General features: G+C 35.2%; 1 protein-coding gene across 1 annotated transcript; it reads left to right on the forward strand.

Moving 5' to 3' along the window:
* The first annotated feature begins 2091 nt into the window (after window positions 1-2091).
* Window positions 2092-96807, forward strand: LOC149743956 (uncharacterized). Its single transcript, XM_089905926.1, has 4 exons — window positions 2092-2169; window positions 3527-4037; window positions 10631-10721; window positions 94014-96807. Exons 1-4 carry the CDS (start codon window positions 2092-2094, stop codon window positions 94159-94161), a joined length of 828 nt encoding a protein of 275 aa, XP_089762052.1. The 3' UTR covers window positions 94162-96807.
* The last annotated feature ends 47372 nt before the right edge of the window (window positions 96808-144179 follow it).

Raw genomic sequence — 144179 nt, forward strand, 5'->3', positions numbered from 1 at the left:
AGCTCATGCTAACTGCGAAACACAGTCGCTTTTTCTGCACCCACCCTGTGCCCATCCTTTCCCACGACCTCCCTAACGCAGCCCCCAACCCCAGTCCTGGGTTTTGAGGGCGATTCTCAGAGCCAGACAAGAAGGCGCCTGGAGGGAGGCAGTAGGGTGCGCTGAGCAAGGCCGGGCGGTCCTCTAGCTCCGGGTGCAGGCGGGCAACGGCGGAAGATGCGAGGTCGGCGGATCGAGCCAGCTGAGCCGTGGGCGGTGCTGCAGTGCTCTCTCACCGCCTGCTCCCGCAGCCTCGGCCCCACGGCTCCTGTGCCGCCCTAGGTATAGATGGATGGCTTCTGTATGAAGAAATTGAGTTTCAGGGTATGCGTGACTATGGGTTCTCTTGTTTCTCTGTCTTTCTTCCTGTGTGTCTCTCTCCTTGTGTCTCTTTCTCCCTGCTTTTTTTTTTTTTTTTTTGTCTCTCTGTTTTTATGTTCTCCCTTTCAATTTCTGCCTCTCTTTTCCTTCTCTACCCCTATCTCCAAGTTTTTTGTTCATCTCTGTCTTGAAGTGATCCTTTCCTAATGCACAGCTCTCTCCCTGCCTGGTAGGACCCAAGCTCAGTTAGTCCCTTCTCCAGATGTTCTGGCTGACCCTTATGCTCCCCGTAGCTAAAAAGTTGGCTCCCTCTCAAGTGCCTTTCCTGAAGCATGTTGGGTTTCTGGAGGGGACTCCTTGTGAGATTCAAGCTGTCACTACATCAGCACCCAGGGGTATGAAGTTTGTGTTTGTGCCAGAAGGAGGGGTGTCTGTCTAAAGCTGCAGCCTGGTATGGCCCCTCTGAGCCTCTGAGCATCCCTAGCACCTGTTGAGTATGTCACCTCTAGATGTTTGCAAGGCCAAAAGTGCTTCTGGGCAGCCTTCACTTTGAGGTAATGCTTTCAGGAAGAGCCTGGGTTGTTGTAAGCAAAACCCAGAAGCACTTCCTTTACCTCTGAGCTTAACCTAGAGAACCTGAGGAGGCAGCGCTGCAGGGAGGATGAGGCCAGAAGTCACCTGAGAACCACAGGCGCAACTCACCGTGTTTTTACTGGAGCTCTGGGGGTTGAAGGCACATTTGCTGTTTGACATTTTAAAAATTATTTTGGTGCCTTCACTTGGAGCTTGGGAGCTTGCAGATGGGCCTGCCTGTCGAAAAAAGAGTGAAATCTTAAAGTCAAGAGAGAGCTTGCAGACTAGGCTGAAGGATTGTGTTTGCTGAAAAAGATTCCAGGGGGAGCTGATTCCTTCTCTGGTGTGTGGATCTGAGGCACTTGCAAGAAAAGAGAACGCTTGCCTTATGCTTAGTTTCCCCGTTCCCTGGGCTGGGAAGGAAAGGAACTGAATGCCAGCATTAGCAGTGTGGGTTGGGACCAAAACCATTCAGAGAAAACTCTGTCATTTTCCTCTAATTTGCAAATTGCAGCTATTCATGTTGGATTGAACAGCTGAGGGAAAAGAGCCCCCAGTTTTCACCTGCATTTATTGAGAAGAGGCTGGTAGTAGGAGGGATGCACCAACTTGTAGCTTGTGCTGCAAGCTGGATATAAGCTTGGTGTGAGCATCCTGGTTAACCACTGCCCATGTTCAAATATACAGAGATAGATTCCAACAATCTCTTCCCGCAGCCTTATTTTTGCGTGTGATCTTAGAAGCTCCTGGCATGTAAGTCCAGTCCCCAGTTTCCCAGCCTCTGTAAACCTGCAAAATGAATAGAGAGAATAGTGGAACACAGACCCATTGTTCAAAGACACAGTCACTTTAGGGAAAGAGGAAAAGAACGGGTAGGTGAATCTTCTCTGGGATTGCAGGGTTCAGCTCAATGAAGACGGTCCTGTATAAAAGAAACTTCTCTAAATGGTTGAATTCTTAGCTCTCCAGAGATCTGAGTTTTCTTTTCCCCAGTCCCTGTGGGTTGCTGTGGGGAATGTGCCAAACCTATCATTTGAGATAAAAAGTTATGGTGAGGTAAGCTTCTAGGCTGGGGGAAGGAAGACTTAGTGACTGAAATGGGGGATGCTAAGCACTGGGGGGCAGGAAGGAAGAAGGAGCTAGTAATGGATGTAACAAATGCTGCAGCTGCCGGCAAAGCCTGGATTGAAGTTCCTTCCTGAAAATGAGGACCCGGGCAAGAATGACCACTCAGATGTAAACAGTGTCTCTGACTGGGAATTCTCATCTGCCTGCCGGTGGGCCAGAGCTGAGCAAGTCCTTTCTCTCCTCTGTATGCACACTGAATTGGTTAGTAAGTGACGTGTCAGAGGACAGGAATCATATTCAGTGGATCTTTCAAATCCAGGAGTTTGAGGCTAATGAAATTAGTGTGTGGCCAGGGCTCTGCCAACTAGAATTAAGTCACTGCAGCCACACTGCAATGCATTTTCAGCCTGAAGGGAGCATCAGGGAGGAATTTCGGGAGATTTGTTTCTGAGCCTGTACAAAATAATACTCATAATGCTAAGAAAGATTAAATGTAAATTAATATTGACTACGAGTAACATATTTAAAAAATAATCGCCGAGTGGGGGATGGCTTAAAGTGGAGAGATTATATAATATGGTGTCCAAAGAATAAATCTCCCCTGACCACTGTTTCATGGGCTATAAGTAAGATATATTACAATGGAAAGTAATGGGAACGTTTTTAGTCAAGGCTTCTCTGCTATTGACTTGAGAGCAAATACTCTGAGAGTATAAATTACTCTTGCTATGTGCTGACTCTGAATGAACAATATTTCGTGTGCAGTGACATGGTCTAAGCTATAGACTTGGAATTGAATGGCATCTGTTTCAATTGTTTTGTTCTCTCAAGAGCAACTAGATAGAAAAAAGTGGTCAATTTGACCCTTGTGGGAGCGTGTTGCAAATCTAAACCTGTGTCCCTCATACCATAAATGAAATACATTTGTAAATTTGTAAGTGTTTTCTTTCTGTTCATTGATGCTTGAGTATAATCTCAAACTTTGGGAGCAACATTTTATACATAAGTAGTTGGTTTTCTTCCTTTCTTCTTTCTCTTTCTCCTCTCTCTCCCTCTCTCTGTTTCTATCTCTCTCTCTTTCTCCATCTTATGTAGTTGGATAGAACTGGGCACCTAGGATGATGTGGTGTTACTATAGTGGGATTTTTTTTTTTAAAAAAACAACTCTAACTTACCCTTTTAAAAATTTCATAAATACAGGTGTCAGTGCCATTTGGAATAGTCTCTATAACAATTTCTGTCTCCACATTTACTGTGTTTCAGCAAATTTACCTAATAGATGGTGAGTGAGCAATTTTTAAAGGGGCATTTTTTAGAAGAGCGGAGAGGGAAGGAATAGAGACAGGCACATACTGTATTTGAAGTTACCTCCACGTGTATTTTATGTATGTATACCCATACAATTAAGAAGTCTTTGGATGTTTTATCTTCAAGAATAATTCAGATAATGGATTACTTGAATATCATAAACATTTAGGGTTTAACAGATTTGTTACATATAGACGTTGTATCATGGATTTAAAAGACCATAGCCAGCGGGCAGCGGCGGGCGGAGCGACCGAGGGGCGGCGCGGGCTGGGCGGCGGGTGCGGGGGTCCGTGCTTCCTCGCGGTGGAGGGCTGGGGTTCGCCGAAGACGCCGGGTTGCGCCGCGTTGCCAGGTTACCGAGCGCGTGCCCCGCGCCCGCTCTTCCGCCCGGGCCGCCCTCGGCGCCGCCTTAGCCGCGGTGCGGGCTGCGCGGGGCGCCGGTTCCGCGGAAGCCTGGGTCGGGCGCTGCGTGCGGGACTCTCGTCGCTCGTGGACGGGGCGCGAGCGCGCGGGGGACGTAGGGCGCCGACCTGGGCCTCCCCGGCGCTCCGGCTCCGCTCAGGGCGCCCGCTCAGGGGCCTCCGGCGCGAGGCCCCCTTTGTGGTCAAGATGGCGGCGCCCAGGCGGGCGGCGCCGAGGTGAGCTGGAGTCGGGCCCGGAGAGGGGCGAGTCTGCCACGCCCAGGACTTGGACCCCGGGCAGGTCTCCCGTCTCCCGCGGAGCGGCAGGTGAGTGGGCGCGGCCGCGCGTAGGTCCCTCTCGTGGGGTGGTCAGCTCTCCGTGCGTCCGCAGACTTCTGTCGTCTGATAGTCAGATCTGGGGTGGCCCAGGTTGGAGGCGAGGGTGCTTGATTGGGGAAACCTGAGGGGTTTAAGGACTCTATTGGGATCGTTTCAGACCCCAGCAAGAAGCTGAGCAAGTTTCCTCCTGACTCTCTTCCCGGCTAAGTTTTCTCCCTTCTCTGAAGGCGCCAGCTTTTCTGAATCACCTTGTTACCCGGGGGGATACAGTTGGTGGTTCTGACCGTGGAACGGAGGACCTGGCGCGGGGAAGCCTGAGCTGGTTCTAGTTACTTTGTTTGCAAAGCACTTGTTTTGTCTTTGGAATCTTTGTGTATGTTAACCAACGTTGGGAAGAGCCAGCGTTTTCTCCTCCAAAACACTGTGAGGGGTAACCTTATACGTAAGAAACAAGATGGCGTTCACATCCGTCTCTTTTCCAACCACTGAGTTTTGGTTGTGTTTCCTTTCTTTAAGTTTGTCTCGTTCTGAAGTGATAACAAACAAACAAAAAGACCATAGCCAATTACACAAAGTATACTCTAGTCTCAGTCCTGCCATTAATTAGCTTAAGTCATTTAATTTTTCTAGGCCTCATTTTTCTCGTGTGATGTTTTTTCTTTGAAAAAGTATAGTTTCTAGAAGTCTCTAATCTCTGTGTCATAGTTCAGCTTGGAGAAAACCTGTTCTTATCCAAACTCCATGACATTGTATTTCCAGCTCCAACTTTGGACTTTGAGTGAGTTGGGGGCAACTTTTTCAGGATATTTTCACACAGCTTTTTTAGTTAATACCAGTCTAGCTGACTTGTCATACTCAGACTTTCTTCCATATTCTTTTACCAGTGTGTTCCTTAGTCATATATATAAAGACTGTTGTGGGCAAAATGACCTCCTGGGTCAGCTTACTGCATGGTCATCGACACAGGGCAGGGAGTAAGATTCTGTGGATTTTACAGAAGCAGATACAGGTTTCATTATCCATGTCCTCTCCCCTTTCATCTTACAAAAACAGCAGGCTTTTCTTGGAGAACTGCCAGATAATGCCATCCTGCCTCCTCACGGGCCCCGGGGATGAACTCCAGTAAAGCAGGTGATTGGCTCATGGGTAGGCATCTGACCTCGGCTGAGTCTATCAGACTCCTCCCCAGGACTTTTCTCTCAGAGAAAAATGGAAGAATTGTCTTTTCTCTCTGGAATTTCTAAGCTGGGGAGATATGACTCTGGGACTCCCAGTGACCATCCAGCACAAGAAGAGACTTTCTGTAAAATAAAGTCTTGCAGAGGTAAGCAGGGCTGAGCGATGGAGAGAGAGCTGGAACCCTGCTGATACTCTGGAACTTGCAGATCCAACTGTATCTGAATATGGCTGCATCCCTGAATTTCTAGTACTTGTTTGTTGAGGTGGTTGTTGTTGTTTGGTTTTTGTTTTTAAATTTCCTTTGACTATTTTGAATTTGTTTTCAGTAATGTGCATTTGAAAGCATCATAGCTAAAAGAGCTAATTTCCTACATTAATGTCAGGTTTGCTGAGTGGCATTCCTTAAGTGAAAAATAATATCCGCTATTTTCTTTAAATAAAATCCTTCTAGCTCAGGTTTGAGATACTCAAAACTCTGCCTCCTACCCCCCTCTTTTCCAACATTTACTATATCACCTTGAAGCATTTGTGACCACATCTTTCCCATCTAGACGCAGTTGAGAGAGAGAGCAAAGACTTGTGATATAAACTGCAACCTATACGCCTCCTACCTGGAAGCTTTAGAACATACTTGATTCTTGTCATTAAAGCAAATCTTTTGTTGTTGTCTCCAGGACACAGAAGCATTTTCATGGCATAATGGAGTACAAAGTACATTAAGCCTAACTCTACTTCTCACCCTCTTTTACTTTAAATAGGCAGAAAAGAACAATCTCAAACACATTTTCCCAACAAATAAAATACATATACGATTATGTTTAGAAGACGTTTATGCAACACATAGTTAGACTGATTAATTAATGGACCTTTCGCCAATTGGCACAGTAAATATATATGTTCAATGTGCTTAATTAAAAAGAAGACAATAACATATTTTTACAGGTTGATTATCTGAGAAGAGTATTGTGCCAGCACACTTGATGCTACAGTATTTCATGTTTGACAGGTAATCTTCTTTCAATTATATTTACTGCTAAATGTTTCTTGGATCAAGCTATTAAATTATAAGGTCAAAAGTAAAATGATACGAAATTACAATGATAAAGGGACACATATCCCACTTTATGAGAATAGAAGTTCTAATTTCTTTTCAATACTACTAGTAGTGACCACAGTACTAATTTGAGCCCTTACTATGAGCCACTGTGCCCATATGCATTTAGTTCTTACAGTAGTTCTGCAAAGGGCATATAATAATCCACACTGCAAAGCTGAAGAAAGTGATTCTCATAGCTGAAAGTCACATAGCTGGTGAGTGGCAAAGTCTAGATTCAAACTTAGAGTCGTCTGACAATGCCCAGGTTGTTGACCACTATGTACACTGCTCAATTGTTGCACCAATAAAGAAGTGCTTGAAATAATTATAGATTTGCCTACCCTGAAACTGCAGTGATTTAAAGACATCAAAGTTGCCAGTTGCTTAACCACATCTACTTACAGTAAGAAATTACATTTTATTTCATTTCTAAAACAAGATTAATTCTGCAGGCCCATAGAAACTTGAGCACACAAATCCTACCTCCAAATGAAAGATGCTTGTTTTCCACTATTCAACAGATGGCCCTGTACAGAGGCAATAAATATATAGTAGAATTTTCATTCAAATAAATGAGAAGAGAGGTTTCTTCTTGTCCTGATTCAGTGCCCATCATTATGGATTATGATGGCTCTTCCCAAACTTTACTTCATTCACTCCACTCTTTCTACAAAACTCCAGTAATGGAATCCATCATTCAGATATATGTGCAAAGCGAAAGGACTGTATTAATACAGTTGCTGAAAGTCAAGTTGATAGAGCACGGGAAATACATCCTAATAAATGCAACATTAATGTTTGTGTGGGCCTTGGAGTTAGCGGTAGAAAACTTTTCAGTTTAATGGAATATTTTGCCTCTTGCTGTGGAAGTGTGGCTTAATAGTCTTGTAATTGGTCATTTACAGAATCCTCCATCTCTGGGTTTCATGCTTTCTTTACTCTGCAGCTGTTGATTCCTTCTCTTGTTCTGGATGGAAGATAGCAACGAAGCCACTTCAAAGGGCTCAGCCTGCCTTTTTGTGTTATTGTTTAGATGAAGATATTTCCATTTATTAAAGCACACTATTTAAACATTTTTATCATGTTTCAAAGTTGACTGTGTTCTGAAGGTATGAGCACAGGCAGACATAATGGGGGATGTTTTCCAGGAGAGAACATACCCTTATCAAAGGAATTATCAGAATTTTCATGTATGGATTGAGAATCAAATTCTGGAGTTAGACCTGAATTTAAATTCATACTCACAACTTATTACCAGTCTCATCTTGATCAAACGGTTACCACACTTCTCATCAATTTCCTTATCTTTGAAAGCGGAATAAGAGAAGTATGCCTGGTGGAGTTACACATAAAGCTCATCTGATAGAATATTCATAAGGATTTTGCACAAAATATACATGGATATATTTTAGCACCGAGTTTAGCATGCGATTCGTCTTCAATACATTTAAGAGCTATTATTTTATTATTATTATGCTATCGTTAAATATCACTATTACTTAAATGTCATTATTGCTAAAATTGCTGTAAAACTACCGCAATAACCCATGATGAATTCCCCTCTTCTGTTTCCTTTGTTTAAATGGAAAATATATATATAAATCTAGACAGAGAACACTTTAGTGATCCTATTCAGTGGAGTGAGAATTTCCATGGCACTGATTAAAACAAATCCTGAATTGCATGGACTTAAGATAGCAGAGAGGGGCTTCCCTGGTGGCGCAGTGGTTGAGAGTTTGTGACCCGATCCGGGAAGATCCCACATGCTGCGGAGCGGCTGGGCCTGTGAGCCATGGCTGCTGAGCCTGCGCGTCCGGAGCCTGTGCTCCGCAACGGGAGAGGCTGCAACAGTGAGAGGCCCGCGTACCGCAAAGAAGAAAAAAAAAAGATAGCAGAGAGGCTAAGAGATTTGAAGTTAGACATCCCCAGGTGTGAATTCTACTGTGACCCTCTTCTAGCTCTAGAACCTTGAGGAAGTTACTTAAACTTTCTGAGCTTCACTACTAGTTTCCTCATCTGTATCTTTTTCAGGACTATTTATCAAGCATCTTCCTGTTCTCTATGCTTGGACGTATCAATGAATAAATCAGACAAGAGCCTTTGCCTGCGTGCTCCTTCTTGCATGCTTTCTCCCTCCTTACACTCTCGTGTGGAAACGGATGTTATAAATAAATTCTGTGCTTTGTCACAAGTTGACGGGCGCTGGGGGATAAGGAAAAGGATGTGAAGCTCACTGAAGAGGCTTGGGTTGGGAGTGCTGGAGGAGTGTACAGGTAGGTTCCGATTTTAAATAGGGTAGTCAGGGTGGATTTTATAAGTTGACATTTGAGCAAAGACTTGAAGTGAGGGAGTTGTCAGAATGTATGATGGGGAGACCACTCCCTGGGAGCAAGAATAACCAGTCCCCAAACTCTAAGGCAGAAATATGCCGGGCAGCTTGGAGGAATATCAAGGAGGCCACCCTGGCTGACTTAGTCAGTGGGGAGGAAGAGACAGCAGGAGGGCTGGAGGTCGGATATGTGATGGGTTGGATTGGGTAAGTCCTGGGAGGCCATCACATGCATTGTGTCTTTTACTCTAAATGTAGGCAGCCAGGGGCAGGATTTTAGCCGAGGTGTGGTATGAACTGTCTCTTGTTTGAAAAGCATAACTCTATCTGTGGCCTTGAGGATGTGGGGAGAGAGTGGAGTCAGGGAGAATCTCGGGAGGCAACTACAGGATCCTCGAGGTCTATGCTGGTGGCCTGCACCAAGCTGCTAGCGGCTGGTAATTCTCAGAAGTGGCACATTGGGAAGGTTGTGACAGCATTTCGTGGTAGATTGAATGCAAGAATGGAAAGGAAGAGGGAGTCAAGGGTGAATTCGAGATTTAGGGCCTGGGAAACTGGAAAGGTGTGGTTACTGTCACCCAAGATGGAAAAAGTTTGGGGTAGAGCATGTTTGGGGGATTAAAGACCAGTTTTGGAGGTATAAGATTTGAGATGTTTTCGTGACGTCCAAGTAGAGATGCTGAGTACACAGTTGGATACACAAGTCTGCAGTTCTGAAGAAAGGTCTGAACTAGAGATACACTTTAATACAATGGAGATATTAAGAATAATGACATGGAAGCGCTATTTTAAAGATAAAATGAAGTCATGCAATTAGCACTCTGTCTTCTCAAAACATTGAATAACTGTTAGCTAAAATAATTACCTGAAATGAAAAAATACCTATAGTTTGTTGTTTGCAGTAAAAGTGAATAAAATGTCACAATTATTTTAATAGTATTTGTGACACAGTAGTTTTAGTTAAGACACCATGACTACAAACATTTACAAGAAACCTTTCCGTCTCCTACTTTTCACTCTGATAGGGTACTTGGAACCATATTTTGTAAGGTTTAAGTTAGTTGCCATAGGGTACCTCTTTAATTAGAAGTAATTCTGAACTTTCTAGTTCCATGCAGTTTTGTATACATATATGTATAATTATTATTTTATGATTTATCAAACTCAGTTGAAAATTTGCATCACTGATATACATTAGAATTTAAGCATTTACCCAGGTATTCAAGGGAAAAAATGTACTTGTCTTGTAATTTCCATAGGGGAAATTACACATCTTCCCTTCACTTTGCAATTGAAAACATGGCAGGGGAAATACTTGTAATTTCCTTAGGGGAAATTACACATCTTCCCTTCACTTTGCAATTGAATTTGCAATTGAATGCAGGGGAAATACTATCTTACTGGTCTTTGAGTTCCCCTTAGCTATCTGCAAGTCCTTAAACAGCCTTTGTGGCTTAACCAAAATTCTCTTCCATCTTCATTCCGCTAACAGATATTGGTCTAAGCATGTGCTTATACTAAAAAATGCATGACCACGTTGTCTCTACACATCTATAATTTTATGTTAACACTATCATTATGTAAGCTATACTTGAATTGTAATTATAACAGATTTTATGTCAACACACATCCATTTCTAGTGTTCATCTGGTGTTCAGGGGGAGAGCAGCATGTCGTAAATTTTATCAAAATATAACATCTGAAGAATAGAACAGAGGGTAATTGTGTAATTCTGTATTCACTCTAATTAAGTTCAGTGGAGTTGGCATAATAGAATTAAGGTGAAAAAAAAAAAAGACATTGAGGTACCATGGCTCCCTCTCCTAACACACCCTTTTTATATCCGAGAGCAGAGACTCAGCACCTTTCTGTACAGAAATGGAGACAGGAAGAGGCCAGAGGATGAATGACAGGCACGAATGAGGTGGAACTTTGAAGAGCAACATGGAAATGAAATAATTCTTTTGTATTTGGTAGGTGGGGAAAATGTACCAGCGTGTATGCCTACTGGGACCACGTTTTCCAGAACAGTTAATCCCAGTGTCAACTATGCTGTCCCACCTTCCTCGTAAGTAGGAACATACTGTTACTTGAATCTTTGCTTCCTGTTTCTTGATACCTGGTTGAGAAGATTATCACAAGAACTGCATCTTGTTAGCAAATACACTGTTTTGAAATGATTGACACTCACTGAAGAGTGGCAACTCCAAGCTTGCTCTCTCTTGATCTTGGAGTATTTAAGTCTGGAGTGCAGGAGTGGGTTATGGGGAAAGACCATTGGAATTCTTATGTCTTCAGCATAATGGTTATAGCATAATGGTTAGGAGTGTAGGTGCTGGTTCCAATCTCTGCTTTCCACTTGCTAACCATATGAGCTTGGGCAATTTACCTGATTACCTGAACCTCAATACTCCTGCCTATAAAATGATGTTAATAATATTTCATCCCCATAGACTTGTTTTCAATGTTAAAATGAAGTCACTTACACCAAGCACTTAATACAATGCCTAGAGCATAGTAAAGTCTATTATTATTACTATTACTACTACTACTATTATTATTATTACTATCACGATGCCAGGTGCTATTTTTCCTATGCCTTATTCCATTATCTTCTGCCCTGTTCCCCCATTTCTGTCTTGTTTCTGTACAAGGGTAGGTTTGTCACAGAGCATTTTCTTTCCCTAGTGTCTGACTCTTAGTCATCAAGGTGACTGGTCCACGACCCCGGCATTCATTGCTGCTCGTTGAAGCAACCCATTTTGAGAAGGGGAGTTGGATATTGATGCCAAGTTGGGTCAAGGAGAGAGAATTTTCTCTCTTCTGCACTCAGAGAGCTAAGTGAAATATTCAGGCCTCAGAAGGAGAATCAGGCAAAGGGCAACATGCTTAATTTCATACCTTAGTGATTAAGAACAAGTCAGACAGGCTGGATTTGAACTCATTTCCGTCATGTACTGACAACGGGATCTTAGGTGCTTTTGTAACCCGTCTGAGGCTCAGTCAACATCTGAAAGAGACGAATAACATTATCAGAACCTAGTGTATAGCCTCGTTGTAATAAGTGAGTAAATCCTTTTAAAACGTTCAGCACGTTGTTTGGCATATAAACACTTAATAAAATTTAGCTTCTTTGACTACTACCGCTGCTAATATTATTAAGTAGCTGAGCAGATCCGAGGCCCATTTTTTTCTTAGATTGCACATAATCATTTGGACAACCAGCTCACATTGATCAACCGTTGCTTATATATAAACCCCCATGAACCCAAAGGTGCTTTAACTCTCTCCCAGTCAGAGCCTGTTCTGGGGGCAGAAGCAACACCGGCACTACCCCCGTCATCTTTGCCTTTATTGTCACTACACTCGCCTGCCGTACTGAGCACTTTCTGTTTGCCAGGCACCAAATTTAGCCCTGCGTATGCACTATATTATGTAGTTCTCACACTCCACTCAGGTGGGAGACATTATCATCATCCCCAGTTTTCAGGTAAAGACGCTGAGGTGTTGGAAAGGTAAGAAACTTGACCCACAGCAAGAGATGGAGCCGGAGTATTCAAACCCTTCTCTCTGACCTCAAGAACCCTTAAATATTAGCATACTACTACATCCTGGTAAGAAAATCTGCTTCCAGCCACTCTGGTGAGAGTAGAAATGATTCTCAGTCCCCACATTCCTCTATTGCCCATGCCACCCTAGCCTCAGGACTAGGGGGGAAAGGAAGTGATCTCTTCAAAGAGCAGCCAAAGGGAACCTACTCCCTTCTGCCTTTTCGTAATCAACTAACCAATATTTTATTTCCTTCTTAAGAGTCCCCACATGTTCCTTTTGGTACTTAGCTTGGCCTTTTAGAATTCTGACATTCTGTACGTGACTCATCCACTGTATTTCATGTTAATTTATTGAGGTCAAGTATAGGGTCTTACTCATCCTGAAGTCCAGTTATCCCCTGTCACATCTAACTCTGTTCTCTTCTTCTTGTAGGACATCTGCAGGTATTTATTTGAATTTTGTTGAATTGTTCTCATCAATAGTACATTAAAAGTTATACAGAAAGTGCTTTCTTATAAGGAAAACCATCTAAATAGATTTCTAGCTCTTTACTTTTTATAGCACTATTGTAGAGATTTTAGATCTCCAGGTAATACTTTTTAGATTGAGTTCTTCATATCATCTTATTTTTACATATAATGATAAATCTGAATTTTCTCTATCAAACCTCCGAGACTTCACTGGCTTGTAACTTAGCTTGTTGATTATGTGTTGTTGACTTTTCCATTTACAATGATATTTGATCCTGGTAAGGATGGGGCTGGGTGGGAAGGTACATCTTAGGGCCATAAATTGGTTTTGTAGAGAACTAACATAAAGATCTAAAGCCTCATCATATTTCTGCAGAACTCATGAATCATTTTATTATAATTCCATTCATTCAGGGAGTATAAAACCATTTTCCAATTGTTATTCCTAATTTGTTCATCTTCTCTTCCTTAGTCTTAGTGAGAAGAGAGCAGGCTGAATGGAAGAAAGTCATTATGACCACTGGGGCCCCTAGGGTAGGCATCAGTCCCAGAGTTTTGTTTTCATCTCTCCGCTATTAATATTGGCTAATGTCTTGAGTGCTTACTTGGTGCAAATTACTTAGCCGACCATGGCAAATGGATTGTGTCATTTCATCCCCTGCTAGTCATACAATTAATGTATGTATTATTATGATATCCCATAATGCATACATGGAACAGAGCCTCAGAAGTAGTTATTTGCTCACCAAAATATGGTAGATGTGGAATTTGGACTCAGGTCTGATAGACTCCTAAATCACTCCTAGTGATTTTTACCACTAAATTAAAGTTGTATACCTCTGGAGAGTAGATAGTTTCTAAAATTTCCTCAGCTCTAACGTTTTATAATTAAATTTTTGTCTGATGGCAAGCTTAACAGTTAAGATGGGTAGGAAGGAATGCCAGCCTGTTGAATGGAATTTCCCTGAAATAAGCCTGTTTTATGACACCAGTTCACTCATTCATTCACTCAGCATGTATTGAATGTTTGCTCTGTGCAAAGGCATTTTAGGCATCACAGTGGAGTGAGCGCCCCTTCCATAGACTCTCCTGCAGCACTCAGAGAAGTCTTGGACTGGTTTGCCTGTTATGGAATGGGGCTTGGTGATAGAAGCCTGGTTTGTCCTCCACTGATATAACTAAGACATACTCATATGAGTTTATAGGCATCTTGAAGCCGTGGGATAGTAACACACATGAATCTTACCATTTTTGCCTGGGATTAATGATATAAAGGCTTTGGATTTGGGTATGGAAAATGGGTGCAGTTATGGGCGTGTTGGTTCTACATATATATGGACATCACGTGTCATCAGCCTGCAGCTACCTGCCATTCCTCACTACTTCTTTTCACAAACCAAACAAGTACCTTCTTATCTCTCCTGTGGATAAGCTCTTGACAGTGGCACTAGGGCCTCCCTCAATAAGTACATCATTGGCTAAACCAGTGCTTTCTCAGATATGCTCATTGAACAGCCCTTAAGGTGGATTGACATTCCACTGCCTAGAATAGAATATGGTGTTCTTTAGAAATCGGGGGGAAAAAATAGGCCACCAGATGTACTTTCTTTACTTTAAATTGTTTATATATATATATATATATATATATATATATATGAACAATTGTTATATATGTGTATGTATACTTGTTCATATATATGAATGATTTAAAATTGAAGATATATATATATACACACACATATATATATGTATATTTAAATTTTGGCTTCTGTTAGCAAGTAGTAAATTAAATGATTAGCAGATCCATACTGCAGGGAAATAACCAATCAGATTTCATTCAATAGCTTGCTTTTTTGTAGATTTATGGTTGTGATTTTATATCTGCAGGTATGTTTGCTGAAGAAAATATTTCTACCACTTTACGCAAAATTAAATTCATTTAATACCAATGCGGCATGTCTCAAATGTCTTAATACAGTTTTAATCTTTAATCGCATCAGAAGTATGGAATTAGAAACATACCCCAAAATCATTTGAAGATATAATTACTTTCATTTCCCTTATACTTTTGAGACTTTTGAAAAATAAGTATTTAGTTGTACTTATCTGTTTCTGTCTCTCTAAGGATAGCAAACACTGAAACACAATTATTTTTAAAAGTCAATATTAAAAGTATATTGTCCAAGATGATCAAAACTAAGGAAGTGGCAAAGAAATTCAAAAATTTAAACTTTCAAAGGGTGCTTTTTTTGTGAATGTGTAGTACTTGTTCTTCTGAAGGAATTAATCTTTTTAAAAATTTAATTAACTTATTTTTTATTGAAGTATACTTGGTTTACAGCATTGTGTTAATTACTGCTGTCCAGCAAAGTGACTCTGTTATACATATGTATATACATTCTTTTTCATATTCTTTTCCATTATGGTTTATCACAGGATATTGAATATAGTTCCCTGTGCTATATAGTAGGACCTTGTTGTTTAGCCAATCTATATATACCAGTTTGCATCTGCTAATCCCAAACTCCCAGTTCATCCCTCTCCCACCTGCTTCCCCCTTGGCAGCCACCAGTCTATTCTCTATGTCTCTGATTCTGTTTCTGTTTCATAGATAGGTTCATTTGTGTCATATTTTAGATTCCACATATAAGTGGTATCATGGCATTTGTCTTTCTCTTTCTGACTTACTTTGCTTAGTATGATAATCTCTAGTTGCATCCATGTTGCTGCTGCAAACGGCGTTATTTCATTCTTTTTTTTATGGCTGAGTAGTATTTCATTGTATATATGTACCACATCGTCTTTATCCATTCATCTGTTGATGGACATTTAGGTTGTTTCCATGTCTTGGCTATTGTGAATATTGCTGCTGTGAAGATCAGGGTGAATGTGTCTTTTTGAATTATAGTTTGGTCTGGATATACGCCCAGGAGTGGGATTGCTGGATCATGTGGTAGGTCTATTTTTAGTTTTCTGAGGAACCTCCATACTGTTTTCCACAGTGGCTGCACCAACTTACATTCCCACCAACAGTGTTGTAGGAGGGTTCCCTTTTCTCCACACCCTCTCCAGCATATGTTATTTGTAGACTTTTTAATGATGGCCATTCTGACTGGTGTGAGGTGGTACCTCATGGTAGTTTTGATTTGCATTTCTTTAATAATTGGCAGTGTTGAGCATCTTTTCATGTGCCTATTGGCCATCTGTATTTCTTCTTTGGAGAAATGTCTCTTTAAGTCTTCTGCCTATTTTTTTGATTGGGTTGTTTGCTTCTGTTGTCATCAAGTTGTATGAGCTGTTTGTGTATTTTGGAAATTAAGCCCTTGCTGGTCGCATCATTTGCAAATATTTTCTCCCATTCTGTAGGTAGTCTTTTCATTTTGTTTATGGTTTCCTTTGCTGTGCAAAAGCTTGTAAGTTTGATTCTGTCCCCTTTGTTTATTTTCATTTTTATTTCTATTGTCTTGGGAGACTGACCTAAGAAAACATCGGTATGATTTATGTCAGAGAATATTTTGCCTGTGTTCTCTTCTAGAAGTTTTATGGTGTCATGTCTTATGTTTAAGTCTTTAAGACATTTTGAGTTTATTTTCGTGTGTAGATAGGTTCATTTGTGAAAGGATGTGTTCTAACTTCACTGGTTTATATAAGGCTGTCCAACTTTACCAACACCACTTGCGGAAGAGACTGTCTCTTTCCCATTATATATTCTTGCCTCCTTTGTCAAAGATTAATTGTCAAAGATTAAGTGAGGTGTGTGGGTTTATTTCTGGGCTCTGTATTCTGTTCCATTGATCCATATGTCTGTTTTTGTGCCAATACCACGCTGTTTTGATTACTGTGACTTTGGAGTACTGTCTGAGTCTGGGGTGGCTATGCCTCCAACGTTGTTCTTTTTCTTCAGGATTGCTTTGGCAATTCTGGGTCTTTTATGGTTCTGTATGAATTTTAGGATTATTTGTTCTAATTGTGTGAAAAATGTCATGGGTAATTTGATAGGGATCGCGTTAAATCTGTAGATTGCTTTGGGTAGTATGAGCATTTTAACAATATTAGTTCCTCCAACCCAAGAACATGAGATGTCTTTCCATTTCTTTGAATCATCTTCACTTTCCTTTATTAATGTCTTACAGTTCTCAGCGTATAAGTCTTTTGCCTTCTTGGTGAGGTTTATTCCTAAGTATTTATTTTGGGGGTTGTGATTTTAAAAGGCATTGTTTTTTTACGTTCCCTTTCCGATATTTCATTGTTGCCATAAAGAAATGCCACCAATTTCTGTATGTTAATCTTGTATTCTGCTACCTTGCTGAATTCGTTTATCAGTTGTAGTAGTTTTCATGTAGAGTCTTTAGGGTTCTCTATATATAGAATCATATCATCTGCATCTAATGACAATTTTACCTCTTCCTGAAGGAATTAATCTTGACGTTCTACTAAGACTTTTGGGATACCTGTTTTAATGAGCCATTACTTCCTGCCTGAGATTGCACTATGCACCAGAGATTCTAGAATTAGCATAATAAAACTAATAATGCAAACAACAGCAACAAATCTTCACAAACCTTCCTTGCAAGGAGGTAAAGTCCACTGGAAAAACAGACAAGTGAAACACACATTCAAAATGGCAGTGATTCTCAAACATTTATGTGCTGAAAAATCATGACAAGCATGATAACCAGGGCAATTACTAGACCCCCTTCTCCAGCTGGTCAGGTGTAAGGTCCTGTAACTCAATTTTTGGTGAATGCCTCCAGGAGAGTCTGAGACAGATGTTCTCAGTTGTCGTCAACCTTTAGTGTGCATCAGTGTGCATATCTAACTTTTCTTGGTTGACACTGGGGTCACCCTTCTCCCTGCCAGCCTGTAGCTCTCACTTCAAGGAGCTCAGCTGGTGGTCCACTCTATTGCAGGCTATTCTACAAGTTCCGGACGCCAAGGGAGATTGTCCTCTTGCTGACCCTTCTTCATGGCCCTCCAACCCAGACTTACTTATCCAAGAGCCATATTTAACTCCTTTCAGCAGCCACTCTTCCAAGAAAAGGAGCAGCAAAAGTCCACAGTTCCCAGGCAGAGACCTGTGAGGAGAAGACTTGAAGGTAGGGGAGGGGCAGAGGGGTGAAGATAGAGGATATTTCCCTTGAACTCCTGCAAGTCATGACTAAAGTAGCTCTTTGTGGCATTGGATTTGCTTTAAACAATTAAAAATCAGACTATTGACTAGCACACAAATATTTATAAAATATACAAATAAAACTATTGATATCTTTGAAGCCCATTTTTAAACAAAAGGAACATTTTTAAATGTGCCAGGATATAAATTATGGGTACCTCAGGATTATTATAACTTTTCTATAACATTTTATTAGATCTTTATGGTGTTTTTAAAAATGTTGGCCACTGATACTTGAAATTTGATAGGTATTTATAAAGTTTCCTCAAAGGATTCTTATGACAGCTAAATTTTTTGACTATTTAGACAGACACTTTTGGCTGGCTACTCGGTAAAGTACCACGTGCTGTGATTATTACTTTTTGTGCTTTCCAAGTCAACACCCAGATGCCTGTGAACCTGACCTGCACAGAGTAGTTATTTTGGTTCTTTAAACTGCCTGCCAGACGGTTGCAGTAGCTTTTTCATATGGGCAGATGGCCACTCCAGAACAAATCAAAATATAATATTTGGTCTCTGAACTTACTTCTGAATTCAAATCTTTGAATATGAATGCTAACTCAGATTGAATTTTGGGTTTGACTAATTGTTTTGATGTTCTTAGGCAGTTTTCATGAAACATATTTGATCAAATAACTTAATATGGACTTCACTTCTTATTAGTTGTATAATGTCCCTTCTGGTGTGTTAAATGCAATAAAAATTTGAGCATATATACTAATATGTAGCTCCTACCCAGCATATGATGAACAAAATATGTATTAACAAGAGACATCAATCCATTTCTGAGGTTATGCACGTAGTTTACTGTTGAAATGCGGTAAAACTTTAAAATTTGTAATTTCTGGTCAGAGTTTATGAGAAACATGAATATGAGCAAGATAGGTAAATTTAGTGTTTTTTTAACAAGGTAGGTATGGCACAGACTTCAAACTATAACACAGATTTCAAGCAAACAAGGGTAATTACATTGATTTAAGCAGTTCTTTCCCATTTATTCATATATTTTTTGTCTTAATTCAGACCTAGCTTAATTCACCCCTCCCTCCCTCCCTCCCTCCCTCCTTTCCTCCCTCTCTCCCTTCCTTCCTTCCTTCCTTCCTTCCTTCCTTCCTTCCTTCCTTCCTTCCTTCCTTCCTTCCTTCCATCTTTCCTTCCCTTTCTTCTGTTCTGCCTTTCTTTCTCCTATCTCTTTAAACTGCAGTCCTGAGTAAAATGGATGGTTTCAGATTAACCTAATTAATTACAACTAAATAGCCACTTATGTCATTAACCCAGGATACTTCCCTGGGCTACTCAGATCGAAATGTAGGTTTCATATTTTCAATGGAACAATGTTTGTTAGAAAATATATTTCCTATTATAATCTTTATAATGAGAAAAATGCTAATTAAAACCAAAACCATTAGTCACCTGTAAGATTTGAAATATATGAAAAGTTTGATAACACTCTGTTGGTGAGGCTAAGGAGGAAAAAGCAGTCTAATATCTTGTTTTTCAAAATGTAAAATGGGACAACATCCATGGAGAAGATTTTATCAATATCTAACAAAATCATAGCTGTATTTGGCCTTTGATCTATCAATCCCTCTTCCAGGAATCTGTTCCAAAGATCCAAAAAATGACATGTATCAAATGTTCTTCAATGTAACATTATTGGTACTAGTAACAAAATTGAAATCACCCTCAAAATCCAAAATTCTAACACCAAAATCCAACAGTTATATAAACTGCAATATATCTACACAGTGGATTACTATGTACTTGCGCAAAGCAGTTGGGAAGATCTCTACAAAATGGATTAAATGGATTATATATTGTATATTTTGGAGTATAAATTGTTAAGTGATAAAAGGAAGTTGCAGAAAACTGTGTATAGTATGTCACCTTTTGTGTAAGATACCCTCCCTTCCTTCCTTCCTTCTTTCCATCCTTCCTTCCACCCCTTTCTCTCTCTTTCATCTCTGTTTCTTTTCTTTATTATTTCACAGTTTGTGCTTTTTTTTTATATTTGCAAAAATAAATAAGGGAAGGAGAGAAGAAAAACTCATAAAAATTGTTCCCTATAAGGTAACTGTCTCTCCATTCTTAAAAGTGAGACGTTGAAATCGTCTACTATTATTGCACTTCTGTCTATTTTTCTAGTCAATTCTGCCAGTGTTTGTTTTATATATTTAGGTGCTCTGATGTTGCATGAATATATATTTGTAATTGTTATATCTTCCTGGTGATTTGACCTTTTATCATTATATAATGTCCTACTTTGTTTTTGTGATAGTTTTTTGTTCAAATTGACAGTAAATTTTAAGCATAATTAACTGTCATTAGCACAAATTCATGAACTGTATCTTCGCTTTTCTCATTTTTTGAAACCTTATATTTATAATCATAGTTATTTATATTTGATAAATAAAATTATTTATAAAGAATTCAAGTTATAAGTAAATGGAAATGTATCATTCAATTTTTGTTTTCTTGCTAGTGGAGGACATTAAGGAAAACTAAGATTTTTAATTCATAAATATGGTAATAAAATTGAACATGTATTTAAAGTATTGAAATAGTATAACTGAAGAATAAAAGAAACATTATAATAAATGCTTTATTATCATTAATGTTAAATTCTTTTGATTACTGATTTTAATTGAAGATTTTAAAAATACACTAAAAAAATAAAAATACATTATAAATATATTTGCATTATAAATCTATATTTAAAACTTGTAAATGTTGATAGAACTAATTGTCCTGTTGAATAATGGAACAGAGTTCCTCATCTAATTATTTAATTTTTATGATCCTTGTGAAATAACAGTTAACTATTTGAAACGTGCTATTCATTTTTGTATGTGTTTTACAGAAAGAAATTGTATTCTGTCATAGCTTACATTTCTAAATTCAAAAAGGCAAATATTTCAAGGCCTTTATTATCTTGATCATTTTGACACATTTAAAAATCATCCAATTTTAACAAAGATGTCCTTACCAGGAAATGGTAAGTTCTACTGACAAGTTAAAACAAATGATCAATTATTATTTTTAATTATATTTGTTGCTGGGAAAAAGAAATTGTAGAAAACTAGTCAGAGAAGAAGGATTATATCCTTTAATTTGTAATAAATTGATTTGTAAAGACGGGTGATGTGATGCCTAGCTGTGAAAATAAGTAACATGACAAGTAAATATTAAAGCCATGGAAGTGATCTAAAAATACCTGGATAATTATTGCAGATTATATAAATGTGGGTTTCTGGGGTAGGATTGGAGGTACCAGCCACTTTCCACTGGAAACAAAGCTTCAGTGACTTATATTCTATTGCCAGAAGAACTGGGGAATTTAAACATAGAAATAGAGTAATTGGATGATTTATTTCATAAGCATACATTTTTAAATGTTGCTGATGACTTTTCTTGAAAGTAAAGCCAGAAGGATTTTAAGATTCTTAACTGTAAATATTAGAAATGATTATTATAATACTTTCCATGATAAAATTATTTGAAACTTACTCTTGTATATTCCCAATGAAAGGTGATTCTTATTTTTTATTGTGGCTAATTTAATGAAATAATATTTTATACAAAACACAATTTTCCTAACTTGGAAATTATAATTAAGAACACATTTGAGTTTTGAGTGTTGTCATTTAGACTGTGGGCATTATCAGGGCACAATAATCCACTTGGTGAAAATTTAGTCTAGTTGAAGGCCAATTATTTTACTTCCTTGTAATTCACATGATATGTCCTTGCAAATAGAAGCAGCCGCTAGCCAAGTAACTAGGGAGAAACGAAGAGCCTTGGGTGGGTGATATTTCAAATTCAACAGTATAAAGCAAAGAAAAATAACACATTTTAACACATAAAAAATGCTAGAAAAAATGTTTACATGCATGATTCTAGTTTGGTAATTGCTTCTATTCTAAATTTTTTCATATCAATTCAACAATAAGCACCTTCGTATCATGTAAATCACTATCACTTATAAGTAAGTAGGTTGTAGTTTTAAAGTATTTGGTTTTATCAAGTAATATATGCTCATTAAAAAAAATCACATGTTAAAGAATGTTTTATATTAAATATCAACAGAGTCAGATCACTTCTTCACTTCTAAGTCTACTCTCCAGACAAGTTCTTTACAATTGTTTATATTTTGGTTATTTCCCTTCTCAAACAATATATATTTTCTGAATTTATTAATATCAGATAACATTTATTATTCCCCCAATATCAAATATAAATATTTAACTCACTCAGGTCCTCTTCTCCAACTGTTTTAGTCAATTATGTTATTGTTTTGGTTTTTCTGTCAATTATCTTTAGTATAAACAATGTAATTAAACTCAATCATTTTTCTATAGTCCTTTAATTCAGTTTTCATACTTTATATGACAATTTTAATGCCCTTGTTTCTCTACCCAATATTCTTCACAATCTGCTTTGTGTAAGTTACATTTTTATCATAGCTCTTGGATTTTCATTCCATCCTTAAACATAGCATCTTCTTTCCGTGGCCTGAAGATTGACTCAAAATTGAAAGTAAATAAACAATATTTTCATCATTATGGTTGCAATTGAGCAATAAAATACCAATTATCTTCCCATCTTTAGGAGTTCAAATCCAAATGCCCCTTGAGGGAGAATGTTAGGCTGAAAGGATTTCCTCAGTTGGTAAAAAATCATTTAAAATTATATTTGGAAAATAATTTCCATCCTCAGTTTCTGTCATTTTTGGAGGTTATATTGGCCATTTAAAAATTGCATGTACTGCTTTTATTCTCAACATTTTTCAGTTCTAAATCATGCTTATCATTATGTTCTACTACCTTTATTTCTAAAAAGTACCTGTAATGATCTCCACTGGAATTTTATTACCTTCTCTGTTGGGTTTTCTCTTTGTTTTTCTTTTATCATAACTTTCTTTTGCTTAATTTACATATTAGTTTCTTTTCTTCCCTTAAGCTCATAATGAAAGATCTTCATAAACTCTGAAGTTAGCAAATAACATTCTGAGTCCTAAGCACTATAGTTTTGATTTTATAGCTTAGGAATTTCTTTAATCTCCTAAAAATGAAATATTTACATATATATAGACAGTATGTGTTCCCCCAGCTGATTGGTAAATAGGACTCTCTTCTATTTAGGTCTGAACTCAAGTGGGGTATTATAGGATGAGAGGCTACACACAGTAATCTCTTTTTTTCACCTGATCATAGCAGTCTGCCTTGCTGTTGATAGCACAAGCACCAAACTGACAAAGGCTTTACTATGAATCAACATTCAGACTATTGATCTTATTTAGGATTTAAATGTTTTATTTAAATTTTTAAAAAAGTTTCATTTTGAAGTAATTGTAGATTCATTAGCAGTAATAAGAAATAATGCAGAGGGGTCTCATGTACTCATTTCCCAGTTTCTCTCAATGGCGACATCTTAGATTATAGTACAATATCACAACCAGAATACTAATTTTTATGTAAGATGTGTGACAAGTCAAGGCCCAGTTTTTTTTAACCTATCAGATTACTCTAGTACCATTGGTTTAAAAGGCTATCTTTTCTCCATTGAATTGTTCCTTTCACTTTTGTCAAAACTCATTTGGGCATATTTGTGAGTTTATTTCTGAATTTTCTGTTCTCTTCTATTGGCCTATGTGTCTATTCCTCCACTCACACCACACAGTCTTGATTACTAAATATAGTATAAGGATGAATTGGGAGATTGGGATTGACATATATACACTATTGATACTACATATAAAATGGATAACTAATGAGAACCTACTGTATAGCACAGGGAAGTCTACTCAGTGCTCTGTGGTGACCTAAATGGGAAGGAAATCCAAAAAAGAGAGGATATATGTATACGTATAGCTGATTCACTTTGCTGTACAGTAGAAACTAACAAAATATTGTAAAGTGACGATACTCCAAAATAAATAAATAAAGCAGTAATTTAAAAAAGATAAAGATAAAAAATAAGGCTTAAAATTGGGTAGACTGGCTTCTTCTACTATATTCTTCATTTTCCAAATTCTTTTTGTTCTTCTAGTTCCTTTGTTCTTTTCCATATATATTTTTAAATAATCTGGTCTATACAAAAATTCTTGCTGATGTTTTGATGAGAATAGTTTTAAAGTTATATATCAATTTTGGCATAATTGAAATCCTTACTGTTATGAGCTAAATTGACTCTCCCCAAAATTTATGTGTAGAAGTCTTAACCCCCCAGACTTAACAATATGATAATGTGACTATATTTGGGATATGGTCTTTAAAGAGGTATTTAAATTAAAATGAGGTAATTAAGATGGGCTCTAATCCAACCTGATTTGCAATTAGGACAGACACACATAGAGGAAGACTCTGAAGGTACAGAGAAGAGATGGCCATTTAGGAGAAAAGAAGAGAAGCCTTAGGCAAAATAAAACCCTGCTGACATCTTGATCATGGACTTTAATAAGCCTCCAGGATTGTGAGAAAATATATTTATTTTATTTATGCTACCCAGCCTTTGATATTTTGTTATGATGGCCCTTGCAAAACTAACAGTTACCAAGCTGAAGCTTCCAATCTATAAACACTGAATGTCTTCCATTTATTTAGAACCTCTTTGATTTTTTTCATGAGCATTTTATAGTTTTTGATGACAAGTCTTGTAAATATTTGATTATTTGGATATATTTCTATATTTCATTTTTGAGTGATTATAAAAATCTCACTGCCCATAGTTAATTCCTAGCAAATAGGTTTACAATTAATATTTTATGTTTGTTTTATATCCTGTATCCTTGCTTAACTTATTAATTCTAAAAGGGTATTTTTTGAGTATATGTGTATTCCTAGACTTCAGTTTGTATATAATCATATCATCTGCGAATAGAGACAATTTTATTTCTTTCTTACCTACATATCTGTCTTTTAATTGTTTTTCTTGCCTTACTGAACTTGCTAGAACACCTCATACTATGTGAAATGAGTGCGGTGAGAGTGAATATCCTTGCCTTGTTCCTGATCTTGAGGAGGGAAATAATTCAGTCTTTCATCATTAAGTATAAGTTAACTTTGGGATTTTTGGTTTTGGTTTTCTTTTTGTTTTTGATTTCCATAGGTGCTGTTTATCAAGTGGAAGAAGTTATTCTCTATTCCTATTTTTCTGAGAGCTTTTTGTTCGTTTGTTGTTTTTACAACATGAATGGTTGTGAAATTTGTCAAACCCTTTTTCTGCATTGAATTATATGACCATGCAATTTTTTTTTCTTTAGGATTGGGTAAATTACATTGATAATTCTTGAATATTGAACAGGCTTTACATGCTGAGAATGAATATCAATTGGTAATGGTGTATAATTATTTTTATATATTGCTAATTCTATTATTAATATTTTGCTAAGGATTTCTACATTTATTTTATGATGGAAATTGGTGTGTAGTTTTCTTTTTGTGTATTGTGTTTTTCTTGTTTTGGTATTACTATAATAATACCGTCATAGCAATAGAAATAAAAATCCAGTATTTTACTTCAAAAACTGTGATCCTCATGAACAAGATCTGTGATTTCTGTCATTAAAGATGGGGGGATAGGGAACTAACAAGCCATTATTTTTAAGTTTAACACTTGTAATTTATTGTCTGGAATCATATGATCATTTATCATATGTGATTGCCAATAGGTGAATTTTACAACTACAGTAAGGGGTGGTGGGGAAGTACAAAGAGATTCTTCTAATACCAGACACAAAACTGAATTTCTGTGTAATTTAGAACAAATTGATTTAACCTAATGGAATTGAAATCTCTATGCTGTAAAATGGGAATTATGATGCCAACTATTAACAGTATTGGGGAAATCAAATGAAATAATATAAGTAACATCTTGTAAGAACATAGATTTTTTAATAAGCTCGGTGAGAAATTAACTGTATCTCTATTCTCTATCTATCATCTATAGAAATAGAAAAAAATAGAAAGATCGGTGTGGGCTGGGGATAAACAGGATTTCCACTTCCAACATCCATCATGTCCTTAAAAGAGAATGTAGACTAGGCTTTGGTGGGTTTGACAGGAAAGTCAGAATCCAAGTTGCTCATAAATATTTCACAGGAAGGACATAGATGCTGCTTAAAGTTCTTTCTGAATGGTGTTAGGTGACTTGATTCTGAAAAAGCTTTGAGCTTAGAAAAAATGAGCTTTGCGTATTGACAAGAGTCCTCACATGGGAACAGAGTCAAAATTAACAGACTCTGCAACCCAAAGGAGGCTGGCTGAATATTCCCGCTACCTTTGCTCTGATCATGTGACCATCTCACGCTTCTGTCACTTTCATTAAATAAAAATTAATCTTAACATATTTGGGCAGGAGTGGGGGTGGGTTGGCATGGGTGTCTACTCTGTCAATTTAAAAAATATCCTTTAGTTCTCATCACCTAATCAGTTGATTTCAGCTCCATTTTCTCCCTTTTCTTTCTTTATCACTGCCTAACCTTGTCCCCTAGGAGTTTCAGACCTTGTTATTCATAAATGGCATAACTTCGTGCACCCTTTTCCTTTTTACTCAAAAGTTTTCTTTAAAATCAAAGGATTACCTGGCTGATTATAAAATTCTTGCATCACATATTCTTCCTCTTAGTATATTTTAGATACTGATCAAACTGTCTCCTTGCATGAATATTACTGTGAAGATGTCGAATCCATCTTGATATTTCACACTAGTAGGGGGCATGATTTTTTCCCCTCCTACTCCTAGGATTCTTTCTTTGTACCTGAATTTTAACATCCTTACCAGAATATGCTTTGATTTGGAATGGTAGGTATGAATGTTAGGTTTCATTATTTCTTGGAAATCTATGAGCCCCTTCAGTCTACACATTCAACTTGTTTTTATTTCAGAAAAATGTTGAAAAAATTATACTTTAGACTCTTTCTATATTTTCATTTGCTTAGTTCTTCTTAAAAATATCAATAATGCATGTTAGATATACCTTTTTAAAGTCTAGCTTTCCTTCTGTGATCATGTTTACATTCCCCTTTCTCTCTCCCTGCTCCACCTCCCTCCCTCCCGCTCTTTCTTTCTCTCGGAGTCACCCTCATAACTACTTATAAACATCTAACTTTTTCCACCTATAACGGGCATTATTCTCTACACTGGCTTTTCATTTTTTGTCATATTGTGACATTTTGCAACTCAATTCTATATTCTTTGGACATCCTATAAAGTCTCTTTGGAATACTTTTTTCTCATTGTTCAAATTTCACTTATTACTTATAAAGATGGTATTATCTATACATTCTGTGAGAATAATGAGAAGCATTTCTTTCATTCCTTTGTTTTACTGTAACCATCTTTTTATCAGAAATGACCGTTTACTGATTTAAAGAAAAATGTTTTGTGCATAGAGCACATATCATTTCCTTTCTAAGTATGATCCATCTTTGAATTATTTTTGCTGCTTGCCAGAGATGTTGACAACTATGGTAACTGGGACTATCTGGGGCGTGGATTCAGAGGTGTTGACTCCAAACTTTTCCTCAACAAATTGCTTGGGTGACAGAAAAATCTTCTTTGGTATTCAGCGTACATTTGGCAGATGTGAAAACCATTCAGTATTTAAGGATGGGGAAATTTATAGCTGATCACGGGTGACTAGAGTGATGGAATGGCTAAAGGCGTTAAGGGAAGAGGAGGGTTGTTCTTCATAGATCAAGAAACTGTCACTGCCTTAGGCTACAGCTCATGTGACCATTTTCGCCCCAGAGCTGCTGACAGTATGAGGGGTAAGCTCTCTGTCTGTGTCTGCTACTGTTAGAAATGTATTTTGCTATTAAGCAAAAACTCTACCATTGCTGCTAAATTACTCTCAAAGTTGCTGACATTCACTGCTGCCTAAAATCACCTTTAAAAAAACGGCTTTATAAAATATAGGTTAAATATTATAAAATTCACCCATTTCGCGAGCATTTAATTCAATAAATTTTTGTATATTGTAGAGCTGGTCTGCCTTTCTTTGCCTCCACCCCTGCATGCTCTTCTCCTAGAATGGAGGTTCCATGCCAAGAAGACCATGAGCAAGATGCCTTCTTTTGTCATTATGGTCCTGCTACTGTCACAGCCCCTAGGTGCTGAAAGAAACTGAAATAGCAAAGTAATATTCTGTTTCTTCTTTCTTCCTTCTAAATTCCATCTAGTGCCTCCAATTGGCAGAAACCAGAAAGCTAGGTTGTCTGAAATATGTGGCTTGCATGTTTATCCCTCAAAAGTACAGAAGAAAGTGCAGAAAGGAAAGTGTAATATTGAGAGCCCATCATGTTGAAAGCTAGAGTATCCAGAGCACCCCTCAACTTATAAAATCATGGATTGCCTCCTCTATTCCTGTCTTAGCCCATTCAGGCTGCTATAACAAATTACCGTAGACTGGGTGACTTATAAACAACAGAAACTTATTTCTCACACTTCTGGAGGCTGGGAAATTCAAGATCAGGTGCCAGCAGGTTTGGTGTCATTCATTCATGAGGGATCTGCCCTTATGACCTGATCACCAACCAAAGGCCCCACCTTCAAATGACATCCCACTGTAAATTAAGTTTTAACATATGAATGGGGGCACTAACATTTAGTCTATGGCAATGCTTTTCCTTCTCTCCTCTATTCAGCTCTCAGTGAAGTAACTTTCAGGCTAGGAAAGAAAGTGTACAGATGGTTTTATTTATTTTTATTATTTATTTGTTTTTTATTTGCCAGGTATCTGCTTTTCTGTCGCAAATATCTGGGTCCCAACAGGATATATTCCACAGTACCCAGAGCCTTCCTATAACTCTTGATGTCTTAACTGTCATTTTGTAGAGATTATGCAGAATAAGATACTTAATTTTTTTTTTGGAAATGTACAAATATCTTGGAGACTGAGGAAGTTTGTGAAAATAAATATCATGCACTCTTGTTTAGGTTAATATTTCACATTTTTTAGCTAGTATAATTCTATTTGTATATTGAAGGGTTTTTTTTCTATTATATTAAATCTTGAATTTTCTACTATTCTTTTGTTCTTTTAGGCATTTGACAGGGGTCAAAAAGATGAGATTGAAATAAAATGCTTTTATTCCACTGATTTTTAACAGAAAATTTGCATTCTCTACTTCCAGCCTGTCTGAAACCAGTTTCTAATTGTCTCTCAGGAGAAACAATACTGTTCTTTCACCCAGTACTTTTTGTTTGTTGTTGTTGTTCCAAAGTTAATATCATGGGTCTGTCACATAAACAAAATTATAAATTGCAAGTCATTAAGGTATGGTGAATGCCCATCTGTGTAAGAACATATCAAAGAAATGTTTACCCAGTTGGAATATCACTGGCCAATCTACTATCTACTACTGTATATAGTATGTGTATTAATATCCTAGCGCTGCTATAGCAAAATACTACAAGTATATGACTTAAAGCAACAGAAATTTATTTTCTCACAGTTCTGGTGGCTAGAAGTCTGGAATTGATGTGTCAGCAGTGCCAGGCTCCCTCTGGAGACTCTTGGGAAGAATCCTTCATTGCATCTCCCTAACTTCTGATGATCATTGGCAAATACTTGGCATGCCTTGACTCGAAGTTTCATCCCTCCAACCTCTGTCTCCACCATCATATGGCCCTTTACCCTGCGTGTCTACCTCTCTGTGTCTCTTTCTCCTTATAAGGACACTAGTCATTGGACTTAGGGCCCACCTCAGTCCAATATGACCTTACCTTAAGTTGGTTAAATCGCAGAGACCCCGTTTCCAAATAAGGTCACATTCACAGGTGCCTGGGTTCAGGACTTCAATATATCTTTTGGGGGGACACAATTCAGCTCACAACAGTACTAGATATTATTAGTAGCATGGAGCTGGAAGATCTGGTAGATTTTTAGACCAATGGCAGCCAACATATAGTATATTGATATTTATATCAAACTGACTAAAATTACCTTAAAATTTCCAAAAATGAATAAATCTTCAACTTTGAAACTACTCACCTGCTTATTCCATTTTCTATTCAAAATAAATATACAAAGTATGATGTGTGTGTGTGTGTGCACATGCTATATGTATCTACATGGATTTATGTGTAGGACTTTTCAGAATCCTCATTTCTAATTTACAATTGTAAAACTGAATTCTGAAGCTTAGACTAGACAGAAATCAGGGCTTCACGTTGAGGTGGTAAAGTTACACATACATCAATTCTGATAACTAAATTATTCAACCAATTACTTTTTTTTCTTTTTTAAATTGAGATACTATTGACATATAACACTGTGTAATTTTAAGGTGTACAATGTGTTGATTTGATGCATTTATATATTGCAATATGATTACCACCATAGTGTTACCTAATACTTTTAATGTGTCATATAATTATCACTTCTTTCTTTGTGATGAGAAGAATGAAGATCTAGTCTCTTGGTAAATTTGAAGTTCATAATACAGTATTGGTGACTATAATTACTATGCTCTACATTAGAACTTCAGGATTTATTTATCTACTAGTTTTAAGTTTGTATCCTTAAATAACATCTCTCCAATCCCCCAACCTTCAGCCCCTGGTAATCACTATTCTACTCTCTGTTTTTACAAGTTTATCTTTGTTAGAATCCACAAATAAGTAATATCATACAGCATTTAATCTTCCTCTGTCTGACTTAGCTCATTTAGCATAATAAATCAGGGTCCATCCATGTTGTTGTAAATGGCAGAATTTCATTTTTTTTATGGCTGAATTATATATATATATTATAATATTAATTATAATATAATATAAATATATATATACATACATATATATTTTACATCTTATTTATTCATCCATTGATGGACACTTCAGTTTTTTCATATCTTGGTTATTCTGAGTAAAGTTGCAATAATGACAGAAGTGCTGATACCTCTTTGATACCTTATTTTGCTGGGAAAAGAATACTCTCTTCGACAAATGGTGTCTGGAAAACTGGATAACCACATGGAGAAAAATGAAATTGTACCTCTATCTTATACTCCTCATAAAAATTAACTCAAAATGGATTAAACACTTCAACATATGACCTGACTATAAAACGTCTGGAAGAAAACATGTAGGGAAAGCTCCTTAACATTGATCTTGGCAATGATTTTTTGGATTTGACACCAAAAACACAAGCAACAAAAGCAGAAATCAACAAGTGGGACTATATCAAACTAAAAAGCTTCTTCACAGCTAAAGAAACAATCAACAAAATGAAAAGGCTACCTACAGAATGGGAGAAAATTTTTGCAAACCATATACAGAGTAAAGGGTTAATGTCCAAAATATATAAGGAACTCATACAACTCAATACAAAATAATCCAACTAAAAAATGGGTAGAAGAACTAAGTAGACATTTTCCTAAGAAGACACCCAAGTGGCCAACAGGTACATGAAAAGATGCTCAACATTCAATCTGGAACAATTCTTGAGTGTACAAATCCTTCACCTCCTTGAACAAACTTATTACCAAGTATTTTATTCTTTTTAATGCAATTGTAAATGAGATCGTTTTCTTAATTTCTCTTTCTGATAGGTATTATTAGTGTATAGAAACACAACTGACCTTTGTATATTGATTTTGTTATCTTGCAACTTTACTGAAACTGTTTATTAGTTATAACAGTCTTTTGGTGAAGTCTATTATAAATATTATATCATATCATCTGCAAGCAGAGACAATTTAAATTATTATTTTCTGATTTGAATGCTTTTTATTTCTTTTTCTTGACTAATTGCTCTGACTAGGACTGCCAGTACTGTGTTAAATAATAGTGAGAACAGGCATTCTTGTCATGTTCCTGATCTTAGAGCAATAGCTTTCGGCTTTTCATCACTGATTGTGATGTTAGCTGTGGGCTTGTTATATAGGGCCTTTATTATGTTGAGATAAATTTCTTCTATATCCACTTTGTTAAGAGTTTTTTATTAGGAAAAGATGTTGAATTTGTCAAATGCTTTTTCTGCATCTATTAAGATAATCACAGGATTTTATCCTTTATTTTGTAATGTGGTGAATCACATTGATTAATTTGCAAGTGTTGACCCATCCTTGCATCCCAGAAGCAAAGCCCACTTCATCATGGTGTATGATCCTTTTAATGTACTGTTGAATTTGATTTACTAATATTTTATTGGGTAATTTTGCATTTATGTTCATCACATATATTGACCTGTAATTTAATTTTTTTGTATATCCTTGTCTGGCTTTGGTATCAGGTAATGATGGCCTTGTAAGATGAATTTCAAAGTGTTCTTTCCTCATCTATGTTTTGGAGAAGTTTGAGAGGGAATGGTATGACTTCTTATAATATCTGGTAGAATTCACCAGTGAAACCATCTGGTCCTATAACCAAAGATAGGAAATCTGAGAGGAATGAAATATTATGATAAAACATCATAGCCTAATTGAAGTTGGGGGACAAAGTCTTGGTTGCTGTGACAGTAAATTACTCTTAGTTTGAGTAAGAGCTTCTCACATACCACTATGTTCTATTTAAACATGACTAGGATTTCGGGTGATCCTATGACCAGAGCTACTCATCATCAACTGGGCATAATCATATCATTAAGCCATAAAGTCACAGCAGAAGTTGACTATATAATGAAAATGATACCTTCAGGATTAGGCCAAACAGTTTGAATTTGACTTCCTATCTTCTAACTGTATTTTTTTTTTCTTTTCTGTCATTATCCAAGATAATTTTCTTTCTCATGAGTAGTCCTAAATGGTTTCTTTACAAATCTATCATGGTAGTTTTGATATTAATTTGGGGGATGGAAATAGCAATAATAATAAATGTATGTAGGGCATTCCAGTGACTTCTGGAGAGACATGTTCTCCTGATCTGAAAGGCAACAGGAAAAGGAGAGAGAGGGCACAGCCTCTGAATGTTTTTATGCTTTTGCAGAAATGCGGTTACCATAGAAATTCAATGCAGAGTCATGTTAAGGGGTTAAAATATACAAGCAACCCATCTTAAACATACTACATAAGGAAAAATCTGAATTTTGTTATATCTAGTGTAACACATTTAAATTAACATTACTATCAAACACTCAGTAATTTGGCATTGTAAATCTCTTAAAAACAAAATTATCATCAACTTCAAACAAATAAGTCTCTCACAGCTTAAAAACAAACAAACAAACAAAAAATGGGGCCTCACGTTAAGATTCAATGTGACTTTTTTCAATTTTGAAAAACTTATGAGTTTAATAGGAGTTAAGAAGAGGAAGGACAGGGGAGAGATTGCTAAAGGATTTCTTCCTGGGGTGATGCAAATATTCCAAAATGAGATAGTGGCGATGCTTGCAGAACTCTGTGAATATACCAAACAATGAACACTTAAGCACTAATGCTAAACATTGCACACTTTAAAGTGGTAAAATGTATGGTAAGTAAACTATATTTCCATAAAGCTGTTACTTTGAGAAAAAACAACTTATAATAGGCAGTCTCTTCCTGGGTGCTGGCATTGTATATAAAGATCGTATATTACCTAGTTCCTGAAATGTGACCACTTTTCTCTCTAATCAAACTCAGGAGTATATTTTTTCTCTTTGAGTAAAATTAAAACAAAATTTTAAAAAGTAAATGATTCAAAACACAATTTAATTTATACCAGAACATGAATTTTATTAATTTGTAATTAATTTAAAAAACTGATTAAGACTGTAACTCTTAAATTTTTACCTATATTTACTTATTCTGTTTCCTTATCCATAAAATGGGGGCATTTATCATATAATAAAAAAAATGGAAAGCAATTAGAACTTTTCCTAGTGCCTAGAAGGTGCTTTGTAAATATTTATTATTATTAATAAGTAATGCACAGGCCATATTCACTTCTCCAATAGAATATTTTTATACTTTACCAAATAAATTTCTTATTTTCCAGTAAGTATTATTTTTTCCTCAATTTTTTTCACAAGCTGTCCACTCGAGAACACAAGAATTTTAAACACCAATCTTCAGCTCAATTAGTTTATAAAGTAGGTGTGAAGTCACAAAACTTCAAGATATTGTTTATTTTTTTCAGAAGTCACAGGTCTTTTCAAGAATTAGGAGGTTCCCATCACATATGAAAACAAAGTAACATTGTTAAAAGAATACCATTCAACTGGCATAAACATTGAAACATTCTTCAGTTTTATAATTTAGTGAATTCTAAGCTCCTATTTACCATTTCCACACCTAAAATCTTGATATTAATCCAATTCCTCATGCTCAGTTCAGTAATGATTATGCATTCTCATTATGAAATTTGGAACTTACCCAGTTGTACCTGTGAGTGGATGGATGCAGCAACCCCAGCCAGACAGAGGGGTGATTACAAGGTCTCAGTCCCTTTAGAAATTTAAGTTTGGGCCACAACAGGGCCAGATTCATGGGCATTTGACCTGGGCAGTCCCACAGGTCAAATGAAGGGCCCCATACTTAAAAGAACCTCATGCTTGGTCTATTGCTCTGCTGTCACTGTTTTGAAATTCTTAGTAATTTTTGAACAAGGAGGCCTACATTTCATTTTGCACTGAACACAGAAAATTATATAGCTAATCCTGGGTCATAAAGCCAGGTAAGCTACCAAATCCTGTGGTAATAATTAAGGGTAGGAGGAAGTTAGTATAGGTGTTTGAGGAGGGAGAGGATGAGTATTAATGGTACCCTGAACCTACCTGCAGCAATGGTGTCTGTACCTCTTCTCACTAACCTCTCATAAGTTTCTCCTCAGAAACACGGACAAGAACTACGGAGGAGGGACTTCCCTGGTGGCACAGTGGTTAAGAATCTGCCAGCCAATGCAGGGTAAACGGGTTTGAGCCCTGGTCCGGAAAGATCCCACGTGCCGCGGAGCAACTAAGCCCGTGTGCCACAACTACTGAGCCTGCACTCTAGAGCCCGTGAGCGACAGCTACTGAGCCCTCATGCCTCAACTACTGAAGTCCGTGTGCCTAGAGTCTGTGCTCCACAACAAGAGAAGCCACTGCAATGAGAAGCCCGCTCATCACAATGAAGAGCAGCCCCCACTCGCCGCATCTAGAGAAAGCCTGCACACAGCAACAAAGACTGGACACGGCCAAAAATTAAAAAAAAATTAATTAAAAAAATGATTCTGGTTCAAAAGAAAAATGCGTATACAAAGCTTAAAAAGAAAATGATGAAGGAGCTGTTTTCCAAACCTCATGCACAGAGAAGAGAATCTGTATGAAGCAAGGGATGGATGGGAGGTGTCTTGCTTACATCTCTATTCAAGGAAGACTTCTGCAGGAAGGATAGCTGGTTGACAGCCTCCAGCTGCCCCAAGATTGGCCAATGTGTTCTTGCCAGACTGCTTCCCCAGTGACTAAGCACTATGACGTACTAGAATCACTATATTCCTGCCCACCCCTAGATTCCTAGAATCCCTGTAATGGTAGACTTTGCTTAGGGAGTCTGATTACCTAGTCAGTTAGCTAGCATCCTCTCTCTCTCTCTCTTTCAAATATATATATAATCGCTATTGGGATCATGGGTAAATTTTTATTTCTTTCACCCTGCTTTGCTTATGTGTATATTATTTTTTTCTGCAAATACATGTGCTACTTCAAGGACTTATAATATTGTTGGAAATCATCAAGAATAACACATTTTGTGATCTGTTTGAAAGGAATAAATGATTTCACCCACCTACATTTACTGACTACTCATGAAATGTAAAGCTTCACCTTACTTTACCGTATCATCAGAAAAATGATTCCAGTTTTGGTACAAAAGGATACTTCCAAGTATCCTTTCTGCAAGGTTGTAGAAAAGCAGCCTCATGTATATTACATGATAGCTTTTACATGAATTACTGCTGCTGCAAATCAATGGGCAATGTATGTGGACAAATACTCAATGTTTTAATGTTTTTTTAAGTATAGGTTGCACTTTTGCATTTCATGGTGCCTTTTAGAATTAACTATATCTTTTTTATTTTTTCTTTAATGTCACAAACTATGTTTTGAAATATTCAAACACATGAGAAAAAGGCTTATTGAAGTAAATATTCTGCAATTAGTATTTCTCATGCCACTTATACCATGATTACATGAAATGTAAAATCACTGCTTTTGAGTATTAGGAAAAAAATAGAAGGAATCATAATTATAGGCAAGTTTTATTAGGAAATGTTTAGGTTAACTCTGAAATTCAAGTATAAATAAGATTTTTTTAAATCTCAGTTTATAGTTATCACAAGTATGTGTGATAAGTTAAGTTTTGCTAACCAGTAAATTGGGGTGGTCCTTGAATCTTCCTTTGGCAGTTCCTCCCCTTCATTTCAGATCAATCAGAAAGTCTTACAGACTCTACGTCCTAAACCTATCTTGAAGCCCTCTCCTCCACCCTATTTCTGCTGGCATTGGGCTCATGCTCATTTTTTCTTCATTTGAGTGCTCACATTCTGGCCTCCCTTCTGACTCTCCACATTGTTGCCAGTGTGATTGTTCTGAAATGGAAATATGGTCATTCCTCTGCAATTCACATCTGTCATTGAGTTCCCAGAGCCTAGCTTGAAGTCAAATAATTGTTGGCAATATATTTGAGAACTTTTTTGATCTTACTCCTGCTTGCTTCTCAGACTCCCTGTCTGCCTACAAGACCTCTCTGCTCTGGCTCTGAATTCCCTGTCATCATTCAAAAGTTCCATGAGTTTTCACAGCCCTGCAAGTTGCATCTTCCGTTGCCACTGCCTGGAATATATTCCCCTCAGCCCAATCCTGAAAAATATAACTCATTTCTCTTTTTTCACCTATATTTTTTCTTAAGTTCATGATTAACATTGCCATTTTAAAAAACCTCAATGCAAAGAATTTAATTTGCACACCATAAAATAATTTAATATTTCTGTATAAAATATTCTTTTATTTCCCATTTCAGAATAACTAAACCATAATATCACATGACAGTTTTTCTCAGCTATTTCACTGATTTTCCCCCAGCAGATAAACAACTTACCTTGAGTTAAACACTTTCTCCTCTGCCCTTTGCTGCATGCCGAATAAAGCTCTAATAAACATCTTCAGGTATTGCATGTGGCAAACATTCTAACATGTCCAGGAAATTCTTAAAGCCAGAGACTCTCTTTGCTCGTTTCCATTCCCTAAATGTCTTGGATACTTGCTACATGGCAAGTACTCATGTAATATTTGTTTAGAGAATGAAAGATAGCAAATAATTGAGAATAAAACTTGATTTTTTAGTGTTATTTTGAAATTTTTTATCAAAATGACAGAACATAACTATTCAGTTATACATTTATCCTTGGTCATGTTCTTGCTTAAATAGTGTAACTATTAACATACAGTTCACTCCAACAGCATTTTTATTTTCCTACGTATTAGGTATTTTGTTGTTTGCTTGGGAAACTCAGATAAATACAACGCTGACTCTCTATTCAATGTTTTCTTATTATAAGTGAGTGATGAAATAATAGTTGGTACTATTCACCGTACTCTGTGCCACCTACTATTTAATCACCTAATAAGATACTTCGAGGTGAAATTTAATCATCAGCAGTCTTATTTTGTGTATGTGTGTAAAATAATTTAAATGCATTCAAAATATGCATTGTGTTGTGGCAATGTAGGTAAATTTATGTATAAAAATCATTGGATATAATGGTTATTCAATTAATATTTTGGATTGATTGAATATATCACTAACATGAATGAGTAATTCATACTACTATAATCCTTTCATTTCAGTTGAGCTCTCTATATTTTTTTCTTTTCTGAAGAGAATGGCACTTCAGTATAATCACAGAAAGAGTGAATAGATGGGATTGCATAGTCTCAATCAACCTACTTTTTACATGCAAAAAATTTAAAAACACATAATTATAAATTTCCTATATTTCACAGTAAACATTATTGTTCAAATCTTAGAGTTACAACAATATAAAATGTTAGTAAAATCAATGTTTTGTTGAAATTATAGTAATTCATGTAAGATTTTTTAGAAACTGACACTAGTGGAAACTCTGAAGTAGTGTAGTTTTTTGGCATTTATTTTTCAAACTTCCAATTGGAAGCTCAATCACAAAGGACCATCCACAGAGCCACACACTATCTACCCTGATTGCATCTCATGATCCTTACTTCCCTGCCTCCACTAAAACACTGAGTTCTTAGTAGTAATTTTTCAGGGTTTTGATCTCTGATCTGTGCCTTATAATTTGATGAAAGTAATTTTTGAAAGGTTAATATGTCAAGACATTTTTTGCAAATGTTCTAAACAGGTTCTCTTGTATTACTATGATTATTAGTTTCATAATGTTGCCATAACAAATTGCCACAAATTCAGAGACTTAACACAGGCATTATCTCACAGTGCCTTCACAGTCTGAAGTCTAGCTTCCTTGGGTCTCAGAAGGCTAAAATCAAGGTGTCTACATGGCTGTGTTCCTTTCTTGATGCTTTAAGGCAGAATCCACATCCTGGCTTGTGTGAGTGATTGGCAGGATTCACTTCCTTGTGGTTGTAGGGCTAAGGTCCCTGTTTTCTTGCTGGTATTGCCAGTTGGCTAGACATCAGGGATCTTTCTCAGCTTCTAGAGGCTGCTAGCCTTCCTTGGCTCCTGGCCCCATTCCTCCATCTTCAAACCAACAAGAGTGGGTCAAGTCCCTTTCATGCCTCAAGTCACTCAAGCTTCATCTCTTTGACTGATGATTCTGTCTTCCTCTTTAGCTTTTAAGGGCTCATATGATTACATTAGGTCCACTCAGGTAATCCAGGATAACCTTCCTAATAGAAAGCAACTGATTAGTAACCTTAATTCCATGTGAAAGACTCTTCTCAGCAGTATCTGTATCAGTGCTTTACTGAACAGCTAGGAAACAAAAAATCTTGGGGAGATATTTTTACAGTTCTGTCAACCACTTCATGTAATGATTTTTTTTTTCCTTCTGGAAAGCATATTGAATAAGTTAACTAAGTAAATATTGAGCATTTTTTTAGCACTTTATCCTATGATGGTTTTCTTTTTCAAAGAAAGAGTACAAACAAGGGAGAAAAACATAAAAGAACATTCTTCATTCTAAGTCTCTCTCTCTCTCTCTCTCTCTCTCTCATTCTCTCTCATCCTCCTCTTCTCTCTTAGTTGTTTTGTTGCTGTTATAAGTTTTTCTTAAACATGCAGCTTCTGACCAATGCCATTGAAGGCCCAGGTACATTCTATCTTCCTGCTTCGCCATTTTTAGCATGTGGATTCCATTCTCCCATTCATAGTATGGTTGATAATCTTCTAACAACCTGCCATTATTCCAAGCATAAAGAAGAAGAAAGGGTGGAAAAAACATAAAGTGCCTAAGGGCAAAAACATAACTGCCTGCCTATGGAGCCTCACCATTCTTCAAAACATTCCCAAAAGCTCAACTCAGTGACTTGTTTCCATCTAATTGTTGGAACCATGCTACATTGCTTTCCTTAGATGAAAGAAGACTAGGAAAACAGTGGGGCTGAATAGACTGGGTTGATGAACACCATTGTATCTGACACACTATCATCAGACAGAAGATAGCATGGTTTATATTTGAATATTTCTTGTCTAACATTGAACAGAGAAAATAAGGAAATTTGTGCTCATCTGACTGAACTGTGCCTTGGTGTCCTGAAATTAATTTTATGTGGATTGAAGAAATCAATAATCACTAAATTTCAGAATGGAATTTCAATTTTCATTTAGTAAATCCTAAACCATATGTAATATTTGTTTAAATTGTTAATCTTTCTCAAAAACTATTGAAGTTTTTAATGTTAACTTTATGGGATTAAGCCAAAGATATCAAGAGTGTTAGAAATTCCATACCCTATATATTGTGAAGTGTGGAATGGTATGAATATATGATCTTTTGTCTTATCACAAATTATAATAAATAAGCTTTTAACTTGACTATCTGTTAAGTTCTGTAGCTTTTCTAAAATTAGGATTAAGTTAAATTTGAGCTAATATATTCTAATCCATGTAAAATTTACATATCTGGTTTTGTGACTTTTTGTGACTATCCTTCAAATCAGCATTTCTATAGCAGAGCCTATCTACCAGAAACAACAAAATTTAAGGCATGTTATTTTGTACTTTCAGTGATCTTAGTCCTTGCACTTAAAAAAACTCCATATCAATATACGTTAATGGGAAGACTTTGTAATGTAACAAAATAATCAACAATGTTTTTTTACTTCACTATTCTCTTGTCTGGGTGGCATAGTGTAGATGATGGGTAATAAAAAAAAAAAATGAGATTCAAAGCAATTATTTTCCAAACTGCTGGCATTGAAAAAATTGTAGTCATTTGGAAACATTTAGGGCTCTGAGCCAAATGAACTTACTATTATATAAAATGCAAGAATCAAAATACATAACAGTAATCCCTGAATGTCAAGGGCAAATCACTTAGCTATAATAATTTTAAGTCCTTGAGCATTTATTATAAAGCATACTGACAATGTGAATATACACCTGGCTATATATCTCCCAATAACACATTGATTTTCAGCTATTTCAATAATGGAATAGATCTCAGCATAGGACTGTTCTATGATAGAAACAATCATTCTAAGTAAGGTATGTATTTAAGGTTATGTCAAGTTGTGAGAAACTTACTAAGTACTTCTGTTTAAAAAGTTCCCTGTTTAATATGTTAAAACTTTGTTTACAATATTCCAAGGGTATTTTATTCCAAAGGTCTGTCATCATAAAATATTTTCAGTGTAACATTTACTATTATGTGACAATTCAAGCAGGTAATACATACTTAAGAATTTACAGTTTGTCAGAGTCAGATGTGAAGTTGTCTTTCTTAGAAAGTGACATCTAAGAGAAGACTAATGTTCCAAATAATACAATAGTACTGCTATATACAGAAAAAAACACGTTCTTAAAACAACACAAAACAAAACAGAATTGGTAGGATGCTAGAAGAGCAGACACTTGAAGAAGGGTGATTGCAGGCTGGCAATGCCATGTGAAACAACACTGCACTGAAGAAACTGGAGGAGTCTGCATGCCCTGAAGGACTCTTTCATGAACCCCATTGGCCTCTCACAGCAAAGGGTCTGAAAAATCTACTAAGAAGTGCCTATGGTGATACAGACTGGAGAGGGGAACACAGTCATGTGGGTGGGACAAGTATATGCATCCTGATGCTTCCTCCTTATTTCCACCACAAGACAAAAGCTTTAATCAGAAAGAACAGTGACATTACTGGCCTTAGGGTATATTAAGGCCAGTTTTAACGAGCTTATATGATAGGTGAAACAATCATTTGAGGGTACAACCTGATTAATTAAAGGTATATTCATTAAAAATATAACAATGTATATTTTAAATTAGCAGGAAATTACTACAAACTTTATAAGAGATGTATAAGTAATAAGTCAATAGTGGAGGTAAAATGATATACTATATAATGTTTATTTAATGCAAAAGAAGGCAAAGCAAGAGTATATAATAAATTAAATAAATACAAAACAGCTAGCAATTTAGTAAAGTTTTTATCCAATGATATCCATAATCACGTTACTTATGAATGGCTTAAATATAACTTTCTTAAGAATGCAATTGTCAGATTGGATCAGACAGCAAGATCCAATTCTACTGTGTCTATTAGAAATGCAGTTAATATATACTGATAAAGATAAGGTAAAAGTAAAAAGATGGAGAAAGATATGCCATGAAAATATCCCCCAAAACCTTGAATAGCTATGTTAATATCAGAAAAAGCCATCTTCGGAACAAGGAATACTATCCAGAATAAAATGGGACAGTATATCATCATTAAGGGTCAATTCTCCAATAAGACATAATGACCATAAATATATATATATATTACTGATAACAGAGCATCAAAATAAATGAGACAAAAATGGAAGTTAGTAAAACAAGTTGGCAGTTCTAAAATTATAATTGAGACATCAAAAATCCTTTCCCAGTAACTGATAGAACAAATAGGCAGAAAGACAGTAAGAGTATAGAAGATTTGAACACTATCAACCAAATAGTCCTAATTGACATTTATAGAACAATTCACCCAACAGTAGAATACACATTATTTTCAAAGACATATGAATATTCAACAAGATAGACCATATAATAAGCCAATAAAAATATCTCAAACAATTTAAAAGAGTAGAAATCATAGCTACATTTTAATAGCATAATAGAATTTAGCTATAAATCAAACAGGAATAAATCTAAAAAATTCTCAAATCTTTAGATATTAAACATCCCATTTCTAAATAACCCAGGGTTAAAGGGGAAGTCTAAAACCAATGAAAAAATAGTCTGTATGAAATACAGATAAAAATACAACACATCAAAATATGAGGGATACAGCTATAGCAGTGCTTTCAGGGTCATTTATAGTATTGAATACTTATATTAGGAAAGAAGAAATGACTCAGATCAATAATTTAATTTTTCATCTTAAGAAATTTTTTTTTTGTGTGTGTGTGTTACACGGGCCTCTCACTGTTGTGGCCTCTCGCGTTGCGGAGCACAGGCTCTGGACGCGCAGGCTCAGTGGCCATGGCTCACGGGCCCAGCCGCTCCGCGGCATGTGGGATCTTCCCGGACCGGGGCACGAACCCATGTCCCCTGCACCGGCAGGCAGACTCTCAACCACTGCGCCACCAGGGAAGCCCCATCTTAAGAAATTTTTAAAGAAAAATAGAGAAAACTAAACCCAAAGCAAGTAGAAAGAAGTAATAAAGAATGGAGAAGAAATTAATGAAATTGAAAATAGAAAAATTAAAAAAAATCAATGCAAATAAAAGCATATTCTTTGAAAAGTTCAATAAAATCGACAAACTTCTAGTTACAGTGACCAAGAAAAAAGGGAGAAGAGCTTCCTATAAGAATGAAAAATTTCAATATCAAGAATGGAAAATAAAGGGACATTGTTACTGGCAACATCGGCTCTAAGAGGAGTCCGGTAGATAGCCTGTGACCTCAGTGTTATCACAGAGTTGGATTTCAGAGTGGTGGATTTGGAGCCCTTAGTCAAGTTCATTCCTGGTATTTGGAAGTAAGTGAAGAAAATTCTCAGTCACAACTGTGAAAACGTCGTTATAAAAATAAAAGGAATATGGGTTGTTCTAGATGACCAGAAAATTCAATATGTGATCTTTTATTAGATCTTGGATCAGAACTAAGAAATAAAAACAACTAGGAAAATATTCAGTGGCATATTTGGAGAAAATTGTTATATTGAACACGTGACATAAATATTAAAGAACATTTTGTATATCAGGCTTAAATTTTCTGGATGTGATAATTACATTACAATTAGATAAAATATCTTAAAAAAATGAAATACAAGCTAAAATATTTGTGTGAAGTATCAGAAACTTAGTTTTAAATAATTGATAAATATGTAATCAAAATGTGTATTGTTGTGAGTGTATGTTTAGGTAGACCGAGGGTGACAGATAAAGGATATATAGCAAATAATGAAACCTGGAAACTCTAGGTAAGGGATATAGGAATGCAAACTTCTAATTTTTGAAGGTCACATATTTTTATACTAAAATTTGGGTTAAAAATAACAACGGTTTACAGTACATTCTTATGGTTAGCAGTTTATAAAAAGCCAACCCACTTCACAGTTCTTATAATTATTTTTTGCTGTCATACTGCTCAAGTGCCTTAGCCATTATAAATCTGAACTCTTCACCTTCCACCTATATCTCATCCAAATGACACATAAAATCTTTAGTGATTGTGCTGTTACATGGTGTTCTTATTGCTTTCAGTTGAGGGTAAAATTCAGTTCCGAAATTCCACCTTGAAGATTAGCATTCTAAGTACACACTGGTAGCTTAGTCTTCCCAGAAAGCTGAGCCTGAGGCAGAGGAGTTATGTTCATTTCTAGGGAGCAGAAGTGAAAGACAAAGTGGCAAGGAGGAAGGGAGAGATGATACAAGTATAGATTATTGAACTGCCTACCACTAAGTAAGACAAATTGCAGAATACCATGATTACTCTCAAAAATCCATACTAGCTTCATTTTGGGTCCTTCTATTGGAAGGGATAAATAGGACTGAATTTACCCACAAATTACTGAATCCTACTGTTCAAAGTTTATCCCTTGGGACATTAACTCCCACATACTTTCAGGTTGTGCAAAGGAATGTGCCAAAAGAGGTCCTGTAACGGCTCAAACAAAGAAGTCGTCAGACAGGGAGTAAGAGGGGCACAGTATGGGCATTTTGCAAAGCACTGTCAGCTTGTGCGTACGTGAAGATTTTTATGGTTCAGCCACAGCTTATGGTCACCCTGGGAACATAGACAGTGAGATGGAGAAGATCGGAAGGATGGAGTGTGCATGTGTGTGTGTGGTGGTGTGGGTCGCGGAGGGAGGGGCTGTGGGTGGTGGAGGCTGGACTTATGGAGTCCTTTGTAACATAGAATAGCAGAAGGGGTGACTTGTCATTTCCAAGATTAGGCTGTAAAAAGACTGGCTTCCATCTTGGCTGCTTTCTCTCATGCTTTCTTGGATTTGATCACCATGTTAGGCCACCTTGTCGAGCAGCCCTGTAGGAGGCTCATGTGTCAAGGGACAGAGACTTGCCAACAACCACATGAATGGACTTGTAACTGGATTTATCCCTCCTCACTTTGAGTCTATAGGTGTGACCAGAGCCCCAGGTGGCCTATGGACTATAATTTCAGTATTGATCTTAGACAAAGGCACTTAACTAAGTCACACTCTGATCCCTGACTCCCAAAAACTGTTAGAAAATACATTTTTATTGTTAGAAACCATTAAAATTAGGTAATTTCTTACACAGCAGTAGGTAATACACTCTCCTGTCTCATTCCCCTTTGTGATCTCTGCCTCAGTCACCAGGCCTTAGGCTCTCCACTGTGCCCTGTTTTCCCTCATGCCTGGAGCTTTCAAATAGTGCCACCCATGTAAAATAATATTCCGTAACACTTCTCGTTAACTGCAGCATTTCTCTAAAATCTGAACTGCTAATCACATGCCCCGTGGCATACATTAAAAGCTTTCTGTATTTTCTTGGGCTTCCCTGGTGGCGCAGTGGTTAAGAGTCTGCCTGCCAATACAGGGGACACGGGTTTGAGCCCTGGTTCGGGAAGATCCCACATGCGGAGCAAATAAACCTGTGGACCACAACTACTGAGCCTGCGTTCTAGAGCCCGCAAGCCACAACTACTGAAGCCCGCGTTCCTAGAGCCTGTGCTCCACAACAAGAGAAGCCACTGCAATGAGAAGCCCTCGCACCGCAACAAAGAGTAGTCCCCGCTCGCCACAACTACAGAAGGCCTGCGTGCAACTAGAGAAAGCCTGTGTGCAGCAACGAATACCCAATGCAGCCAAAAATAAATAAATAAAATAATAAATTTATTGAAAAAAAATCTTTCTGTATTTTCTTAATGGAACCTATCCAATTTGGAATTATATTTCTGTATGATTATTTGGCAAATGCCTGAGATTACCAGTAAATTGTAAGTTTAATGAAGCAAGGTTTTGCTTTTTGTTTTTTTCACTCCAACACTCAATGCAGTGCTTGACACAGCTCTTGATTAATATACATTTTTTCAATTATATGATTATATGAGAGGCATAAGTGGTATAAAATTTTAACAATTTACAGATACATTACCTAGAAAATTTTAGTAATGTAACAAAAAATTAAAATAAGCAATGTGTTAAATTGGTGATCTAATCATATACCAAAATTACTTCTCCTAATAAAAATTGATAAGAAACATCATAGAAAGAAAAAAAAAAAACTCTGTTGCAATAGAACAAAAATTTACATATTTAGAAATAACTCATTCAATACATTTTAGAAATTCAATAGATAAAATAGTGAAGCATTATGGAGAGTCTTCAAAAAAGATATGACTAATGGAAGTAAATACCTTGTTCTTGTATGGGAAGAATCAACATCAGAAAGGTGTCTTTCTATTAGTCATGTGATACATTAACATGGTACATAGTAATTATATAAATATATGTTGTTTTCAACTTGCACTATTAAAATTATGATTTTAAATAGAAGTGTCTAGCAGGGAGGATTATGGGAGAAGTCTCTGCTGTCAGAGAGTGCTGATGCTTGCTACTTACAGGACATAGACAAATAGCTTCTCTTTTCTTAGACTAAATTCTTTATCAGAAGTATAAACTTAATTTGTAGGAACTCAGATTTTTATAAGGATTAGTGGAAACCATTAAAAGAAAGTTCATAGCAGACTGACACCTATAAAGCTATTAATTTGTTTGCTCTTGTAATTGTTATTATTACTATTACTCTCATAGTTAGCATTGCTGCAGCATTATCAAATCTGATTAACTATTTCTGTTGAGCTCTTTTATTGAGTGGTAAAATGAGTACATACTCTCTTGGAACAGTGTCTCTCATTAGAATTACCTGGGGATTCTTGTTAGGAATTTAGTTTCTTGTGAATCTCATTAGGATATTTGGAAATGAGGACCAGGAATGCACACTTTAAAAAGAAACCGAGGGCTTCCCTGGTGGCGCAGTGGTTGAGAGCCCGCCTGCCGATGCAGGGGACACAGGTTCGTGCCCCGGTCCGGGAAGATCCCACATGCCGCGGAGCTGCTGGGCCCGTGAGCCATGGCCGCTGAGCCTGCATGTCCAGAGCCTGTGCTCCGCAACGGGAGAGGCCACAACAGTGAGAGGCCCGTGTACTGCAAAAAAAGAACAAAAACAAAAAGAAACTGAGGTGATTTTCCACCCACACTCAAGTTATGATTTGTAAAACTCACTGTATTACCTTTTGAATTAAAGTTACATTCTCTGTGGAATTTCTATTCTACACCCAATTTAAATCTAGGATATGTCTATTTCTAATTATTTCAAACCAATTAACTTTCCTTATTTACTAATAAAATTCACATTTACTTTATTAGTGTATTTTTTTCTTGCTTAATTTTTAAAAACACTTTTAATGTGGATGTATTAATCATACCTTTCATTTTAATTAATGATAAACTGGATTCCAGAAAACTGTATGCAATTTTATTAAAATTAATCATAATGAAGTTAAAATAATCACATTTAAGAATGTGCATTTCCTTCTAATAGGGATTAGATTTCAACTGCTGTTTATATGTCCATGTATAACTCATAGAACCGTACTCTGTATTAAACTCTGATTGTTAACTGTTTTTTCTGTTCCCTCACTGTGATAATATTACCTAAAAAAAAAGAGAGACTTGGGGTTTCAAAATGGCTGACTAAGGCCATGTTTTAATCTCTTCTTCCTTCAAAAATCCCATTGAGATTATAGAAATCACAAAATATAGTAAATAAACAGTTAAAGACTTGGAGGTCCTGAAAAACCAAGAGAAGTCCCTAGTAAGAATCAATTATTCAGTTATTTCTGAAGGATACAGAGCCAATAAGATCAGATTGCCTTGAGAGGATAAACCTAATCTGAAACTTCCACAACCCAATATAAGCAAAATTAAGACACTTCAAAATAATGTGATTTCAAACGTCCTTAAATGCATCAGGTCAAGAAATATATGGGAAACTAGAGAAGACTGTCTTGTAGCCAAGTATGAAAGCTGTTAATTCTGTGCCAGTTACCTCTTAACATTTGCTGTATCTAGAGGATTTGTCCCAGAATACCTCTCCAAAGAGATCAAGTATGGCAGGTTCCCAGAGTGTTGAAGCTGGAAGGAGAAGCTGAGAGGTGTGCTGAGGAAAACTTTTGGTCATCACCATAGAAAAGGCTATTTCTTCCTGTTCAACAGAAAAACCAGACCAGACTCAAGTTCATAATTACAACCACAGCTAGAAATCACATAAAGTAAAAGTGCATCTGCTGTTTGGAAAAGAAAAATATTTAGTGTTGTGCTGAGTGAATAAAAAGAAGCCACTTAAACAACTACTATTGATCAATGCTAACTACTGTTATAAATTTACACAGAAAAATCCATAATGACCAAATATCTGAGGGGAACATAGAAGAGGAACACTGGCTGGAGCTAATGAAAGAACTATCTATTAAGGAAAGAAATTAATGGAAAAATAAACACAAATAACTTAATAAATATGCTTAGTAATGTTTGAGAAGGTAGCATTCCTGCAAAATACGAAACTTTTCTTTAAGGGAGCTTAGGAATTTAAAATAAATGCGTATGCAACCTCAGTAACATATATCCTACTAAGGGATAGAGAGAATATAAGAGCAAAAGGTATTTAGATAAATAAATAGTACAACGTATCACTGAATTAAAAACAACCCCAAAAACCCTGTTAAGATTGATGGTGCTTTCATCTGAAACATTCAGACAAAATTAATGAACAAACAAAATAATAATAAATTGCTACAAACTCCTAGGGAAAAGGAATATTTACACTTTAAAACAGTCACATTTTCTTTATTATCTGATGAGGTAATAAAACATGTATTGAGAGATGAGCCCATTCTCCAAAACAATATAGCGACTTGTGCAAGTGTGGTCAAAAAAAAGATATTGCAAAAACAACTCTGTAACAAATTATGCAAGTATAAAAAAACAAATATATTGAAGAAATATAAAAATTAAAAAATAAAGTACATACATTTTTTTTCAGAAAAAGAAAATTAATCACATAGATAAGGTCAGTAAAACTGATAATAAATTTATATATAAAAAAACTATATATGTATGTACATATATATGTAAATAGCAAAACACAGCTTATGCTAAATTGTGATAGATAATTTTATGTGTCAACTTGCTTGACTGGGCTGAGGGATGCCCAGATACCTTGTGAAACATTATTTCTGGGTATGTCTGTGAGGGTGTTTCTGGAAGAGATTAGCATCTGAATCAGTAGACTGAGTCAAGAAGATGGCCCTCACCAATGGAGGGGGGCATCACGCAATCCACTGAGGGCCTGAATAGAACAAGAAGGCAGAGGAAGGGTGAATTTACTCTCTGTTGGAGCCAGGAGGTCCCTCTTCTGCCCTTAGATATCAATGATTTCGGTTCTCAGGCCTTCAGACTCAGACTGGGACCTACGCCATTGGCTCCCCTCCACTTAGCCTTTGGGTTTGAAGAGGAACTACGTCACCAGTGTTCTGGGCCTCCAGCAAGCCAACTGCAGATCGCGGAACTTCTCAGCCTCCATAATCACGTCACCTTCATAAAAAAATTCTCTCTGCATATCTTTATATCTGCTGCAGGCTCTGTTTTTCTGGAGAAAACTGACTAAAACATAAATACTTTTTGACAACACTACTTTGGAATGTAATGCAATTTAAGTACTAAATATTTGTATTGCAAAATAATACAAGTTCAATGCAATCACAGAAATAAAACATTTTCTAGCTCCTTCAAGCAATGAGTTTTTTAATATATATATATATAACTTATTACATCTTTCCTCATGAATTTAAAAAGATACTGAAACCCAGCAGGACCCTATGGGGCTCCTGGGCACAAAAGCCTTTCTGTATCCCCTTCTCTGAGTTCCAAAGGCCAGGTTCAAACAGTTGCTAATCAGGAGAGGGGGTGGGGGATGCAGAGACAAGGGAGGAGCAGTCTAGAAACAATAGTACAGCCTTGAGGGCAGGGTCCTGGTCCCCCCCCCCACCCCCGCAAAGGATATTCATAACAATACCTTTGAGCTCTTCTGCAGAACTAAAACCCTCACCAAATGGAAGATGTTAACTACTTGACGAAGCACTCTTCATTCCAGAGAAGGTAACAGTTTGCCCATCACCACCTGACGCCAGATGATATTTGGATTGAAGGAATGCACAGCCCGATCCTTATCAGCAACCCTGCCCCCTTGACTAGAAGACTCTTCACAACCCCCCCTCCCTTTTTGGACACACAGTTTTGAGGACATTATACCGCTGTGTCCCCCTTTGCCTGGCAAAGTAATAAAGCTATTCTTTTCTACTTCACCCAAAGCTCTGTCTCTGAGATTCAATTCCGTGTCAGGGTACAGAGGCTGGATTCGGCTTCAATACCATGCACCCATACGAAAACATACATACACACAAACACATATGTAGATGTGTTTGCTGTTTACTTCTATAAAGAACGGAAGCAAACTATGCACAGTACTCTGAAACCCGCATTTCCCACTTAAACATCAATCAAGATATCATGTGAGGACGGACATACAAGTCACATATAAAAACGGTAATATTTCTGTATTTATATGTACTATCATTTATTCAGCATTTTTACCATTTAAGAACGTTCATGTTGTTTGCTGGTTTTGTTTGTATATATAAAAACTTATAAACAAGAAGAGATATTTTAGATGGTAGGACCAACCCTCGGGTTTAGAGGTAGGGAGGGGAGAAGGATCAAGAAATTCCATGCAAAATGTATTGCTATGTTATAGGAGAAGTTATGCATAGTGATATTTTTGTTATTTGTTTGTTTTACCAGGGATATATACATAGTTGTTTATGCTGCAGTTAAAGTTGTTTTACATTTAGATACGGTCATTTCAGTTACCTGTGATGTCGAAAGCTCAGCTTCTCTGTACACCAGTGCCGAATCGAACCTCGGAGACAGAGCTTTGGATGAGATAGAAGAGGATAGCTTTATAACTTTGCCAGGCAAAGGGGGACACAGGGGGCTTCTGCCTCAAAAAACTGTGTGTCCCCACCCAGGAGGATTTGATAAGGAGTTTTATAACAATGCTTCCCAAGGGTGGGGTTGCTGACAAGATTAGGGTGTGTGCAGGGTCTCAGTGGCGGGTCTCCTAATCTAGATGAGCTTCTCTGCTCCCTTTAATCTTGCCTCAAGTGGTTTTTTGGCTCCTCCTCCCTTGATTAGCAACTGTTTGAATCTGCCCTTTGGAACTCAGGGAAGGTCAAGGAGGCTGGAATCTCGCCGACTAGAAGCAGGGGACAAAAAAGAGACCTCCGTGCCCGGGAGCCTCAAAAGGGCCCTGCTCGGTTTCACATGTACCATTTATAAAGAGAGGATAGACATTTTTAAGTGTTAGAGAAAAATAAGAACCACAAATATAAAATACAAACTATTTCTAGAAAAGTTTTTAAATTGGAATACAAGAAAATGCAGAAACAAGGGAAAAAGCAAAAGAATTTCAATGAAAACCAGATATAAGAGGAAGTATATTATGGATCATAATAATTGTGAATTGATATAAAGCTTGCATTAAAAGACAAATTTTCCTAGACTGACTACTTAAAATTCTATCACTATATTATTTATAGTAGACAAATCAAAACCAAAATTTACGACATTTAAAAGTATCTCCATTTATAGACCTGGAAATTTTAAGCAAGATTAAAACAAGATTTTCAATGTAAATCTCAGTCAAAATAGAATTTACGGTAAAAATGCTTTAAAAATCAAGGGGTTTGCTTTATATCAGTAAAAATTATGATAAACAAGAACAGAGAAACATCACAAGTGTGTAAAACTTGCACAATATAACACACATGTGAATGAGGGAAATACTCTAAAAAGTGGAATAAGAAATAGAAAATTCTAGCAGTTAAGACATACTTAAGAATTTACAATTTGTTAGAGTCAGATGTGATGCTGTCTTTCTTAGAAAATGACATCTAAGAGGTAATTAATGTTCCAAATAATGCAATAGTGTTACCGAGTCCAAGCTCACTCTGCTCGCCGCACGACAGGCCAATAAATCGGGACAGCAAGTGGTGAGGCAAGGGTTCCCAAAAAAACATCTTATCGGGGTCTGGATGCCAGTTTCTTTTACAGAACAGAGAGGGAGAGAAGGTGAAGAAGTAAAGTAAACAAGGCCATTTATCTTGCAAAATAGGAGGAGATGTGTTAATTTCTTCTTAACTGCAGCCATTCACAAGTGGGCAGGGTCAGATCGGCTCCCTGTGAGCTGAACAAAGGCAGTTTAGTTTAACATTCAGGCAGAGGGGCAGTGTTCCTTGAGGCAGGCCATTATGTATGATATAATAATAAAAGCAATGAAAAGCAAAGGTTAAATTCAAAGAAACAGATCTAACCTGCAGTCCAATTTAGCTCTTCACTGTTACAATAGTACTGTTACATACAGATAAAACAAGTTCTTAAAACAACACAAAAGTAAACAAAATTGGTAGACACAGCAGGAAGCTGGTAAGAAGAATTTAGTTAGAAGGACAGACATTTGAGGAAGGTTAATTGCAGGCTGGGAATGCCATGTGAAACAACCCTGCACTGAAGAAACTGGGGGAGTCTGCATGTCCTGGAGGACTCTTTCTTCATTAAATCCATTGGTCTCTCACAGTAAAGGTCTGAAAGATCAACTAGAAATGCTTATTAGTGATGCAGATTGGAGAGGGGAACACAGCCATGTGGGTGGGACAAGTATATGCATCCTGATGCTTCCCCTTTATTTCCACCACAAGAGAAAAGTCTTTAGCTAAAAAAACAGTGACAATGTTGGCCTTAGGGCATTTTAAGGCCAGTTTTAAAGACTTTATATGACAGGTGAAACAACATATCACCTATAGGTAGAAACTGGTTAACTAAAGGTCTACTAATTAAAGATATAACAATGTATATTTTAAATTCACAGGAAGTCATTACAAACTGTATGACATGTGTAAGTAATAAGTCAATAGGAAACAGTTTTGTTCAAATATAGCAAAGCAAGCAAAAAACTAAGAGGAAAAAACAAAGAAGGGATTATATCATAATAAAACTTGTTTTACTTGATATTAAAAAGTATCTATCCATACCCCTCTATATATTAACCTATAATATATGTGTCTACGATATGAATAACATTCAATCTATTCAAACATCTATAATGTTTTACAGACATAGAATATGGGCACTAAGAAAAATCTCACTAAATTTGCTTAAATGGCAACCATATGGACTATGGGCTGATGAATATATAATATGATAAAAATAGTTCTCAGAAAGACATTGATGTTTCAAGAATTAACTAAAAACCAAGAAATAAATTAGCTAAGCCCTCAATCAAGAAGATAACATAAGAATAATTTTTCCAAGTCATAAAAAGTTTCTGTAACAATTCAGCAGATACTTGGCTTAAAACAAGCAAAATGTGTTCCATTTATTCTCTCACAGTTCTGTCAGTATTACTTAATCTGAGTCATAGTGGCGGCAGGGCCATGGCCCCCCCAGAGGCTCTTAGGAGAATTTTTTCCTTGACTTTTCCAGTTTCTGGTGGCTGCAGGCATCCCGTCAAATGTGGCCCCATCATTCCAGTGTCTTTAAGTATCTCTCTGCTCCATCTTCACGTTGCCTTCTCCCCCATCTGTGTAAAATCTGAGTCCCTTTTATAGGGATACATGTGATGGCATTTAGGATAATCCAACATAATTTTCTGTCTTAAGATCTCAATTTAATCACATCTGCAAATACCCCTGTTTTTTTGCAATATAAGGTAACATTCACAGGCTCCAGGGATTAGGTTGTGACTATTTTGGGGGGAGACATATTTCAGCTTACTATGATGCAATTACAATATTAATAGATACACAGAGATATAATACTTTAATTTTAACTGGTATTGAAAATATTTAATATTTACTTTCAAAATATTTTCAATGACCATAGGAAAGGATTAGAAAAATGTTTCCTTCAGCTGAGAATGTGTATTTATAGAAACCATCACCATCATTCTTCACTCAGGCACTGTGATAAGACAGATGATGCAAATGAATGAACTCTAAATCTCTGAACAAATAATAAATGTTGCTAAAAATCTACTGATTCTACTAGAGAGTCAAGGATGTCAAAATATCATCAGGATAGTATTGGTCATATTTTAAAGTCTACATGTTACCCTGAATCAGGCCTGAGGAACTAGAATTCACTGGTTATGGAGCAGAATTCCATGAGTAGTGGTCATAAATAAGTAAACAAATAAGTTTTTCAAATATCAAACTAAGCTTTCATACTGTTCATTAATCTCACTGAACTAGCATCTGATCCTCAGAGAAATGGTCTCAATCTCATTAAGTTGAGGCAGCTGCCATTCCAAAGAAAATAAACAGAGAGGAAGAATATATTCTATCTATAGGAGTATTTTAAAAGAATGCCCATCAGAAGCTCTGTGGTTTGAACAAGTACAAAAATACATCTATTACATTTAACTGGAATAGGGCAGAGTGAATCAGTTTCCCAGTTCTGAAATGTTAAAGGGCAGACATTTCATTTTATTTCTTCCTGGCTTCTCTACATTAAAAAAAAGATTCCATTCTTGACAGACGGCAGCAGTAGAAGGCCTTGTTACAATGCACGGTCATTCTGGTGAATGACTTTGATTACCCCGGGTCCTGGTGCTGTGAAAATCCGGTAAAACATATAAGAATAGTTTCTTTTTAGTAAAAAAAGGAAAATGCCAGGAAATTCTCTCTTGAAAGAAGAAATATCCCTTCCTATGGAAGTGAGAGAAAAAGCTGAAGCATCCTTATTTTACACAAGGTAAATGCTTTAATGAGAAATGGATAATTTTGTTTTTGAAATTTGAAAGATATACTTTCTCTCTCTTGTTTTTTTTTTTCTTAACTTAAATCAACCTGAAATTTTATATGAGTATATAATTTATCTTTAATTCTTTGAATTGAGTCTGTTTTAGAAACAACAACAAAAGTTCTTTACAAAAGACTTTTTAATATAATTAAGATTTATAAGACTGAGCTCCATGAGTTTAGGACTGATGTCTTTTGGAAACTTACAGAAATTCCATAGCTTGGAGAAGGACCTGCCCCTAAATCAGTGCTCCATAAATATTGTTGAATGAATTAATGATAATTTATATTTAGTTTGGACTAAATGACCCTTAAGTAAATGAAAATTAATAAAATAGGTTGTTTTATTGCTAGCTCAAGTCTGTTTCACAGTGAGCCCAGTGAATATTAGATAATATATATTCTGCAACTATTGTGATGCATTTCTAAGTGGTATCCTATTTCTCAATAAAGGATGTCCTTGTGGTTAAGTGGCTTTCGTTGCTTTAAACAACAAAATCCAGTATGTAAAAATGATCGGTGTTGAATTAGTTCATGGTACACCATTATTAGAAACATTTGGGCTTCCCTGGTGGCGCAGTGGTTAAGAATCTTCCTGCCAATGCAGGAGACACGGGTTCATGCCCTGGTCCGGGAAGATCCCACATGCCGTGGAGCAACTAAGCCCGTGGCCACAACTACTGAGCCTGTGCTGTAGAGACCACGAGCCACGACTACTGAAGCTCGTGTGCCTAGAGCCCGTGCTCCGCAACAAGAGAAGCCACCACAATGAGAAGCCCGCGCACCACAAGGAAGAGTAGTCCCCGCTCCTCAAAACTGGAGAAAGCCCGCGCACGGTAACGAAGACCCAATGCAGCCAAAAATAAATAAATTAAATAAATGAAATTTTAAAAAAAAAGAAAGAAACATTCAAAAATATGCTGAAGTTCATAGGCTAAAAACCTAACTTGGAAAATAAAAAGTTAGATTGTTTCAGGAAATATACCAGGACTAACATTTATTTGGTGAAGGGAAATTCTTCTTTCAAAACTGCAATACTGGCAGTACTTTGAGCTATCGGCTATTCACTTAAAAGTGAATGCATGTTGTATTTTGTTTATTAACAAAATGCACATAAAATATTGCCCCCCACACCTAATCACTTATTAATAAGATTTTATTATGATCGTATCTAAAATATTAATTTTATTGATTGTAGCTTTTGAATATGTCTGTTACCCAGTGGAATAATTTTCAAGTCACTGCTAATGTGAAAATGGGCCCAGTCTCACGGTTATCCAAAAATAAGCCCCCAAACCCTTAAAGTATAACACCAGTGACCTTAATTCTTGCATTCAAACTGAAGTATACAAAAGTCTGAAAAACGAGACCCATATTAGAGAGACACATCACGCCATTTTAATTATTTCCAAATAAAAATCTAAAACTTTTTCAAATACACACACATATACAGATGGAGGTGGGGATAAGGTGGTACCAGAGAACCTCTTTAAAGGGATAGATCATGAGATTGAAATCATTTCATTGAAATTTTTCTATAAATAAAGAAGACTCACATTGAACTCGCTGCTGCTTTTACATTTTTACTATATATAATATTGCCAACTTTTTCCATAAAATGAGGCATATGATTATATGTATGTTGAAAATGGTATATAGTAAATATATAAGATTTTTTGATAGTTGCTGATTTTAAGAATTTCTTTTTCTCTTTCATTTCATGTATACCTATTTCTTACATCTTATAGTTGCAGTTATTTTAACTTTCTCTTGAGATTAACTTAGAAATAAATAACTATATTTCAAATTTTTAAAAATCCTATAAGATTTTTTAAGATAAAATCATTAAAAAACATTTGTGTATGAGAGTCTCTTCCACTGAATATCAGAATGTATGAAAAACCCACTCTGGTACAATTATTTGGAAAAACAGAAAGTAACTTCTTAAAAATAAAATAAAGAGAAAAGGCATAAAAGGCAAAATTTTTCAGCCCCAAAGTAACATATTTGTTAACAAAATTATTGCACAAAACAGAAAAGTATAAGGAGAAATAATCACATGTAATAGCACTAGAAATAGTCAGTGTTAAGCTTTTGTTTGCCATCATATAGATGCATTAGTAAAGTTCTTAAATTGTGTGATAAATAGTAGGAACTATAGGAATGTTTGTCTTTGCTATTGTTTTTGTTATTATGTATTTTATCTAAATTATAAGGTTTTTTAGATTTATCTTGTGTTTAAGGCCCAAAGGTTTAGAATATATCATATAGTTATATAATTAGAGAGGTCTTACTAATTTGTATGACATTTTTATTATTCACTATTATCCATTTTCAGAAGGTTTGTAAATTATTCAAATAGAAAACTAATTGGACAGTATACTTCTTGAAATATATTCTTGTTAACAAACTAAGTTACAGCAACTTAGTCATATTAATGCAATACCCAATGTTTGTAATATTATGGATGAGCACTATGTGAGAAAAATACATTTTAAAATATTGTAAAACCACTAGTAAATACAGAGGAAAAGTACTACCTTTTCTTAAAGTTAAAATTAGAAAACAGAGCAAAGGCAAATGTTTATATAGATACCCACAAATAAAAGCATTTGGAAAATAATTGAATCTTAATTCTAACTATACATTACATAAGGTATTACATATACATATAAAGTATTAAGTTACATTGAATATTCTAAAGTCATTACTTTTATAACTTAAAAATTACCTATGAAATAACAACGAAAAAGCTCAAGTTATACATGTGATGGAGAATGATTCAACTCAAAGCTCATAGATAAGTTATTTAAGATCTGGATGAGGATGAAAAAACGTCAAAGCAGAATACAATCTTTGCTACAACCGAGGTGATAATTATTATGGGACTTAAGATGGAGAGATGATCATTTATATCAGGGGATTTAGTTGGGCTTTAGGATGAAGGAGGGAATGTCTGAAATGAAATTTGAGAGGACAATATCATCAGGGAGAAATTTCGGTAAAGTAGGTTAAACAACTATAGAATGTAGATCAATCAAGGGGGAAACACATACATACGGAAAGCATGTTGCGGAAGTGAAAATAATTGTGTTGAGAACTTTTTTGTTTTTATTGTGGTTTCCAGTTGTTATAAAATGCCCCTAGGAAATTAAATGTGAAATGAAAATTTTTATCACTGGATAGGAAAATAGACTAAATATAATCACTAACACACAGTACTTTAATGTAGATAAGGCTGCATTTGAAGTGTTTCTCGTGTATTTATTTATTCTTGACAACAGATATGAATATATTATCTCCATTTTACAGATGAAGAACAAAGACCCAGAGACATTAAATAGCTTGCTCAAGTAAACACAGCCAATAAAAGGCAGATGTATTTATTTTACCCAAATAGTCTGACCTCAAATCTGTGCTCTTAACAATTACACTAAATACTGTTTCTCAAATTTTTAAGAGTAATGTCCTTGAACAAATATAACAACACTTCAAATTCTCATTGTTCTTCCACTTATGAATTCAAGCTATGCCATCTGCATATAATGACAAGTTTACCTCTTCCCTGCCAATTTGAATACAGTTTATTTCTTTTTCTTGTCTGATTGCTGTGCTTAGGACTTCCAATACTATGTTGAAGAGAAGTGGTGAGAGTGGGCATCCTTGTCTTGTTCCAGATGTTAGCAAGAAGGTTTTCAGCTTTTCAGCATTGAGTATTATATTGGCTGTGGGTTTATCATAAATAGCTTTTATTATGTTGAGATATGTTCCCTCTATATCTACTTTCATAAGGGTTTTTATCATGAACTGATGTTGAATTTTATCAAATGATTTTTCTGCATCTATTGAGATGATCATATGGTTTTTATCTTTTCATGATGTGGTGTATCACATTGTTTGATTTGCGTATGTTGAACCATCCTTGTGACCCTGGGGTAAATCCAGCTTGGTTGCAGTATATGATCATTTTTATGTGTTGTTGGATTTGGTTTGCTAATATTTAGTTGAAAATATTTGCATCTATATTCATCAAAGTTATTGGCCTGTAATTTTGTTTTTTGGTAGTGTCTTTGGTTTTGGTATCAGGGTGATGATGGCTTCAAAGAATGTCTTTGGGAGTGTTCCTTCCTCTTTAATATTTTGGAAGAGTTTCAGAAGGATCAGCATAAGTTCTTCTTTGTATGTTTCGTAGAATTTACCTATGACTCCATCTGGCCCTGGACTTTTATTTGTAGGGATTTTTTTTTTAAATCACAGATTCTTTTTCACTTCTAGTGATCTGTCTGTTCAAATTATCTATTTCTTCTTGATTCTGTTTTGGTGGGCTCTATAGTTCTCAAAAGTTGTCCATTTCTTCTAGGTTGTCAAATATGTTGGCATACAATTGTTCATAGTGTTCTCTTATGGCTTTTGGTATTTCTGTGATATCAGTTGTGATTTCTCCTCTTTCATTTCTTATTTTGTTTATTTGGGACTTCTCTCTTCTTGGTGAGACTGACCAGAGGTTTGTCAATTTTGTTTACCCTTTCAAAGAACCAGCTCTTGCTTTCATTGATTTTTTTTCTATTTTTTAATCTTTATTTTATTTTTTCCTCTCTTATTATCTCCTTCCTTCTGTTGACTTTAGGTTTTGTTTGTTCTACTTTTTCTACTGCTTTTAAGTGGTAGGTTAGATTGTTTGAGATTTTTCTTGTTTCTTAAAGAAGGTCTGAATTGCTATGAACGTCCCTCTATGCAGTGCTTTTGCTGCATCCTATAGATTTTGCATGATTATGTTTTCATTGTCATTTGCCTCAAGGTGGTTTTTTTTACTTTTTTCTTTGATTTCATTGTTGACCCACTGTTTTTTTAGTAGCATGTTGTTTAGTGGTTTAATTTCCATATAATTGTTTTTTTTCTCATTTCTTTTTCTGTGGTTGACTTCTAGTTTCATTCCATTTTGGTCAGAAAAGATGGTTGAAATGATTTCTATACTCTTAAATTTGTTGAGGCTTGTTTCTCTGCCCTAGTATGTGGTCAATCCTAGACAATGTTCCATGTGCACTTGAAAAGAATGTATATTCTTTTTTTGGATGTAATGTCCTGAAATTTCAATTACATTACTGTTCTATTGTATCATTTATGTTCTCTGTTGCCTTACTGATTTTCTGTCTCAAAAATCTGTCCATTGATGTGAGTGGGGTGTTAAAGTATCCTACTATTATTGTATTCCTGTCAGTTTCTCCCTTTATGTCTGTTAGTATTTGTTTTATGTATTTTGGTGCTCCTATATTGGGTGTATATATGTTGATGAGTGTAATATCCTCTCCTTGTATTGATCCTTTGGGCATTATAGTGTCCTTTATCTTTCTTTATAGCCTTTGTTTTAATGCCTGTTTTGTTTGATATGAGTATTATGACTCCCACTTTCTTTTCATTTCTGTTTGCATGAAATATCTTTCTCCATTCCCTCACTTTCAGTCTATGTGTGTCCTTTGCCCTAAAGTGGGTCTCTTGTAGGGAGTATATTGTAGGCTCTTGTTTTTTTTATCCACTCTGCCACTCTGTGTCTTTTGATTGGAGCATTGATTCTATTGGCATTTAAGGTAATTGTTGATAGATATATATTTATTTCCCCTTTAATCTTGTTTTTCCATTGATTTTATATTTCTTCTTTGCCCCTTCTTGTTTTTCCTTTTGTGCTTCAATTTGTATTATAATTATGTTCTCTTCTTTTTGGTTTCTGTAAATCTATTGTATGTTTTTGATTTGTGCTTACCCTATTTTTCAAGTATAGTATTCCCTTCCTACATCTACTTGCCTTAGACTGGTAGTCATATAGACTCAAACATATTCTAGAAAAAAAATCTATATTTTGTTACTCTTCTCCCCCACACTTTATAATTTTGATGTCTTCTTTTACATCTTCTTGTATATCCTTTTGCTGTTCATTGTGGTTATCATTGCTTTCACAGAATTTTTTTGATATTTTTTAATCTGTGTACTGGCTTATTTAAGTTACTTACTTTTCAATTGTGATTTTCTCTTTCCTATAGATTCCTACTTCTTTTCTATTTAGAGAAGACCTTTCAATATTTCCTTTAGGATAGGTTTAATATTGCTGTATTCTTTTACTTTTTGCTTGTCTGAAAAATTCTTTATCTCTCCTTCTATTCTAAATGATAATCTTGCTGGGTAGAACATCCTAGGTTGCAGATTTTTCCCTTTCAGTACTTTGAATATATCTTGCCACTCCCTTCTGGCCTGCAACATTTCTGTAGAGAAATCAGCTGATAGCTTTATGGTTCTCTTGTAATTAACTCTTTTTCTCTTGCTGCCTTAGAATCCTCTTTAAATTTTGCCATTTTTATTATAATATGTCTTGGTGTAGGTCTGTTTGGGTTTACCTTGTATGGGACCCTCTGTGCTTCCTGTACTTGGATAGCTGTTTCCTTCTTTAGGTTTGGGAAGTTTTCAGCCATAATTTCTTCAAATACATTTTCAATCCCCTTTTCTCTTTCTTCTCCTTCTGGGATCCCTATTATCAGTAGATTGTCCTGCTTTATATTATCCCAAAAGTCTCTTATATTGCTTTCATTTTTTATCATTTGGCTTTCTGTCTGCTGTTCTGATTGGGTGATTTCCATTATTCTATCTTCCAGGTCACTTATTCCTTCTTCTGCATTATTCATTCTGCATTCATTGCCTTTAGTTCAGCTTTCATCTCTGGAAATAAATTTTCTAACTTTTCTTGACTCGTCCTTATAGTTTATAGTTCCTTTTTACAGTAATTTGCATTTCTGTTAATAGCCTTTCTAAATTCCTTCAGTATTTTTATTATCTCCTTTTTGAAATCAATGTCTATTAGACTGAAGAGGTCTGTTTCATTGTTTATTTTTTCAAGAGAATTCTCTTGATGTTTTAATTGAGAATCGTTCCTCTGATTCTTCATTTTACTTTTTTTCTCTTGCTCTATGAGTTTAGGAGAAACAGTTATCTACTGTGATCTTGGGGGACTATTTTTATGTGGGAACATCCCTGTGTCACCTGCATGGGTTTAATATATTTGGTGTGAAGGCCGTTTTTAATATAGATGCCTTGCCACCTCTTTCCTCAGTATATGCTGGCCATTATCCCCTTGATAGGAGGTGTGACTGGTGTTGTGGTGACCAGGTCCTGCACTGGAGGTTGAGCAGGTCCTCCCCTTAGCTCTGTGGTTGTCACTGCCTTGTCAGGGGCAGGATCTGTTCCCGAGGTGTTGGAGTAGAAACCCCAGATCTGTTTCTGAGCTGTGTTTGTGAGCTGCAGTGCGAGGTAGGCAGGATTGGATCACACAATGCCTCATGTCTCTCAGGCACTGTTTCCACAAGGCCACCAGTGCAGTGCGCTGAAGTCAGGTCCATGGACTGCAGTAGTTACGAACCTGGACCCACTCTGGGAGCTATGGAGGCAACTCAGACCCAGGCCCAGGCCAGCCCCCCGTGTGCATGCACCCACAAAGCCCACAGCTGCTAAGGCCAGATCTGTCCCAGCTGCAGGAGCACCCATTGTCTATTTGGTTGTCCCACAGGTGATGAATTTACAAAGCCAGAGGCGGAGGTGTAAATCCATAGTGCACGCAGCCATGTTGAGAGATTTCAGCCCTGCTTCCTGAGTCACACAGCCCCTGGGGCTCAGCTGTGGTTTCAACCCCACCTCTGTGAGTGGGCAACCCACTGATGCCTGCTCCCAGGGCCCGCTGAGGTGGTGGTTGGAACAGGAACCCTCCTAGGAGGCAGCTGGGGTGCACAGGGCAGTGACACGTGCATCCACGTAGGTCTCTCTCTTTTCTGCCTGCCATAGATAGTGGGCTGCATTCTGCAGAAGGAGCAAAAGGAGCCTCTGAAGCTCCTTTTCTGTCCTGGCTGATCTCCCTGCCAGTGAGGGGGCTTCCCAGAGTGTGGTAACCTTCCCTCTTTTTCAGCTCCCTCCCAAGTGTGCAGGTCCCGTCCTGCTTCCTCTTTTTTTTCCTGTCATCCTACCTGGTTACGTAGAGATCTTTCTTGTCCTTTCAGGTATTTGAGGTCTTCTGCTGGTGTTCAGTAGGTGTTCTGTGAGAATTGTTCCATTTGTAGGTGTATTTTTGATGTATCTGTGGGAGGAGGTGAGTTCCACGTCCTACGACTCCACTGTCTTGAGTGGAGCACTACCTTTCAATTTGATAAGTCATTTATGAAAAACCTAGAACTAGTATATATTTAATGTTGAAGGACTGAACAATTTCATTCTAAGTTTTGCAACAGGGCAAAGATGCCCCACTCTAAAACTGTCTTCAAACCATATGATAATCTTTGTAAAAAAAAAAAAAAAACACCAAAATCAAACTGAAAGAAATCTAAATATATACAATAAAGTAAAGTGATCATGGCAAGATTCAAAATAAAAGAGCAATAGATATTTTTTAATCGCAGTTTTAGACACCATGGACAAAATATTTCAATATAAAATTAACATAATGACATCATTTACAGTAGTATGAAAATCAAAATACTTAGGAATGAATTTGACAAAATAACTAAACTATAAATTACAGCTAGCTATGAACTACTTACTACTCAATAGACGAGTAACCTTGAAAAATTAAAATTTAAATAAACAGATTATTGAACTACATACATAGCTTGGAAGACTTTATAGCTTCGTTTCTATCCCAGTCATAATCTCAGCAAGAAATTTTGTAAACTTGACAAACTTTACAATTTATTGGAAATGCCATTTACCTAGAATAGCCAGAAGTATTTTGAAAAATAATTTAAAGGTGGTCGGACACTTACCTTTTCACTTTCAAGACTTACTATAAAACTGTAGTAATCATGGCATTGGCATGAGAGCATTTTATTGTATTTGACTTATATTAAAATATTTAATTAAAAATCTAAAGAATATGGGCTTCCCTGGTGGCGCAGTGGTTGAGAGTCCACCTGCCAATGCAGGGGACACGGGTTCGTGCCCCGGTCCGGGAAGATCCCACATGCCGCGGAGCAGCTGGGCCCGTGAGCCATGGCCGCTGAGCCTGTGCGTCCGGAGCCTGTGCTCCACAACGTGAGAGGCCACAACAGTGAGAGGCCCGCGTACCTCAAAAAAAAAAAAAAATCTAAAAAATAGTGATGTGTAATTACAGTGACAGCTTCTCTCTCCTATAATCTAGCAAAGTATCATTCCTTACATTTAAAACATGTCAGAAATATTATGTTTCATCTGAAAGGCATATTCTTGCTGGGATGGGTAAATTTTGATGTTTCCCTTTAATAACTATTTTCCCACCATTGTATTGTGCTTCTCGAATAACACTAAAAATGAGGCTGACAGAGACTCTTGCCTTCCTGTCCTCCAAACATTCATTTGCAGTTCATACTTCCTTGTGTCCTCATCCACCAATGATATACCTGTTGGACAAAGAATTAATGATCCTCAGCACTACAAGCTGTAAACAGCATATGGAGACTGAAGAGAGCAAAATATTTTGATAACAGGGCGACTTAAAGAACGCGCTGAAACTGTGGCCAGAGCAATAACCAACTCTTTTCTCTGTAGCCCGAGGGGGGGAAAAATTCACTTTTTAAAGTAAAATTTTAAATTTTACTGTAACTTGTATGTTATATCAAGATGAAGTAGAAACAGCCAACCTCTCAGGCCATAGAAGATGATTTAATCAGGAAAAGACTGAATTGTGAAATGAGTCTACTTTCAGTTCTTATCTAACTCATGTACTTTGTGAAGTTTTTCTCCCATACCCTTAGACCCGGTCTCTCAGGTTTCCAAATGTTGCTGCTACCAGATTGCTACAGAGACTGTTTTTTTGCCCCAGGTCCCTTCATACTGTCCTCATTCCACAGCTGCAGGTTCTGACCATCTGGCAGGCTCCTTCTAAATAGTATCAGTGTGTCATCTGTTACATCTCACATCCCCTGAGGATATCTTGAACAATTGCTCATCCTAAGCAATAATCACACCTCTTAAGGCCAAGAACAAGTTGTTTATATATCTGCACTGCCCCCAGCATTATCTAGGCATTTAAATTGAAAACTTAAATAAGCATTCTACAGCTAGCTATTAACTGCTACTCAATAGACCAGTAACCCCTAGGTGTGTCGGCCAGATAATATTAATGCAAACTACAAGAAACCATCCCAGGTTATTTTGTTCTGGTGGGCATTAATCAAGAAAAGTGATATATCGCTTCGGGTACAGAGATGAATTATGTGGAAATGTTAGGACATCTTTGTATAACAGGCTTCCCCTTCAAGTGACGTCTTCTTTTGAGCAATGAAAGTGTTGAGTAATGAGCACAGATTTCATGGAATTTTAAGAGAGAAAATTAAACTTAGAAGCCAATCGTGTCCAAATGTCCTCACCTAGTTCTCTCCTGTATAATCGAGCAAACCATTAAATCTGACCTCGTGTGACCTTCTAAGAACTTTATAAATATAATGTTGTATTGAGAATGAAAAGGTGTTCTAGCAAATCTATGAATAAAGAGAATAAGTTCTTAAACACCCCCAGATAATACCGATGACATTTTGCACAGGGTTGATATGGAAGCAGAGGTGTGAGGTTTGAGAAACCACTGGTGATAGCAGTAAAGCATCTAACCTAAAAGCTCTGACCCCCTTGGTAGAATGAATGTCGTATCAGAACAGAAAAAGTAAATATGTGTGTACATATATGATTACATATGTCTACATGTTGTGCTTTAACAGAAATGGTACTTTTCAACAATGGATTCTTTTCCACCAGAATTACTCATATTTGATTTTAAAACTAAATGCCAACAATTTGCTACTTGGTTTGCATCCCCTTGCCAAATTCATTGCCTATAAAATGAGTTGCAGGCTGCACAGAGGGGGCGCTTTCCAGTTGTGTCTTCCTTTGCCACAGCCACAGCCATCACACACATACACACAGGCCCACACCAATGTATCTTCCATCTCCCTAGCCGACAAAACCTTCTTCAGGGTAGATTCTCCAATTGCTGAGTCTGAATTGAGCACGGTAGAGACAGTGGTGCAGGCGGTGGAAATGTCTTCATCATGAGATGACAGGAGTAAAAATATTTTCTGTGTATAAAACGCTTTTTTTAACAGAAGGCAGAATATCTATAATTGTAATCCATTTACTCATTATAAAATATTTTGTAATTAGGAATTGAGTAACAAAATATTTTTAATTTTGCCAATGAATGTAGGTATCATTAGCCAGATTATGGGAAAGGAGAATTACATGTCGAAGCTATTTTGCAGCATTAAAATCCTCCCTTTGGAGGTCAATCCAAATTGAATATTATACTTGATTTTATAACTCCCCATCAGTGATATGATCCGAGGTCTTGGTGATAGCATTAGGCAATATGGCTTTGTGTGTAGCCACATTACCACAATTATGCAAAGACTACATTGTCTAATCTTCCAGTTTCCTAAGTCAGTTCATCTTGAGTGATCTTTTATGTAGCTATGAGTGTGGTCACTTTAGTCACTGAAAAATGTCTCCTATTTTCAGGAACTTTGTTGAAATATTATTTGCAATATTATTCAGACTTGATATAAAACACAAGTAAATTATTCATAAAAAATAACAAAAACAAAAAAGCAACACTATCCATATGCATATGTCTGCAATCAGTTTGACCTATGAAAGTAGAGGTCAGAAAACTGAAAGTAGAGTTGGCTGTCATTCACATAAAGTGTTGTACTATTTGGACTCTTGGAGCCACTCTTTTATTTATTAGATAGAATCCATAGATAGAAGAAAGAAATGGTGGAATACAGTTCTAGTAAAGAATATGTGTATTTACTGGAAGATAGAATAGAAATAAAAAAAATAAAGAAATGAGGGAAATAGTTTTCAGAAGAAATAGAAGAGGGGTCAATCATAAACCTAGGCAAGTAAGCATTTAAAAAAAAAAAAAACCAAAAATATATGGTTCATGGGGTGGAATACCAGGTTGAAAGTGAAGTGATAGGACTTGAAAAATGTCATTATCGTTGGTGTCTGTTTTCAGTTGTCCTTCATAAACCATAGAATAAATTCACCACTGAATGTTAATAACACCTTACCATCTACCTTCTGGTAACACCAAACACAAATCTAGGTAATTGCATTTCCTTAACGGTGCACTTATTGGTTTTTCAAAGTCATGTTCTTAAGTGCTATACTATGTTGGAATTTCCTGTTGAACAGAGCCATAGCCTTTTGAAACAAATTGTTTCATGAGAGCAGAGACGTAGACTGGAACCAAAATAACAGTTTACTGATGGTGATAAAAATTGAAAACAGGTTGCAAGAAATAAATTTGGACACCTAAAGATATATTTCTATACTCTTACCCAAATCCTCATAATGAAACTGGAAAACATGGGGCAAATACACATTATTTCCTATGGAGAATAAAGAATTATTTTACATACATACCTGTGTACATACACAAATATGAAAATATATATACATAGTATAAATTGAAAATGTCATAAATATATTAATTTTATAAACATAATGAGGGATCTTAAGGACAAGGCAAATGGAAAAAGCTATTCACTAATTCATAATAAAATATTATTAAATATTGTATCCTTCTGCAATATTAATTACATATTTCCTCAATTGTAAGATGCACATTTTCCCATATCTTTATGTATCTGTAGGTAGGACACATCTTAAGTTCAACGGCATATTAAAATTGTCATTGGCAGGTGATAGTCACAATGACACCAGTGTCACAGCCTGCATATGGGGGAACCTTACTATTTTTGTTAGTGTGACTAGACACCCTCAGCCATTTGAAATTTCAATCAACAATAATTTAAGGATTATTTGAAGAGAAACCATGAGTCTTGCCTACTGTCCTGCAAACATTTCATTGTCACATTTAGAGGAGGTAAAAAATCAGGATCTCAAAAATTGGGGGACAGATATAAATGTATTGGGGAGAAAAAATCTCAGCTATTATAAAACATTTTTTTTAATGCCATACCACTAACAGTACTGACAGCACAGAGGAGGATATGGAATGGAAAACAGACGTTAAAAACTTTAGGAGAAAAATTATTTGGAAGAGTTGGATTCTATAAGTGAAAAAATATATGAGTTGATTATATTATAGAAATCTATGTCTAAATATAAATGAGTTATTTTGTAAATAAGTCATAAGAAAGCACCATGTTATAGATAATTGTCATTTTTGTCTCTTTTTTCAATAATATTAGCCCTACATAAAATAATTGTGTATTTTAAAATGATGGTATCTAAGATTTGATAAAACGTGTCTAACAGCCTAGAATTTTTCACTCAGGACAAAAGGGTGTTTTAAACTCATAAGTACAAATGTAGTAGTCAAAAAGCAAGAAGAAGAGTATCAACTGAAGAGAAAACACAACCTAAAAGTTGCATATTAAGTTTTATTTGGATGTCTTACTGAATACTATAGCCTGGGAGACAGGCCTCTCAGGTATCTCTTTGGAGCAGTTCCTTAGAGTTAAGGGAGGAGCCAGGAGTTTTTTGCTGGGGGGAAAAAAACATGTAGTTGAAGATCAAAAGATTACTGCTAATCACAAAGAACAGACATCTCAAGTTAATAATTTTAGTGCTTTTCTATGTAGAGGAAGATGCAAGATTCTGGATTCATTGGAACTATTCCTTAGATATGAAGCTTAACTATCTAGGGCCAGTATCCAAAGTCCAGAATGCTTCCTGTTTGTCTCTATCCTGAATTCCTTTCAGGGCATACCATGGGTGGAAGGGAGCAGCTGTAGTGGCTGATGGCTTGATCCTTGTAGAAGAAAGATAGGCAACATTCTTTCTTTACTGGAATGGCAGGCAACAATCCCTGTCTGCAAGAGAAGTCAGAAAACTATTATCCTGCACTAAAATGTTTCCAGTTTTTAAGTAAAGTTAAAAGTTGTGAAGTTTGAAATGGATAACATTTTATGTTGTATTTTAAACAGTTATATTGTAATATGGGTATGAGAATTTCTTGTACTAATTATATTGAATTATGGTTATTTTCATCAATTACCCATTTTTCAGGGGCATTGGGAGACTACCTGTTAAAAAATTTAATTTTTGTTACACCACCTGAAGTTTAATTACAGCTAGCCAGCTCAATAACCTGTTGTTTTATTACAATGTTTGCAAATTTCATTTTAAGAAATTAATACATCCGAGTCTCAGAATCAGCAAATAGTATTGCAATACAATTCACATGTTAATGTAATATTTATATAGTAATATAAGAACAGATTTAACATAATTTATAGATATAACTCCAAGAAGCTAATGATATTTGAATCATCTAAAATAATTATATATGCACATGTATGTCTTCAGGTGGAACTTCATTTTATTTTGTCATTTTAACTAATATTTTTAAAGTTTTTTACTGGTTCATATTTAATCCCAATTAATTAATGTTTATTTTTAAATCACTGTAAGAAGAAACACTGCTTTTTGCATATAGTTTAAGTCTAACATCTGCCAATTATTTATATATATACACTTAATTTTAGCTCCAATTATGCCAACTTCTTGAGAAAATTGCTTGTAAAAGGTATCACTGGCACTTGAAAATCAAGGGAAGACTCAACCCTAAAATATTCATTAACCTACTGGTTAAATTTCAGAGAATAGTTATCTCTTTTGTTTGAAAACTTTTACTAGATCAATTTGTTATTTTCAGAATAACCTAGGTAATTACTATAGCGGAGAAAATTTGGCACCCCAAAATGTCTGTTTGGCATGTGAATTATTTTGAGCTGAAAACAAGGCCAAACAGACTCAGGAAGAGACTTTGACCTTTCCCCTAACTGCCTAAAGAATGTAGATAGAGGACTTGTTCCAGGAAGGGAGCTAACACCGTACATAAGTATAGGATGAGCTAGGTGTTTAGACAGGGAAGAGTCTATCAAAATTTATTTAAAATTCCTATGTCCCATTGTCTTTGTATGGCCCACTAAACGCTTATTTATGGAACACTTGCTTATGAAATATTTGCTTTTCCATCTCCTTGTGAATTCCCTTCCTTCCCAAACCACTACCCCCAACATCTTTTGTCTTTAGCTCAAGATGGTATTTAAGGTATTTCAGTCATTTTGGTGAGTTACTCTGGAATTTTTCTGGGTCTCTCCAAAGTATGTATGTTATTAAGCTTTTGTTTGACTTTCTCCTGTTAAACTCTGTCACATCAATTTAAGTCTTAGACCTGCCAGAAGAATCCAGAAGGGTAAAAGAAAATTTCTTTCTCCCCAACATTACCTTTCTAGAAATTTTTGAAGGATTTTGAAGGGCAAGACTAACGGCAGGTCAAGCTGAAAGTAATCGGAGTTCCCTGTCTGTGTTTCTGTTACTGAACTCAGGTTCAGCTGCTCACTGCTTGAAAGCCAATACTCGGAAAGACAAGTGTTGGTTGGAAACAAAAGTTTGCTTTGTTCAGGAGGCTGGCAACCTGGAGAGAAGGCAGACTCATGTCCAAAAATCAACTCCATGAGCTGTTTGTAAATTTTGGAGACTAATCCCTTGTCAGATCATTTGCAAATATTTTCTCCCAATCTGTGGGTTGTCTTTTCATTTTGTTTATGGTCTCCTTTTGGCCATGCAAAAGCTTTTGAGTTTAATTAGGTCCCATTTGTTTATTTTTGCTTTTATTTCTATTATTCTGGGAAATGGATCAAAAAAGATATTGTTGCGATTCATGTCAGAGAGTGTTCTGCCTATGTTTTCCTCTAGGAGTTTTATAGTGTCCAATCTCACATTTAGGTCTTTAAACCATTTTGAGCTTATTTTTGTGTATGGTGTTAAAGAATGATCTAATTTCATTTTTTTAGATGTAGCTGTCCAGTTTTCCCAAAACAATTTGTTGAAGAGACTTTCCTTCTACCACTGTGTAGTCTTGTCTCCTTTGTTGTAGATTAATTGACCATAGGTGCATGGGTTTATTTCTGGGCTTTCTATCCTGTTCCAGTGATCTATATTTCTATTTTTGTGCCAGCACCATACTGTTTTTATGACTATAGCTTTGTAGTATACTCTGAAGTCAGGGAGCCTGATTCCTCCAGCTCCATTTTTCTTAAGATTGCTTTAGCTCTTTGGAGTCTTTTGTGTCTCCATACAAATTTCAAGATATTTTTGTTCTAGTTCTATGAAAAATGCCATTGGTAAGAGGCTTAATATCATCAAAACAAACAACCCAATCAACAACTGGGCAGAAGACCTAAATAGACATTTCTCCAAAGAAGACATGCAGATGGCCAAGAGACACATGAAAAGATGTTCAACGTCACTAATTATTAGAGACGTGCAAATCAAAACTACAATGAGGTATCACCTTAACCAGTCAAAATGGCTATCATCAAAAAATTCACAAACAATAAATGCTGGAGAGTGTGTAGACAGAAGGGAACCCTCCTACACTGTTGGTGGGAATGTACATTGGTACAGCCACTATGGAGAACAGTATGGGGGTTCCTTAAGAAACTAAAAATAGAGCTACCATATGACACTGCAATCCCACTCCTGGGCATATACCTGGAGAAAAACATGGTCTGAAAGGATATATGCACCCCAGTGTTCATTGCAGCACTTTTTACAAATAGCCAAGACATGGAAGCAACCTAAATGTCCTTCAACAGAGGAATGGATAAAGAAGATGAAGATGTGGTACATACATATAATGGACTATTACTCAGCCATTAAAAAGAATGAAATGCCATTTGCAGCTACATGGATGGACCTAGAGACTGTTATACTGACTGAAGTAAGTCAGAGAAAGAGAAATATTGTATGATATCCCTTATATGTGGAATCTAAAAAGAAATGATACTAAGGAATTTACTTACAAACAGAAACAGACTCACAGACTTAGAGAACAAACTTATGGTTACTGGGGGGATGGAGTGGGGGAAAGCATAGTTAGGGAGTTTGGGATCGACTGCTGTATTTAAAGTGGATAGCCAACAAGGACCTACTGTATAGCACAGGGAATTCTGCTCGATGTTATGTGGCAGCCTGGATGGGAGCCGAGTTTGGAGGAGAATGGATACATGTATATGTATGGCTGAGTCGCTTTGCTGTGCACCTGAAACTATCACAACTTTATTAATAGGCTGTACTCCAACATAAAATAAAAGGTTAAAAACAAACTAAAAAACAAAAATCAACTCCAAAGATTCTGCTGAACCATGAATGTTTTTACAGGGAGAATCATTTGCGGAGGGGATCAGAGTCTTCCTTATCTTCCACTGTTTGCAGACTTTCTTTTGATTGGTTTGTGGTGAGGTAAGAGGGCAGTGCTCCAGGAATCTTGTGCTCAGTCTGAAGTTATCATCCTCCACCTGGGCTGGGACCTTTGTTCCCACAGAAGAACTTAAAGATATTGTTATATATATTCCTTGAAGAGGAACCAGGACCCTGCCCCATGACTGAACTATTGTTTCTTTACTGCTGCTACTTTGTTTCTGCATTCCTGCCCTTCCCTGATAAGCAACTATTTGAATATTCCCTTTGGAACTCAAGGAAGGTCAAGGAGGGTGAAGCCTTTTCTCTACAGACAAGAAAATGGGGGACCTGGAAAGGATTTGTACCCAGGAGGGCCCCATATGGTCCTGCTCCATTTCATTTCTTCAACAACTTCAGAGCTTTTCTTTCTCTCTTTTAGAGTATTCACGGATTGGATAGGACTAAATTTTAGGAGACCACACACCTAGTGATTTATCTTTTGTTTGCAACATGTGTATTCCCAGCCCTGGTGAGGAAGAAAGTAAAGCCAGGTATTTGTCAAATTGACTTGATTCACCTGATTGTTTTTTCCTACTTTTCCTAGGTGTTGACCATTCTTAAAGTTAGGTAGGTAATATAGTATAGGTAACCAGTAAGTAAAAGCTTTCCAGAAGCTAATTTTTCAATGTCAATTCAAATTCCTCTGTTGGAAGATTTAGGCAGTGATTGTATATCCCACATCTGCTATTATTTCTTCGCTTCCCTGTCTTTTATTTTCCACTTTGTACCTTTCTCCACTAATGAATCATGTAAACAAAATGAAAGCAACATGAATTTGTTTTGTTCCAGTTTCCCAGGTTGGCCTTTCATTTCAATTCAGTGAATGAGTAGGTCAAGTCAGTAAAAAATACCTAATTTTACTAAAAGACTGTCTTAGAAATCACCGTATAAAAACACACTTCAGGGCTTCCCTGGTGGCGCAGTGGTTGAGAATCCGCCTGCTGATGCAGGGGACACGGGTTCGTGCCCGGTCCGGGAAGATACCACATGCCGCGGAGCGGCTAGGCCCGTGAGCCATGGCCGTTGAGCCTGCGCTGCGGAGCCTGTGCTCCGCAACAGGAGAGTCCACAACAGTGAGAGGCCCACATACCGAAAAAAACAAGCAAGCAAAAACCACTTCAAAAAGAATAATGGATGCTTAATCCACTAGTTTGAGTGTCAGAGCTATTGGACCATAGTGTACAAGAAAGTTTATATTAGGGTATTTCTGTTACAGCATCACTGGAGAGAAAATATTTACATAAAGAAACACTTAAGTGAATATGGATTTATGCATTCTGTAATTCTGTTTAAAGGTGTTCAAATTCTTTGAATCCATATAAATTGGCATGTCTACTGTTTAAATTTTACTACCAGAACATGCAAAGCCCTTTACAAACTCCTGTTTTTTCCAAGCTGACCCCACCTTATACTTTATGAAATATTACTTATCTTTCAAGACATAGCTCAGGTATCACATCCTCCAGCACATCTTCTGCAAGCTAGAATGGATTGTCAATCTTTACATTTAATCTGTGACCCATTTGAATTCATCTCCCTTCTCTTATACTCTTTAAATGCTTTATAAATATGTCTTTTCCTACTATACAGCCTTTAAGGTATTGCATCCTAACCTTTATCTAGTCATGGGTTTATTTGAGATAGCCATCCTTGAAGTGGATGCCTCTTTGAAGTGGATGCCTTAGCAATCAAAGCATAAGTCAGGCACTTGCATTACCCCAAAAAACCCCCCAAAACAACCTGCCAAGGCGTACACTACAACCATGCACTACTCCTTTAAAAACACTGAATGAGGGCTTCCCTGGTGGTGCAGTGGTTGAGAGTCCGCCTGCCAATGCAGGGGATACGGGTTCGTGTCCCAGTACGGGAAGATCCCACATGCCGTGGAGCGGCTGGGCCCGTGAGCCATGGCCGCTGAGCCTGCGGATCCGGAGCCTGTGCTCCGCAACGGGAGAGGCCACAGCAGTGAGAGGCCCGCGTACCACAAAAAAAAAAAAAAAAAACACACTGAATGATAAAGAATCCCAGGGACAACACACATTATTTCTCTAAATATTGGAAAAAGAAGTTTTGCTTTCCAATAACTGACATTTCAAGAACACTATGGTCAGTACATAAGCAAGATGATCTGAAAAGTTAATATAGACTATTTGATTGCTTCAGTTTTACCTTTTATGTAAAAAGCTTTTTCAGGAAATGCAACAAACCGAGAAGAACTGGTAATCTACTCTTTATAGCCTGGCTAATACCTTCTTCATAATCTCAGTTTTAGAGTTCAGCAAGGCAGAGTAAATATCGCTATAAAATGGAAATCAGTATACATTTACTATTTTGCCACAAAATTATTTGAATTTGCCAACATTCAGCCATGATTTAGTGATGTATGCTTTGAACTTACTAGTTATTAAGCAGACTTATGAGAACAATGAGAATCTCATCCTTTTGAAGGTGAAAGAACCCAGAAGAAAAATTGTTCACATTCTAACAGTGAGAAACAGTCAGTTAATCTACAGAATCATGTTTCCTTGAACCTGTAGAGAGCTGATATTTCAAGGCAAACAAGTAAAATAAATTCCAGAGGGTGTTGAGTCTCCTCAAAGATAAGGCACATAAGCTTTTTCACTTTGGTAGATAATGAGCCTGCCTAAGGCTGGAGAAAGAAAACCAAGAAACTACTCCTGTCTCACCATGAGCCTTCAGTTAATAAGAAGAAACCATTATCTACTGTTGGCTCAGGTAGAAGAATGCAAGAGAATCACTTTCTGGTGCATGTGTGTTAGACCTGCTGAAAGCTGAGGGTAGGAAAGGAAAAGTGAGAAAAATGCTCTGGATCTCTAAAACTCCACAAAATGCAATATAAAGTGGAATTTTTAAATAGCAGTAATCTCAAAGCAATCGTAGCTCATGCCATCTCCCCCCAAATAAGAAGCTTAATTGACCATATTGACCTTGCACTTCACGAAAAAGTTCCATCAAAGGAGAGATGGGTGTGCACATTACCAAGTATAATATTTTTCTCAGCCTCTCTAATTTGATACACATTTTTGGCATTTATTCAAAAATTGAAACACTGAAAAAGAAAACAGCATCAAAACTGACTTATTAAGACATAAAGCCATTAATAGCTCTAGAGCCATAGAAGAAAAAGATTTTGGAAGTAACAGACAAGAAAATTAAAATAACTCTGAACTATGTTAAAGTGCCAAGTGGGAATGATAGGAGAAAAAAGAGATGAGGAATTTTAAGACAAATGGAAATTGTAGATAAAGAATAAAATGAAAACACAATTTTTTAAAAGCACTATTTCAGAGGTGAATTCCTACCATGGACTACTTTGGATACCTCAGAGAAAATCTGTATACTTGAAAACAGGACAACAGAAATTACAAAAACAAACACAAAGCAAAAGAGAGGGAAAAGACAAAAAAATCAATAAAGAGCATCCAAGAGCTGTGGAACAATATCAAATAATCTAACATATAGTTGAAGTCCAGGAAGATGATGGTTAGGAATCCAAGCTGACTAAGACAGTTTGCAAATATTTATTTTTGTAGAAACTACCCAACTATCTTCAAAATTGGCTGTGCCATTTTGCATTTCCACTAGCAGTGAATGAGAGAGAATTCCTGGTGCTCCAAATCCTTGCCAGCATTTGATGTCAGTGTTCTGGATTTGGGCCACCTAATAGGTGTGTAGTGGTATCTCATTGTTTTAATTTGCATTTCTGTAATGACTATGATGTGGAGTATCTTTCAATGTGCTTATTTTCCATCGGTATATCTTCTTTGGTGAGGTGCCTGTTAAAGTATTGGGCCCATTTTTAAATGCGGTAGTTTGTTTTCCTATCGTTGGTTTTAAGAGTTCTTTGTATATTTGGAATAAGAGTCCATAAGATGTGCTGCACATATTTTTGCCCAGTCTGTGGCTTGTCTTGACATTTTCTTTACATTGTATTTTATAGAACAGAAGCTTCTAATCATAATGAAGTTTAGTTTATCCTTTCTTTCATAGATTGTACTTCTGGTGTCATATCTAAAAAGTCATCTCCATACCCAAGGTTCTCTAGATTTTCTAAGTTACCTTCAGGAGTTTTATAGTTGTGCATTTTACTTTGAGGTCCATGACCCATTTTGAGTTAATTTTTGGGACAGTCTTAAGTTCTGTATCTAGATCCATTTTTTGGATGTCGATGTCATGTTATTTCAGCACCATTGTTGGAAAATTCTTTGAACCATTGTGTTGCCTTTTTTTCCTTTGTCAAAGGTAAGTTAACTATATTAATAGGGGTTTATTTCTGGGCTCTCTATTTTGTTCAGTTGATCTGTTTGTATATTCTCTTGCCAACACCACACTTGTCTTGGTGAGTCTTGAAGATGGGTACTATCAGCCTTCTAACTTTGTTGTTTTCCTTAGTCTATTCTGGGTCTCTTGCTTTTCCATATAAACTTTAGTATCAATTTATGAATATTAACAAAATAACTTGGTGGCATTTTGATTGAGATATATTGAAGCTATAGGTCAACTTCAGAAGAGCTGACATCTTGGCAGTATTGAGTCATCGTATTCATAAACATAGAGTATCTCTCCATTTATTTAGTTCTTTTCATTTATTTCAGTAGTTTTGCACTTTTCCTCAAATAGATCTTGTATCTATATTGTTAGATTTTTATATAAGTATTTCATTTGAGAGGGCTGCTAATACAACTGGTATCATGTTTTTAACTTCAAACTCCACTTGTTTATGTCTCATATATAGGTAGGTCATTGAGTTTTATAAATTAACCTTGTGTCCTGCAACCTTGCTATAATTGCTTATTAGTTCCAGAAGTTGTTTGTTGATTCTTTCAAATTTTCTACATAGCTAATCAAGTCACTTGTGAATAAAGACAACTTCATTTCGTCCCAATATGTATAACTTTTATTTCCTTTTCTTGTCTTTCTGCATTAGCTAGTTATTCCAGTATGATGTTGAAGGACAGTAATGAGAGGGGATATCCTTGTCTTGTTCCTGATATTAGTGGGAAAGCTTGAAATTTTTCATCACTAAGTAGGATTTTAGCTGTAAGTTTTGGCAGATGTTTTGTCAAGTTAAGGATGTTTACTAAGAGTTTTTATGAATGAGTGTTGGATTTTCTCAAATTCTGTTTCTCCATCTGTTGATATGATCATGTGATTTTTCTTCTTTAGTGTGTTGACATGATGGATTGCATTAATTCATTTTCAAACATTAAACCAGTCTTGCATACCTGGAATAAACCCCACTTGTTTGTAGTGTATAATTCTTTTTACATATTGTTGGATTTAATTTGCTAAAATTTTGTTGAGGATTTTTTGCATCTGTGTTAATTTCATTATCATATCTTTGTCTAGTTTAAGTATTAGTGTAATGCTGACCTCATCAAATGAGTCAGTATTTTTTCTGCTTCTATCTTTTTAAAGAGGTAAGAGAGCTGGTATCATTTCTTCCTTAAGTGTTTGGTGGAATTCATCAGTGAATCCATCTGGACCTGGTGCTTTCTGTTTTGGAAGTTTATTAATTATTGACTCAATTTCTTTAATGTTATAGGCCTATTCATATTGTCTAATTTTATGTGAGTTTCTCAGATTATCTTTCAAGAAATTAATCCACTTCATCAAGGTTATTAAATTTTTTCATTGAATTGTTCATAATATTACTTTATTATCCTTTAATGTCCATGGAATCTGTAGTGATGTCCCCTTTCATTTCTGATATTAATAAGTTGTGTCCTCTCCCTTTTTTTCTTAGTTACTTGGCTGGAGGCTTATTGATTTTCTTCATCTTTTCAGAGAACCAGCTTTTGGTTTCATTGATCTTTCTCAACTGGTTTCCTGTTTTTAATTTTATTCATTTCTGCTCTAATTTTACTAATTCTTCTGCTTACTTTGGAGTTAATTGCTCTTCATTTTTCAGTTGCCTTAGGTAGAAGCTTAGATTATTAATTTCATTTCTTTCTTCTTCTCCAATATGTGTATTCAATGCTTTAAATTCCCAATTAAGTACTGACTTTGCCACATCTCATGTTTCTTTGATTTTTAACAAATGATTTGTCATTCTTCATGACATAATTCTAAATTCTAAATTTTTTTTTCAGTTTATATACTTGAAAATAAATTTGTTTTTCAGAAATAGCCATTCCTTTTTCTCAGTTATGTTGTTTTTTTTTTTTTTTTTTTGCGGTACGTGGGCCTCTCACTGTTGTGGCCTCTCCCGTTGCGGAGCACAGGCTCCGGACGCTCAGGCTTAGCGACCATGGCTCACGGGCCTAGCCATTCCGTGGCATGTGGGATCTCCCTGGACTGGGGCACGAACCTGTGTCCCCTGCATCGGCAGTCAGACTCTCAACCACTGCGTCACCAGGGAAGCCCTCAGTTATGTTTTTATTTGAAATTTGGAAATACATTTTTTTTTTTTAGTTCTGGGTGTTTGCTTTTGTTTTTGCTCTAATTGTATTTTCTTGATAATTCTTTATTTCATTTTTCTGTCTCTTTAATTATTTCATTTTGGCCTTTCTCCATTAGGTTACAATAGATAAGATTTTTCTCTACTTACTCAGGATGACATGGTTTCCTAATACCTGTAGAACTCAATTTGTTGACATTATGGAGCAATAGCCAAGCAGCAGGAGTAAGAGGAATAGAAGCTTCTGCTCTTATAGGCTGGGAAAAAATTAACCAGTGTATTGTATTCCTCCAGCATGTTCTCTTTTCTCAGGTTCATCCAGATGCAAAAGACAGTTCATTCAAAACTTAAACGTTTGTGAAGAATTTACATTACCAATGCAAGTTTTGGTTTATCCATGTTAGGCAGATTGAGTGCTTTCCCTTTCCCCACCCCCAACAAATCCTGTACACTTGATTAGAAAAAGGTTTCTTAAACCACCATGCATTCTATTACCTATCATGTCACCAAAATTTTGGTCCTGTGTCAGCTTTCTTACCCTTGAGTTCCTGGATATGTTGATTCTTGATGCCTTAGAAAGCCCACTCAATTTTCTGCCACTGTCCCCTTATTTATGGTATTACATCCATAAAGGTAATTGGCAGAAAAAGGGTGTCTTGACTGCACATTTAATCTCTTTTTCCAGAATGTGTTTTAAAAAATAAGTCCATTTGGTGTATTAGCTTATCTGCTGTCTTAATAAATTTTCACAAACTTAGTGTCTTAAAAAACATGAATTTATTATCTTACTGTTCCATAGGTAATAAGTCTGATATGAGTCTCACTGGGCTATAAACAAGGTGTCTGCAGGGCTGCATTCCTTCCTAGAGTTTCTGGGGACAAATCTGTTTCCCTGTCTTTTCTAGCTCCTAGAACCCCCTTCTTCCATTTCTGAAACCAGAAATATTGCATCATTCTCTGCCTTTCTTCCATAGTCACTCTTCTGTTTCCCTCTTCCACTTTTAAACAACCTTGTAATTATATTATGTTTATCTGAATAATCTGCAAAAATCTCCCTATTTCAAGGTCAATTGATTATCGACCTTAATTTCATTTGAAGCCTGAATTATTTTGTAATGTAGCCTAAAGTATTCACAATTATAAGATTTAATATATAGGCCGTTTCAGGAGGCCATTATTTTCACTATCACATTTTAATTTTAAAATATATTTAATTTGTACACACACACATATATGTATATGACTTATATAATCATAACTTTGTGTTACGTAATTATAGTGAATTTAAATTGGTTAAAAAGATAGATTTAAAAATTGAGAATATAACAATCTATAAATTGATAACTAGTCAGTATTAATTTATGGGTTGGAAAATCATATTGTTATAAAAATATAACCAATAAAAAGAGTTCAAAAGCCTTTCTCTAATATCATAAAATTTCTCTATAGTTGAAATTAATCACTCATAATTTTAGTTTTGTATTTCTTTTCTGTTTTCAAATACAGTAAATTGATAAAATAATATTAAATAGAAATTATTGATAGTCAACTTAGCCTTAATGTAAATATAAGGTAATAGTTCATGGTATTTTAAATTTTCTAGGCATGTATTGCTAAAAGGCTTTCTTTACTCAAAGCTGATAATTTATAAAATAAAACACTGTGTACTCATTTTTATTGCTTGACACTTCCTAATTTATGGTAAGTGATAAGTCACAAGCCATGTTAAAACATAGCATCAACATTGCAGTCTATAACAAGATGACAAAGATATAAAGATAACATTATTTGGCATTGATGTTGTGCTTTCAGCATTTGTTTAGAAAATGTAATCTAAAAGCCCATTAATTACATTGTTAACAAAAGAGCAGGCTTTAAAAAAAAGTTTTTTTTAGGAGTGGCAAATGCAGATAATATATTGGAGAAAAGAATAGCATATATTGAAGAATAATTATGTTATCTTCATTAGCTCTTTGGAGTTACACTAATTATATCGACTAATTTTGTTGACTTTAAAAAAATAGACACATCAGTACTAATTAGATATTTTAAAGAGTTCTAAGCCTAAAGGAGGTAAAGGCTATTACCTCCTCTACATTGCTATTTTCCTAAACACTTGACTTTCCTATGTTAACACTATATGATCACATAGAGAATTATAAGTTTGGTGAATAAAAAGTAAAATTCAATGTAACACCTCTCATATTATTTCAAAATATAAATCACAGTTTCAGGTTATTTATAGCTCTCATTTGATCTATAGGATTTGACATCATTTTGGCAGTAAGGAACTAAACTTCTCTCCCATCATGAATGGCCCTTCCAGGGAATTTCTGTGAACATCATTTTATGTCAGATGTACTAAAGTTATAAATGGGCATCCTGAAAGAAAGTGGCAGAGAGTAAATGTAATTATGTACCATAAAATATGAGAGTATAGACAGGAAATTTTTTATTACTCATCCAAATATTTATATATAATGTGGAATTATTATTTGAAAGTTTAACTTAAGCAAATGTTAGTTTGTAAATAATAATAAGGAATCATTTAACTAATGGGGTATATTTTATATTGTGTTATTATTTATTGACCTAAAATTTGATTAGGGAAAATGGTTCTAAAAAATAAATCTGGATTGCATGCAGAGGCACATTTTTAGTTGACTGTTATTATTTGGTATGTTGGAAGTTGAAGTAGCCATGAATGTTGTAGAATGTAATAATATATATATATATTTATAATAATATAATAATGTATGTAATAATATTACATGTATATAATAATATATATATATAATTGACATATACATGTTCCTGGTGTACAACATAATGATTCAATATTTGATATATTGTGTGAAGGATTATCACAATAAGTCTAGTTTATATCCATCACCATACATAGTTACAAAAGTCTTTTTCTTGAGATGAGGACATTTAAGATTTACAGTTAAGTCCCCTACATATGAACCTTCAAGTTGCGAACCTTCAAAGATGCAGACGTGTGTTCACATGTCCAATCATGTGAGTTCTATTTGTGGAGGCACCGTTAGTTTTTGAGGCACAGGACCTAAATGTAGAATGGTACACGAAGGCTGAAGCCACTGTTTGGAATGTAATACAGTGCTACCGTGTCATCTATGATGGGAAAAAAAGAGCCTAGTATTCAGACATCACTGGATTGTTTTTTCAAGAGGGTAGATAGAATTGAATCCAGCAAGGAACCAGAACCTGTGCCATCAACGTCAGGCGTGAGTGAAATTGCAGCTTGCCCTCTGTCTCCTATTGCTGACGATCCTTCAGCTCTACCATCTCCCACCTCCTCTCCTTCCTCCAGTCAGTAACTCTTCTTGCCTGTTCACTCAATGCCAGCCCCTGTATGCCAGCTGTTGTACTGTACTACTGTACTTTCCAAGGTACTGTACTGTAAGATTAAAAGTGTTTATATTTTGTGTTTGTTTCTAATGTATTATTTGTGTGAAAAGTATTATAAACCTATTACGGTACAGTACTGTATAGCCGATTGTGTTGTGTACCTAGGCTAACTTGGTGGACTTATGAACAAAATGGACTTATGAATGTGCTCTCGGAATGGAACTTGTTCGTATGTAGGGGACTTACTGTATGCTCTTAGCAATTTTCCAATATGCAATACAGTATTATTAACTATAGTCACCATGTTGTACATCCCCATGACTTATTTATTTTATAACTGGAAGTTTGTACCTTTGATCCCCTTCACTCATTTCACATATCTCCCACCCACTGTCTCTGGCAACCGCCAATCTGTTCTCTGTATCTATGAGCTTGTTTTAGTTGTTGTTTATTCATTCATTCGTTTTAAATTCCAGATATAACTGAGGTCACTTGGCATTGGTCTTTCTCTGTCATTTAGCATAATACCCTCAAAGACCATGTGTGTTATTGCAGATGGCAAGATTTCATTCTTTTTAATGGCTGAGTAGTATCTCGTGTGTGTGTGTGTGTGTGTGTGTGTGTATATATGTATGTATGTATACCACTTCTTCTTTAACCATTCATCCATTGATGGACATCTAGGTTGTTTCCATACCTTGGCTATTGTAAATAATGCTGCAATGAATACTGGGCTTGTATATCTTTCTGAGTTAATGTTTTCATTTTCACTGGATAGATACCCAGAAGTAGAATTGCTGACTCTATTTTCAGTTTTTCAAGGAACTGTTTTCCATATTGGCTGTACCAATTTATATTCCCACCAACAGTGCATGAGGGTTCCCTTTTTCCACATCCTGGCCAACACTTATTTCTTGTCATTTTGATAATAGCCATTCTAACAGGTGAGAGGTGACATCTCATAGTTTTGATTTGCATTTCCATGAAGATTAATATTTTGAGCATCTTTTCTTGTATATATTGGCACATCTGTGTTTCATCTTTGAAAAGTCTGTTTAGATCTGCCCAGTTTTTAAACAAATTGTTTGGGATTATTTCTATTGAGTTGTATGAGTTGTTTATATATTGTAGATATTAGCCCCTTACCAGATATAGGATTAGCAAATATTTTCTTCCTTTTAGTAGGTTGGCTTTTCATTTTGTTCATGGTTCCCTTTGCCTTGCAAAAGATTTTTAGTATGATATAGTCCATTTGTTTGTTTTTCCTTTTGGTTGTCAGATTGAAAAATCTTTACCAAGGCTTATGTCAAGTAGCTTACCATCTATGTTTTCTTCTACAGGTTCTATGGTTTCAGGTCTTACATTCAAATCTTTAATCCATTTTGAGTTAATCTCCATGTATAGTGTAAAGTAGTGGTCAAGTTTCATTCTTTTTCATGTTGTTTATCAATTTTCTCAACACCATTTATTGAAGAGATTGTCCTTTGCACATTGTATAATCTTGGCTCCTTTGTCATAAATTAATTGATCACATATGCATGGGTTTATTTCTGGGCTGTCCATTCTGTTCCATCTATCTATGTGTCTGTTTTTATGCCAATACCATACTGTTTTAATTACTATAGCTTTGTAATATAGTTTGAAATCAGGGAGCAAGATGCCTTCATCTTTGTGCCTCTTTCTCAAGATTTCTTTATCTCTTTGAGGTCTTTTGTGGTTTCTTACAAGTTTTAGGAATATATGTTCTGTTTCTCTGAAAAATGCCATTTGAGTTTTGATAGAAATTGCATTGAATCTGTAGATTGCTTTGGAGTACACATATTTTATCAATATTGATTCTTTCAATCCAAGAGCACAGAATATCTTTCCATTTATTTGTATCTTTTTCAATTTATTTCATTAAGGACTTGTTTTCAATATGCAAGTCTATTATCTCCTTGGTTAAATTTATTCCTAGGTATTTCATTCTTTTTGATGCAGTTGTAAATGGGATCATTTTCTTCATTTCTCTTTGATAGTTTGTTTTTAGTGTATAAAAATACAACAGATTTTTGGATATTGATTTTGTTCCCTGTGGCGTTAGTGAATTTGTTTATTCGAATAGTTTTTTTTGGTGAAGTCTTTATTATTTTGCTGTATATAAAATTATATTGTCTGCAGATAGTGACAGTATTACTCCCTTCTTTCTGATTTGGATGACTTTTATTTCTTTTTCTTGTCTAATTGCTCTGTCTTAGGACTTCTGATACTAAGTTGAATAAAAATGGCAAGAGTGGACATTTTTGTTGGTTTCTGATCTTAGAGGAAAAGCATTCAGCGTTTCTTTGTTGAGTATGATGTTAGCTGTGTACTTGGCATATATTGCCTTTATTATTGTTGAGTTATGTTTCTTCTATACCCACTTTGTTTAGAGGTTTTTTATCATAAATGAATGTCAAAGGCTTTTTCTTCATCTATTGAGATGATCATATGATTTTTACCTTTCATTTTGTTAATGTGGACTATCATCTTGATTTGTGGCTGTTGAACCATCCTTGTATCCCTGGAATAAATCCCACTTGATTTTGGTGTATGATCTTTTTAATGTATTGTTTTGGTTTCTAATATTTTTATTGAGGATTTTTACATCTATATTCATCAGCAGTATTTTCCTATAATCTTTTTTGTGTGTGGTGTCCTTGTCAAGTTTTGGTATCGTGGTAATGCTGGACCCATAAAATGAGTTTGGGAGCATTCCCACTACAATTTTTTGGGATTGTTTGTGAGGGATAGGTATTAACTCTTCTTTGAATATTTGGTAGAATTCACCTGTGAAACTGTTTGATCCTGGACTTTGTTTGATGGGGGTCTTTTTCTTACTGATTCAATCTCCTTACTAGTAACTGGTCTATTTAGATTTTCTGTTTCTTCAAAATTCAGTCTTGGAAGATTGTATGTTTTGGGAATTTATCTATTTCTTCTGCATTGTCCAATCTGTTGGTGTGTAATTATTCATATTAGTCTCCTATGAGTCTTTGAATATTTTGGTTTTCAGTTATAATTTTTCCTTTTTCATTTCTAATTTTATCCTCTTTTTTTGTTTGTTTTAGTGAGTCTAGTTAAAGGTTTGTCAATTTTATCTTTCAGAGAATCAGCTCTTAATTTTAAAATTTTTTTCTACTCTTTAAGACTCTATTTCATTTATTTTCTCTTTTTATTATCTTCTTACCTTTATTATTTCCTTTCTTCTACTAACTCTGGCTTCATTTTTTCTTCCTTTTCTAGTTTCTTGGGTTGTAATGTTCAATTGTTTTTTTGAGACTTTTCTGGTCATTTGAGGTAGTCTGTATCACTATGAATGTCCCTCTTAGAATTGCTTTTGCTGCATCACATAGATTTTGGCATATGGTATTTTCATTTTTATTTCTCTCAAGTTATAGTTTGACTTCTCTTTGATTTCTTTGACTCATTGCTTTTTCAGTAGCATGTTGTTTAACCACATATTTATTATTTTTTTCAAGTTTTTTCTTGTTATTGATTTCTAGTTTATTACCTTTATGGATGGAAAAATGCTTGATATGATTTCAGTCATCTTAAATTTGCTGAGACTTTTTTTGTGGTCTAACATGTGATCTATCCTGAAGAATGTTCCATGTGTACGTGAAAACAATGTGTATTCTGCTTTGGGATGGAATATTCTGTATATATCTATTAAGTCTCTCTAGTCTAATTTGTCATTTAAGGCCTGTGTTTCCTTGTTGACTTTTCAGTCTGGGTGTCCTATTTGCAGTCTGGGTGTCCTAAGATTTGCTGTCAATTTCTCCCTTTGTCTGTTAATATTAGCTTTATATATATGTACATCAATACTGGGTGCATGAAAATTTACAAATGTTATATTTCTCGTTGGATTGACCCCTTTATTATTATGTAATGCAAATCTTTGTTTTTAATGACAGTCTTTGTTTTAAAGTGAATTTTGTCTCTGATATAAATACAGCTATCCCAGATTTCTTTTAGTTTCAATTTGCATGAAACATCTTTTTCCATCTTTTCACTTTAAGTCTGTGTGTCCTTATATCTGAAGTAAGTCCCTTGTAGGCAGCTACAGATGGCTCTTTTTAAAATTCATTTAGCCACTGTATCTTTTGATTCAAGAATTATTCCATTTTTATTTAAAGTAGTTATTGTTAGTTATGTACTTATTGCCATTTTGTTAATTATTTTCTGGCTGTTTCATAATTCTTGTTTCTTTCTTCTCTTGCTCTCTTCCTTTTTGTTTGATGCCTTTTTTTAGTGTTGTGCTTAGATTTCTTTCTCATTATCTTTTTTGTTTCTACTATAGGTTTTTGCTTTGTGGATACCCTAAGGCTCACATAACAGCTTTCATTTAACAATCTATTTTAAATTGATAGCAAGTTAAGTATGAACACATTCTAAAACTTTACATTTTTACTCCCTATCCCTGTGTTTTATGTTTTTGATGTCATTTTTATATCTTTGTATTTTGTGTATCCCTTAACTAATTATTTACAGTTTTTTTTTTACTTTTGTCTTTGAACCTTCCTACTAGCTTTATAGTTAATCCACTATCTTTACTATAAATTTACCTTTACCAGTGAGATTTTTACTTTTCTTGTTGTTGTTACTAATTAGTGCTCTTTTTTTCCAGCTTAAAGAAGTCACTTTAACATTTCTTATTAAAGTCTTGTTTAGTGGTGATGAACTCCTTTAGCCTTTCCTTTATGGAAAACTCTTTTCTCTCCAATTCTGAATAAGAAGTTTGCTGAGTAGAATATTCTTGGTTGGAAGGTTTTTCTTTCAGCATTTTGAATATATTGTGCCACTTCCTCTGATATACAAAGTTCTGCTGAAAAAATCTGCTCATAGGCTTATGGGAGTTTCCTTGTACATAACAAGAAGTTTTTCTCCTGTTGTTTTTAATATTCTCTCTTGTCTTTACCTTTTGACACTTTAATTATAATATGTCTTGGCTTGTGTCTCTTTGGGTTTATCTTATTTGGAACTTTCCAGTTCCTGGATATGAATGTTTGTCTTCTTTCCCCAGTTAGGGTAGTTTTCAGTCATTATTTCTCCAAATAATATTTCTACTCCTTTCCCTCTCTCTTCTCCTTCTGGGAGCCCTATGATGTGAATGGTAGTCTGTTTTAAGTGGTGCGATATGTCCTTTGAGCTATCTTTACTTTTTTAAAAAAATTCTTTTCTCTTTTTCTGCTCTGACAGGGTGAGTTCTACTGCCTTGTCTTGAGATGACTGGTGCTTTCTCCAGTTTCATCTAGTCTGCTCTTGAACCCTTTTAGTGTGTTTTTCAGTTTAGTTATTACATTTTTCAGCTCTGTGACTTCTGTTTGATACTTTCTTATATTTTCCATCTCTTCGTTCATGTTCTTACTATGTTCATCTATTCTGTCCATTCAGTGAGCATCTTTATGTCTATAACTTTGAATTCTTTATCAGATGAATTACTTATCTCTGTTTCATTAAGGTTTTTTTCTAGAGTTTTATCTGGTTCTTTCATCTGGAACATATTGCTTTGTTTCTTCATTTTGCTTTACTTTCTGTGTTTGTTTCTGTGTATTAGGTGGAAGAGCTACCTTTCCCAGACTTGAAGGAGTGGCTTTGTGTAGGAGATGAAACTTGTCATTCAACCTTGTTCTTACTCTTGGTTGTCTCTGAAATCTATGTGATTGTCCAAGCTTCCTGATTTATTCTTCATAGATTCCAGTAGTTAAGGATGTGCAACACCTGTCAGTGTTCAAAAAAAATTTTTTTTTAGTCTGTACTTAATTTCAGTCTGTTTGGGAGCCAGTTTCTCAGGCAGCAGCTTCTAAATTATGCAAATATATACAGTCCTCTGGGACCTCAATTTTAAACCCTGCTGACCTCCAGACCAGTTGATCCAGAAGTGTTTCCTTGACAGTGGTTGCAAAAATCAGGGTTTTAGACAAGTGTAAAAGCTCGTTTCTGGGAGGTACCAGTGAGCTGTAGCAAGGCCAAGGGAGAGTGCGAAGATCATGTTCCCTGGGCTATGTTTCCTGAGATCTCTTCTGTAGCCTCTAGATGTGTGGTAAACCTGAAGCCTGCCCCTCAGGTTGAAGCTCCAGGACAAGTAAATAAATTCCTTTTTCATAGGAAGACTGGGATTATGTCTCATTTTGCTTTCTGTGGTATGCCCTGTGGGGTGGTAGCCTGCCAAGAACTCTCTCTCCAATTGTTTCAGTCCTGTAGGACTCAGAAACACTAACTCTGCTGGCTACTAGTGCCAGATGCTCAAGGGACATTCCCTGTGTGGACTGTGTGTGCCTGCCAGCTTTAGCAGTGACACAGGAGAATGTGGAGGTACAGCCTGCCTGCTGGTTTCGGCAAGGCTGCAAAAGAGTATGGGGGGAGGGCATGCCCCCTGGCTTAACAGGGCTGCAGGAGAGTATGGAGGCAGGGTGTGCCTGCTGCTGTTAACAAGGTAGAAGGAGAGTGCAAAACTGGTACCCACCACCACCTCCATCCCTAGAGAGAACCCCAACAGGCCCTTGCCCCTTCAGCACACACTTTAAGATTAGCAAATGAATCTCCTTTGCATATAGTCTAGGTGCTTTTCAAATTGTTGTTTTTGTGCTGGGTCCTGGGGTGAGTAAGCCTGCACACAAGCCCTTTAAGAGAGCAGGATCTCAATTCCATATAGCTCTTTGGGTCTCCTGGACATAAGCCCCACTGGTTTTCAAAGCCAGACAATTTGGGGGCTTATCTTTCCAGTGCAGGTCCCAAGGTTTGGAGAGCCTGACATGGGGAAAAAATCCCTCACTCCTCAGGGAAAAGCTCTTTACTTGTGAGATTCCTCCTGATTGTAGGTCACTGTGCTGGGGGTGAGGTTTTGGCAATCTACCTCTCTTACCTGTCTCAATGTGGCTCTTTTTTCCTTTGTTCTGGAAAAACTATTCAGCTAGTTTTCAGGTCTTTTCAAAGGGAATTTTTCCATATGTAACTAGATTTGGTGTGTCCATGGGAGGAGTTCAGGATCTTCCTACACCCCTGTCTTGAACAGCTGCCTCTGAGTAAAAGTTTTAGAGGACAATGCATCGTTCACTCAGACATTATGGAGTATGTGTGCAGGTAGATCACAGTTCATTCTGGGTCTCTGGGCCCTCCAACCACTGCTGACCTTATATAGCATAAGTAAAGTGTAACTTTTTTGTGTTGCCACTGAGATTTGGGGGTGTTTATTATACTTCAGCCTACACTAGCCCATTCTGAGTGCTACAGTTGGTGATACAGGTTTGAAATAGTAAAGTTAAAATGTCTCCATATTTCAGAAGATAGAAGAATTTCATAGTGACAGACATCTGTTAGTAAGAGCTAACTCCTAGTGATAAAGTGAATGTAGATACCAAAGAGCCAGTAGAGTCACAGTAGTCTGAACCAGAAATATTTTGTTGGTCTTAATTGTGGAGTTTCCAGAATCAAAAGTTATGAATGGCCACTTAAGTTTCAACTTAGCTTATATAACCTCAAATTTCCATGTTTGTAAGGTATATCCTAAGCCACCACAACAGACCCTTGACCCCTAAGCCAATTTCTAGCTCTAGATAAGTTAATAGACCTAAAATCAATTGAGAAATGGAAGTTTAGACACACCTGAAGGAGACCACACAGTAACACTATAAATATATACTAAGGTTATTTCTCTTAATTATTACCAAGGGACTCTAGACAACTGTCAAAGTCATTGGATATGGAAAAAAAATTCAGCACTTTGAGGAAATATTAGACCTGAATCTGAGCTATTATAAATTCTTGTGAACTAAAGAAAATTTGTAGTTTATAACTAAGTTTGAGAGCATATGGGACTTAGGTGATAATTACAATTTTGAGAGAAATGCCTCAGTATGTTGTAAATCAACTATACTCTAATAAAAATTCAAAAAAAAAACCTGTAGCCATACCCATACACAACTATTCAGATTTTCCATTTTTATGATAATATTTCATCTGATTTAAGTGGAAACTATCAACTCTTTAGATTTTTCTATATACACTCAATTGTGTACTGAAAGTTAAGAGCTAATTTTTTTTTTTTTTTTTTGCGGTACACGGGCCTTTCACTGTTGTGGCCTCTCCCGTTGCAGAGCACAGGCTCCGGACGCACAGGCTCAGCGGGCATGGCTCATGGGCCTAGCTGCTCTGTGGCATGTGAGATCTTCCTGGACCGGGGCACAAACCCGTGTCCCCTGCATCGGCAGGTGGACTCTCAACCACTGCACCACCAGGGAAGCCCCAAGAGCTAATTTTTTTTTTTTTTAAGAGCTAATTTTTGATGCTTTAAAAACAAAAAAAAAAGAAGAAATGCCTCAGTATGTCCAAATATATCACCACATATATTCTCACTGTAATTTCTGGGACTTTGTAATTGTAAACATATATAAATATATAAATATAAATATATATAGCTTATTTTGGAATCTGTATTTTGGAAGAAGAGTCAGATGGAAATCCCTAGAGTTTACAGTCCATTTAAAAAAACAACAAACCAAAACAAACAACACACATACAACCCTCTACAAATGGATCATTCTTGGAGGAACTGCAGAGATCTGTCCACATTAAAACCTTGAAATACATGAAAATGATGATTGCTAACACAGTCTCATTAAATTATCCACTTCAATTGGCTCAATAGACAGATGGGAATTAGAGAATGACAGATAATCATCAGTTTAATTGGGTGATGAATCTGCTTACAGATGCTGTCCAGATGTAGTCTCCCTACTTGAGCAAATTAATAAAGCTACTTTTATCTTGTATTATATATCTATTGATGAGATTAGTTTTTTTCCCACCCTTGTGATAAGAATTAATAAGAGGAGGAAATGTTCTCAAAAGACAGTGACAAAAGTACATATTTCATTCTACTCTTAGGGAATGAATTACCCCTCTAGTTTTGTACCAAAATTGAGTCTCTAGGAAGGATAATTGCTCATCATCACAGATATTCTGTTCAACATGTTGATGACATCATCCCTCACGACCTGAAGGGCAAGTATCCAGACCTTCTAAGAGAGCTATGATTAAGTCAATTGTCACAAAAGAGAGAGATGCTTTAGGGATAATTCAGTGGTCTGACACTTCTTTAAAGTTTCTTGTCCAACCAGTGGTGTAGACAGGGTAAAATATTACCTTATAATTGAAGGAAAAAGTTATACTCTATCCCTTCCAGCACTAAGAGGACTAAGTTTTAGTTGGACTGCCTTTGAGGAAAAATATATTCTATTTAGATATGCTATTTTTACCTATTTAGTAAGTAACTAAAGAAGTTTCCAGCTCTGAATGCATTCAGAAGGGTTTCCAGCTTTTCACACAGTGGTAGAAGCATTTGACTACGTGGACTATATGGACTAGTTGTGGAGACATGATTAATTCAGTGTCTAAGGCAAATTCTGTTGCAGCATGGGACCCATAGCAATCATACAACTGTGCTTTACTGTTTTTGGTCAATAAATCTTCTCATTTATTTTTAAATCTTATTTTTAAATCTTCTCATTTATATTAGGGCCAGTGGAAAACCACTGGCCCTAATATAACATGAAGCCCAAGTGAACATGAAATCCAGGCTGCCTCTCCCAAACTTACTCTGACCCACCTAGCCGTTACATTAGGTAAATCTAATTAACAATGCCAATTAAAGTGTACAAAAGAGATTGGGCGCAAGCATGTCCTGAAGCCATATGTATACTGTGTAAGCAGATTCTTCACCTTCCCACAGTGACTTTTCCTGCTGAAATATCCTATACGTGTGCTGCAGTGGGGGTTATTTTTAACTAGTTGCCTGCTGAGGGTAAAAAACAATTGGAGTTTGGTAAACGGAGAGTTATTTAATTTATTCCCATCAGCCAGAGTGACCTGCTACAAATTTATATCCCGGCTCATTAGAATCTCTGAAGCACCACAAAGCTGTCAAATACAAAGATTTATCTTTAAACAGTACATCTCTACTCTGCTTCGAGTGTGAGCTCCTGTATATAAAGAACAAATGAATTCATAGGAAGGTGGAGTTTGGGGACATCTCAGAATAAGTTAAGGGTTTGCCCCTTAGGACTTCTATAGTGAAGATACCTTGAATAGAAAGGTTAGCAAAATGACTTACTGTCTGAATGTTAGTAAGCTTTTATCCCAGTTCTAGATAGTCTTGTCCAATGAGCTCATGATCAAATTGTCATGATGGTAAAAATGAAAACTGAATAATATGCATGGGTTAAGTACATTTAACTTGTACTTAATTTTACTGCTAAATGTTTCATTTGCTGGCAGAAGGACAATTCATTGGTTTCTATACTTAATCATACTTTGGAAATGCCAGCCATTTACCTACCAGCAAATTGACAGTACCAAACTCCTCCCATCGTGAAATGGAGTATTATTTACTCTTACTGAAAGAGACACTTACTCTAAACTAAGGTGTGATTTCCATCTGTGCATTAATCTACCATCTGTGAGCATACTAAATATCACTAATACAAAATATATTTTCCTATATAACGTTTCCCTGACCAAAGATATGTAAAGCGTCCAATTAAAAAATTCCATTAATTGGTATCTTGGAGACAGTATTTCGTGAAGTTGAGATATACAAATGTATGCTATGCTCTGACCCAACACACAAGATTTCTTTTCTTCCATTATCAGAATATTTAGGTACGGAACAAAGAAACATAAATAGGGGGGAAATCTCTTAAGATTACATCTAATGACCCACTTACAAAAAGTGCTTTCGTTTTCAGATACTCTGGGCTCTGATAGTTACAATATTTTATGTTTTAATAAATGCTTAATATTTTATTAAATAAATGCAAGCATTCAAGGAGAAAAATATTGCCAAGAGTCTAAGAACAGAGATGTGTGAAAATGTTTGCCTAGTTTAAAAATTTTAAAGTAGTTCAATATTGATAGATAATTTATAACCATTCAAAATATATATTGAATACATACTCAATGATAAACATTCTTAGATGTTTAGATGCTTAAAAATGACTACTGAACAAAAAAATTCGAAGATCCACATCTGTTAGAATAATAAAATTGTTTTATACCAGAGTTTTGGGGTGGTTTATTATGTAGCATTAGATAATGAAGGTTTTTTTTTAAAGTTAATGAAAAGCCATCATTTTTCAAGACACATATTTTGTGTATAGGATAATAGTCAAATTGAATATGGCTGTGGTAGAAATCACTACTCTTGCATCTTTCAAGTCCTTGAAGGCAGCATTACTCTTTGGAGTCCCTCTATATTTGCCTTTAGCTTACTACTTGTGTAGATAAAGGCATTTGGCCTTCCCTACAGTATAAATCATCATTCCATGGATCATAAAAACCAATGAGAAATTGCTGCCAGTTGTTCAGTATGTCTGTTGAAACAATACATTCTGGAACTGGGGAAATAACCACAGAGAGGTTTGAGGAAGACCTGGGCCAACTGTAAAATGAACCCCAGTTGAAACTCTATTGATTACCAGATATTCGTAAAGCTATTCTCTGACTGGTTGAATACAATGACAGTTTTGGTCTCCAGATAGTAGTTTCAGTTTAAAGCCAGCATTTCATAAACTCTGTTTATTTCCCCTTCGCTAATGTACAATTACCCTTGTAAATTGTCCTCAGGTGCCTCTTTTGTAACTGTGGTAAGAACATGGGGTATGAAATCTATCCTATTAAAAAAAAAATTTAAGTGTATGATACAGTATTGTTAACTATAGGCACAATGTTGCACAGCAGATCTCTAAAACATTCACCTTGCATAGGAATTTTATATGTGTTGAATAGCAACTCTGTATTTTTACTTCCCTTAGCCCCTAACAACAACCATTCTACACTGTTTCTATTATTTTGATTACTTTAGATACCTCGTATAAATGAATTATGCAGTACTTTTCCTTCTGTGACTGGCTAATTTCTCTTAGCATAATGTCCTCAGGGTTCATCTGTGTTGCTATCTATGGCTGGATTTTCTTTTAAGGTCTACTAAAGGGAAAATTACAGGGTAACACATGGTTAAGTAGCAGGATGCTTCTGTAAGAGGATATAACTTCACCTTTATTTAAAGTTCTTTGACTCTGTTAGCTGGCTCAAGTCTTGGAATTAAGTACTATAATTGTAACCAATATAGTGACTCTAGTCAATTCTGTTTAACAGATATGGATATTTCCTGCATATGCAAAACAAATATAACTTCTGTAGGCTGCCCATCTGTTTCCATTGTTGGGATCTTGGTCAACCAGCCACATCAAAAATCTCTGTGACCCAAACGATTCTAATTCTTTGACTCTGCTGCCCATTATGGTAACCATGCCATTTGGCCACAGCCACCACAGATTCTGTCATCTCCATTCATTTCAGTGAGCTCAGTTTCATGGCATCACTTCCACTGGCATTCTCTGCCTGCAGATAGTAGCCCCATGTTGTTTGAAAATGCTGAGAAATCTCAATCACAGTCTTTATAAAGAACTCTTTTTTCCTTCTAGAGAAAATGGGTAGAGAATGATTAAACAAGTTTTGTATGATAGATCCACTTTAAATTTCTGATTTCTCTCACTCCCTCTTTTTCTCTTGACATCTTTTTCTACAGAATAACAAGGAAGTTCAGGAGTTTCAACTATATTTTGTTAAATCACCTTTGGGTTTATGATTACATCAGCCAACCAAGAAAAACGCTAATCATTCCCAGGCACTTGAGTCAACACATGGAAACCAGAATTTCTCCTTGTTCTGCATAAATCAGCACATTTCAAGCTGATCCAACACTACATTCCTTAGATCCTGATACAACTCCTTTAAGACCTGTTCCTATATTTTTTCCACAGGCTTAGTATTAAAAACATATTCAGAAAAAGGTAAAATTTGAAATGTTAATTATAATTTTATGAATTTGGATGATATAAGCAAATGATAAGCAAATCCCAGGGAAGTAGAAAATCGAAAATAATTATATGACTAAAAATTAAAGAATTTGAAAAGAAGAATTAATAGAAAAAACAATCAAAAACATTAGAAATTCTTTAAAAATACCAATAAATTTGAAATAGGAATTAAAAATTAAACTAAAAAGGATTGTCAAAATACCAAACTCAGGAATGCAGGTTTTATTCCTCCAGATTCTACTGATACTAAAAAGATAAAAAATAATAATAAACGTGTGTAAGTAAATCAATTTAAAAATTAAATAAAATTACAAATCCAGAAAAAAAGAGAACTTAAAACCAACAAAATAATAAATTTAACACACACATGTGCATGTGTGCACACCCACACACATATATAATTCCAGACCAAAATTATTTAAATGATTTAAGGGTGAATTGTGTCAAACATTTAATAAGCAAATAACACAAAACAATGAAATATGGAAAATGAAGCATTTTCCAACAAATTTTATGAAAACCCAATAACTTTGCTAAAACTAAACAAATAAAATAAAAGACAAACCTGAAAAAGGTAGATCATTTTGGTTAATAGCTCAATTTCTGTCATGAACATGATATAAAAATCCTAAGCAAAATATTAACATATCAAACTTATTGATACATAGGACACTATGCCATGGCAACTCTAGTTTCCAAGAACTTAAGGAACCTAAAAGAACCTCAGGAACCTAAATAAGACATTAGGAATAGCTAAGTAAATGGAATATATGAAGTTCATAAAGCTGAAGCTTTTAAATGGAAACAACTTTAATCTTCTTCAAACATGAATAATTACTTTAGTCCCAGTAAAAGTCTTAGCAGATGTGTGTAAATTCACAATCCAAATTACATATCAAATTGCGAGCATCCCATGATAACCTAAACATGTTTGAAAGAACAAATTTGAGGACTTAGGGTAGCTTTTTGAAAATTGTTAATATCTATTTAAGATAGTGTGGTTATTGTCACAGGAATAGCTAATTAGATCAAAGACACCAAATACAGAGATCAGTACACATAAGGTTGCACTACAATACATTGTGAAAGGGATGGTGCTGATACATTCGATTTCCATATGGAAACAGTGAATGGTGTATCAAAGATTCTAGAAAGCAATAGTATAGCCTCTTCAAGTTCAGATGGACAAGTATTTCTTTAAAAGGACTCAAATTTCTTGCTGTAAAAAAAGATAAATGAATTCCATTAAAAAATTTTAAGAATTTTGGTGCATCGAAAGGCATACAGAAAAAAATAATAAAAAGGGCAAAGAATAAAAGTGGAAGAAATATATATGTAATGTTTTATATATATGTATAATGTATAAATGTATGTTATATATGTGTGCATATGTACACACACACATTGGGAAAAAATGATTATTATTACTTTAATTTTTCTTCTCATCCTCACACTGTCCTCTGTTGCTTGGTCTGCAATCACACATATGTTGGACAAATGGAAATTTCCTCATGGATTACAGAGGCTCTGGTACTTTTTAAAAAATACTTCTATTTTGTTATCTTGCTATGCCTTTACATTTACTGATACACTTTTGGGAAATTTTCTGCCTCTTGTCATATTTTGGTAGGATACTGGTCATGATATTTTCTTGTTGAGTGACTGGATTTTGTTTTCTTTCTTAAAGAGTGCTGTAGTTTGTTTTGTCTGGCTGTTAAATTATTTGCAAGTCAATGTGATACTAGCTGTTGTAGAGAATATAAACTGTAACATTTACTCCAGGGATAGTTCAGCCCTATTACTAAGACATGAGTCTTCTGGTGTCTCCACTAAAGGGCCCAGGTGGTCACCAAAAACTATTCATTTGGCCTGTAAATACCTCCAACAGCTACTTGCCCTGCGTGATTAGTGAAAATAGTTTTAAGTTTACAATTTTTCACTTTTTCTTTTCCTGGGCTTTTAGAATTATTCTCCACACTTGCATAATTTCATATTCAGCAAATATCAATTGGGACACTAAGCCTATTTCTGGATTTATTTTTCTTCGTAGTTCCCTTTTTCTAGAACCTAACTTTGTAAGTTTCAGCCATCTCAGCCTCTCCAGATTTCTAGTCTCTACCTCCTCATCTCAGTAAGGCTTTGGACTCTGCTTGGTTTCCCATACCTGATCTTAGAATAAAAAAAAAACACAATGTAATAGGCAGAAAACCTGAGTTAATATCAAAGATAACATTTGTTTTCTTTGTGTCTGTAATCAAAATCATACTTTAGTGTCTAGTGCCTGAAACATTCGTTTGTCTCTTGTCAAGCTTTTTTTGTTTGTTTTTACTATAGTTATTTTTAGGGCATAAGTATGTCTTGTTCTTGTTACTTAATCATGATGTAATTGGATAAATTACCTTAAATGTAGACAAATAAAATGAGAATTAAAAGTATGGTTTCACAGTATTTTATATTTTATAAATACAAGTGCAATGCAGTCATTATTCTCAACATAAATGTTATTAATTCCCCTAAAAGCTAGCATGACAGAATTTTGGCAATTGGCATGTCACCTAAGTAAATAAGTAATACCTGAGGCATATTAATTTTTTATGGTTTTTATTGTAACTAATGACAAACCTGTGAGTAACTTGGTGGAAAAAAATTTTTTTAATGAAATATCACTGTTTTATGTGATCTTCATGTGAAGAGAAATTATATCATTTCCCATCACGTATTATATTTTAATAAAGTCAAGAAAAAATAAGCATAACATTGGTTAAAAAGTAATCATTCTTTTCAAAAATCTTCATGTTAATTCATAGATTTTACACTGCAGTCAAACAGAAACATATATATATATATATACATAAATATATGTATGTATAGTTGAAATGTCAGAATAACCCAGAACAGTACACAGTAGGCAAACTACATCATTCTTTATTGTTAAAATACTGGTTTCCTACTTAATAACATATTTAAGGTTCTTACTTAATCCCTCAAATAATTTTAAGTGAGTGTATTTATTTGTTCTGATGGTTTTATAAATATGATAATTTAAACCAATACATTTCTTCTTTTTGCATTAAAATGTCATTTATTTGTTAAATTTGTCTAACACGCTGGTAAAAGTAAGAAATCATTTTGTGTAGCATGCTGGTAAAAGTAAGAAAAGCTCAGTTTGAAAGAACTATGTTATTTCACATTAATGTTTTTAAGAAGCTAAGCCTTGCAACTATACTACTTGTGGCAGATTGACTCATCTTTCTTTAAAGAGCATAATTAGATATTACAAGCACTCCTTTTTTGTTTTTCCTTTTTTTAAACATTTTTATTGGAGTATAATTGCTTTACAATGGTGTGTTAGTTTCTGCTTTATAACAAAGTGAATCAGTTATACATATACATATATCCCCATATCTCTTCCCTCTTCTGTCTCCCTCCCTCCCACCCTCCCTATCCCGCCCTTCTAGCTGGCCACAAAGCACCGAGCGGATCTCCCTGTGCTATGTGACTGCTTCCCACTAGCTATGTATTTTACATTTGGTAGTGTATATGTCCATATATACGCTACCACTCTCTCACTTTGTCCCAGCTTACCCTTCCCCCTCCCCCTGTCCTCAAGTCCATTCTCTAGTAGGTCTGCGTCTTTATTCCCGTCTTGCCTCTAGGTTCTTCATGACATTTTATATATATGTGTTAGCATACGGTATTTGTTTTTCTCTTTCTGACTTACTTCACTCTATATGACAGACTCTAGGTCCATCCACCTCGCTACAAATAACTCAATTTCGTTTTTTTATGGCTGAGTAATATTCCATTGTATATGTGTGCCACATCTTCTTTATCCATTCATCTGTTGATGGACACTTAGGTTGCTTCCATGACCTGGCTATTGTAAATAGAGCTGCGATGAACATTGTGGTACATGACTTTTTGAATTATGGTTTTCTCAGGGTATAGGCACAGTAGTGGGATTGCTGGGTCGTATGGTAGTTCTATTTGTAGTCTTGTTTTTGTTTTTGTTTTTTTGTGGTACGCAGGCCTCTCACTGTTGTGGCCTCTCCTGTTGCGGAGCACAGGCTCCGGACGTGCAGGCTCAGCGGCCATGGCTCATGGGCCTAGCCACTCCACAGTATGTGGGATCTTCCCAGACCGGGGCACGAACCCGTGTCCCCTGCATTGGCAGGCAGACTCTCAACCACTGTGCCACCAGGGAAGCCCTAATCATTTGTTTTTATATGTAGTCTGGAACTTTTCCACAAGTAAATCATGTATATTAGAATATTTCTGTCCCCATTGGCATAAAGTAAAGGGAATGCTTTATGATATTTGGCTACCCTTTTCAGTGTTTCACAAAGGTATTGGAATCTATGATATCTTCTCTGTGTCTTGCATCCTTACAAATTTTAGGTGGATTCTGTCTGTCTGGATAACTATATAACAGTGATGGTGATGACAGCAGTTATGAATGCCAATCCTCTTAACAAACATAATTTACTTTTTCTCAATTTATTCATACTTTGCTTTCAGATTTATCCAATATGCATATAGGAAAGATAATAGCACATGGACAAATTAATATGAGCACAGTGCATTCCAGGTGGCTTACTCTGGGAGGAAAGAATTGTGACCAGAAATGAGTTTTCTCAAATCTGTACAAAAAGAGCATTTCAGAACAATACAATTTAATGTAATGTAATGGACATATATAGTTATAGAATTTTAAAATTAGTATTCGTATTAAAAAAGATTGATTTTAAAATTAGTATTCGTATTAAAAAAGATTGATTAAATAATGCAAGAAGGGCTTCCCTAGTGGCGCAGTGGTTGAGAGTCCGCCTGCTGATGCAGGGAATGCGGGTTCGTGCCCCGGTCCAGGAGGGTCCCGCCTGCCGCAGAGCGGCTGGGCCCGTGGGCTGTGGCCGCTGGGCCTTTGCATCTGGAGCCTGTGCTCCGCAATGGGAGAGGCCGCAGCAGTGAGAGGCCCAAGTACCTAAAAAATAAAAAAATATAATACAAGAAAAGGACTCAATGAGTTAATTACTGACATTAAAAATAAATGTATATATGCAAGTCTTACTATACAAGGCATAAAAGAAAATACACTATAAAATTCTGATTATAAATATTCAGATATAAATCTAAATTCCATTTTCCCCAAAGGCTTGTGGTTTTGATGGCATTATTTTGGATAGTACATTAATTTTAATCAACATGTATGTCAGGTTTTAGCAAAGCTGGATGTAATTGTTATGAATTTGCTGAAATGAAGTGATAAATGAAAGAAATAGAGGAAGAGAGGATGAAGCAGAATGGAAGACAGGAGAGAGGGATGGAGAGAAATGTAGAAAGAAAGTTCCAGGCACTGTGGTAGGGAACTTAGCATGTATTAGTTTATAGAGACAGAGGGACAAATAACTTAAGTATTGATGGATATATATTAGATAGGTAGAGAGTAATGTGGAGGGTGTTAGTGGTGGGATGAGCATCGTGATCAATATTTGGGAGTTGAAATGAGTACTGTAGAAAGATCAGCTCTCTAATCAGTGCACCTTTACTCCCAGAGCATGGGATTTTTCTAAGAGCAGTTGTTAAGCTTTGAGAATATTGTTGATTTAGTTCTGTCTTCCTGTTGAATATCAGCTTTCCAAAGGAGTAACACATTTATCTGAATTTCTATCTTCAGTGTGTAACATTTCAGTGTCTTGTAAAATCAGTGTCTGATGTATAGAATATCAATAGATTGATAGTGAGCAAATTAATGGGAGAGTCAACATAGGGAAGCAATGTTGAATAATTTTGAAATGCAAACTGACTTCTAGTTTTGGAAGCCTTTAATGTAACATTAAATGTTTAGCTCCATTAATCTATAACGATTGACCAGCTGACATATATTGAGACTCTGATGTGCCAAGCAGCTAGCTACTAGACAAAGTTAAAAGAGAAAACAAGATTCCTCCTAGAGTAGTGGGAAAAAAACATACAAATAGAAAAGTTCAATAAATTCCCATATGGGCTATGAATCATTTATGTAGTTGCCATATTAGGACACTCTTATGGGTTGAATTATGTTTCCCTAAAATTCATATGTTGAAGTCCTAAACTCCAGTATCTCAGAATGTGACTTGATCTGGAGATAGGATCTTTATAGACTTAATAAAATTAAAATGAGGTCATTAGGATGGGCCCTAATCCAATATAGAAGGGAAAAGTTGGACATACACACACAGAGGGAAGATAATGTGAAGAGACATAGGAAGAAGACAGCCATCTACAGGTCAAGGAGAAAGCTCTAGAACAGAAACTTCCCTCACAGCTCTCAGAAAGAACTAACCCTGCCGACACTTTGGTTTTGAAATTTTGGTCTTCAGAATGGTGAGAAAATAAATTTCTGTTGTTTAAGGCCATACAGTCTGTAATACTTTGTAACAACAGCCCTAGACAATTAGTACAGGCACTCTGACAGATATTGTGTATTGGTTCCAAGTTCTGTTCCCATCCTCCTTAGCTCTCCACAGTTTCACAGGGGACCTAAAAACCACACTGCCTAGACTCCCTCAACAGCTGTTTTCTACTCAGTTGCTGTTATTGGGATTCCCTGATAGGAAATAAGGGAATATAAAAGAGAAAGTGTCATTTCTCACTCTGACTGCAGTAGAAGAATCAGCAGATTTGGGTACCTCCAGGAAACTGTGGGCTGCAACACCATTGGCAGCACAACAGGGGAGGCTCCAGATGAAAAGGTAGACTAGTGGGCTCCAGCTAGCATGGTAGCATCTTCCACATTTCTATGAAATCTTCGTTTTTCCTTTTTGCAATTTTAGGCCATCTAAAATAATTTGTGACTAAATGTTTATGTGCTTGAAACATCCAGAAGATGTTTTAGTTCTCCTGTCTGTACACTGACTGATACAGAATAGACTACAGAAATGAGTAGAAGAGAGAGAAATTCAGATGAAGAAACACCTTCAATGGGGAAATAGGACTACAGGCTAGAAGGTGTGAAAGTTTCCAACTGGTTGTGGTAACAGTACATAATATAATAAAATTACAATAGCCTACTTTGTTGAATAGAATGTGTTTGGAGGTGAGGATGGTAATATAGGGGTAGGCCAAATCAAAAAGGGCAGCACAGGTAGATTAAGGAGGTTTGATTTCTCCATAGTAGTTTATATTTTCATATTTGTCAACAGCTTTGATGTTGTAAAATTTTTATGAGGAAGGACAGGCAGGCATTATTATTTCCATGTTACAAAAAAGCAAATTACAGGTCAGTTGAAGTTAGCCAGTTGTATGGCTAATTTAATATTCGAGTTTTACTATTTCTTTTTTCACAATTTTTAAAAAAATTAACAAAAACATATTTTTGAGGCATTACAACTGTCTTATATTGATTTGGTTCTGAATATCATTCCCTGTAATGTTATCCAACATGTTTTAGCCTGTTTCTCAATATTATTTTTTAAGAAGATATTACAGCTTCTTTCTTATTCAACTACTTTAAAAAGTAGTTGAAACATGTTAATCTTAAATCTCAATTCTCTATGTTTTCTTCAAATTTTATTTAAAAAATCTTATTTATGCAGATGTTATAAAGTAAATTCAAATGCAAACTATCAGTAGAGAATATACAAGGGAAGGATGGAGAGTCTCTTTTATGCTAAAAATGAATGTCTAGATATTAGTCCGTTCAAGAAATATTTAACTCTATTACAAACTAATTTATGGTAGCATTCAAGAAATGATGTGGAAGCTGAAAGTCATTCTGCTTTACAAACTTCAATCCACATAAGTAAACTTACTTGAGACGATATAGTTTGACAAAGAACATCCTTGAATATCAGAGACCATAAACTATATACCTGGGGAAAAGCCAACCTCAAAAGAATTTCAGAGCATAAGAAGTGTATAAAAATGAGCAGGAATTAATTACATTTCTGTAATTGTGTGTGTGACTGCCAGCACAGACTGCCCTGCATTTGATCTCTTCTTTATAAATTATGTCAGTGTACATAAAAACACATTTGACTTCCTGGGAAGCAATTAAATCAATAGAAAAGGTAATAATTATATTAGACTTAGGCTAATATTTTAAAACATTTAGGAAAATGGACATTGTGAAATGACACTAGCCACAGTAATAAATATTCTTAGGTTAACTGATATGTACACATGGGTTTTCATTTCTCAGTAATGAGAGTGGGCAATGAGCTCATTCTCTAGTGGAAGAAAATATTGAATTTATATTCTGGATAAGTCACCAACTGGATAAACTTCAGTGAGACATTTAAACTCTGTAAATTGAATTACTTATTTATAAAAATATGGGATAAAAAACCTCAAACATTTGTGATGACTGAGATCTTATTTAACATATTAAGATTTAGGAAGTGCTCAATAAATATTTGTTAATAGCCTATTTTCAAAATGCTTTCATCTTTTATGAAAGGAATTATATATGGTAAAAAACTGTTTGGAGGAGAAATAACAGTGAGCCTGATAATGGTAATAAAAATGTCAATTGTTAATGTTCATTATATTTAGTTTATTTTGTTGCTAAAGTCAGCCTTAAAAAATTGGAACTTTCTACCTCAGTCTATCCTTAGCTTTGCAGTACAAATTCAAGTGTTTTCACTTATCACAATTTAGAATTCTTAGTAAATATTTCACAGTAAACTCGAGGAAAAGGCTACCCATAAATTAAAGAGTGATTAAGATACATAAAATTTAACTTTTATTATTTCCTAAATTAGTAATTTTATTTTCCTCTCTGTTTTTTTCTACATGACACCAAAATAAACTAAGTGCAACTAATTAGAGGGTGATAGGCTTATGGACAAAACCTATGGTGATAGGTTTTGTGTGGATCTATAGTGGTGTAAGGCCAGGGGAGGGGGATGTTGAAATTTTCAATAAAGGCAAGATAGATCTGAGTGAGAAGGCAACATTTGAGTGAAGTTATGTAATAAGAGTGTGATCCAAATGAATTTCTGGTACAGGAAAGCTCTAGTAGGAGGGAAGAGCCAATGCAGGAGGAGGGCCTGATGCAGAATTATGCCTGGAATCTTTGGGGAATATCAAGTTCAGTTTGAACAAATGGGAAACTAAAAGGAGAATGAAGTAAGAGAAGTCAGTGGGAAGTAGGGAGAGAATGGGTGCAAACATTTAGGGCTTCTTAGGTACCTGCTACTGAGAGATAATATATTATCATGGTTGGAAGCGTAGACTCTGCAAAAAGACTTCCTGGCCTCAAATCATATACTACCATTATTAGCCAGAGTATGGGTCAAGAAAATGATCTTTTTGTGCTTTAGTTACTCCATTTGTAAAATTGTGATAATGCTGCCAACATAATAAGATTGTTCTTAGCTATTATTTTATACTAGAGACATAGGGAGCCATAGACTTTTTAGCAGAGCAGCAATATAATCTGACTTATTAAAAATTTACTCTGGTTCAAGTATTGATAATATGCAGTAGGAAGGAAGCATGAAAAAGTAAAACTAAGAACACTCAGGAAGCTATTACAATAATTCATGTGAGAGACAATTGAATACCTTGTGCTGATAGTGGGGGTATTGAGAAGTTTTAGATTTTAGACATATGTTGACGAAATGTAAACAGGAGTTAATGACTGATTGGATATGGAACTATGATAAACAAGAGTCAAGGAAAACTTCAGTATTTTTCACCTGAGCAACAGAAATGATGGGACCACCTGAAATGGAGAAGAGTGGTATAGAACAAAAAATGAGATATAAAGCCAGTAAGTTTTGAAAGTAGAAAATTTGAGCTTTCTATCACATACTGATTGGACAGTTGGATATAAATATTGACTAGACAGTTGGATTGTATGAGTGGACAGGGAATAAGGCTTGAAATATAAATTCTTAAATGTCAGAATATTGATGATATTTAACCCATGAAACTATATGAATTCATGGAGTAAGTCGACATGCACACACATGCTATATATATATATATATATATATATATATGTAATTTCCTAAGGAGATATATACCCACACACTTTCTTGAACATAATTGATGAACTGATGTGTTTTATAATATACACCTGGAAGAAAACCCTTAACAATATAGTGACTTCTGTTATGAATCAGTCATTAAATTATACAAGTTTCTTCCTGGGCAAACTTGTCTTGTGTATATTATTTGGCAAGTGGTAGATACTTGAAAAACAGAGAAAGCCAGTATCTATTTCTGAATCATGGCTTATAGCATGAAAGGATAAATTGAGTGAAGGGTCAGTAGAGCAGAGCTGAGCACAAGATCTCTCCTGCTGTGAACACAGACTTGCCATGGATGTCACATTCAGCTTCTTGAGTAGCTTCAAAGTGTCACTATGAGCCATCCTCACCATCAACTGAAAAAGACAGCCTCACAAATCAACCAGACCTCTAATGCTGAATTCCTAAGGAGGTGCATGAAAGTAGGTAAAGCTAGAAATTGTTTCTCGGTTTATTACAGAGAATCCGCTAAAGGATAAGCTGGGAGCACAATGTCAAGCAAAAAGATATAACTTAAGACACATTAGAATATTTCCACCTGGTAGATGAGAAGATAGAAAAAAACAGTTTATTTTGAGGACTGAGAAAATCTTTGCCTAGTGCAGCAAACCAATAACCAATGTAAATATAGGTCTAAAGGATTGATTGAGTTGTGAACAAATATAGTAGCACTAAAAGCTTAGAGATTTTCATAAAGGGTACTGAAAAAGGAAATACACCCCAGTCCTATTTAGTAAGTTCTTTATCTTGATGAACACATATCACTATTAAGAAATATAAATTATGGTTTCTTTATAACATTACTTAAATTGTGTGTTGGACTTCAGTAATAGAATTGCAATTATTTATTTTTATTCTGAAAAACTAGATTATAGATAAAATGATTTAAAAATTTATGCAATAGTTTGCAAAAAAAAAGGGGGGGGCATTCTAAATGCCAGAAGTGAAGAATGCACTGAGCACTAGACAGAGGTAAATAAGATAATACAGCAACAGTCCTGTGAAATTATTGAAATAGTGATGGTTTGAGTACTGTGCTTTCAGGCGTACAAAATTCCTATAGAGTAGATTCTGTCAAAGGCCTTTAGTATTAGTGGTAAGGGAACTAACTAAATCTGCCACCAGAGAAAATTAAGCTTGCCTTTGTCATAACTCTGTGTGGGGCAACAATTCTCACAAGAAATCAAAAGAGTAGCCCTGCAACTTTGATGTGTTTGAACATGAATTTACACTATGCTCATAATATGGGGATATCCTAAGCTGAGATAGTAGCAATTAAACAATGATCCTGGTGTCATGAAAATCCTAGGGAGTCTAGAAATCAAATGCAAAATTGCTCTGGAGGGACACATTGGTCCATGTAGGATTTATAAAGGAGAAAATCAAAAGAGGCCAGATTAAGATGAGCTCACAAGCTCAAAATCAGAAATTACAAAGTTCATAGTAAGTGAAAGTCATCAGTCACAAGCACCAGGAGAACTCAAGCTATTGGATTTAAAACCTCAAAGTAAAACCCAAGAGCATGAGATCATGGGATGACAGAAAAACTGCACACACATGTATACATACATATAGCCTAAATGTCTAAAAGGATTAAAGAGATAGCAGTGCCTTCTGCTTACATGCAGTAAGCTTGGGAAGACAGAACCTTAATTTAGCAGTGGGGAAATTTAAGAATGAAGTAAACCCATCCCCACAGAGCTTCCAGAAGCCATACTAATTGGTGACAGTAAACTCTGAAAGGTAAAGGAAGGTGACCTTTACAGCAGGTGGACCGGTTGAAAGTCTAATTGAGAAGAAATTATACCCAAGTATCCTCCCCCATTCCAAGCAGGCAGGAGATTGTAACTTCCCTACTTAAGAGAAGACTCAGAATTATACTCTAGAGTGTAAAATATAAATTTTCTTTCTTGGAGGAAAAGTTGAAGCTTGGGAGACGATCACATGAGGATTAAGGAACACCCAAGGGCTTTTTCTGCTATTTGGTATTCTAACTGGGACAAAGGTATTCACACTTAAGGCAGGAGACGGACATTATCTTCTCTACAATATATGGGAAGTCCAAGCAAATGAAAAAATAACTAAATAAAAAATATTATCACCAGGGATATCTACAATAAGTGCCAGCAAGATCAGTCTACAGTAAGGATAGAGAGGCCAAGTATTGCCACACACCTGTTAGTTGACCTTGCTTTTTAGTATCCCTATCTTATACATAAGATGCTTGATCAAGATCACCAGGAAAGAAAATAATATGAAAACAAACCAAAGCAACTTGAGAGAATCAGTTTATTTATGGGGAAGAAATACTACTATTATCCTTAAAGATATGAGAGAATACTGCATCCTTCAAAAGTCAGATGTAATATACCTTTATATTAATATATAATACATATATATGGCATAAATATATATATGTGTGTGTGTGTATATATATATATATATATATATATATATATATATACACACACTTCTGATACAATGCTGAATAGAAAGCAGACAGTCTTGTTCCTGAGCTCAAGGGGAAAGTATTCGATCTTCCATCGTAAGGAAGATATTTGTTGTAGCCTTATCAAAGATGCTCTATATCAGGATAAGGATGTCTCTGTGGCAGCCAGGGGAGTGCTCCACTCAGAACTCTCTTCAAGAGAGAATCTGTGTTGGAAAGAGTAAAGTTACTTGAGAGCCTCCAATTGCCATAACTTAAGGATCTTCCAGAACATTTTATCAAACCACACTCTTCCCAGACTACTCCCAGCCAATGACTGAACATGGTTCAGGTACTTGAGCTATGATACATATTCCTGCCTAATATGTGATTCCTTAAATGGGACATCTTTGTCCTGAGGCTCTGATCATCCTGGCCAATACTTTGTCAGAGCTGCATCACAGGCTGAAGCTCTTTCTATCCTTCCTTTTCTTCTCTCCCTGCATTTAGGTTTGAGGGTCCATTTTTCTCTATGCTCCATTTTTCCACTACTGCTCCATTTTCCTCTATGCTCCCCAGTGTAGAATTCTATACCTAGTTAAATATCATTTAAAATGGAAACAAAATAAATATTTTATAACATGAAATATGAGATAATTATCTCCAGGAGATCCATACTGAAAAATGTTAAATGTTGTTCTTCAGACAAAAAGAAAGTAACAACCAAATGGAAATAGGGATCTACACAAAAGAATAAAGAGTACTTGGAATAAACATGGGTCAGAAAATAGACTCTGCTTAAATTATACTAATTTAGAGTTGTTTTTATGGTCCATCTTATTAATTACCTTAGTTAATGTACTATGTACACTTGAGAGGAATATTTAAGCTTCAGTGGTAAGTTGTATTTGTCCTTTAGATGTCAGTTAGGTCAATTAGATCCACAGAACTTAAGTTGGTTGATAGTACTGATCAAATATCTGTATCTTTACTCATTTGTCTACACTTTCTCTATCAATTACTAAGAGAGTATTATTGAAATATTTAACATTTATTATGGATTTGTCTACTATTTTTAGCTTTGTCAATTTTTCTTCAAGTATCTTATAGCTCTGTTAGTGGGTAAACACTTAGGATTGTTAGATCTTCTTGAATAATTGATCCTCCTTTAATTATAAAATACCCTTTTTAACTCTGGTAATACATTTGACTTGAAATCTACCTTGTCAGGTATTATTATAGCCACTACAGCCTACTTTAGCTTAGTGTTTTCATAGTATGTAATTTTCAACATTTTAGTTTCAGCCACTATGTCTTTTTTTTTTAATGTGTTTCTTATAAGCAACATATAATGTGGTTTTACTTCATCATCTGGTCTGAAAATCCTTGCCTTTTCATGAAGAATCTTAATTCAAACATATAAAATTAATAATGGATTTGTCTGGGTTAAGATTCCTGTCTTGGTATTTGGTTTTAATTTATCCCATTTGTTTTTGTTTTTGATTTTTTTTTTGTTCATCCTCTTGAACAATTTTATACAAGTTTCCTGGTTAAATATTTTATTCTTCTTCATTAACAATCTTGTCTCTTATTTTCCTGGCAATACCTTTTTTTTAAAAAAAAATTTAATTTTTTATACAATTTTTAAAAGTTACTTTCCATTTACAGTTATTACAAAATATTGGCTATATTCCCCGTGTTGTACAATACCTCTTTCATCCTATCTTACATCCAATAGTTTGTACCTCCCACTCCCCTACCCCTACATTACCCTTCACCTCTCCCACTGGTAACCACTAGTTTATTCTCTTTATCTCTGAGTCTGCTTATTTTTTTAATATTCACCAGTTTGTTGTATCTTTTAGATTCCACATATAAGTCATCTCATACCATATTTGTCTCTCTGTCTCACTTGTTTTACTTAGCATAATGCTCTCCAAGTCCATCCATGTTGCTGCAAATGACAAAATTCTGATCATTTTTATGGCTCAGTAGTATTCCATTGTGTGTATATATATACCATATCTTCTTTATCCATTCATCTATTGATGGACACTTAGGCTGCTACCATATCTTGGCAATTGTAAATAATGCTGCTATGAACATTGGGGTACATGTATCTCTTCAAATTAGTGTTTTTGTTTTTATTTCTTTGGTTTTTGTCCTCTGCCTATTTGTGGTGAGTGTACCCTTTATTGACTTATTATCTATATATTTTTGAGTTTGCTATGCTAGAGATATTAATACATAATAATATGATATTTCATAATCATTTTACAAAACATCAAACCATATCACAGTAAAATATATTTACTTCCCTTCAAATATTTGTGGACATCTTATATTTTACTTCCTTCTGTATTATAAACCCTCTAACATTTTACTCTAAAGAGTCACTAGGTTTTTAACAATTTAAAAAATATAAAAATACAAATACTAAAACAATGATGTTCTGTTATTTCCCTAGAGATATTCTTTTTCTGGGTCTTCATCACATATATAAATCTGGCTTTTTATCTGTTTTCCATTCCACTTGAAGAATTTAGTTTAACCATTTATTATAGTGCATTTACTAGATGCAAATACTTTCAGGCTTTGCCTGGAAATGTCCTTTAAAATCCATTAAAATTTAAGCAATATTTTTACTGAATATAAAATTGTAGCTAAAAATTAGTATTTATTTTCTATTTATTTATGTTTTATTTTTTATTTATTTATGTTTTCCCTGATGGGATGTTGACATCATTAGTCACTCATTTTGTTGTTCTACTATATGTAATGAGTATTTTTAGCCTTGTCCCTTAAGATTTATCCTTTTTTGGTTTTAAATAATTAATTTATAACATGCTGGGTGTGGTTTCCTTTGTATATTATTTGCTTGGAGTTTTGCTGAATTTCTTGCACATATACAATAATATCTTTCATCAATCTGGAAATCCCCAACTCTTTATTTCTTCAAAAAGTTCTTCTGGTTTATCCTATCTTTCCTCTCCTTCTTGGATACTAGTTACATACAAGTTTTTCATTTGCTGATGTAACACATATCAGCCATGCTCTATTCTTCTTTGTTTCTCACTCTTTTTTCTCTTTCTGTTCCACTTTGACTAGTTATTTTCAACCTGTCTTCAAGTTTTCTGGCCTTCCTATTTCAAATCCAGTCTGAAGTTAAGGCTATCTAGTGGAAAATATTCAAAATGAAACACAGAGAGGAAAGAATAAGGCAGCACAGAAAGGAGCATTATAGACAAGTGCAAAGCGGTGAAAAAGTTTAGCCTGCATACAATTTGATTTATAGGGGAAAAGGAGAGAAGAAAATGGAGTAGAAGTAATATCTGAAGATATATTCACCATGAATTTTCTAAAACTGAAGAAAGATACCAAAACACAGATTCATAAAGCATTGTGAACACCAAGTAGTATAAATGAAAATAAAATGACATCTATAAACATCATAGTAAAATATTTGGGAAAAACAGGGAAAATATTCAAGAAAACAATTTTTTAAAGACAGTATTTTAAATTAAGAACCAGTAAAACTGACATCTGACTTCTCAGCAAAATCAGTGGAATTCAGAAGACAGTGGAATTATATCATTAAAGCAGTGCAATAAATATAAAATTCTACAAGTAGTAATCTTCAAAAATTAAGATATTTTATAATACTTTAAAACAAACAAAAATAAAAGTAATATTTCATCAGCATTCCTATACTACAACACAATTCTGTAGAGTGAAGGAAAAATGATCCCAGTCAGATATGGGGATTAAGGGGAAAAAGGTGTACTTGACAAGGAATTGAATGTCAGGGTAGACAAGTTTGAAATTTTTAAATTAATGTGCCAAGTAGATGAATGGGTTGATAAAATGAATTTAAAGCAGACAAAGATAAATTAACAGAGAACTAATATACAAAGAAGATAGCTGTATAAAGGGAATAGAAACAATTATTCTACCACTTTATATTTTTAACTATCCCAACTTTAAAAAGTGATGAGATTATGTGAATTGAAAGGGACCATTCGTTTTCAGGGAAGTGAAATGTTGAGGAGCAATGTCCAGGCTGCCAGTATATTGTTCCAGGGAAAGTTAATGAAAAGTGAAGCAGGTTGAAACCAATCTTATTTTTTTGGTTTTTTGTTTAATTAAAGTGCATTTTAAATAGTTGATCATAAACAAGGGGAAGGGAAGCACAATAGCAAAATAAAAGCAAAACTATCATAGCTTTCTGAAAATTTTCTTCAAAATATGTCTGGTTTAGTACCTTCTGATTTACTCATATCCAAGATGAGAGATGGGTCTCAAAATTTCAAGTTTGTTTTCTTAAGTCCATTAGTGTCCATTTATTGGATTCTATTGAAATGTGACACTAGTATTGCCCACCCTTACTTAATTGCACTCTCCATAACTACCAGCTGATCTACTTGACAATCTAAAATCGTCATCATTCTTACAATACTAAAGTTTTGACTGCATTTATCTCTACATTCAGTATTTCTCAGGTGGATCAACCTCCCAGAATGCAATGTTACATTATTGGCCCCTCTCACTCACATCCTGTCTTGTTTCTTAAAGTGTCACCACACAGGGACATAAAATAAAAGAGCTACTAATAAAGGATAGGTACAAAATCCATTTTTGAAGAAAAGTGTGGCTGCCATACAGCAGCAATTGCAAGAGAGGTGTGGCTATTTGGGTTTGTAACCAGCTTGAAGGCAGTAGAAAAGCTTTTTTTTTATCAAGCAGCAAAATTTCTGTATAGATGAATTAGTCAATTGTATCCTTTATTTATTGCCTATAAAATGTATTTATCTATGAAACCTTGAAAAACTGTTTAACACTTTTCATTGTATCTGTGACTTTGTGTGCCTTAATTTATCATTTTTCAAGTGTATTTAAAATATGTCTTTTATCTCATTTGATTCTTACTCAATGCTCTGAGATAAACTAAGTGTTACTAGCCACATTTTAAACATAAAGAAACTAGAGACTAGTGAGGTTTTAATAGCTTGCCCTGGTGAAAGAAAGAAAACGGGATTGCAGAGGTTGTTGTCATTTCTATTGGGTTGGCCAAAAAGTTCATTTGGGCTTTTCTGAAACATCTACTCCTGCCTCTCTGTCTTAAGAATAAAATGAGGCCAACTGCTTTTTTTGAAACATATTTGGATAAAATATAGATCCAGCTTTTAAAGTCTATACTTCTAATTGCATCTATTGATATTGTCATTTAATTTGCTTTTAGTAGGCTACAGTTTGAATGTATGGGAGACTTTTTGTGTATTCTTATGTTTCGATTATTTCCCCCAGGATTCCTTCCTTCCAGAGTATGATCTTATTTAATCAAAGAGAAATAGTCCATCATCTCAGTACTTAACCCTAATATAATGTGCATCCTCAGCAAACAATATATAAAACATGATGCCAATATAATATATACTGGTTTCTATCATGAGAATAATGTTATGGAAAAGTAGCAATGGCAATGTTTTACTGAGTGCTTACTATGTGTCAGAATATTTCTCTGTCTTTTACATACATTAGATCATTTAATTCTAAAAAAAAAAGAGCAAAATAAATTAGAAAGGTATTATTGATTGGTATCCATCCTCTAGAGATGAGGAGTCATTGGGAGGAAAGCAAATAATTTGCCCAAGGTCATCCAGCTAGTAAGGACAAGGTTAGGATCAAAACCTAGGCAGTCTGGTCCCTGCTCCTCTACCTTCACACTCATCCACATTTCCATGTCCAGCTCCCAAATCTGCTTCTCCCCAACTTGTCTTATAAGCAGATTGAAAAGGAATTCCTTGATACTCCTATAAAACTCAGCAGTTTCCTCTAGGTTGCAACAAGATGTGCTGTATTTCCTGTTTTTGGCTTCATCACACTAAGCTCCTTGACCTTATTTACACTTTGCAACCCAAGCACATCCCTAGGTAAGAATTTTTACTCAATAAACTATGGTTGAATAATAAATGATAGGATGAACACATTATCAAATTTTATTGAACACCTGCTATGTACTGGGCATGATCTAGATACAGTGAAAGCAGCATTAAACAAAAAACTAGCAAAATATTTTGTTGCCATGGAGATTATAATTGTTCCAAAGGTCTTAAACAGCTTCATATGATCCTGAAAGACTAAATCCTATTTCAAATTAGTTGAGTTTCCTGGCATCTGAGGCTGAAATAGACAATATTTACTAATTTCAAAATGATGCAAATGTCAGTTCATTTAATTTTTTTAGAAGTCTAAACCTGTGAACCAAGCTTGTCAAGATGGTGCAACATAAGTCTTTCTCCATACAGTTTAATTAGACTTTGTTAAGTAGAGTCATTTGTGCTTTTACTTACCACTTTTTTTAATCCCACATTAAATAGGGCTACTCTGCTGTCCTTATCTACTTTTTCTTTCTGTATTTTGTTTCCACTCTGTATAAACACCTAGTCTTTGACTATTTCAATTCAATCATAAATTTAGTTTAAAAAAATCTTCTTCTGCATGATCAAACCTATTTGAAGTGCAGGAATCAGAAATCATCCTGGTCGATCTTATAGTTTTTGTCAGAACTGAATTTACCTCTGAGAAGGGAGCTAAGTGATTCATTGAAATATTGTAGAGTTGTCTCCTAAAAACCTCAGTATACTTGTGTGATTCAACTCATCACAAAAATCATCTATTATTTAAAAAATATATGTACTTAGCAAAGGAAATAATTTATTATATCATCTCTGAATAGATAAGTTCAGTTTTTACTACCTTTAATATCACTTGTATATATATGAACGTTTGCTAATTTATTTATAAAAATACATTTTAAAAAATGCTTTAATTTTTCTATGCTTTGTCATTTTACGTTCTATAGCAATAGGGTGCTACAAACTACGAGCCAAATTATGTGTCCGAATTTACTTAGAGTTTGTGTACTTTCTGTGATACCTTGTGTTTTCTTTCTTTTTAAAGTTATCTGGTTGATTCCCGTTGGTGTGTTGAAAGACTTACCATTTCTCAACCATATAATTTTAGGCCTTTTACTTAATATCGTAATGGCTTATTCCCTACTACCACCACTAATGTAGAGATAATAATACTTGCCTCAAAAGGTTATGGAAAGTGTCATAATATTAAACAACTAAATGTGTGAAGTATTGCCTAACATGTAGTTAAGTATTTATTAAATCTAGTTTTATTTTCATATCCTGATTTCATTCATTCATTCATGAAATCTTTTTGGATAACTTTTCATGCCAAGAACTGCATAATGGTTGGAAATTTTAAAAATACATATATATATAATAAAGCATTCTCTACTTCATGGTGCTCCCTGGGTATCATAGGCGTTTAAGATGATGACACAATACAATATGCTGAATGTCAGAAGTGGAATTATCTGCAGTCCCAAAGTAGGCCATTCCATGTGTACGGGCACACAAAGAAGGGGCATTGATCCCAGTTAGAGAACTAGAGGGAAAGGAAGGAGAGGAATTGGGATTGGTAGGAAAGAACAAGAAAAGCAGGTACGTAGGATGAAAATGTGGTGACCACTAAAATCGCTGATGTAAATAGAGAAATCTAGAAAGCAGTTGAGATACATGTCAGAATCTAGAGAATTATTCTAAGCATGAAGTATACTTGGAGATGTAATCAACATCTAGAGTGAATAATAGCATCAGGGGAGGAGGGCAAGTAGAGTGAAACAGCCAGTTAGTGGCTAGCGAAGGGAAAGCTAGGGAACCCTAGCCTTTAAGGAGCATGGAGAGGAACTCTTGAAGAGTGAGAGGAGGCAGCCAGAGCTGTCTCAAAACTACATGATGGGGCTTCCCTGGTGGCACAGTGGTTGAGAGTCTGCCTACGAATGCTGGGGACAGGGGTTTGTGCCCCGGTCCGGGAAGATCCCACATGCCGCGGAGCGGCTGCGCCCGTGAGCCATGGCCGCTGAGCCTGCGTGTCCGGAGCCTGTGTCTGCAATGGGAGAGGCCACAACAGTGAGAGGCCTGCGTACTGCAAAACAAAAAACAAAAAAAACAAAACAAAAAAACTACAAGATGGGTATAAAGTTTCCAAATACATAAGAACTGAGGAGCAAAAAATTTTGCAAAAAGGTCAGTTGATTTATATAAGGATTGAAAACCTTTTCAGATTTAGAATTAGAAGTTCCCCAGAGACTTCATTTTTTTTAGTAGTAATTTTTAAAAATTTTATTGGAGTATAGTTAATTTACAGTGTTGTGTTGGTTTCAGGTATACAGCAGATTGATTCAGTTATACGTATGTTCATTCTTTTTCAAATTCTTCTCTCATATAGGTTATCACAAAATATTGAGTAGAGTTCCTTGTGCTATACAGGAGGTCCTTGTTAGTTATCTATTTTATATTTAGTAGTGTGTGTATGATAATCCCAAGCTCCTGATTTATCCCCCCCCCCCATTTTTCCTCTTTGGTAAACATAAGTCTGTTTTCAATATCTGTAAGTCTGTTTCTGCTTTGTAAATAAGTTATTTTGTGTCATTTTTTAAAAATTAGATTCCTTACATAAGTGATATCACATGATATTCGTCTTTGTCTGACATACTTCACTTAGTATGATAATCTCTAGGTCCATCCATGTTGCTGCAAATGGCATTATTTTGTTCCTTTTTATAGCTGAGCAATATTCCATTGCATACATGTACCACATCTTCTTTATCCATTCCTCTGTCAATGGACATTTAAGTTGCTTCCCTGTCTTGACTAGTGTAAATAGTGCTGCAACGAACACTGAGGTGCATGTATCTTTTCGAATTATGGTTTTCTCCAGATATATGCCCAAGAGTGGGATTGCTGGCTCACACATTAGTTCTATTTTTAGTTTTTTAAGGAACTTCCATACTGTTCTCCATAGTAGTTGTACCAACTTACATTCCCACCAACAATGTAGGAGGATTCCCTTTTCTCCACACCCTCTTCAGCATTTATTGTTTGTAGACTTTTTGGTGATGGCCATTGATTTTACATTTCTCTGATAATTAGTGATGTTGATCATCTTTTCATGTACTTTTTGGCCATCTATATGTCTTCTTTCGAGAAATTCCATAATGATGAATATAAAAGCATCAAATCTCTTTGGACAAAAAAGTGTAGAGACTGTGAATGGCCTGTGTAGTGGAAAATACAAAACAGTGGAGGAAAGTGTAAGATATGGCATTCACAAAAACTGATCTAATTATATGCATAGAAGGATGGTTTATTATTGCCAAGTAAAGGACCTGACAATTATCATCCTGTTTTTCTTTCTTTTTATCCTCTCTCCAGAGACTTTAAAATTTGAAAATTTCAGTAAGATTATTTTCTAGATTATTTCAGTAGAGTAAATGTAAACTACTCTCTCAAAACACAAGATAAAAAGAGAACATATAGGTAAATTTTTCCATTTGGATTATCAGTCAATATTATCACTAAATATTGACCACATGCAATTTAAAAGCCTGTTTCTATATTTTTTCTATTTAATGTTTCTAAATATGAATATGTAAATTGTAAATGTAAATTTTTAAAAATTGTTATTAAATCTAAATATTTTCTGAAAAGTGAAGATATTCCTTTTAAGTTCTTTGCTCAAACTCTCCTATTTGATAAATTCTCTAGTTGGATTTTAATGGAATTTTTCTTCCAAATTGTGCATTTTTCCTATATAAAATTCAGGTCATTATCATTCATTTCTGCATTAAATTTCTTAATCTTTGAAAATTTTTTCATTTAAAAATTAATAACCTATATTCTGTATAAAATTCATATTCAATTTTTCAGAATAAAGAAAAAATTGAGTATTAGGACTTCAAATTGTAAAAATTTACATATACATTTTAAAATGTTTATCTTTGCTATGATTTTTTCACAATCTATTGTTTTTTTCTTTACAGGTACCCACTTACTTCCTGACCTAGTAAGGCAGCTATTCTATTTCATATACAAATGAAGAGAGGAAGGACGAGCAAATCTGAAATGTTAATTGTATGTGCTTTAAAAAGTCAAACAAAAACCCTTAAATGATCTTGGTGCTTAGACTATAAATTCAGTGACCCTATTTTGGTCTTTTTGGTGGTTAGTTTCTTAAAGTCTGAATATCATGTATGCTGAGTTGATAGTTATGGATTTTTTAAAAATCATAAACCACTCAGGTGATTGTGGGCTTCTATACTTTTTCTGCACCTATTATTCCTATATTCTACCCTGTCTTAATTTTTTTTTAAGTTATAAAAGGAATTCTTTGTATCATCTTTTTGTATTCTCTCTCCCACGTCTGCCTCTAACTGTAACCCATTCTCTCTCTATTATCACTTAATTTTAGCCTCTAATTATGTCCCTGCTGTCTTTTTATTTCTCCCTCTTTGTCCATATTAGCCCTTTGAACCATAACTTTCTGAGAAGATGGAAATGCCCTCCATCTGCACTGTTCAATATGGTAATGAGTAGCCATGTGTAAATACTGAGCACCTGAAATGAGGCTAGCAAGTCTGAGGAAGTGAATTTTTAATTTTATTTAATTTTAATTAATTGAAATTTGAATAACTTCACATGGCTAATGGTTACCATATAGGACAGTGCAGCTTTATACCCCTTATTCGTTCTCATTTTCTCATTCTTTCTCCTCTGCCTTGGTATATATTTCTTCTTTGTCTCTGTCTCTAATTCTAACTGTAGTTATTTTTTTTTTTCAGAACTTAGGGTCACTTGCTTAACCCAAATGAAAGGCAGAAGCTATACTTCAAGTGCAACCACAAGGCAATGATCCTGTTCATAACATTAACTCCTCTTCCAGCACCTCCAGGGGCTGCTGACTGGAGCTGTTTGAATCTTTTGCTGGTTCAGTTGTGATAAACTCTGAGGGGGTTTATCATACACTACTTTTTTTTTTGGTTATTGTTCTTGAACTCCACAAAAATCAGAAGCCATTAGGACACTTTCAAGTTTATGATTCTTGAAGTGAGTTGAAGGCAAGGAAATGTTGCAAATGACTTTAAGCTTGAACAATGTAGGCCTTTACTCTCATGATCTTTTACTCTTTCCAACATTGTTCCTCGCATTATTTGCCCTAACTCACTTATCGATCTTATACATTTTGCATCTCCTTTCAGATACTACTCTATTAAAATACATCTTCAGTCTATTCTTTCAATACTTAAGCCATGTCCAAAATTTGATATATCCCATATTTTAGAGATCAGGTGAAGCCTCAACTGAAGCAAAGACCATTCAGTTTTAACTTTTACAGCATTATTTCTAAAACCACTGTATTATAAAGCTGTTTACTTTTCAAATTCTTAGATCCATGGGAAATTTTATTTTTGCTTATATACATTGTAGGATTTACTGCTTCGTTTAAGAAAAGTTAACTTACTAATCAGGAAAATGAATCAAAAGCCTTTAAGTATTTTGTATAACACTAGTAAGAACAGGCTAAGGATTTTTTAAAAGGGCTGGCTAAGCTTGGTCCCAGAAAACTTGTGAGCACATTACAATTGCATGTTAAATTGTAATCTCTCAGTAAACTGATTCTGTCATTTTAAATTGTGTGAATCTGTGCCTTCCTAATGATTTTATTTTTCTTTGTGATAGAATGCCTCCTTTTCCCTTTCTGTCACATATACATGTGCAGACACACACACAAAGGTTTTCAAATTCTTGTGCTGGATTTGAAAAGCTCTGAAAGCCAACCAAACTAGTTTCACTCCCTTTGAAATAAAATAAGCAACCTGTCATCTACTGAGTTTAAAGCACTATTCCAAAAATATGTTCAATAAAATTTATATGTTTTAAAGTTTAACTTTGGATTTTTTTCTTTTTGTTTTGTTGCTTTTTAAAAATGGAGACATTCATATTTCATGGCTATTTTTTTGGAAGAATTTTCAGAAACATTTTAAAGAAGAAACTTTAAATTTAATTCAAAATTAATTTATTTATACATTCACGTTTATAGACAAGTTTTAAGATTCCTGAGAAGCCCCAGTTTCCCAAACAATACTAACACATTTATTTTCACCACAAAATGAAATCGATCCAAAAAAATGACTTTTATGATTCTATAAAACCAATGCTTATCATCTTACCAACAATGACCAAAACTATATTTGCCTCTGAGAGGTGGGATAGGGAGGGTGGGAGGGAGGTGCAAGAGGGAGAAGATATAGGGATATATGTATATGTATAGCTGATTCACTTTGTTATACAGCAGAAACTAACACACCATTGTAAAGCAATCATACTCCAATAAAGATGTTAAAAATAATAAAAGCTAAAGTGATATACACAGTGTTTCACTGCTCCAACTTCAGGTAGTGGGTAAATAAGAATGACAGTAAAATACAGTGTGTGACAGGATGAAGTCAGGTAACAGGAATCCAGTAGATCTTACTGAAGTCACCATTCATCCTGCTTATACAGGTAACAAAGCTTGGCTGACATGCAGGTGATAGATGGCTGGCTCTATCCACTCACTGAGTGGAACATGTAGATGAATAATCGTGATTCAGATCTGTGCCTTAGTTATTCAACAAGTTACTCTGTATAGTGATTTTGGGGGGTATCTTGTGGGTATCACAAGAATAAACACAAAAGTAAAATCTGCCAATATTAAATATGTAAATTCTAATTTTTTCTTATCTGGACTATTGTCTCCTGTAAATAAGAAAATTTAAAAACTGTCAGTGTTGGCTAAGAGAGTTTCATATATACTGTATCCATACTTTTTGTGCTCTTACTGTTGTTTTAAGATTTTATGATTTTTCTTGTTTCTGTTAACTCAGGCCAATTAAAGCAATTCCTTTTGTGGGCATTTGGGTCATTGTTTTCAAGTTTATTGATTCAATCGCATTCTATAAATATTTGTGAAAAATCACTTCTTGTCATACTCCATGCCAGATGCTGGCAAAATAAAGATAAATGAGGCACAATTACTATGGTGAAGGAAGTAACTAGATACCATAGTAGATGATGGAGTTCTACAACTTGAGTATGGAAGAGGGCTGCAGTCTGTAGTACCTTATTACCCACAGAATTATGAAGACAGAACACATCAGTGTGGAGATTTTGGTGTGTATATTAGATGTCACCTCCAGAAAGAATTGCAGTCTTTTTTTCCAGTTTGCCTGGTGCTATTAAGAAAGTACAGATCCACTGAATTCTGAATACTAATCTTGTGACAAGTACTTTCAAATGTATGACAACTATAGGTTTCATGTTGTGGACAGCTTGGCTACAAAACACTAAATAAATGGAGAGCCTAAGTATAGTGACACTAGGTGGGAACACTTAGGCTTTCCTGAGAGTAGAGTAATGAGTATCCACACAGATCTGCATTGCTATCAAGGAGCAAGGCTAACAGTTTCATTGATGTCACTCCCCACTCCTTGATTGCAAGTCTGTTAAATAAAACAATGTAGGCTGTCTTGGACACATCATGTGCTATGTAAGATATTAAGTTTCAATTCCTTGTCCCATAAAGTTGACAAGTTCTTATATTATACCATAAAAAATCCTCTGTCTCTAGCAGAAACCAATCAACATATAGGAAAGAGAAGATACTTAATATTATAAAAAGAATGTAAAGTTAAAGGCAATGTAGTAAAGAATTATTGGCAAACAGTTGCTATTTGTGTTGATCTTTCCTTTCTTTCCAAGTTTTGATTTTAGATTTTAAGGATTTTTAGGTTAGCAACATCATATCTAGGTTTTCTCATATTTTTGTATATCAGCAAGATTTCACACTTCTTGACATGTTATGATTTTAGACGTTTGTGCTTTAAGAGTCCCCCCAAAATGTATCTTGGGTATTGAAATTCACAGAACAGGGACCATGTCTTATTTTTTTTTGTATCCCTCACACATTGCTTTGTAAATAACTATTTATTTACTAAGATATAGGGTTTACTAAATAATATCTGAATGACAAGTCAAAAATAAGTAGTTTTTTTTTCTAATTTGTCCAGGCACTTAGGAAAAATTCTCGCTAACAATTTATAGCATAACACCAAATGTAACACGTAGGGAACATAATGCATATTTAAATGCTATGTAAGCGGGATTAGACATGAATTATCTGTGGAAAGATCATGTTTTCCTTAATTTACAATCCCTAGGTACATATTATTTATTATATGTGAAACAGTGTTCTAACACACTGTTTTTCCAAATAGTCTGAGACTTGGTAGGTAAATTAAATTTCACTGGTGCTACTTTCACTGGCCTAAGTCATTCCTAGTGATGGCTCACACTCCTGTTTCTTGAATTCAATGCTGCCCACAACCTGGGGTTATGCTTTTGTTATTTGATAAAGCAATGACCATGTTATTGAGGAATAAACATCTAAGTCCCTAAAATAAGCTCATATTTTTCTCCACTTACCCCAAACATAACTACCGTGTAATATAATAGATGCTGAAGAACTGAACATTTCCCACTGACCCTTGCTAAACACTAGACCCAACTATTCCTCACTACCCCTCTTTTTTAAAATTAAGTTTTTATACTGGAGTATAGTTGATTTACAATGTTGCATTAGTCTCAGGTGTATACCTATTCAGTTATACAAATACATATATCCATTCTTTTTCAGATTCTTTTCCCATATAGGTTATTACAGAATATTGAGTAGAGTTCCCTGTGCTATACAGGAGGTCCTTGTTGGTTATCTATTTTATATATAGTAGTGTGTATATGTTAATCCCAAACTCCTAATTTATCCCTAACCCACCACGTTTCTCCTTTGGTAAGCATAAGTTTTCAAAGCCTGTGAGTCTGTTTCTGTTTTGTAAATAAGTTAATTTGTATCATTTTTTAAGATTCCACATATAAGTGATATCATATGATATTTGTCTTTATCTGACTGACTTCACTTAATATGATAATCTCTAGGTCCATCCATGTTGCTGCAAATGGCATAATTTTGTTCTATTCTATGGCTAATATTCCATTGTATATATATACCACATCTTTATCCATTCCTCTGTCAGTGGACATTTAAGTTGCTTCCATGTCTTGACTATTGTAAATAGTGCTGCAGTGAACACTGGGGTGCATGTATCTTTTCGAATTATGGTTTTCTCCAGATATATGCCCAGGAGTGGGATTGCTGGCTCACATGTTAGTTCTATTTTTAGTCTTTTAAGGAACTTCCATACTGTTCTCCATAGTGGTTGTACCAATTTACATTCCCACCAACAGTATAGGAGGATTCCCTTTTCTCCACACCCTCTCCAGCATTTATTTTTTGTGTGTAGAACTTTTGATGATGGCCATTCTGACCGGTGTGAGGTGATACCTCATTGTAGTTTTCATTTGACCACTCCTCTTGTTATACCCAAGTTGACTCACCAACAGAGGCTAAGCCTGGCTTCAGACATAATGTCTTTATATATGATCCTGTATTTGTCATAACCACATACAAATACTCAGAACAAACAAATCTGACTGATCATCTTCAATCTAAGGTATATAGATTTGGCTGAGAATCAGAGCATGGCCAAGGAAGACAGAAGGAGAAACCAGAAAGTAGTTAGCTGAAATACAGGGCAAAGCTGATGAAATTGGAAACTTGAATTTATGTGGTTTTCAAGGTCACATATAATCTTTATCAAAATTGTCTATATTGGTTGCTGAGAAGTTATTAACAAAGATTGAAATCAGATATATATATATATTAATCTATATTTATCCCCTTTTCTATAAGTTATTTACATGTTAAAATGACCAAAAATTTTTGTTATATAAAGGAATGATCAGGGTTGAATCTGGAAACAATTTTAACTTTTATCTTTTGCACCCTCCTATATAGTAATATACACATATGTATATCTTTATTTTACCATGTATATGTTTATATACATATATGTACATATATAAAATATATCCATATGTGTGTCTATACACACACACATATATGCAAAGATGCACATTTTCTAGAAATATATCCCAAAATTTCTATCCCTGTGCTTCTCCTAAGTGTATAGTACCCCAAGTTAGTTTTCTTTGACTCTTAGAAGCATGTAATCTGTTGGAAGAGAAGATATTGCATTAATAAGTAATTTTTATCTTTAAATGTATAACTTCCTATGGATACTTACATTTGTATACTCAAAAATAGTTCAAGTCAACAAAACCCAGTAGCAAAAACTACAGTTGATGGCCAGATCTTGTTCCGTAATACCATTCTCCAAAATGCAACCAGTACTCTTTGGAGAAATGGCTGTTTCTAGGACTGGGACAGAAAATGTGTATGATGATTGTAGAGTATTTTGTAGTGCCAGAGAGTAAGGAAGTGACACACACACACACACACACACACACACACACACAATGATGAAGAAATACAAAAGTGATACAGGGGCCAGCCAAAAGACCTGGCACAATTTGAGAAACAAAATAGAATACTTTTAGATTATAAGGTATAAAATATCCATGCATTCATGTTGATATAAAGAAATGGTTGAATAAATGAGGAATAATAGACAAATTTCCTGCACAGAAGAATTTAAAACCATTTATGTAGATATGCTACCCTTCAGAAGGTACAGATTAACTCCCCACAGCTTAAGTGTGAGCTGTGCATAGTGACTGTTTTCAGGAGTACAGTATGGAAAGGGAAGAAAGTTACTTGACAGTGGAGAAACCTAATAAACACTACCTCAAGTTACATGAACAAGGTTAGCATCAAAAATGGTGTCATATTGACAGTATATACTCATGAAGCAATGTGCTAAGGATGGCATTTTACTTCTGAGATCTTCCTCCAAAAAATACACAACCCCAGTCTAATCATGGGACAAAAGTCAGACAAATCCCAATTGAGAGACATTCTACAAAATGGTGAACAGTAATCAAAACTGTTAAGATCATCAAAACCAAGGAATGTCTGAGAAACTGTCATAGACAAGAGGACTCTAAAGAAACAACACTATTAGATGCAAGATGGTATCCTGGATGAAATCCTGAAACTGAAATGGGGCATTAAGAAAAAAATGAGGAAATCATAATAAAGCATGAACTTCAGTTAATAAAATATATCAATATTAATTGTGACAAATGTATCATACTAATATAAGATTTTAATAATATGGGGGACTGGGCATGGGGTATATGGGAACTCTTTATCTTCACAATAATTCTGTAAATCTAAAATTGTTCTAAGTTTATTAACACAAATAACTCAATTTACCAGAAAAATTATATTTATATCAGTCCTTAAAGCATATTTTTGTGTATATGTATTAGTTCATAATGTTATTTGCTTTCACCCACTATTCCATATCCCTTGGGGTATAGTATGCTTTTCTTCTGCACAGATTAGGGATTTGCCTTTGACTTGGTTTGTTCAATGATCTGTGAGTGGTGTTGGTTCTTGTGTGGTTTGGCTTGAACTCTTTTACTCCTGGGTCGACCATGAAAGTAATATCCCTGGGTAGTGCTTGCCCACGGAGAATGCGAACACATGTGGAATATATCTGAACCCTACTCAAATCCCAGAGCCAAGTTGAGCTCACTGAAATATGATGCAGTGTCACCCAGTTGTTAAACAGACCATGAGTAGAAGAATAAATGCTTGCTAGATAGGCCACTGAATTTTCTGGTGGCCTGTTAGTTTATTGCAACAATAACAGAATAATTTAGTGTGTAACACAAATCTTCATGGAGATGACCGTTGCTCTTTGCTGTAATGTATGTGCATCCCTATTAATTGTGTGTGTGTGTGTTCAGTATGAGCACAAGTCAAATTTCTAAAAAACTTGTTCTACTGGGAAAATGCCAGCTAAGTGTATAATACTATTATAACTAGTATTCAATAAATCAGTAAAACCATATGTAACTGACATACTTTGATTATAGTCTTTTATTTAGGAAATAATTTTAGTTCATCATAGTTACGTGGTTTTTTTATTCAAGATTTTGTGAAGCAGACCCAGTCCAATTTCACAGTCATGCCATTTGTAAAATGGTGTAATCCAGTGAATTATGAATGTTGGAATGGACTCATATATTAGGGGCTCTCTCTCTCTGTGAATATTGAAATGTATTTTGCTGATATAAGTGATAATTGTTTAAAAAGAAATTTAACAGCATCAGCAGTAAATGAAGTACTATTTGAATATATGTATATGTCTTGATTTTTTAAATACATGGTGCATACTCACGATATGTTTTTGTGCATATATAACGTCATGCATTTAACACACAGAGATATATAAAATCTCATGTACGCCTCCCTCCAAATATGTATAAATGAGTAAATACCTAGGCAGTGAGCTAGATGGCGATATAGCATATAAAAATGTAATTTTACTTTAGAATCCATGGATTATGACCCCATAGGTCTAGGTCTTGAGAAACTCTAGCAACAATAGTCTGTATGAAATGCATTAAGTATTATTTTTCTCTTATTGAATAGAATTTAATTGTAAATATATGGAATATAATCTTCCTGAGTCACATAAAAATGGCACTGATAGTAAAGGAAAAAGTTTTAGCAAAGAGTATTTCTGTTATGCTCCTTATATGTTGAAACATTTTTCATAAGAGTTTATATAGTTAAATACTGAACTATCAAAATGTGTTATTTTTGGCAATGTGCTTTGCTGATGAGATAAGCATATGTTTATTGTTTTAATTTATATATTTCACTTTTTATTTTTACAAGCTTCTTTCTTTGAATAATGAAAAATATTGGGGGCATAATATTTAACTTAATATATGATATTACGTTGAATGGCAAGTAAAGTGTTTAAAAGTTTTTCTTACTGTGGTTATTATATTAGCCATAATTTCAGGTTTCAGGGCCAAAAGAAGGATATCCTAAAAAGCACAGAATGTTTCATAGCTTTCCATCCTTCTTAACCTTCTACATTGTCCTCCTGGTAACACATCACATGTCAGGAGATCATTAGGCAAATGCAGATAGTTGGCAATTTTGATTAAACGTGAAAAAAACTATTTTGTAAAGAAATAAAAACATGTATCATAGTGGACTAAGTGTCCCTAATAACTGTGAGTAGGTTGACACATATAGTAACTAGAAAATGACTCTAAAATAAGACATTCTGTACACACACAGACACACACCCATAATTCCATTGATTTTTAAGTTACATGTAGCATCCTGAAGGAAAACTAACAAGAATAGTAAGTCAATACTTTTACAAAGGTCTGAAAATTTAAGGGACAAACTTAACAGTAATATCCAACATCAAATGTATGTGTGCAAAGCATTTCCTGAACAGAAAGGAAAGAAAAGGCATGGTGAGAATAGGTTGAGGATGGAATAATAATATTTGTGGACAGGGAAATTATTTGTCCAGTACTGTGTTAGTTTTCTTAATATTGACTATAATTGTATCAAAACTCCTTTCATATTTATTTTCTAGCCATCTTTCAAATATGCCACTGAGAATTATTCTATTCCCAAAGTGATTTTCAATGTGTTTATTGAGATGTCAAATACCATAAAATTTGTGGCCCTTGTTTTCTAACAGCCACCATCGTGGAGGGTAAAAGTAGTTGGCTCTGTACTTTCATGATGCTGGATGTCAGCAGTGGAGGATTCCATGCTTTATAGTAGGAGATATGAACCTCCCTCCCCATTTTTTAAAAAATATTTATTTATTTATTTTTGGCTGCGTTGGGTCTTCATTGCTGCACGCAGGCTTTCTCTACTTGCGGCAAGAGGGGGCTACTGTTCGTTGCAGTGCACGGGCTTCTCATTGCGGTGGCTTCTCTTGTTGTGGAGCACAGGCTGTAGGTGCACAGGCTTCAGTAGTTGTGGCACGTGGGCTCAGTAGTTGTGGCTCGCGGGCTCTAGGGCGCAGGCGCTCAGCAGTTGTGGTGCACGGGCTTAGTTGCTCCGTGGCATGTGGGATCTTCCTGGACCAGGGCTTGAACCCGTGTCCCCTGCATTGGCAGGCGGATTCTTAACCACTGCGCCACCAGGGAAGCCCTCCCTCCCCATTGTTTTTACCCACTCTGTTATCTTATCACTCTTAGTCTTCAGTTGGCTCTATACTTAGGGCCACACGGAGACAATTCAGGTATCCCTTTTAAGTTGCACCCTATTAACAGAGCCTACTGAATTGAGAAGTAGGAGTGTAAGGCCAATTAATAATCAAATGCTTTTGCTTTTTGTTTTTGTTCATGTTTGATGTTTTTCTCTGTTGAGAATCTCAGGAGAAGGAGTGTTGTCTTATCTGGTAACAATCCAGTATTCAGTAGTCTTAGGATCATCATATCTTATATTACATTTTGCCTAAAATGTATAATTGTGGGCTCTAAAAATAAATCTAAGATTAAAATATGATTGAAGTAAAAAATATATATATAAACAACATTTTTGAATGCTGTCAGAGACAATTTTCTTAAATAATTTTCTCTAAAAGAGAATAATAATGGTGGTTGAAAATGTTGTTTCATGATCCAGGCAATGCAGGAAAGCAAAATTTTAGAATTGCTTAGAAAATAACACATTGATTAGAATTAAAAATTTTATTTTCTGCTTTTTAAAAAAATTTTGGGTTTTAGTGTCTTCACTCCTTTATGTCTTGCCTACTTTTGACTTTTTCTTTTTACCTGGATTCAGTTGTCATCTCCTAGATGAACCAATCTTGCTTACCTAAACAAGTTATACTTAATTAATTGTAATATTTGTACTAGTGTTATAAGCTGAACTGTGTTCCTCCAAATTCATATGTTCAAGTCCTAACCTCCAGTACCTCAGGAAATGACTATATATGGAGGTAGGTAGTTAAGTTAAAAATGAGGCTGGTTTGGTGGGCCCTAATCTATTCTGACTTGTGTCTTTATAAAAAGAGGAGATTATAACATACAGAGAGACACCAGGGGCACATGTGCACAAAGGGAAGACCAGGTGAAGACACAGAGAGAAGGTGGCTATTTGCAAGCCAAGGAAAGAGATCTCAGAAGAAAATAGACCTGACCATATATTGATCATGGCTTCTAGCCTCCAGGATAGTGAAAAAATAAATTAGTCTTCTTTAAGCCACCTAGTCGGTGGTATGTTGTTATGGCAGCCCTTGCAAACTAATACAAATAGTAAGCATTAACCTTAACATTTTGGAATGTTGACTAATACTTTATACATTTTACGAGTCAATGCTCATGTGAAAAGTAGTTTTTCAATCACATAGCACATTTCTCTTCTTAGGAAATAGTAAGATGGGCTGTTTTGCCCAAGAATCATGGTAGTTCAATATTACTGGCATGGTGCACATTTGATCATGCTCTTGAGTTTCCTCCAGTTAAATATTATGAAAATGTAGATGTCCAACATGACTAATGATATCACTAGTTTATTCCTTTTGTATGTCCTGAATTTACATTTTACAATTTGATTGTATTAATCAGTAAATATATATATATATATACATTTAAAAAATTCTCTCTCTATATATAGATATAGATAGAGTTTTAATACTTTCAAAGCAAACGAAAACCCTGCCGCCCTCCACATAAAAGAGTTTGTTTCCTTATTGAACAATTTGTTTTCTGCTTTGTTTACTAAGTTCCTAAAATATCACAATAATATAAGGCAGGTCATAGAGGAATTAATTTCTAATATAGCAAAATTAACTTTAGTGTTAAATAAAACCCACCAATATTCATTCATTTATTCAAAAAAATACTCAGCACCTCTTAGGTACTAAGCACTGTGTTTTACATTGCAGATACAATTTTGAACCAGACAGAAATGGCCCCTAATCCCCTAGAGTACAAACCATATTGACTGAATAGAGCGTGATTTTCTTTTCCCGACACTGATGAGTAAAAAAGTTTTGAAACAGTGCCATTTATTAATAGTCTTTTATACCTAATGATTATCTAATTTATACTTATACCTCAGAAAACCAAACATTAATAATTTAACCTGTTATTATGATTTAATAGAAGAGATTGCAAAATTTGGAACAAAGACATTCCTTAGTTTACAACCTAGCTTTGCTGTGTCATAGTTTTATTATTTTGGGCAAATTACTTAAACTATTCAAACCTGTTTGCTTATGTGTAAGCCCTCATTATTAATATTTACTTTGAAGCTTGACTTAAAGTCAGAGATCATAAGAAGTACATGGTGGGCCTATAATAATTATTACCTTTATTTTTATATTAAAATTAATAGTATTAGGTTTAATCAGATAAAATTATGTCAGAACACATATGTCAGAATTACTTTCAAAGCAATCTTGGGTTCCAGATCAAGCTACTTGCTTTTTGATGGTCAGGCTTTTAACCATTGTGCATTTTACTTAGCAAATATATAAATTTTTTAAGAGACAAACAAAAAAACCTTTTATTATATTCACCAGAATTAAACACAGTATCCGATATGGCAATATGGTTCCAGTTTTTCATTTCCAAGTGTCATTCTAACAAGATTCAAATATAATATTTGTTAGTGAGGTTCTATATAAATTCACTAATGAGAACAGTTGTGTTGTTTTAGCTTAATTTTTTTTCTGCCTCACATTGTGCCTGAGAATTCTTTTTTATTCTTATGGTGTGTGTGTGTGTGTGTGTGTGTGTGTGTGTGTGTGTGCATGCATGCATGCATGCATGCATGTGTTTGTGTGTGTTTAGTGTCCTGTTCTGATTCTATTACCCTAGGGCTTGATTTTCTTTTGTGAGTTTTGAGATTCCGTAGAAAGAAGACTGCTTTCAACATGTAAATGCTTCTGCCACTTTACGTTTAGTGAAGCAGGTCGTTTTAGCTTCCTTCCAGCAGTAAGATTCATTATTTTAGTGAGTTTTGACATAGGCTCTGATTGGTTAAAAAATCCATGTTCATCATTTGCAGTTTTACTTTTGTTTTGGTATTAGGAAGAATATAGAACATATTCAGCAGTAAAACCCTAGTCAAGTGATTTAATCTGTAAGAAAAATAAGCCTTACCTTGAAATGCTTTTAAATATGTTTTTTGTTTATTTAGGGGTTGGAGGAGGGAAAGGTCACTGTTAATAGAGAGCTTTAACCAATTCTGACAAATCTGTAAACTAAAATGATGGTTCATCATAAGATTATGAAAACTCCTAAAAAGGGCACAATGGAAATATTTAAACTTTCTACTTTAGGATAAATGGTATTAAATCATGACCCTCATAGTCATCCTACATAAAGTTATGCTGCGATCACTGATCTTTCCTCAATCTCCTCTGGAAAGTGGTATCAACAACATTGACACATTAAAAAAGGAAAGATAAACCCACTAGCATTTGATGAGTTAATGTGATAATAATTGGCATTATGCTATTCATTTAGAAGTATTTAGAAAAAGAGTAAAAACCTGCAGAAACCTATCACCTTTATATGAGGCTCCCAAGCTGTCTCTAAGCAGACTGGCTGTGCCTCAGTGGTCACATGAAGCCCCCTTTGTCATATGACTTTAGGGGCATGAACATATAACTACCCTCTTGAAAACTGTATCTGAATTTAAGCTTTAAATGATACTAATTAAAATGGTACTAATTAAACGTAAATGGTACAGTTACTCTCACAAGAATAGGTACAAAATATTTTTGAAGTAATCTGCACTTCTCAAATTTAGGACTATGTTTCTAATTATTTTTGTATATTTTCTTGAACATTCTTGTTTTTCTTATCTTCCAAATGATGCGCCACTGGTTCTTTTTTTTTTTTTTATCTTTATTTTTGGCTGCGTTGGGTCTTTGTTGTTACGCGTGGGCTTTCTCTAGTTGCAGCGAGCGGAGGCTACTCTTTGTTGTGGTCCGCAGGCTTCTCATTGCGGTGGCTTCTCTTGTTGCAGACCATGGGCTCTAGGCATGCGGGCTTCAGTAATTGTGGCATGGGGGCTCAGTAGTTGTGGCACATGGGCTTAGTTGCTCCGTGGCATGGGAGATCTTCCCGGACCAGAGCTCAACCCCATGTCACCTGCATTGGCAGGCGGATTCTTAACCACTGTGCCACCAGGGAAGTCCCATTCCACTGGTTCTTGTTTTGGATTTTCATATTACCATTAGTCGTTTTAGTGACTCTAATTCTTATTGAAAAAATTAAAAAGCTACATACCCATTCCTAACAAAAACAATTGGACTTCCCAAAAAACATAAATGGACTCCATAGATCAAGAATCCCAACTTTGACAACCTTTAATAAACTTAGAAAATGATAACCCATTTGTCTTAATATATTTATTCTAATATTTTCTACAATATACATTTTTGAGGCTGCTAAATACTGTGTGTGTGTGTGTGTATACACACACACACATATATATTTCTGAGATTAAATTTGACCAGCTCCTAAATCTGAGACTTGGAAGATTTGGATATACTTTTCTCTCTCTCTTTTTTTTTTTTTTTTTTTGCGGTATGCGGGCCTCTCACTGTTGTGGCCTCTCCCGTTGCAGAGCACAGGCTCCGGACGTACAGGCTCAGCGGCCATGGCCCACGGGCCCAGCCGCTCCACGGCATGTGGGATCCTCCCGGACCAGGGCACAAACCCGTGTCCCCTGCATCGGCAGGCAGACTCTCAACCACTGCGCCACCAGGGAAGCCCCTACTTTTCTCTTTATGTTAGAAAATGAAAGTCCCTTTGCACGCCATGGAAAAATACACAATTCCCAGGCTTTTAAAATACTATATCCCATATAGTAGTATTTATTGATTTATTACAATATAACACAATTTCCACTTCATTGAGTGGACATTTATTACTATCTAGCCTTCAAGTTAATTTCAGTGATATTATTAGGTCAGTTTTAACTTTTTGCACAAAATGTGAGCCCATATCCATTATTGGATGTCATTAACGTATCTAAAGGTGTAATCTGGCCATTGAATGTGAAAATAGGTATGCTTTTCTTCGCCTGTCAGTGCTATTAAACTACAGTATTTTTCACTTCCATAGTAATTTAACTGTATTTTTTTACTTGATGTTTCTACTATGATTTTTTTAAATTGAGCTTCATACTATGTCTGCCATCAAATTTCATCCAAAAACCTATCTCTGCCAGACTCAAATGGATACAATTATTTTCCTAGAAAAAATGTGAGCCTGGAATATGTCCACTTTGCTTCCGTTTGAACTAATCTAAGCTTTTATGATTTTAAAGTTCTCCATGGATATTCTTGGGCATGTCAGAGATCTTTTACCTTTGTTCATCAGTATATGTTGCTGTGAGTTGGTTCTGGTTTGTTAAGCACTTTAAAGAAATGGAAAACTTTAAATTCTACAGGGTTAAGAAAGGGAATCTTATAGAAGAAAATATGCTTTACTGTTATCCATGAATTTAATCTTTATCTTTTAAATATTTATTATTTATACTAAGTGAATTTAACAATATATGTGATCAATAATGAACTTTTAAATATAGAAAGATGTGTGGAGAACATGAACTGAACATTTTATGACTATTTGACCAATGTGAAACTATCCCTGGCTAAAGAAATTTCATTTTCTGGCTCCTAAATCTTGAAATAAAGAATGTTTAACATAAAAACATCTTTATAATTGGCTCTAATATGGGCAGAAGGAGACCGAACACACAATTAATACATAATCTCAATTTAGGAATGATTTCAGAAATTTCTGGAAAAACAAGTGATTTCACAAGAAAAATAATAGTTGTAGAGCATCTTGGTCTGATTTCTCTGAGCTTTATTTGCAAAGGAAAGAAGTTATGAACGACTGTTGAAAGAAGGTAAAGTCCTATCTGATCCAAAAAGACTAAGCTTCCTGAAACACTATTTTTTTATAATACAGTCAGGCCACCATTCAGTATGGTGTTAAAATAACAATCTGAACTCTTTTATTTAACTGAATATTCGCAAATAATAGATTTTCCTGTGACCTCACCAAGCTCTACAATGTCAAGGCTACCTCCTTAAGAAAGGAGGCAGAATTAATGCCCAAGCATGCCTTCCAGTTATATCTCACTTTGGCTTTCCTGTGTCCAAGGAAATACATTTCTGTCTCTTGTACCCTGCTTTGAGTGGCATTAATTTCTATTGATTGATTATTCCATTTCTAATTATTTCCATAAATGATACAGGGAAAAACATTAAATACATTTTATCTTCTAATTTGTGTCTGTAAGATATTTCGAGTAATCCACCTATTTGTTATTTGTGTTAAAATTTGACAGGTCAATTTGCCCAAATAAGGGTAACCTGGATGCCTCAGGATCTGAAAATAATATCAAATGAAAAATGATTTAAGAGTTGGAAAAGGCATTTAATCAAAAATCATGTGACATATACGGACACCTTATCTTTGATAAAGGTGCCAGGAAAGTACAGTGGAGAAAGGACAGCCTCTTCAATAAATGGTGCTGGGAAAACTGGACAGGTACATGTAAAAGTATGAGATTAGAACACTCCCTAACACCATACACAAAAATAAGCTCAAAATGGATTAAAGACCTAAATGTAAGGCCAGAAACTATCAAACTCTTAGAGGAAAACATAGGCAGAACACTCTATGACATAAATCACAGCAAGATCCTTTCTGACCCACCTCCTAGAGTAATGGAAATAAAAACAAAAATAAACAAATGGGACCTAACGAAACTTAAAAGCTTTTGCACAGCAAAGGAAATGATAAACAAGACCAAAAGACAACCCTCAGAATGGGAGAAAATATTTGCAAATGAAGCAACTGACAAAGGATTTATCTCCAAAATTTACAAGCAGCTCATGCAGCTCAATAACAAAAAAACAAACAACCCAATCCAAAAATGGGCAGAAGACCTAAATAGACATTTCTCCAAAGAAGATATACAGAATGCCAACAAACACATGAAAGAATGCTCAACATCATCAATCATTAGAGAAATGCAAATCAAAACTACAATGAGATATCATCTCACACCAGTCAGAGTGGCCATCATCAAAAAATCTAGAAACAATAAATGCTGGAGAGGGTGTGGAGAAAAGGGAACACTCTTGCACTGCTGGTGGGAATGTGAATTGGTTCAGCCACTATGGAGAACAGTATGGAGGTTCCTTAAAAAACTACAAATAGAATTACCATATGACCCAGCAATCCCACTACTGGGCATATACCCTGAGAAAACCAAAATTCAAAGAGTCATGTACCAAAATGTTCATTGCAGCTCTATTTACAATAGCCCGGAGATGGAAACAACCTAAGTGCCCATCATCGGATGAATGGATAAAGAAGATGTGGCACATATATACAATGGAATATTACTCAGCCTTAAAAAGAAATGAAATTGAGCTATTTGTAATGAGATGGATAGACCTAAAGTCTGTCATACAGAGTGAAGTAAGTCAGAAAGAAAAAGACAAATACCGTATGCTAACACATATATATGGAATTTAAGAAAAAAAAAAGGTCATGAAGAACCTAGGGGTAAGACAGGAATAAAGACACAGACCTACTGGAGAACGGACTTGAGGATATGGGGAGGGGGAAGGGTGAGCTTTGACAGGGCGAGAGAGAGTCATGGACATATACACACTAACAAACGTAGTAAGGTAGATAGCTAGTGGGAAGCAGCCGCATGGCACAGGGATATTAGCTCGGTGCTTTGTGACAGCCTGGAGGGGTGGGATATGGAGAGTGGGAGGGAGGGAGACGCAAGAGGCAAGACATATGGGAACATATGTATATGTATAACTGATTCACTTTGTTATAAAGCAGAAACTAACACACCATTGTAAAGCAATTATACCCCAATAAAGATGTTAAAAAAAAATCATGTGACATAAAAACCATGAATTTTTATCATCTGGAATCCTAAATTCCTGCTTCCAGCTCCACTATCTAGAGCCAAACCTGGCTAGTTCAAATCAGACAGGTTTAATTTTTCCCATATTGTGGAAGAGATACTCATATGCCTAAGAAGTTCAGTAAAAGACTGATGCAAAATAAAATCTTACCACATGGTGAGGGACATGAATATATCCTGATAAATTGTGGGAAGAAGGCAGAGGTTAAGCAAACAGTAAAATAGTGACCCCGTCTGCTCATATTACCTATGTAACTTGGAAGAGAATTAAAAGTTATCAAATGCTTTACAGAACATTGTCTTTAATATCCTATTCAAAATCAGTGCTTCAACTTGTCTTAGTAACAGAATATCTATTCCCATTTCCCAAATCTATGTTATAGAAAGGCAGCAGGGCTCCATGCACTTAAACACAGCTGTACAATAATACTTATTGGTTTACTATTCAGTATTAGCCACCTGAATAATATTTGGGCTTTCTTAGAAGCTCGATTTGGTTTTAGTATATATTACACTAAAGACACAAAGTTAAAATGTTGTATTCTAAAGTCATTTGAAATAATTATCTTTTGTGCATGTATGTTTAGGTCCCCAATATGATATATGGTTGGATTAATTTATTTTAGTTAGTTTTCAATTAGAGGAAATTGCTTTTGTAATTAATTTGGTTTTTATTTTTTTAATTGAAATACATTTGACATACATTGTTTAAGATGTACTACATGTTAAATATGTATTGTAATATGACTGACATTGTAGTGATAATTAGTAGCTCTTTCACATCACATAAGTATTTCTTTAGTTGGAATAATTAAGATAAGTTTGATGATTATAATACAGTATTGTTGTCTATATTGACTATACTGTGCACTAGATCTCTAGGGCTTATCTACTACTGGTTGCAAGTTTGTACCTTTCAACAACATCTATCCTATCCCTCCCACCTCCATTCTTAGCCCCATCCCCTGGTAACCACCATTTCACTCTCTGTTTTTACAAGTTTGGCTTTTTTAGATTCCACATATAAGTGATATCATATGGTATTTATCTTTGTCTGACTTGTTTCACTTAGCATAACATTCTCAAAGTCTATCCATGTCACACATGGCAGAATATTCTTATTTCTCATGGCTGAATAATATTATATATATATATATATATATATATATATATATATATATATATATACACACACACCCCCACACCCCCACACACCACACCTTCTTTATTCATTCTTCCATCGATGGACACATAGGTAGTTTCTGTATCTTGGCTCTTGTGAATACTGCTGCAATAACATGGGAATGCATATATCTCTTCAATGTCATGTTTTTATTTGGGTATTTACCCAGGAGTGGAATTGCTGGATCATATGGTAGATCTATTTAATTTTTGGATAAACCTCCATATTGTTTTCCATAGTGGTTGAACCACTTTATATTCCCACCAACAGTGCAGAAGGGTTTCCTTTTCTCTATATCCTTGCCAACATTTGTTATCTCTTGTCATTTTGATGATAACCATTCTAACAGGTGTGAGGTGATATCTTATTGGGTTTTGATTTGCATTTCCCTGATGATTAGTGATGCTGAGCATACTTTCATGTACCTGTTGGTCATTTGGGTGTCTTCTTTGGAAAATGTCTATTTAGTTCTTCAGGGCATTAAAAATTTTTTTGTTGTTATAGAGGTGTATGAGTTCTTTTTATATTTTGGATATTAATTCCTTATTGGGTATACAGTTTACAAACATTTTCTTCCATTCTGTATGTTGCCTTTTCATTTTATTAATTGTTTCTTTTGCTGTGCAGAAGTTTTTGGTTTTATATAGTCCCATTTGTTGAATTTTGCTTTTGTTTGTGTTTTTGGTGTCTTATCCAAAAACTCATTGCCAAGATCAATTATTTTCTTCTAGGAGTTTTGTGGTATCAGGTGTTATGTTTAAGTTTTTGAAATTTCAAGTTAATTTTTGTGAGTGGTGTAATACAGGGGTCCAATTTTATTTTTCTGCCTGTGTTTATCCAGTTTTCCCAGCACCATTTGAGGAAGAGACTATCCATTCCACAATGGGTGTTCTTGGTTCTCTTGTCATATATGAGTTGACTGTATATATGGGGGTTTAATTCTGGGCTCTCTGTTCTGTTTATTTGTCTATGTCTATTTTTATGTCAGCATCATACTGTTATAATCACTATAGCTTTATAGTATAGTTTGAAATCAGAAAGTGTGATACCATAATTTGGTTTTTAAATATGTAAAATTATACCATTCCAAAGGCAGAACTATAAAATGATAAATATTTAGAAAAACAAACGCCATATTTCTCTTCCTATTCTCTCCAATCTATGCCTTTCACTCTTTAAAAGAAACAATTTGTATTATAATTGTGGTTATTTCAGTGTTTCCTTTTTCAAATATATATTTGCATATTTTCCTTCATTTCTTTCATAAAATGCAGCTAATATGTGTACATACACATACAAACTCTCTTGCACCTTTTCCTTGTCTTCTTAAGAATATTTGCATGAAGGTATGACTCCATACCAATGTATAAAAATTTTCCCCATTCATTTTTATGGATTCTTTGTATTCAATTGGGCAGGTATAACAAAACTTATTCATTCAAGCCCTTCCATTAATTTGGGGTTGTTTTAAAATTTTAATGTCATAAATAACACCAAAATGAACATATTTGTGTATAAGTCATTCTTGGAGAAGAGATCAGTATTATCTTTTACAGCTTAAATTTTTTAATTTATTTTAGGTTTGAGAAGAGAAAATAAAATTTATATATTTGAGGTCAGTGTGTACAGACAAAAATGGTTAACAGGCTGATTTTATCTCTTGCAGCCTAGGTTAAGTTGGAGGTCCAATATTTAGGTGGACACTGTGATAATGCTTTTCTTGCATTAGACTTGTGTCTCCATTGTTACACTGTAGTATTCGTATATTGAGTAGAAGTACCCATATAATATTCATATACTGAGTATAAGTACCATAGAATAGCTAGTCCAAAGATAGAAGTTATACAGTGTTCAATTGCCAAAGACACTCCAAAAGTAAGCATTAAATGCCCTAACATAAGAAGAATGAGGTCATGTTGTTGAGTACAGAAATTCCCTATGCACTAAATCACTTACAAGATTGTATTTAGTGAATTCTTAATTTTATAAAAGGAAGTTTTCAAGAAAAGATGAAGAAAATGTTGCACAAATATATATCTCATTATAAAAAGCAGAATGAGTAGATTCTTAGAATTGAAATTGCTAGGTGAAAGGGTAAATGTATATATTGTTGATATCATCAAAGGAATATAACATTTTTCATTTTATTGTGGAAAAATGCCTATTTTCCCATAGTCTTGTCATTACAGTATATTCTCAAACTTGGATTTTTCCAGTCAGATAGGTAAGTAAATTTAATATTTATATGAGTTTAATATTTTTAAATTCTATATTCAGTTCTAAATATATACTTAATTTACATAATCTCATTTTCTTTATTGATATTACAGATTCTAAGTGTGTGACATAAATTACAAATACTTTTCCTTTGTTTCCTATTTGTGATTTCCGTTTTGATTTTTATTTTTAATGCATGTAAAGTCTGATTTGGTTTGTTTGTTTGCTTTTTAAATGAGTTGTATTTATCAATCACTATTACTATTGCTTTGGAATTTTACAATGATATTACGCATTCCAAGATTACAAAGGAATTTAACCATTTTTAACATCTGTATTATTTCACTGTTTACTATTTAGATCACTCATCCATCTGGAATTTATCCTTTATACAATACCATACAGGTTCAATTCTATACTCATCTGAATATCTATTAAATAATTTATTTAAAAAGTTAAGCTTCTTTCATTGTAATGTGATGCCAAGTTTATCAGCTAGCAAATTTTACTATCTTCTGTGTATATTCCTGGTATTTTAAATTTTGATATGTTGCTCTTATATTTGTGCATTAATACCACACACAATTAATTATAGAAGCTATACGTTTAAATAGCTGGAAGAACAACCCCTAATATTGCTTTTCTACTTTTTCTTTGTCTATTTATTTTGCTTACTCATGTTTTCCAAATGAACATCATAATCAAGTTAGCTGGCTCCATGAAAAGCAATTGTTGGAAATTTTATTTTATATGAATTTAATTAAATCTATAAATTAGGTTATGGAAAATTGACTGTTTGTGAAGTTACAACTTCCTATTCAAGAGCATAGACATTTCTTTCTGTTTAATAATATATACTCTTTGCGTTCCAGTTTTGCACATTACTGTTTAGGTTTGTACTGAGGCACTTTTCTGTAACTGTTTTTTGTTGTTAACTCAAATTGAATCTTCTCTCTCATTACATCCCGTATTTACTGTTTTACTTTTATTGTCACATTTCTGGTAGTTATTGTGTTGATATTGGTTTTATCCTAATATTCAGTCATATACTCTGATGATGAATGTAGTTTTATTTCCTTTCTAATTATTTAGATTAGAACTGAATTTTCTTACCTAACTGCATTAGTTAATACCTCGAATGCTGAGTAAAACTGTACTAGTCATAGTGAACATCTTTGTCTTATTCTTTAGTGAGGTAAGGGTTTTGTTTCTGACACTTGAAAAACAAAACAAGTATTTTCCTTTTCTCTTGACAAAAATAGTAATTACATTTTTATTGACAGATTTTGGAAGGAGCAAAGAAAAAGGCTTTATTAAAGAAACCAGTGAGCTTTACCCAAGGAATTTTATTATATACAGGAATTTATCTCTCCCTATCAGAATCCATTTCAAATGGCAGAACAAATATAAAAATATTAAATCCGCAATAGTTCTAGAATTAAAAATCAGAACCCATTTGTTCTTGCTTTTAGCAGTATTTCATTTCTGTTAAGTTCTACAGCAAATTGGACCAGAAGGTGTTCAAATCCAAAGACCTATAAAATCTACCACTCAACACCAATAAGAATAAGTCCATCAAAAAAAATACTCTTAGTATAATTCCTCATTATTAGCAAAATATATGTGGGAGAGTTGAGAGCTGGGCAATGGAATGAGCCTTGGATTTTCATTCCCAAACAATTGACTAAAGAACAATGAAACCACTCTGATATAATGAATGTGAGAGTAGGATTAAAAAGTAGTTCCCCCTCTTTAAACAAAAGGGAGAGAGAATTCAATGGAAGAACCTGTTCAAATGTGAGTCCTCTCAACTCTCATGTAGAATCATGGAGCAAAGACATTTTATTTCTTATCAGAATTGTCTCCATACTCAGGAAAACATCCCTCCTTTAACTAAGGAAACTAACTAGAGTGATATCCCTCTAGATATCTGTGCTGATCAAGCAAAGGTCTGGATTACAATAAGAAAAACACATATCTGAGGTAGCATAACTATCAAAGAAACAAAGTATCATACTTAAAGACATGAGCAATACTCAAAATATCTTTTAGAGAAAAGAATATTTGAAAAGTACATACAGTATTATTATCTATATTGTATTATAAACAGAAAAGCAAAAATAGATGAATAAGCATTTATTTTGGAAAGAGGCAAGTAGAGGTTTCAGATGATAAAGCCAAATGTTTTTTGATGTGGACCATTTTTAAAGTCTTTTATTGAATTTGTTACAGCATTGCTTCTGTTTTATGGTTTTTTGGTTTGTTTGTTTTTTGTTTTTGGCCACGAGGCATGTGGTATCTTAGCTCCCTGACAGGGGATTGAACCCACACCCCCTGCATTGGAGGGCAAAGTCTTAATCACTGGACTGCCAGGGAAGTCCTAATAAAGACAAAAATGAAAACAAAAAATCTACATGTAGTGTGAATAACAGAATGCACAATCCAGAAAAAGAATTAGAAAGCCAGAAGGTAGTCGAGACTTATTTCTCTAACATACCACAGAAACAAATAAACACACCATATAGGATAAATAATTATGGTAGAAAATAAATTCAGAGTTCTTCATATATACTTGGTAGGAAATACAGCAAAATATATCAGACATAGAGGAAAGTAATATTTAATGTAATAGAATGTCAAAAAACATTCATTTTTGTTTGAACTTTTTACAACAATCAAGTGGTCAAATGTTCCAGTAAAAATTTTACAATGTAAGCTTATACCCCTGTGGTACTTGAATGGTATCAAAAGTAGATTATGTTGCTTCCTGACACTATAGATATAATCCTTCTAGAAAAGGAACATTAGCCTCTCAAACTCCTACATTACAAAGGGCTTAACAAAAGAGATTGTTATATATGGGATACTGCTTAAAAATAATTTTTAAAATGAATAAATTCTAAAGATTTTTAAAATCTTAGAAATAGTATCTCAATAAATTTCCATGTATGTTGTAGTTCACACTACTTTTGATGTTTCATTTTTTGTTGTTATTTATCACTATATGAAACATGCCCTCATCCTTTAGCACAGCCTAAGGCTTTCTCTGGAAAAAAAGTGTTACAAGCAGCTTCTTCACAAACAGGAAAAATACTGCAAATTTGTGATTGATATTCTTAAAAAGGTATGTATTAGTTAGTGTGCTATATAGCACTAAAAATGTACCTTTAGGGCTTCCCTGGTGGCGTAGTGGTTGAGAGTCCACCTGCCGATGCAGGGGACGCGGGTTCGTGCCCAGGTCCAGGAAGATCCCACATGCCGCGGAGCAGCTGGGCCCGTGAGCCATGGCCGCTGGGCCAGCGCGTCCGGAGCCTGTGCTCCACAACGGGAGAGGCCACAGCAGTGAGAGGCCCGCGTACAGCAAAAAAATAAACAAATTAAAAAAAATAGTACCTTTATTACTAAATTAAGATGATTATTCTGTCAGTAATATTTATTGGGCCCAGAATTTTGAAGTTTTTGGTTAGCTATGATTCATAAAGATAATTTAGAAATATATGAATTAATTGTAAAAAAAAATCATTTGATCTTTCCTAATTCTGAAACCATAATATTTTAGACATCTTTAAAGCATGATAAGGAAATAATTTATAACTAACTGTAAAAAGAATCATACATGACAATTACTTCTCTTAAACAGCCACATCGCTAGTAATAAAAATACAATATACATTTAATACATATACATTTAATAAGTATGTACTGAAGCTACTACTCTTAGCTTATTTATTGCTTTTATTATTCAATAAACATATCCATTACTATCACTTAAGATCATTTATCATTTTAATAGAGAAAAATGTGCCAGTCTACCCAATTTCTAAGGAACTAGAAGTCATGAAGTGTGATATAAATACATTGATTATCATCAAAAACAGTAACAAGTTGTTCACCATCTAAATTATAGTTTTTTCTTAATTTGTACAAATAATTTTATAATTTTTGCATTCTTCTTTTCCCGAGACTAAATAACTTTTATTATCATTGTATCGTTACATGATGAAGCAAAAAAAAAAAGGGGAGGTAGGTCAATGTAACTCATTTTTTCTCGTTTTAAAGGCAGGATTATTGTGATTTAATATACCTAAAGTAAATTTCGTTCTTTAAAGATGTACATTTCTATGAACATGTAGATACTTTTCTCTTACTAATGTTTCAGATATATCACAAAAACTTAAAAGGCCCAAAAGACAAAACTACCTCAGTTTCCTACCCTCAATCCCCACAGCACATGCTCTTGTTTTTTCTTTATCACTTCCTGAACAGGAGGGGACGTCTGTCTTCTTACCAAACACTTTCCTGTCTTCCCCTCCACTTCCACTCCCTGGCTGTGGATCCCATTGTACCTGACATCTCAACAAAGTTATGCCATTATTTTTTCTTTCTTTTCTTTGGTATTGCTACCTTTTCCTTCTCTACCATTTCCATTAACATGTATACAGGCATACCTTGTTTTCTTGTGCTTCGCTTTATTGCCCTTTGCAGATATTGCATGTTTTACAAATTGAAGGTTTGTGGCAAGCCTCCATCAAGCAAGTCTATTGGCACCATTTTTCAACAGTATTTGCTCACTTTGAGCCTCTGCATCACATTTTGGTAATTCTTGCATATTTCAAAATGTTTTATTATTTGTTATGGTGATCTGCGAATAGTGATCTTTGACATTACTATTGTAATTGTTTTGAGGTGCCACAAACCACACCTATATGACAGCAAATTTAATCAATAACTGTGTGTGTTCTGACTGCTCCACCGATGGGCCATTCTCCATCTCTCCTTCTCCTTGGGCCTCCCTATTCCTTGAGACACAACAATACTGAAATTAGGTCAGTAAATAACCCTTCAATGGCCTCTAGGTTTTCAAGTGAAAGGAAGAGTTACATGTCTCTTACTTTAAATCAAACTCTAGAAATGATGCAGCTGGGTGAGGAAGGCACGTTAAAAGCAGATAGACTGAAAACTAGGCCTCTTGCGCTGCCAGTTAATCAACTTGTGAATGCAAAGGGAAAGTTCTTGGAAGAAACTACAAATGCCACTCCAGTGAACACAAGAAAGCAAAGCAGCCTTATTGTTTATATGGAAAAAGTTTTAGTGGTCTGCATCAAAAAATCAAACCAGTCACAACATTCCCTTAAGCTAAAGACTAATCCAGAGGAAGGCCCTAAATCTCTTCAATTCCATGAAGGTTGAGAGAGGTGAGGAAGCTGCTGAAGGAAAGTTTGAAGCTAGCAGAGACTGGTTCATGAGGCTTAAGGAAATAAGTTGTCTCCATTAATGTTAAGTGCATGCAAGATGAAGCAGCAAGTACTGATTTAGAAGCTGCAGCAAGTTATCAAGAAGATCTAGCTGAGGTCCTTAAGGAAGGTGGCTACCCTAAACAACAGATTTTCAATGTAGACAAAACAACCTTATATTGGAAGAAGATGCCATCTAGGACTTTCATAGCTAAAGAGGAGAAGTCAATGCCTGGTTTCAAAGAACAGGCTGACTATCTAGCTAGGGTCTAAGGCAGCTGGTGACTTGAAGCCAATAATTTACCATTCTGAAAATCCTAGGGTCCTTAAGAATTATGCTCAATCTACTCTGCCTGTGCTCTATAAATAGAATACCAAAGCTTGGATGACAGCACATCTGTTTATAGCATGGTTTGCTGAATATTTTAAGCCCACCTTTGAAGCCTATTGCTCAGAAAAAGATTCGTTTCAAAATACTACTGTTCATTGACAATGCATCTGGTCACCGAAGAGCTCTGATGGAGATATACAATGAGATTCGTGTTGTTTTCATGCCTGCTAACACAACATCTATTCTGTAGCCAATGGATTAAAGAGAAGTTTTGACTTTCAAGTCTTATTTAAGAAATACACTTCATAAAGCTATAGCTGACATAGATAGTGATTCCTTTTAGGGACCTGGGCAAAATAAATTGAAAACCTTCTGGAAAAAATTCACCACATTCTAGATGCCATTAAGAACAGTTGTGATTTATGAGAAAAGGTCAAAATATCAACATGGGTTTGAAAGAAGTTGATCCCAACCGTAATGGGTGACTTTGAAAGTAGCAGGAGAAGTGGAATTAGAAGTGGAGCCTGAAGATGTGACTGAATTGCTGTAATCTCAGGATAAATCTTTAACAGATAAAGAGTTGCTTCTTATGGATGAGCAATGATAGTGTTTTCTTGAGGTGGAATCTCCTCCTGGTGAAGATGCTCTGAAGATTGTTCAAATGACAACAAAGGATTTAGAATATTAGATAAATTTAGTTGATAAAGCAGTGGCAGGGTTTGAGAGGATT

Source organism: Delphinapterus leucas, unplaced genomic scaffold (genome assembly GCF_059928025.1).
Source record: "Delphinapterus leucas isolate spDelLeu-1000000601 "Yukka" unplaced genomic scaffold, BTC_Dleu_Yukka2 spDelLeu_asBTCV2_sq40, whole genome shotgun sequence".
In the NCBI taxonomy this organism is placed as follows: Eukaryota; Metazoa; Chordata; class Mammalia; order Artiodactyla; family Monodontidae; genus Delphinapterus; species Delphinapterus leucas.

Coding starts and splice junctions, on each gene's coding strand:
- LOC149743956 (XM_089905926.1), top strand. CDS start 2,092: ATGCTGCAGCTGCCGGCAAAGCCTGGATTGAAGTTCCTTCCTGAAAAT. Junction 4,038..10,630: donor CGTCTCCCGCGGAGCGGCAG/GTGAGTGGGCGC, acceptor TGTATTTGGTAG/GTGGGGAAAATGTACCAGCG. Junction 10,722..94,013: donor TATGCTGTCCCACCTTCCTC/GTAAGTAGGAAC, acceptor CTTTTTCTACAG/AATAACAAGGAAGTTCAGGA.